The sequence below is a fragment of the Lemur catta genome, chromosome 7 (assembly GCF_020740605.2).
Source record: "Lemur catta isolate mLemCat1 chromosome 7, mLemCat1.pri, whole genome shotgun sequence".
Taxonomy (NCBI): Eukaryota; Metazoa; Chordata; class Mammalia; order Primates; family Lemuridae; genus Lemur; species Lemur catta.
This window is the reverse complement of record NC_059134.1, coordinates 28,532,931-28,677,109: the sequence shown is the minus strand read 5'-3', so window position 1 is coordinate 28,677,109 and position 144,179 is coordinate 28,532,931. Positions and strand designations below refer to the sequence as shown.

Here is a 144,179-nt window from a genome sequence, read left to right as displayed (position 1 = left end):
GTTTGAAGACACCTAATTTCATATATATTTTTGATTCGTTAACATTGAGCTCACAGCCAGCAGCACTGTGACTCGTGTCTGAGCAAGGCTTCTCTGACACACTTATCTTCCCACGAGGCCCGTCGCAGCCTTCCTGCACAGCGGTGGACCAGTAGACGGCACTTCAGCACTACGCTCGGGGCTGTTTTAAACAGCAAAATCACCAACAAAAATGCACAAAAATGCAATGTCCCACTAAATAGATCACAGAAGGGCCACTTGTTTATAGTGTGAAACAAGTGAAAGAGGAAGGCGGAGCATCACTCACCTTGTCTGACCTCAGCTGGGAATGTGCCCATCAGGCGACTCAAGTTTTTCACCGCTCTGTGCATGTCTGTGAGTGACCACCAAACCACCATGCATATTGATTTGGGGGTTAAAATTTAGAAATAAATTTTAGCAAGTAGGCAAATTTATAAATACAGCATCTGTGAATAATGAGGGTCAACTGTATACATATTTGAAAACTGCAGACACCATGTCTCTTTGTTCCTGAGTGCGTCTCTTAAGAATAAGGATGTTTTCACATAACTACATTACCACCATCCCACCCAGGAAAACTAACCTTTATCCAACAATACCATTTATGATGAGTTCATATTCAAACCTCCAATTTCCCTCAAGAATTTTAAGAGCTATTTTTTGGGGGCTGGAACCCACCCACACATTGCGTTTAGTTATATCTTTTTGGTCTCCTTTAATCTTTGTGTCTCCTGCCTTTTTTAAGAAAATGACATTGGCCGTGTGTGGTGGCTCACACCTGTAATCCCAGAACTTTGGGAGGCCAAGGTGGGAGGATTGCTTGAGACCAGCAGCTCAAGACTAGCCTGGGCAACATAGTGAGACCCTGTTTCTGCCCCCACCCCCCCCCAAAAAAGAAAAAAGTGACATTGACATGTTTGAAGACTCCAAGCCAATTGTCTCTTAGAATGTCCCACATGCTGGATTTGTCTGATTGCCGCCTCATGATTAGATCCTGGCAAAAGGTTTTTGGCAGGATGACTGCCTAGGTGGTGATGCCAGAAGGCTTGTGGCAGTTGGTCCCTCTGCTGGTGATGCTGTTTGATTCCTTGGTTAAGTGCTGCTCTAGGTGAGGCAGGGGCAGTGCTGGCAGCCACAGAGAGGGGAGCAGTGAGGGCCTGAAGCGATGAGGAGGAGCCAGGGATTGTTGCAACAGTGAATGGCACTGGGAGGCCAAGGGGCTAAATCCCAGCACTGGGAACCAGCTGGGTCTCCCGGCAGGAGCAGAGGGCCTGCATTTGTCTTGGAGTCTCTCACTTGTCAAGAGCATGAAGAAACACAGTGTCAGTGTCTGGGGGCCTAGTTTTAATTTCCAGTGAAATTAGGACACAGTTCCTTTAGGCTTGATATAATTTCTTTGAAGCCCTGGGCTTCAAGTTGGAGTGTTCTAAATGCTTAGGAAATTGTTATGAATAGCACAGAATAGCTAACGCCTGACATAGCTTTTTTCCTTTGCCATTGCCTCTACATGATTTAATATTTAATATGATTGTGGTCAAACCAAGTCTGAACAGAGCAAGCCTGAAGCATTTCTAGCACCACAGCCAGGTGGCCAGGAGCCCAACATGATATAACCACGATTTACTCACAAGCCTTGAGAGCGACCTTTAGGGCCGGTTGAACTCTCAGACATCACTTAGCATTTCCTGACGATGATCTGTAATGCATTTGGGAAGCTTGCTTGAATCACCCAGTTAGATCATGTTTTCTAAGGGGCCTCCATACAGAAGTGCTGCCAGTGGCTTTGGTGGAGGCAAGCAGAGTCCCCTTCTGTACAAGTCATCTTACGTTCTCCATCTTTCATTTAATTCTCACAACAACTCTGTGTAGTATCCTGGGCAGACGTTACTACTCCCAGTTGCCGATGAGGAAACTGAGGCTCCGTGAAGTCAAGTGACTTCTGCAACACCGCAAAACCATTGACTAGTTGCCATGAAGCCAAGCCTTGACTTTGCACTCAGGTGGCTTTTCTACTGTGGTTTTGGGAGTTAAGCAGAAGCCGACAGGTCGTTATTGGATGGGAAATGGCCATGACCCATTGCTAGATGTGTTTCTGTGTTGAACTCCAGCAGTGCTTGTCTGATCAGAAGAAGCTGTGTGGTGAGAACTGGGTCGAAAGTGCCCCCTAAAACTCTCTAGTGACTTTCCACAAGGTCGTGAGAGCCCCGTCCACTGGAACCCCTACCGTGGCCCCATAGCTTGGGGTTGAAGACCACAGGTGGAGAGTTAGATGCAGATTGGAACTCCAGCTCTGCCTCTTACTGATGTGTGACCTTGAGCAGGTTCTTTAATTTTGCTCCTCCATGTCTTCTCATCTGTAAAATGTGGACAGCAGGACCTGCCTACAGGTTTTTTGATGAAGATTGAGTTATTAAATGTCAAGTACTTAGATCACTGGTATAATTATTAACTGTTATTATTATATATGCTGTACTTAGTAAGCACTCAATAGGTAGCCATCGTGGTGGTGCTGAGACATTTTCATGAACAGTTGTTGCTATTTGCGAATGACGTCATTGAGGATGGCATGCTCTGTGACAGTGTCTGCAAGAGGCTAGAGAAACTCCCCACGTACAGAAGCCTGTTATTTGGACTGACTTATGTGATGTGCTCCATGAGAGAGTTTTCCACCATGTCATCTGTTGTGCGTTGAGGTAGAGAAGAGACAGAGGCAGGAATGTGTTTCTTGTCCTCAGGGCACTTACAATGTGGCCGGGGGTGGCCGTGGGGGAGGGGTACAAAAATCTATGCATAAAAAGTAAAAACCAGGTATGGTAACATTGGTCACGTGGAGAGGCTAGGCTCCCCTTGGAGTACAGAGAATGGGGGAAGGCAAGGACCAGGGCAGCAGAGCAAGGCCTGGCAGAGGAGGTGAACTTGAACATGGAACGCATGAAAGTGCATTAAGCCATTCCTATCCCCTGTTTGCTGACCAGGTGTGAGGGAGCGAACTCCTAGTGACAGGTGCCACCCAAGCCTCTCTGCCCCCAAGTAGGGGTGTTACCAGGCGGTCAGCTGTAATTCTCTCAGAGGGTCCATGCAGGTGGTGTGGGTGTTGGGGTCAGGCTATGCATGGGTCAGGGCAGCTCTGTCCATCTACCTGTTTGTCCACCTAATTATCCATCTGTTTGTCCATCTGCCCATAAGTCTATTCATTTGTCCATCCTTCTCTTCATCCACTGATCTGTGTATGTCTGTCCATCCACTCATTTGTCCATTTATTAGTCCAACCACCCATCTTTGTGTGCATCCACCTGTTCTTCTTTCCATATTTTGATTGACCTTGTTATTTTACAGAAGATTTGTAGTGGATTACAGAAAACACAAGCAAACAAAACAAGCAAACATGCACGCACACAGAAACACACACGCACACACACACACACACACGACTAGGAAGGTGTAGGAAGCCAAGAAGTTGAGAATAGGAAGAGGTAAAACTCAGACTACGTGCAAAGGACGTAACTGGTTGCAGCCATAGTTGAGCCACAGATTTGTCTTCTAATTATTATATTTTTATAGTTATCTTCACTGAAGTAGAGACAATCTATTATTTATTTAAAAGAAAAAAATAGTTTTTCTTGTTCTCAGTTCAAAACTGACTTTATCTCATGAGGCTTCCTTCAGTTTCTGGGAGGACGCAGCAGTCTGGCAGTTTCCTACAGTGTCTTCTAAATCAGACTGGCCTGAGTTCAAATCCCACATCCATCACTCAACAATTGTGTTGCCTTGGGCAAGACACTGAGTCTTTCTGGCTCTCATTTTCCTCATCTATAAAAAAAGTTTAAGAGAAGTATTGCCTCAAAGGGCAAAGGATTAACAGTGGTTGTATGTACCCAGAATTTAGCAAGGTGTAGGACATAATTTGCTCTCAATAAATGGTGGCAGTTGTTATCATTGAACTTAATTGGGTTTTGAAAGCAATCTCTTGAATGTGGTTGGGCATTTGCATTTGCTCAGCTTGTGTGTGTGTGGGAGAACCATGGGAAGAGTCAAGGCCAGAGCAGCTCTGCCCAGGACAGTGCCTGCTAGCCCTGCATGGGCAGGGAAGACACTCTCGCTCCCCAGTCTCTCCTGTCAATCAGCGATCTGCTTTTTTCCTGTCCGCCAAGGTCCAGTCATGGGGTGGGCTTGGTCAGCTTCCTCTGACCCCGTGGCCCCAGCTGGAAAGCAGAGACTCAGCAAACTGCTAAGACTCACCCAGTCTTCCCAGCGGCCACCCCTTTGTGCTTAAAGATGATTCATTGCATAGGAGAGGAAGTATGCATCCCTGTCCTTGGCTGGGAGTCACTCCATCCCTCCAGCCCCTTATAGCTGACAGTATTTCACTCTTATCCTTGCAGTCTTCCTGGGCCTGATTTGCATGAACAAAATTTGTATGTCCCAAATATGAACTAAACCATCTCTCCTTAGAGATTGAGGGGTGTGAGGCAGGAGAAAGGCAGGAGGTGGTGTGTGGCTTATTCTGTCTGAGAGCAAGAGCCCATGTCTCGGTTGTGTGTGTATTTGTGTATGAGGGGAGACTGGGTGGAAAACCATTTCCATTCCATTTTGTTGTTGCCTTTAAGTGTCACACAAATGGTCTCTGGAATCCCCTGGCAGCTGGTGGATTTTGATTTAGCAAGCAATGAATTATATCCTCCAGTTGTGAGTAACACTGCAGATATTTTCAAGATGTTCAGTGCTCTGGGAAAGGGCAGCCAACCCAGGTTGGCTCTGTGGGGTACCTCCTGTCCAGAGAGGAATGCAGCACCTCGCCCTCCAGAGGGGGAATGGGAGCTGGGGAAGCATTGTGGAGCAGGCCCCATTACAGGGCAACCAGAGAGGAGTGTGATTTAGGGGCACAGCCTGGCACAGATTGGGGGTGGGCAGGAACGGAGAGGCTCTGTGGGTGACATCCACTCAAACTAGCATCTGGGGAGCAGCTGTGAGGTAGAACAGCTGGCAGCACGAGGGAGGATGGCTGCTACCTGACCAGAACTCCTTTGTCTCAGCAACAGATACTTACCAATACCCCTCATGTAGGAATAGATAGCCAAGAATTTTTAGCTACTAGGGCAAGAGCAAAACATATGATATTTATTCCTTTATTTCTTCATTCATTCAACAAAGATTTACTGAAAATAAGATCTTTAAAGATATGCCAACACTGAGCAATACTTTCAATTTCTATTTGTAAAATGAATACAGTAGAGGCAGATGTTCACCTGGGCTCCCAGAGCACCCTTTCCTACCTCTCTTGAGCGCTCACCATGTCATTTTTAGGCTAGTTATGGTCCTGCTGTTTAGGGTTGGTCTCCCCATTACCCTATGAACAACACAGAGCTTGGATTCTGTTCATCGGGTGCCATAATGACCCCTCTTCTCTTTAATACTTTTCCTGCCTTGGCAACCGGTAGTATATAAGAAAATTTGCACACAAGTAAGAGGAAGTTAACTTCCCCTGGTCTCTGTTGATGGGGCCAAACAGAAGCAAAGACAAAGCAAAAGTGGGCAGTTCCCCAGGCATTTGTGTTTGACTGTGTTACCCAGAGTTTTGATGGGCTACATCACCCTCCTGGAGCCACCTCGGACACCCAGCTCTCTGGACTCCACCTCTGGCTCTTAGCACCTCCTGGGCACAGAGGAGAAGGGTCCATGAGTGCTGTGCTTGATGGTAAGGCTGATTCAGCAAGCGCTTACTGAAGCAAACACTGTGCTGGTTGCAGTTAGGGACAGGAGGGGTGGCTTCTTATAGCTACTACTCTCAGCTCCTGTGTACTGAGCACTTGAGCTGGGCCTGGCACCCTGCTGGGTGCTTTACCCACATTTGATCCTCACAGCAGTATTTTGAAGTGCAGTTGACCCTTGAACAACACGGGTTTGAGCTGCTCGAGTCCATTTATATGTGGATTCTTTTTTCAATAAATATAATTAGCCCTCCGTGTCTGTGGGTTCTGCATCTGCAGTCAAAGGCGGGTTGAACATACAGTGTTCTCAGGATGGGAAACCCGCAGATACAAAGGGCTGACTTTACATACATGTGGGTTCTGCAGGACCCATGGTTGGACTTGAGTATGTGCAGATTTTAGTATACATGGGGGTCCCGGAACTAATCCCCCGCAAATACTGAGGGATGGATGTGTATTCAATCGGTGGTTTTCAAAAAAGATTGCATCTTCTTGGTACAGTTGAGGTTAAAGTAAGATGTCTGGTTGGGGAAGGCAACCAAAGGGAAAGGTCGCTGGTGATTTATTCTGGTCTTGGATGCTTTAATATTCTCCTCCATGTGAGGAAGGAAACAGATTTTTGTTAACAAAACCAAACCAAAAACATGCCAGTTATCTGGTAAGCTAGCATTGTGCCCTCCCAGAGAACAGCATGAAGATGGGTCATTTTTATTTTTAGCTATGCTAATCCTTTTCAGGGCACCTCAGCATTGGGTAGCCCCTCTCATGCTCTAGCAGTGTTTCTTAAACGGGGGCCTATGCTCTAGCTTTCCTAATGTTTTTATTTTTGAAGATAAGTGGGGCAGATTGGAGTAATGGCTCCAAGTCTTTATTCCCCTATGATACCCGTAGATTCTACACCCGCACCCATTGTCTCGCAGCCTCTCTGGGAGAGCAGAGTTTACTTTCTTCCCCATCCAGGTGGAGGTTGGCCACGTGACAGGACACAGCGCAGTGAAGTCTTCAGAAGTGCTAGAGTGCATGTGATTGGCTTGGCTTCTTTATTGTAAATTAGGTCCAGTTTTGTCCTGAGGAATGAAGATAATGTTTATAAAGCACCCAACACAGTGCCCCCCACATGGACTCTCAGGAACATGTAGTTTTCAGCATCATTATTCTTGCTTTTGTTGAGCCGAGGTTAACTCAGAGAGCAGTGTTTGGCGTGGCCCTGTGTCTCTTAACCACTGCCACTGTGTAGTTCCTGGCCCACCTCTGCCTCACCCCACAGTGAGACCCCTTCCCATCTGGCCCTGGTGTTCTAGCTTCGTTGCCCTCTGCCTGGCGTCCTGACCAAGGCTTTAGCTGCAGTCCTTAGATCAGCTCATGGGACTTGCTTTACTTGGGGCCCTTTTGTGCTGAGGTCATGCTGACCTTTCAGACCATTTCCCTAGAAGGGAGATTTGTCCCATTTCAGGCTAACCTGGTGGCCAGGGCTCCAGCTCCAAGAGCCCCAGCCTGAGCACCTGAGAATCAGCCCAGTGGGGCATGCCACCTTGAAAAGGAAAAGCTACTGAGTGCCTCTGGAGAATAGATATTAAGAAGAGATTTGCCTGGAGATTTAAAAAAAAAATACTTCATTGATTTAATAACAAAACAATTTCCTTCTGGAAACAATGAAATTTCGTCAAGGACATATTAATTTATGAAAATTCAACAATTTGCTAGATGAAAGAGAAGGAAAGATGTGCACACAAATGCATGCACGTGCGCACACACACACACACACACACATGAATGTTCTGGGCTGTTGTCCCTGCCAATTCTCCCAGTGGTTACAGACCTAGTGAGCATAAAGGGAAATATAGTATAGGGTCTTTTTTTAGTAGGTCTCAATTTTTATGCGAGTATTTTTTTGGCTCTAGTGTTGTAAGATTTTTTATTTTAACATAACCCATCTTCTCCATTTCATACTCAGCTGAAAAAATGGATTGGTTGTAACCAGGAAGGAAATGTTGGCTCTATTGGACTTTCTAAGAGACACTGTCTTCAATATGATACTGTCCTAAGGAATTTTCAAGAGTATTTTTAATCATTTGTGATTGTATAAGTTTAGTTTTAGATGCATATAATAGAAAACTCAAACAAAATGAATGCTGATTTCTTTTTAACAGAAAAGTGTCCAGCTGGGTGCAGTGGCCACCCCTATAATTCCAGCACTTTGGGAGGCCAAGGCAGGAAGATTGCTTGAGGCCAAGAGCTGGAGACCAGCCAGGGCAACATAGTGAGACCCTGTCTCTACAAAAAATAAAAATAAAAAACATTAGCTGGGCATGGTGGCACATGCCTTAGTCCCAGCTACTTGGGAGGCTGAGGTGGGAGCATCGCTTGAGCCCAGGAGTTGGAGGTTACAGTGAGCTATGATCATGTTACTGCACTCCAGCCTGGGTCACAGAGCAAGACCCTGTGTCTAAAAAAAGTGTCCACAGCTGAAAGTATAAAAGTGGTCCCGTCTGGTGACTCCATGGCCATCAGAGACATGGGCTCTGCCTGTTTTCTGGTCCTACTGTTATCAGCACATGTTTTCCAACTCAAGGTTACCTGATGACCCAAGATGACTACAGAAACATCTTAGAGTCAACATTCTAGGCAAGAAGAAGGAGGAAGGGAGGAAAGAGCAAAAATGTGACCCTTCCAGCCAAGTATACCCCTTTAAAATGGTTTCCCAGCCCCTCCCGGACAACTTTAGCTTATTGGCTACACCTAACATCAAGGGATACTGGGAAATAGAAGGCTGCAACTGAGCATATTGTCACCCAGAATAGATTTGGGTTGTATTTATATGGGAGAAGGGGAGAATGAGTGTTGGGGAGGAAATATCAATAGCAGTCTCTGCATGACATTTTGCTTTATGAACTGACTTTAAAATCCAGTATCCACATAAGATCGATCTCCAGTGTGACTCAGAGCCCTCCAGATCCCCTGGCGCTGCTTGTGACTTACTTGTTCCTGGAAGGCAGCTGTGTTGACCTGGGCTAACCCAGAGGGCACTAGGGCACCAGCTGTCAAGGTGTGAGTTTGCTCTGCAATTTGGATGAAGAGAAGCTGGCCCTGGGGTGCATAAAGCAGGTTTCCTAATCCTTACTTTATGGAGGAAGGAAGCAAGTATGGCAGTGACAGTGCCTCAGGGGTGAGAAGGGCTAGAAACAGGGTGGGGTGGGGTGCAGGAAGGAAGAGGCAGAGCTTAGTTGGCTGGGGGCAGTGGAGGCGGGACCTTTAGCAGGCTGGATAACCAGTGGTGATTCTGGGAGCTTTCTGTCAAAGATGTGTCAGAAAATATTTTAGGAGTGTACAAGCATCCACTTTTGGAGTAGGCATCCATCCAGTGAGGGAACTATTTCTCTGCCCATACACAAAATACACCCTTCAACCACTGCAGTCAGCCAGCTTTCTTTTATCCAACTTACCACTCTGGTCTGCCTTTGGTCTGATATTCTCTTAGGATTATTCTGAGAAAATACAGCCTGAGGAGGTAAGCAGGCAAGTACACAAAGACAGATGAATAAGGATGTTCAAAGAGTGAAAAATTGGACCTAAATGTTCCCAAAGTTTATCAATAGCATATCGGTTAAATTATAAAACAGTCATCTAAATAAAGCTATGGGGTAATTAAAAATAAGCCAATATTTATCAATTCACTGACATAAGATGAACTCCTTGACATACTGCAGAGTGATCAAAGGGTCACAAACCACCCATTCATAGTAGCATCTCATTTACATAATTGTTAAAAATATGTAATATATGCACATTTATGCACAGAGCAATATTGCAAAGGATGTGTTCCAAGACGTTTGAAATGGTGACATTTTAGGTAATCTTTTATTGTCTTTTATACTTTCCTATGCTGATTGAACATACCAAAGGTGTGTTATCTTTACAGTCAGAAGAAATTAGCTATTTTCACTTACGAAAAAAATGCACAAAAGTAAAAAGCTGGAAGAAAACCCTCAAATGGTCACATGTTTTGATTGGGATTACAGATGCCTTTTTTTCTCCTTTCTTCTGTTTTTTCCGCAGACTTTCTGTAGTGTAATTACGATGTTTATAATAGGAAAAATGAATAAAAAATGGTTCTAAGAAGATAATACTAACTGTTTTCTAGGAGATGATAATAGATGCTTTTGCATCCATAATCTTATATCTGCATAACAACTCAACAACCCTTCTGTCTGATCAAGCCAGTGCTGGGGGTGGGAAATGACAATGAAGAAACATTCATTTGTAGAAAAGAAACCATGAATCAAAGAGTTGAGAGAGACCCTCAATCTATTTCCTTTTAATGTAGGAATCCCCATCTTTATGTCCCATCAGAGGGAATTCAGTCTTTCTTTGCACAACTGCAGTGGCCAGCAAGCTCAAAACCATGGAAGTCTAGTAAGTCCACTGTTGAATAGCTCTATTTGTTAGAAAGTCCCTGATCCAATTGATATGAACTCTGTTTCCTTGAAACTTGTACCCATTGTTCTTAGTTCTACTCTGTGGGGTAACAAGAGGCTAACTCTTTGACCATGACTGAACGCCCTTGGCCGTGGCTTTCAAACTGTCCTATGAAAGCAAGGTTTCTCAGAGGTGCCGCTTCCAAACATGCTCCCTTTTGAACTGTGTATGTTCCTGTAAAAAGCAAGGCGGCCACTGAGAACGTCAGTTTGGGTCTGGCCTGGCCAGCTTAGAACCTCACAGGAATAATATTTTTCTTGCTCTGGACCTGCCTCTCTGTTTACAGCGGGGCTCAGGCCCTGCTACTCCTGCTACCACACCTCTTCTGTGGTTCCGTCTTGCTTCCCAGGTGCTTCAGGATTTTGCCCATTTCCCAGCCTGGCTCTGCAGCCTCCTGCCAACTTTCTGAGCAGAGATAGTTTTCCACTAAATTCCATTTTCTGCTTAAGTTAGTCAAAGTCAGTTTCTTTTGTTTGCAACTAGAGAATCGTGGCTGGTACAGGTGGCATTTGCCTCTCTATTACAAATAGAAATCACATCAATGGTTCATATTGAGACTGGTCGTCCAAATCCATCCTCACCTCACTCCACCCTGGTCTTCATACCGAAGCTGTCACTAAGCCAGATCTCTCTATACTGTGCACATGAAGGTGACTTTTCATTTTTACCCTTTCATCTGTCGTCATTAAATTTAATTTTGTTGGTTTGGTCAATCTCTGTTGAAATTACTTTTAATCTGGATGCCTGGATTTCATGTCTCACAAGCCTTTAAGTTTTGTGTTATATGCAGATGCCATCAGTAAGACTTCTAGGTCTTCATCCCAGCCACTGATAAAACTAGGCAATAATAATAAATTATGAAATATTTCAAATGCATGGAGAAGTATGGAAGAATAAAATAATACAACACAACCATGTGCCACTGTCCAGATGGTGCCACAGTTGCTTCTGAATTTGATAATTGGATGATGCCAAGTGGTTGTGAGAATGTGGGATGCCAGTGGGGGCATGAACTGATACTACACCTGAAGAGAGGCTGTGGAAATTCAAATAAAATTAAAAATGGAGATGCCCATACCCTACAACAGAGAAATCTCATTTCTAGGTATATAACCTAAATTAAGTCTTTCACTCTGCACATAGCGCTAAGTACTAGGATGCATATTGTCATAACAAAACATTAGAAATGATATACAATATTCATAAAATGAAATATTGTTATTGAAATAAGTTAATTAGATCAAATTTATCACCATGGATAAATCTCAAATATATAATGTTGAATGAAATAAAGCAAGTTGCAAAAGGACATGCCTGATGTGAAACCATTCATAAATTTCACAAAATTCTACATGTAGTTTTGAATACCTCTGTGTGTGTAAAAGTTTAAAATCATATGGAAGGGATATATATCGATTTCAGACTAGTGGTTATCTCTTAGGGAGAAAGGGGCAAGAAAGAGATGGCGTGAGAGGGACTTTTGCTGATTCTATAATAATTTATTTGGAAATAGTTTTAAACTAACCTCTTTATAGATCTTTGCAGTTATTAAAGCCCTTGGTGCTGTCAATGACCTGTGGGGTCATAGTGACCTGGGTCACATCCTGGCTCTGAGCTGTACAACCCCACATAAGTTGTATAAGCTCCCTGAATATCAGTTTTCTCATCTGTTAAATGGGAACAATAATTAAATCTATCTTACAGACTTGCTGTGAGGATGGAATTATATTAGGTATGTAAATTGTTTAGCATGGTGCCTGGTCTGTAATAAGGGCTGGATAAATATTAAATATTAGTTCCCTTTCTCTAGCTGAGGCTGGTGGAACATAAATGGAAAGGGTAGAAGTAGAACGTGGTGGGCTGGGAGGGCGGGGAGGAAGCCGAGTGAGGGTTATATTCATAATGGTGCTTGGATGAGCACCACTGGGTAGAAGAACTCCTTGACCCAGCAGGAGTGCATAGAAGCAGGGAGTAAAACAGCTGGAAGCTTTCAGGGAAAAACAACCCAACAAAGCAAGTAATCCAATCCAGTGGAATGAGCTGGGAATCTTGGCAAACTGGAGACCAAGAGAAGAAAACACACACTCCTGGACGGAAATGCAAATGGATAAACAAAGCCCCAGACTGGAGTGAGTAGTTTGCCCTGCCTCCTTCCTCTCCCCTGGCCCCTAGGATTTCCCAGCCCCTGGATCTGCTTTTGCAGGTTGCTTCTCTCTTAATCCTCTGCAACTGTGCTCAGGTTCTGTCTGGAAAGCACATGGAATGGGATGGTCCATACTTCTCTTGAAATAATCTTCACCCCTCTCCCTCCCCCTTACTCTGGGCTTTCAGGAACGCTATGGTTTGAATACAGGCATCCCTCCAAAATTCAGGTGTTGAAACTTAATGGCTAATGTGATAGTATTAACAGGTGGGGCCTTTAAGAGGTGAGCAGGTCACGAGGGCTCCTCCTTCCTGAATGAGATTAGGGCCTTCATAAGAGAGAGGGCTTGAGAGCCTGGGTTTGCTAGCTTTCTCTTGCCCCCTTCCTGTCGAGTGTGAGGATGAAGCGAGAAGTGCTCACCAGAGGCCGGCCCCTTGGTCTTGGGCCTCCCACCCTCCAGAACTGTAAAGAAGTAAGTTTCTGTTCTTCATAAATTGCCCCATCGCAGGTGTTGTGGCATAGCAGCACAAATAAGCTAAGACACAGGGAATGCATACACTGTTGGTGACCTTATAAAGTTTTGTGCTCTTAAAAACCTTGAAATGTTGGGGTGAGCGAGAGCTTTCAGATATAACTGATTGCATTAGTTGGAGAAAGGCAAAGGCTGGTCAAGGTAACTCTCATTACCTTTGACCTTGAAACCTGCACCCCATTCTCTGCATTTCCCACCTCTTATCCTGCCCACTCCAATGGCCTCCAGTTCCATTTTTCTGAGGTAGAGTTCAGATTTTATCATTCCTTTGCTCACAAACACTCAATAGCTTTCCTTTTCCTCAAAATTAAAGACCAGTTCCTTGATTCAGCCTTCAAGAACCTGCCATAATTTTACCCCACTCATCTTTCTAATCTTTCCAATGGATTTCTCCTCCGGGCTGATGGCCACATCACCACCCTCCTACTCCCACACACATGTTTATTGTTTTACCATCTTAGTTCCTTTCATCACACATTCCCTGCATCTTCCCATTCCCACGCGTCCAAGTTTTTCTCCTCCTTCAGGGTCTACTTCAAATGCTGTTTATTTCTAGAGCCTTCCTGCATTGACTTCCTTCTCTCCCCTAGCTGGGCATAACTATTCAATTTTATTTAAAAATCTACTGAGCTTGGTAGGCATGAGAGAGACAAAAAAGAGTAACACACAGTCCCTCTGCTCCATCAGCATCACCTAGTCAGGAAGGCAAGCACGTAACACCCAAACCCTAAACCAGGTGACAAGGGGGACATTGGCACTGAGGACAAGGCTCTGGGGGGTCACCAAGGGGACATCAGCACCTCTTGCCTCCCAGGTTTTCTCTGATCTCTCGCTTGCCCACTTCCTGCACCATATAATTCATTTTCCACACACTAGTCAGAACGTTGACTCTGACATGTTTCTTCTCCCCTTAACCCCCTCCAGGGCCCAGCCGTGGTGCATGAACTAAAATCTAAACTCACTGTCCTGACTCCTGGAAGTCCTCTCACACCGGTACCTGCCTCTCCTACTTGGCTGCACCACCCTAACCTTTCTGTTCCTCAAACAAACTAAACATTTTGCTGCTTAAGACTTTGAGCCAGTTTCCCCCTTTATCATAAAACTCTGCTCTTTCTTGTGATTTAGATATTGGTTTAAATAGCACCTGTGTGGTGAGCCCTTCTGGACCCATCCAGCCGCAGCAGCTGTCCCACCACTCTCTCACAGCTTGTCTCTGTCATCTTCCCACCCCACCTGGCTGCAGATCACCTGTCTCTCCCACTGACATGAGATCTGTGTGCACAGGCCCTGCTGTGTGGGTCACAGCTGCAGCCTAGTGCTCCAGTGGAACAAGGCTTGGCACAGAGCAGGCTTCAGTAGATGTTGATGAATGAATGATTGAATGAATGAATAATGGAAAGATCTCATAGAAGAGTTGAGAGTGGAAGTTCGTTCATGCAGGGAAGGGCATTTTGGGCAAAGGGAACAGAACAAGTTAAGAGGAATGATCGGGAGAGTGGTTAGACAGCTGACTCTACTTCCCAAGTGTGACACTTGGCTCATTTCCTTAAAATTGCTTGCCTAATTGGCTGTTTTCCCCAAAGACTGTAAGTTTCTGAGAGCAGGGGCCTTATCCGTCTTGCTCACCAGTATATTTTCAATGTTCCAGCCCATCGTGGGTTCTCCACAGTTACTTAATGAATGAATGAAGGGAATGAAGAGCAGTGGGATACAAGGCTGGAAAGATACTGCGAGGTCTCATTGTTAAGGGCCTCAAGTGTTGAGGAAAGGAGTTTATACGTTATCCTGTTAAAAATGGGGAGCCATTGAAGGTTTTTCTTGTATTTTTTTTTATAATTTTGTATTTTATTTTGTAATTTTTGATTTTGAAGTAATTATGAATTACCAGGAAGCTGCAAAGAAAGGTATAGTGAAATTTCATGCACCCTTCACCCAGCTTCTCCCAATACAACCATAGAACAATATCAATACCAAGAAACTGACCTTGGTACAATCCACAGAACTTACGTAGATTTCATCAGTTTATTTACACTAATCCATGCATGTAGCTCCATGCCATTTTATCATGTGTAGCCATGAGTAACCACCATCCCAATCAGTCACACTCATTTCCCATCCCTAATGCTTGGCAACCACTAATACAGCCTTCATCTAATTAGGTTATTTCATAATTGTTACATGAATGGAATTATGCAGCATGTATCATTTTGTGATTGGTTCCTTTTTAGTTAGCATAATTTTCTTGAGTTTTATCTGGGTTGTACACCAAGAGTCCATTACTTTTTATTGCAGAGGAGTATTCTGTGGTATGGGGATACCACAGGTGGTTTAACCATTCACTTTTTAAAGGACATTTGGGTAGTTTCCTGAAAATTTTTAACTAAGGGAATAGCATGCTGAATTCTGTCTGCTAAGAGAGAATTCTAGAGGCAGGGGGAGGAGGAATTAAACTGAGATGGGAGTTAGCATAAGACAAGAAAGGACAAGTAGAAAGTCATTTCAATAGTATGAGAGAGAGATGAGGATGGTAACTAAGGAAGTGGCAATGAGGATGGAGATAGTGGATTCAAGAGAGATTTCTGAGGCAGAATTGACAGCAGTTGGTACTGGATTTGAAGTAGAAGATAAGGGAGAGGAAGTCACCTGTTCTGGCTCGGGAGACTGCAAGACTAGTGATACTACATGAAATGGTATTCAGGAGGAAAGGGCGCTTGGGGAGGAGAAACATGAATGCAATTTTGTTTGTTATTTGTTTGTTTGTTTGTTTGTTTTGAGACAGAGTCTTACTTTGTTGCCCGGGCTAGAGTGAGTGCCGTGGCATCAGCCTAGCTCACAGCAACCTCAAACTCCTGGGCTTAAGCAATCCTACTGCCTCAGCCTCCCAAGTAGCTGGGACTACAGGCATGCGCCGCCATGCCTGGCTAATTTTTTCTATGTATATTTTTAGTTGTCCAGCTAATTTTTATTTCGATTTTTAGTAGAGACGGGGGTCTTGCTCCGGCTGGTCTCGAACTCCGGACCTTGAGCAATCCACCCGCCTCGGCCTCCCAGAGGGCTAGGATTACAGGCGTGAGCCACCGCGCCCGGCCATGAATGCAATTTTGAACACCCAGAGTCAGATGCTTGGGAAGAGATCCAAGTGGAAGTGTCCAGTGGTGCAGGACAGCATGCTGGGAAAGAGATGTAATGGAAAAGCTTCTAGAATACAAGTTATATTTGAATCTATGGGATAGATGATATTGTCCAAGGATAGAAAGTTGAGCAGAGCACTGAGGACATAATCTTGGGAACACTAACACTTAATGTTACCAAGACATTGAATGCAATCATGGGAAAGCCATCGTACTGGCAATTAGGTGCTCACTGGTGAGCTTTGCACAATCAGTCTCAGTAGACAGAAGCATGGTGGGGCAGGTGAGGTAACAAAGGAGAGATGGAACAATGGAGGCGAGAAGTGTGGTATGAGCTTTTAAGAGGTCCAGCCGAGAGAGCGTGCTGGGTGGGACAGGGCCTGCAGGTATTCATCAAGAGTCTCCACACCTGGTGCTTCCTGGGACCACAGCACACACACTAATGCATCAGGTGCATCTTTTCTTAAAGTCCATACGTGATCCTGGGATTGGTCCAAATTAGCTCTTGGCTAACACCTAGTTGCCATCTTGCAGACAACGAAAGAATGTTGCTTTGGGACTAGAAAGGAACGAATCTGTGAACTGAGGACATGCTATTGAACAAAGAGGAACGGTGGGGAGCAGGGGGCTGGCACAGCTGGTGGAACTGCACCCTGAGGAGGGGGAGAGCACATTGGAGAGGTCAGTGTTGGAGGAAGAATCTGTGTTTCCTCTGAATCAGAAAGTAAGTGGGTCCAGACAGGGAGAGACAGTGACAGTTGGGATGTACAAGGGAGGGGGACTGAGGCCACAGTTTTCTCAGTGAGGACATTGCAGTTGAAAGCAGGAAAGTAGGGGTTGTTTGCTCATAGAGAGTGACAGAGATTCAGAACAATGCTGCTTCTCTGCAGTGTTGGTCACTCCTGACATAATACCAGTGTGGCATTTGGCTGTGTTTTCTCAGTAGGATATAAGCTCAGTACAGACACGTTGTCTGCCTCATTCACTCTGTATGCCCAGCATTTAGAACAGGGCATGACACATAGTAGGGCTTAGGAAATATTTATTGAGTGGATGAAAGAATGAATGAGGAGGAGCAAAATGACTGGTGAACCTTACAGAGGACCCAGCTGTGGTTGGAAGTAATCCCTCTCTCCCCTGATTGGGCCCTCTCACCTGCACTTGTATCTGAGTTATTTCTGGTCATGTCTCATTCCCTGTCCTGCGCTGAATGTTCTTCAGGGCCAATTCTGCAACTGTTGCATGATGGTGTGTGCACAATGTAGTGAGTGATCAGAAATTATTAGCTGAACGAATGGATATGTGGATGGAATGCTAAGCAGCATCAGCTGTTACAAAGGTTCTCTCTATGTTGCGTTATATAGAATCCAGCTTCTTGTGACTTCTATACATGAGTTGAAGCTTTGCAGTTTAGAATAGATGAAGCCTGTTTCATATAAAAATTTTTTTTATTTCAGCATATTATGGGGGTTACGTATATTGCCCTTGCCCCACCCAAGTCAGAGCTTCAAGTGTGCCCATCCCCCAGATGGTGCGCACCGTACCCATTATGTGTGTATATACCCCTTCCTTCCTCCCCCCATCTGCCCAAGACCTGATGAATGTTATTACTATATATGCACTTAAGTGTTGATCAGTTAATACCAATTTGATGGTGAGTACATGTGGTGCTTGTTTTTCCATTCTTGGGATACTTAGTCAAATGGGCTCCAGCTCTACCCAGGATAATAAGCCCGTTTCTTCCACCCTTAGACAACCTTTCAAGTGTTTGAGTGGTTGTGGTGTCTCTCATGCTCTCTCCCAGGGAAAGGCACCTGGTTCTTGTGACTGCCTCTCATGCGACTGGTTTCTAAGCCCCCTGAAATCTGGTCTCCCTGGGATGGGAACTCCTTGGCCCCCACAGGTTGTTTAGATACCGTCAGTTTATGCCTCTATGGGGAACCCAGACATCTTGGTCTAGCACATATAGGTATGGCCTGAAGCCCTGATTTTATCATCACTTTCCAAAGTTTTAAAGTTAACCTCTGTGTGAGGTCCAGTGAATTCTCGAGTTAGGAATCAGTCTGTCGCTGGAGCTGACATCTGTGGCAGCAATGAGGTACATCCTTGCCCAGCATGACCGTGACCCTGAGCCTGTTAAGCTGCAGCACTCTGCAAAGAGCTGTACTTTATTTCCTCTTGGGGGGTAATGGGCAAGTGCCTCTGGTATTCCCTCTCTGAGTCTTGTCAGATGAAGAGAATAAATAAGGGGCCCCTACATCCCTGGGGTGGGGTCAGAAAGAAGCAGCCTTTTGGACACCGCTGTGGAGAAAGGGCTTTGGTTGAAGCTGTTTTGCTGAAACTCTTCATTGCTTTTGGCCCTGAGGCCCAGGCTGTTTGGGGAGTTCATTAACTCAGATCTCAGGTTTTAATCACGGGAAGAAACTGGCCTCCAAGGAGCAAGGCCATGACCTATGTAGCTATCCCAGCAGGGTCCATTTTAAAATTTATTGAGAAATATAATTAACATTCAATAAAATATGTAGATCTTAAGGGTTCAGTTAGAATTTTGAAAGTCATAAACACCTGTGTAGCTAATAAACAAAATAAGATGTAGAACATTTCCATTACCCCCCAAAGTTCCCTCATGCCGCTTTCCAGTCTATTCCACCACCCTCCTAACCACTTCTCACTTCTGTCACTGTAGATTAGTATTTTCTGTTCTTCGACTCCATATAAATGGAATCGTACAGTGTGCACTGTTTTGTGTCTTTTCTTTAACATGTGTTTTGGATCCTACTATGTAGTGTGTATCAGTAGTTTATTCCTTTTTAGTGCAAAATAGTATTCCATTTTATGAACATATCTAATTCATTTATCCATTCTCCTGTTGACAAATGTTTGGGTTGTTTAAAGTTTTTGGCTATTATTGAATAAAAGCTACAAAGAATCTTTGTGTGCAAGTCTGTATGAATATATATTTTTCACTCCTGTGAGGTAAGTGTCTAGAGTGAATGCATATTCAACCTTATAAGAAACTGCCAGTTTTCCAAAGAGGCTGTACCATTTTACATTCTGCACCCCTTTTGCCCCCCATAATGTTTGAGGGTTCAGTTGCTCTACATCCTTTAGTGATGTTAGTCTTGGGTATGTAGTGCATTCTCGTGGTTTTCATTTGCTTTTTCTTATAACTAATGATGTTAAGCATTTCTCAGGTGTTTATTGGCCATTGTAAATTTCCTTTGGTGAAGTATCTTCTCAAAAGGTCTTTTGCCCATTTTATATTTGAGATTGTTGGTCTTTTTATTCTTGATTTGCAGGATTTCTTTATGTATTCTGGATTTGTCAGATATGTGCTGTATGTTTTTTCCCCCAGTCTGTGGTCTATCCGTTTTCTCAATGGTGTCATTTGATGAGGAGACATGTTTAATTTTGACAATACCAATTTATCAACTTTTTTTATGGTTGGTACTGGATGGTCTAATTTTTATGTGAGAGGCTATTTTCAGCCATGAGACAAAGTAGATCCGGAAGCCCAAAAAGAACCTGGAATAATGGCAGGAGTGGAACAGGGTGGTAGAACCTTCACCTTTTACAACAGCCCTGCAACTTGATGCTTCAAAAAGGCACAAGGTTAGTAAGACCTACACTCAAGCTCTGGCTCAGCCACTTAAGAGTTGAGGGACTAATTTATTCATCTTCTAGATGGGAGGTGATAATTGAGCTTACTCAGCCCACATCATAGTGGGCTTTGGATAATGGGATGGGAATAAACTCTGAAAGCCATAAGCTGTCCACGAGCATTGTAATATCAGTAACTACTACTCTTCCTATCATCACCCTCCACTTGTCCACTGGCTGTTCGTGTTGTCTGATTCCTGCCCCCCACCCCTTATTCCTAAGTGTCACATGATCAAAAGCATTTTTCTTGGACAGGTAGGAAGGAAAGGTTGTAAAACACAACTCCATCTCTTGTCCCTTGTTTGCATTTCCAGAAACATGTCCTTGAGTTGTATTAGTCCCACGGGGCTGTGTGCTGGGCACTGAGCTGTGTGTGGTGGGAGCCGCACAGGAGAGCCCGAGAGGGTCACAACTGTCGGGGACACAGAACAAGCTGCCAGAGGCATCTGGTCTCTTCACCTCCAGTGGCTTTTTTTGTTACTTCCCTCTGTGCGTCCCAATTTTTAGCATACTATTCCACCAAAAACTCACGTGTGTGAGTGTAAGCAGTTTATTTTGTCAAAGACAGACCTTATTTTCCTACAAGTTAACATATTAAGTTCATGAGTTATATACAACCAAAAGTAAAGGACACTGATATTCCCATCAACCTGTGCAGTTTATAATTGGGTTTTTTTTTTTAACGTTGAAAATCTTGTGGTCTCTCTGCTCTCACCTCTGAGGAGCCCAAGCAGTTTGGGACCTCTGAAGGGGAGTCCTCCTTGCTCAGTCAATGTCTGTGAGAAAAGCTACTTGGAGGGCGTTATTTTTTCTTGCTTCAAAGCACAGTCCTCCTCCTTGGAAAGAGCAAAGGAAGCAGGCAGGGAGTTTCTTTCTGAAGCACATTGGCAATTTGTGAAGGAGATGATCTGTTTTCTGAGTTTTAGGTACTTGGAAAACACCTGCTGCCATTGTGCCCTTGCTGGGCTGGTGACTTGGGGCTCCTTAGGCCTGGAGGTGTCAAGCTGGGCCACACCCCCCTGCCAGACCCGGGGCGCCAGCAGACTGCCATAACCCCAGCAGCTTCCCCTCTCTTCTGGGCTCAGCCTGATGGCCCAGGGCTCTTTGTTATCCCCTTCCAGACGAGTGTCAAGGGATAAAATCTGTCTAAGAAAGTCAGCAGTCTTGTTTTTCATAGCTCCTGAGTTTATGGAGGAGCTGAAAACTCCAGACCAAATACTCAAATACAGCCCTGTCCCCACCCCAAGAAGAGGCCTCCAGAGCGTAGCAGGGTGTGTGGCTCGCCTGGGAAAACACCCTAGAAATATTGGGAGAGGGAGGAGGGAAGGCAGGTTGAAGTGGGGTGGGAGGCAGGGTGGGCGTTTGAGGTCCTCGCCTGACTACGCTAATCACCAAATATCACCAAACGAAGAGTCCAGCAAACAAAGGGCCTTCAGGGAAATGCCAGGATCCTTCAGGCTTCCAAGCGGGCGTGGTCTCTGTCCTGTGTGTGCATCTGTGACAGCAGAGTCGGAGGTGGGGGCGGAGGCAGCACAGATAAGCCAGGAGCCCAGTGTTACATTACAAAGCTGAAAGGAAGATGTGGAGAAACCAAGAGCTCGCACAAGACAGATCAGAGAAAGCTGTTATTATGCAATATGCCCATTGCAGACAGACAGGCGGCACTGGCCTTTCATCTTTCTTAACCTCAGATTCCGAGAAAGCTTTCGTAGCCTGCTCAGTCACACACAGGCATGGGCTGGGGTGAACGTCAAAGCCCCAGCAAATCCCACTCTGGACAGGAGGGCAAACTTGGGACATCGAAGACTTTTCCAGGTTAGGGAACTGACACTTGGCCCCCATCCTAGTTATCAGCTTCCCAAATTTAGCCCCTCCGGCTGCCCCCACCCTCCAAACCAAGCGCCTCAGGCCACTCAGAGACGATGAGAAGAGGGGGCTGCTCCAGCACAGGGAATGCTGGGAATGAGGAATGCCCTGCCACTTCCCGACTGTGGAAGCTTTGCCAGATGTGGCCTCTCCGGGTCATTTGAGGTTGGTCTGTTGATTTCTGAGATCATGTCACATGGCTCCGGTTCTAGATACTAATCTTTTGACAAAAGCTGGAGGCAACAGATGAAAATTAAAGCCACAAAATAAGATGTCAGATTAATTCCCCTTCACCTGTACATACATAGAGGCTTCAAACTTTGTGACAATTTTCCCATTCATCACATTGCCAGGAACGCTCTTGCACTAGATATCCAGAGAGCTCGCCACCTGCCTCAGCAAGGCCTCACTGGACACCTGACCCCAAATGTTACCACCTTCCTCTGCTCCTGCCACTTCCATCTCCCTTCCCTGCTTTTCTCCTTAGCGCTTACTGTCACCTAATATACTAAATATTTCCTCATTTGTCTTACTGATTGTCTGCCATCCCTACTAGAATGCAATCTCCAGGAGGGCAGGGAGTTTTCCTGGTACACTGTTTATTTGCTGCTGTGCCCAGTGAGGACAGCTGCTGGCACATAGTGAGTGATCAATACATATTTGTTGAATGAGTAAATTATTTTCTGTCCTTTGAGTAGATATCTCCATTTTACAAATGAGGAAATTGAGGCAGGGTGTGAGTCCCAGCATTTTGAGAAAACCCATGTCCAGTGACGACTAGGTGTGGGATGGGCTGGGAGCTGTGCTTTCTGCTGAGAAAGTGTCCTTATCTTTTCTGAGCAGCCATGCCCCTGAGAGGTGGGTCCACATGTGGTGTCACTACACACATACTTTCCTCTTAGATGTCATCCTGGCTGGAGCACCACCTGGGTGGTTTGTCAAGACAGTACATCTGGGGAAGGGACAACTGAGCAGTGAGCAGAGCCCAGGGGTCATCAGTGGGCTGCTGGGGTTGGTGGCCATGGGGAAGGGCAGTTTCTCAGTGAACACAAAGAGATGGACCAACTCTGGAAAGGAGACAAGGGCGTGTTGTACCCACTAGGTCTGTGCCCAGAGGTGGGAGTGGGGCACCTAGCCAAAAGAGATGCTTACCCTCAGGATTGGGACTGAGGGTGGGGAGGGATGTGGGTAGAAGCAGAAGGATCATAGGAGGGAGGGGAATCCTCACCACTTCTAGGCTTGGGAAGACACAGCTGCCTTGTCAGATGGATCAGGTTGCTTGTCCCCACCTCTAGGAACTCGGATCCATTACAGTTCCCAGCTTAGTGGGCATCCAAAGCTGGTCTGAGCCCATAATCTGGTTTGGGTTTCTAGTCCAGGACAAGATTAAACCTTCTTGCTTTTCCTCATCTCCCCCATCAGCTACTCCTGCTACAGTTTCCTTATTAGTGATAATTTCCTTTGTTCTGAAGTCTTTGCTTGAAATTAGCATAGTGACTGCAGCTTTCTTTTGATCTGTGTTAGCATGGCATATCTTTCTGTACTCCTTTACTGTTAGTCTGTCTGTGTCTTTAAAGTCAGTTTTTTGTAGACACATATAGTTGGCTCTTATTTATTATTCTCTCTGACAGTCTCTTTTTGGTGTATTTATTTATTTATTTTTTTGAGACAGAGTCTCACTCTGTTGCCCGGGCTAGAGTGAGTACTGTGGCGTCAGCCTAGCTCACAGCAACCTCAAACTCCTGGGCTTAAGCGATCCTACTGCCTCAGCCTCCTGAGTAGCTGGGACTACAGGCACGTGCCACCATACCCGGCTAATTTTTTTTCTATATATATTTTTTAGTTGGCCAGATAATTTCTTTCTATTTTTAGTAGAGATGGGGTCTCGCTCAGGCTGGTCTCGAACTCCTGACCTCGAGCGATCCACCCGCCTCGGCCTCCCAGAGTGCTAGGATTACAGGCGTGAGCCACCGCGCCCAGCCTGGTGCATTTATTTAGATAATTTTGATATAGCTGTATAAATATCAATATCTGCTATTTTTACTATTCATTCCTTGGTATTCTCTTCCTATCTCTTTTTGACTGAGCATTTTATATGATTCCATTTTTTCTCTTGGCATATTATACTTTTTAAAAACTGTTTTTTAATGATTGTCCTTGAGTTTCCAATAAACTCTTATGACTAATCCGAGTTCACTTTCACTGTCTCCCTTCACAGATAGTATCAGCACCTTGTAACACAGTATTTCTAATTAATCCCTAGTAACACTATCATTCATTTCACTTCTCCATAAGCTATAATCTCTGAATACATTCTTGGTATTTTTATTTTGAACTATGATCTGTTAGATCAGTTGAAGATATTCTACTTTACTCTCATTCCTTCTCTAGCACTCATATAATTTTTCTTCTCTCTGAAGAGCTTCTTGTAACATTTCTTATAAGGCTGTTCTACTGGTGACAAATTCCCTCAATATTTGTTGTTTGAGAAGGTCTTTTATTCCCTTCACTTCTGAATGATAATTTTGTCAGATACAAAATTCTAGGGTGGTTATTTTATTTTAGCACTTTAAACATTAATATTTCACTCCAGTCTCTTTTGGTTGCATGGTTTCTGAAGAGAAGGCCAATGTAGTTCTTACCTTTGCTCCTCTAGGTAAGGTGTTTTTTTCTTTTACCTCTTTCAAGATTTTCCTTTTGCCTTTGATTTCCTGCAATTTAAATATGATATGCCTAGGTGTAGGTTTTTTGAGTTCCTTATTCTGAGTTCCTGATCTGTGGTTTGGTGTTCATCATGAATCATGAGAAGTTTTCAATAATTATTGCTTCAAATGTGTTTTTCTATTTCTTCTCCTGATATTCATATTACATGTGTATCACAACTTTTGTGATTATCCCACAGTTCTTGAATATTCTATTTCATCTTTTCCATTCCTTTTTCTCTTTGCCTTTCAGTTTTGGAAGTTCCTATGGACATTTCTCTAAGCTCACTGATTGTTTCCTCAATTGCGTCCAGTCTAATGATGAGCCCATCAAAGCCCTTCTTTATTTTTGTTACACTGTTTTTGATTTCTAGTATTTCCTTTTGATTTTTTTCTTAGAGTTTCCATCCCTCTGCTTATATTACCCATGTGTTCTTGCTTGATGTCTAATTTTTTAGTAAGAGCATATTAATCACAGTTTTAAATTCCCTGTCTAATAATTCCAACATCCCTGAGTCCGTGAGTCTATTTCTGTGTTCACTATTCTGTTCCATTTACCTGTTTTTCTCTCTCTCCAACCAATATCATACTATCTTGATTGCTATAGTTACATAGTAAATCTTAATATTGGATAGTGTGATTCTTCCCACTTTATTCTTATTTGTCAAGGGTGATTTAGTTATTTTAAGGGCTGTGCCTTTCCACATAAATTTTAGAAGATGCCTATCTATAAGAATCCTTTCTGGGATTTTTGGTTAGAATTGCATTAAATCTATATATCAATTCGGTAAGAGTTGACATCTTTACTATATTGACTCTTCCAATCCATAAACACTGCATATATCTGCATTTATTTAGATTCTATTTGATTACTTTTATCAGTGTTCCATCAACATTTTGTAATTTTCAGCATACGCATCCAATACATGTTTTGTTAGATTTATGCCTAAGGATTCCATTTTTTAGAGTAATTATAAGTGTATTATGTTTCTAATTTTACTTTCAGCCTGCTGTTAGCATACATAAGTATAAAATGATTTTTGTGTGTTGACTTTATATTCTGTGGTTCTGTTGAATTAAACTTTTTTTTTTTTTCTAGGAGGCTTTTCTTTTTTAAATTCCTTGGGATTTTCTATGTGTCAATCATGAGATTTATAAATAGCTTCATTTCTTCTTTTCCAATATATATGTCTTTGTTTTCTTGTCTTACCTTCCCATAGCATATCGAATAAGGGTGCTGAGAGCAGAATCCTTGGTTTGTTCCTAATCTTAAAAGAAAGCATTTCTTTTACCGCTAGTATTAGGTTAGCTGAGGTAATTTCCTTCTAACTTGCTGAGAGTTTGTCTTTTTTTTTTTTTTAAATCATAAATGGATGGTGGATTTTTTTCCAAATGTTTTTCTGTGTCCATTGATATATTATGATTTTTCATAATAGCTCATCAATAGATACACTGCTTGATTTTTCAAATGATGAACCACCATGCATAACTGAAAAAAAATCACACGGTGACAGTGTATAATTCTTTTTATTCACTGTTAGACTAAGTTTGCTAATTCTTTTCAAAGGATTTTGGCATCTAAGTTCATGAAAGATACTGATCTGTAATTTTCTCTTTTTTGTACTGTTTTTGTTTAGAATCTACTAAGGTAATACTGGCCTCATAAATGAGTTGGAAGTGTTCTCTACTTTTCTATTTTCTGGAAATGTTTGTATAAAATTGGTGTTAATTTTTGTTTAAATGTCTGTTAGAATTCTCCAGTGAAACTGTCTGGGCCTGGGAAATTTTTTCTTTAGGCCTTTTAAATTGTGAATTTAATTTATTTAATGATCATAGGATTATTTAGATTATTTGTTTTATCTTGGCGGAGTATTGGCAATTTGTGGGTTTTGAGGAATTATTCTGTCTCTTTTGGTTTATCAAATTTATGAGTGTAAAAATTGTAGTTATTATCTTGTCAACCTCTTAATGGCTGCAGAATCTGTAATATCTTGTGTTTTTTTCCTTATATTGGTGATTTGTTCTCTCTCTCTCTCATCAGTTATGCTACAGGTTTACCAATTTTATTGATTTTTCTCAATAAACAAATTTTTCTGTTTTGATTTTCTCTATTTTCCCATATTCAATTTTATTGGTTTCTGCTCTGATTTTTATTTCCTTCCTTCTTCTTGCTTTGGATTTATTTTGCTCTTTTTTTTCTGGTTTCTTGAGGTAGGAACTGTACAAGAAAATAAAAGTATCAGGACCACCTCTTCCTGCCCCCCAACTCCTTATGCAAAAGGAAAGGTAAAGGCCGCAGGCAGCTGTGAAGGAATGGCCCCACAGATCATTCATTAAGGAAATTCCTTGTTGGCCTCCTATATGTGAGGACAACCAAATCATAACTTTAGGTCTGCGGGCTAAGTCTAGCTCCTAAAACTAAAGTCTGTTCGATTTCATACTAATAACAAAGTACGAGTTTATCTTCCCAGGTGCAAAATAGAGACAAGACAGGATCAAACCTTCTTCCTCCTACCCAAGGACATCTACATAATTGATGCTTCCTTCACTCCTTTTTTCTTCTAACATTCACCTTATCTTTTATATAAAATGTAGATTTTCCTGGGTCTTGCAAGAATGTAACCATTTTGTCTCACTACCCACCACACGCCTGCCTGGTTTTCCTTTCTGTATGCCCTACCTGCCTTTAAATACTGAAATTTTCAAATTCCCCTTTGGAAAAATAATCATAGTTTTGTCTATGGTTTGTGGTTTTCCTGGGTACATCCTCAATTTGGCTTAAATCTCCATACTGTTTTCCATAGAAGTTGTACTAATTTACATTCTCACCAACAGTGTCTAAGTGTTCCCTTTTCACCTTATCTGTGCCAATATCTATTGTTTTTTGACTTTTTAAAGTGGACACTCTGACAGGAGTAAGGTGGTATCCCATTGTGGTTTTAATTTGCATTTCCCTGATGATTAGTGATGCTGAGCATTTTTTTATATGTTTGGAAGATACTTGTTTATCTTCTTCTGAAAAATGCCCATTTTGCCCACTTCTTAAATGGGGTTATTTGTTTTTCTCTTATTTGTTTGAGTTCCTTATAGATTCTAGATATTAGTCCTTTGTTGGATGTATAGTTTGTGAATACTTTCTCCCATTCTATAGGTTGTCTGTTTACTCCTGATTATTTCTTTTGCTATTCAGAAACTTTTTAGTTTAATTAAGTTTCATTTATTTATTTTTGTTTTTGTTGCATTTGCTTTTGGGGTCTTAGTCATAAATGTTTTGCCTAGGCCAATGTCCAGAAGAGTTTTTCCTATGTTTTCTTCTACAATATTTATGGTGTCAGGTCTTACATTAAGTCTTTAATCCATCTTGAGTTAATTTTCGTGTATAGTGAGAGATAGGGATCAAATTTCCTTCTTCTGTATGTGGCTATCCAATTTTCCCAGCTGCATTTATTGAATACAGTGTGCTTTCCCCACTGTATGTTTTTGTCTGCTTTGTCAAAGACCAGTTGGTTGTAGGTAGATGGTTTCATTTCTGGGTTCTCTATTCTGTTCCATTCATCTATGTGTCTACTTTTATGCCAGTACAATGTTGTTTTGGTTACTATAGCCTTGTAATATAATTTGAAGTCAGGTAATGTGAGGCATCCAGATTTGTTCTTTTTGCTTAGAATTGCTTTGGGTACTCAGATTCTTTTTTGATTCAATGTGAAATTTAGGATTGTTTTTGCTAATTCTGTGAAAAATAACATTGCTATTTTGATGGCAATTGCAATGAATCTGTAAATCACTTTGAGCAGTATGAGCATCTTAACAATATTGCCTCTTCTAATCCATGAGCATGGGATGTTCTTCCACTTGTTTGTGCCATCTTTGCTTTCCATTATTGTTTTGTAGTTCTCCATGTAGAGATCTTTAACTTCCTCGGTTGAGTATATTTCTAGGTATTTTAATTTTTTGCAGCTATTGTAAATGGTATTGAATTCTTGATTTGACATCCATCTTGACTATTATTAGTATATAGAAATGCTGATTTATGTGCCTTAATTTTGTAATCTGAGGCTTTATTAAATTTATTTATCACAGCTAGGAGTCTTTCAGAGGAGTCTTTAGTGCTTTCTAGATACAAGGTCATATTATCAGCAAACTGGAATAGTTTTACCTCCTATTTTCTGATTTAGATGTTCATTATTTCTTTTTCTTGCCTGACTGTTCTGGCTAGGACTTTGAGTACTATGTTGAATAAAAGGTGGTGATAGTGGGCACCCTTGTCTTGTTCCCGTCCTTAGGTGGAATACTTTCAGTTTAACTCCATTCAGTATGATGTTTGCCATGGGTTTGTCATGTATGGCTTTTATTTTGAAGTAAGTTCTTTCCATGCCTAATTTGTTAAGTTTCCTACTTTTTAGTGTAAGCATTTAGTGTTATAAATTTTCCTCTCAGCACTGCTTTATCAGTATCCCACGTACAGTCAAGTTCTTTTGTAACATGGTCCATATGTTCTTGGAAATCTCAACTTTAAGCAAAAGGACATATAATGAAACCAATTGTACTACAGGCTAACTGATAGAAAAAAGGGTTAGGTTTCTGCTGCATATTTTTGGTCACAAAAATATCAAACTTCTATATAAAACTCCAAGACACTTCTAATATTACACATTGAAATAAATGTGACCTATACGTATATTTAAGAAAGGTTAATAAAAACAAGTAAGATAATGATTTATTCAATTATTCCAGTTCAGAGTTACAGAATAATCTGAGAGCTGCTGAGCCTATTCTAGGAGCTCGGGGCATAAGAAAGGAAACAGCTCTGCCGGGATACCATTCCATCGCTGGTGCACCCACACACCCACACTTATTCAGATTGAGACAATTTAGACACACAGTTCACATAGTAGGTACATTTTTGGGTTGTGGGAAGAAACTGGAGCATTCACAGAAAACCCATGCAACATGGGGAGAACGTGCAAACTCCACACAGACAGCAGTCCTGGCTCCATAACAACATTTAGTAAAATGATGTGATTCAAGGATCTGCTGTATTTTCACTTGGTTTTTATGATTTTTTTTTTAAATTTCCTTTAAAACTTGCTCTTTGACCCAGGGATTATTAAGAAGTATATTGGTTTCCCAGTATTTGGAGTTTCTCCTGTTATCTTTCTGTTATTTACTTCTAGTTTGATTCCATCGTGGTCCAAAACCATAATCTGTATGATTTCAGTTCTTTTAAAATGTTAATGTTTGTTTTATGGCCCAGAGTATGGCCTATCTTGGTATATGTTCCATGAGCAATTGAAAAGAATGTGTGTTCTGCTGTTGTTGGGTGGAGTGTTCTATAAATGCTGATTAGATCTGCTTAATGGTGTTGGTGAGTTCTTCTATATCCTTGCTGGTTTCCTGTCTAGTTCTATCAATTGCTGAGAGGAGTGTGCAAGTCTCCAACTGTAATTGTGGATTTGTCTATTTTTCCTTTTGGTCATATCATTTTTTGCTTTACGTATTTGAAGCTCTGTTGTTTGTGCACATACATTTAAGGTTGTTATGTTGTCTTGGTGGATTGATCCTTTTATTATCATATCCCTTTCTGTCTCTGGTAATTTTTTTTGCTTCGAAGTCTACCTGATCTAATTTTACTACAGCTACTCCTTTCTTTTGTTTGCACACTATATCTTTTTAGTCCTTTTACTTTCAACCTACCTATGTTTTAAATTTGAAGTGATTTTCTTGTAGACAGGATGTAGTTTGGTCATGTTTATTTTTTCTTTGTTGTTCTCCCCTTACCCCCGCTCTGTAAATCTGTCTTTTGATCAATGTATGAAGACCATTTATATTTAAGGCAATTCTTGACACATTAGAGCTTACGTATGCCATTTTATTATTTGCTTTCTGTTTGCTTCCTCTGGTTTCATTCCTCTGTTTCTCTTTTTGTGCCTTCCTATGGGTTAAAATTTTCTTAAAAGATTTCCTATTGATTCATTTATGGTGCTTTAGAGAGATAAAATCTCCAAATACATAGTTTTTGTAGCAGTTGCTCTGGGTTTTACAATATACACACATAGCATATCATGTTCTACCAGCATCAACATTTTACCACTTTGAAGTGTGGAAATCTCACTTTCATTCAGTTCTCTTTATCTTTTCCACTTTTAAATATCATTGTTTTGAGTATCAAATGATGTTATACTTTTTGTTTCAAGTATCAAATATGACTTATAAAAGTCATGAGGATTGTCTTTCATACATACTTTATATGTTTTCTTTTTGCCTTTTCTTTTTTCCTGATGCCCCAGATTGCCTTCTTTTATCATTTACTTTCTGTTTTAAAGATAAATTCCTTTAGCCAATCTTACAAGTATTTCTGCTAGTGACAAATTTAAAAAATTTTCCTTCATCTGAGAATGTGGTTATTTCCCCTCCATTGAGGTTAGTTTCAGTGGATGTGGGATTCTGGGTTGACAGTTCTTTTTTTTTTTTCCCCCAGCACTTGCAAAATATTGTGCCATTTCCTTCTGGCCTCGGTGGTTTCAAATGATAAATCCTGTCATTTGAATTGCTGTTCTCCTGGTAAGGTGTTGTTTCTCTCCGTCTGCTTTGAAGATGTTTGTCTTTATCTTCAGTTTTAGACATCCAATTATGTTGTCTTTGCATTTATCCTGTTTAGGTTTCACTCTGTCTCTTGAATGTGTAGGTTTGTGTATTTCACCATGTTTGGGAACTTTTCAGCCTTATCCTCTCTCCTTCTGGAACTCGAATACAAATATCGGCTCTTTTGCCATTATTTTATAGGTCCCTGAGGGTCTGTTCATTGTTTTTTTTTTTTCCCAGTCTGTTTACTCTGTTGTTTAGATTGTGATCAAACTCCATCAATCTGTCCTCAAGCTCACTGATTCTATCCTCTGTCATCTCCACTGTGTTATTGAGCTCCCTCACCGAGATTTTTATTTCTGTTGTATTCTTCAGTTTAACAATTTTCATTTGATCCTTTTGTATAACTTCTATTTCTTTACTAAGATTTTCTATTTTTTCATTTGTTTTAAGATAACTTGTATTTGCTTTTTGATACATTTTAAAAATGGCTGTTTTAAAATCATCTCAGTGTTGATGTCAGCTGTCTTTTCTCACGGAAGTTGTGATTTTCCTGGTTCTTGGTGTGACAGGTGATTTTCAATTATAGCCTGGACATTTGATCTATTATGTTCTTAAGAGACTATGGGTCCTATTTAAATCTTATTTACCAGGCAGTCACCTTGTTCAGCTTTAGCACCCAGGTCCTGACCTATGTTTGGAGGTTGTGGGCCAATAACAGTCTCCTTTTTAGAGCTTTTGTGGTGTTATTTTGATTTGTTTCCAACCAGGGAGGCCTCTTTGTCCCACAGGCCTGAGACTCCACTGGCTGGGTATTTTTGTAGTGGAATCCCTCTTGTCTATGTTGTTTGTCTGTCTCAGTATCTTTGGACAGGGAGTCTTAAGGCTGCTGGGGCAAAGCGGCTTCTCAGGCTGTGCTGCTTGTTGTGGCTGAGTCCCTCTTGCTATTGCTGCCTGGGCAACCTGGTATCTTGGGGTGGGGCAGGAGGGGAGTCTCAGGCCTAGCAGGAAAGGACTCTTCCCAAAGCCATTTATTGCTAGTGAGGCTTCCATTATTCCCTCTTGCTGGTGGTGTCTGCCTCACCCAGTGGTGTCAGAGAGACTCTGAACAGGAGGAGGAAGGAACATTTCTAGGTTGTCTTCTGCTGCCCCTGCAGTCCTAGGATTCTACACTAATTAACTGCCTTTTTACTCCCTTTTAAGCTTCTCCTGGGTTGTCTCTTGTGTATTTCCAGGATTTATAATCACATTTAGTGGAGAGAAGCAGGGAGACAGAAGTCTGCCATTTTGTTTGAAATAAATTCTTAGTCTAATTATTTTCATAGTCATCATAGCTTTCTGAATTATTTCTATGATTTTCTTAAATTGGTGATACTCAACCTAGACATAAGAATTTAGTAAAGTTTGGATTGGTCCTCTCACAACTTGTGCCTGCTTTATTATGAAAGAGCTATTATCATTCATATTTGAAGGTTGAAAGGGCAGAAAAAAAGAGCCCTGGGGTCAGAATGAGGTTCTAGTTGAATGTACCACAACGCAAGATGTGTTATGAGCATTACATGAAATACTATGTGTAATGCATTTATCGCTAGTGCAAGCAGGAAACTAAGTGCCCAATAAATGTTACTGTTCCCCTTCTACACAGTCCAATTTTTCCCTTAGTTGTTTAAAGTCCCTGAGGACAGAAACAATTTGTCTTTTTCACCTTGCGTCACTTAGGGTCAGGAAGAGTACCTGGCAATAAAAGTCTAACTGCCTGAATAGCATTTTACCATTTTTATCACTTCAGTTTCCCCCTAGCCACGCTCTTTCTCTCTTTTCAGTTTGTTTTTAAACTCATGATTCAGTTTCTTGCATGAAGTAGCTCATCTGAAGGTTCCTGCCCCCCACCCCCTCCCCACCAACTCATTTGCTGTGCCACAAGCAGTGTTTCTTGTGTTCATGTATTTTGATGATTACTCTGTTACTCAATCATCCCATTCTTATGCAAAGATATAAAACATTTCTTTTCCTCCTGAAAATTTTAGGTAGTAACCCCTATGATCTGGTACAAAAGGAGTATTTCTTTATAGCACTCATTTTTTTTTAAATTTCAGAATATTATGGGGGTACAAACCTTTTGGTTACATGTATTACTTTTGTACAGTTTGAGTCAAAGTTATAAGTGTTCCCATCACCCAGATATTTGTGTATTGTCCTTGGTAGGTGTGAATTTACCCGTCCCCTCCTTCTCCCTCCCACGTGGTTGATTTCTGTTGAGTTTTACTTCCATATGTGCACATAAGTGTTGATTGGTTAGTTACAATTTAATAGTGAGTACTAGTGGTATTTGTTTTTCCATTCTTGCAATACTTCACTTAGAAGAATAGTCTCCAGTACTCCATGGTATATACACACCACATTTTATTAATCCACTCATGTGTTGAAGGGCACTTGGGTTGATTCCACATCTAGCACTCATTTTATTTCCTCAGAGTAATAAGATTACCTCATAAGTCTCTAGCCAGTTTATTCACTCCTCATAGCAGATTAAGAAGCTGCAAAAAAGTTCTAAATTTAATTCCAAGTTATTGTAATCTAAAATCAAGCTTAGATAAAAATAATTAGCATGCAAATCTTAATGTCTCCAAAACCTGCATCTTATACTACCATGTAAAATTAAACTCCAAGTGGACAAATCAGATACTTCCCTGAGCCCTAGCCTGTAACTGGGAGCCAAGGCCCTCTCCCCGCTTCTGGCACAGTGATTCTGAGTAGAGGAGTTGCTCTGGGCGCTACAGGCTTGAACTGGGAAGCTTTGGGCGACTGCCTCAGTGGGACCTGGGACCTCCCCACGTGTGCACCTTGGCATCTGTGATCTCTGAGCCGGGGGAACAGCCCTTTCTGCGTGGCCCTGCTTCTAGCTCTGAGGCCATGCTTCTGGCTCCTCCCTAGTTCCCACCCACGAGGCTCTCACACTAGAGCTGGAGACTTTACCCTTGTGGCTCCAGAGCTCCCGCTAGGCCTGGGACACAACTGCAGAGATTCCAGCACTTCACCTGGACCCCAAGACCCCACCCCTGAATCTCCACCACTGCTGCTGGGCCAGCAGAACAGCCCCAAGGTCCAACACCCCACCAGAGATCCCCCAGCCTCAAGCCACCATTACACGTGGACCTGGTTCAAGCAAACACCCACAGCCTGGGCACCCATGACCGCTGCCTAGATAGCCTCACCCAGCTGCTACTGTCACCTCTGTGGGGAGACCTCAGGCAGAACAATCCTTACAACACCAGCCTCCATGGAGAAGTTTTCACCCAGCCCCCAACTCAAATTTCCTACAGTGATCCTGGGGAAACAACCCACCACCCCATACAAAGATCATCCAGCACCAGCTTGAACTGTGGCAATCACAGGTGAGTAGGACAAAACAGAACAGCTGCACTACCAGCTTTTGGTGCACCCACCCCTCCCCTGCCATGTCAACATTTCGGAGTAGAAAAAAAGTGCCATTTAGGAACCTCCCCTTCTCTAATTAAGCAGAAGAGATCCTAGCAAAGGAGAACAGGTGTCCTGAAAACCTGTTTATTAGCCCTGAGTCCAGAAAAGAGGATTCGGTTGAGAAGAAACCAGCCAAAGAATCCTGGCAACATCATAAAACAAAATAGTTTGATACCCCCAAGGGATCACAGTGGAGCAACAGTAGTGGACTTGCAACCACAAGGAAATTGCTGAAATGACAGAAATGGAATTCAGAATATGGATGGCAAATGAAATGAATTGAAGAGAAAGTTGAAAACCAACAAAAAGAACCAAAAAAAAAAAAATATTTCAGGATATCAATGAAAAAGTTGCTAAAGAGCTAGAAAACTTAAGGATATGATAGAATTTAAAGAAATGAAAGAGTCATTTAGGGAATTTCAAAACATAGCAGAAAGCTTCAAGAACAGACTGAACATAGGAGAAGAAAATTCCTCAGAGCTTGAAGACAAGGCTCTCAAGCTAACCAAGTCATTCAAAGAGGCAGAGAAGAGAATAAAAAAGAATGAGCAATTACTTAGAGAGAGATGAAATTATGTGAAGTGAACCACCATATAAATTACAGGTATCCCTAATGTAGATGAAGAAAGAGCTAAAAGCATGGAAAATCTATTCGAGGGAATTATTGAGGAAAAGATCCATGGTATCTCCAGGGATTTAGACATCCAGGCACAAGATGGTCATCAAACACTGGGAAGATTCATAGCATACAGGACATCTCCAAGACACATAGTAATGAAATTGGCCAACGTCAAAATGAAGGAGAAAATTCTACAAGCAGCAAAATGAAAGCAACAACTAACCTACAAAGGAAACCCCATCAGGATAACTGCAGACTTCTCAGCGGAAACCTTACAAGCCAGAAGGGATTGGGGCCCCATCTTCAATCTTCTTAAATGGAACCAACTGCCAGCTTAGAATTTTGTATCCTACAAAATGAAGTTTTAAAATTGATGGAGAAATTCTTTTCCAGACAAGCAGACACTGAGGGAATTTGCTATGCCCAGACCTGTCCTGCAGGAAATACTCAGAATGGCATTATACAGGAATCAGCACAATAGCTACCCACCAGTGTACAATCACCCCCAAAAAGCTAAAGCTCACAACTCTTACAAACAATAGCACAAGAAGGAAAACAAAGCAATAAGGTACTACCCACTATGATGAACAAAACAGCATCCCACGTGTCAATTCTGCCACTTAACATTAATGGTTTGAATGTTCCACTCAAAAGACATAAGCTGATTGAATGGATGAAAAAAACACAACCCAAGTATCTGATGTCTCTAGGAAACACATCTAAACCACAAAGACACAGGAACAATGTGAAAGGATGGGGAAAAAATAGAAACCAAAAGAGAGCAGTTGTAGCCATTCTCAAATCAGAAACAATTGACTTTAAATCAGCAATGGTAAAGAAAAAGATGGTCATTATATAACGGGAAAGGGAGCAATTCAAGAAGACATAACCATCCTAAATATATATGCACCTAACACAGGAGCTCCCAGATACATAAAGCAAATTCTACTAGTGCTAAGCAAGGAAATAAATAGTAGTATCATAATTCCCAGGGAATTCAACACTCCACTGTCAGAGCTGGACAAATCATTAAAGGAGAAAATAAACACTGACTTAAATAGGACTCTAAAACAAATGGACCTCATAGACATTTACAGAACATTCTACCCAATAACTACTGAATATACATTCTCATCAGCACATGGGACATTCTCTAATACTGATCATATCTTAGGCCATAAAACATGTCTCAACAAATTCGGAAAAATCAAAATCATAGCATGTATCTTCTCACAGTGGAATAAAACTAGAAATCAATTCCAAGAGAAACAATCAAAACTACACAAAGTCATTAAAATTAATCTGCTGCTGAATGATTATTGGGTCAATAATAAAATTAAGATGGAAATTAAAAGATTCCTTGAACTTAATTACAAAGGGGACACAAACTATTAAAACCTATGGATTCAGCAAAAGAATTGCTAAGGGGAAAATTCATAGCCTTACATGTCCACATCAAAAAGATCACAAATTAACAACATAAAGTCACATCTCTAGGAAAAGGAAGAGCAAACCAAACCCAAAGCAAGAGGAAGAAAACAAATAACAAAGTTCAGAGAAGAACTAAATTAAATGGTAAATAAAAAAATAATACAAATGATCAAAGAAACAAAGTTGGTTCTTTGAAAAGATAGATAAAACTGATAGACCTCTTGCTAGATTAACCAGAAATAGAAGAGAAAGGACCCAAATGCTCAATTAGAAATGAAAAAGGAGATATTATGACTGATCCCACAGAAATATAAAACATCATCCATGAATATTACAAAAATCTCTATGCAAATAAACTAAAAAATATAGAGGAAATGGACAAATTCCTGAATTCCTGGAAACACAGAACCTCCCAAGACTCAATCAGGAAGAAATAGAACTCCTAAACAGACCAATAACGAGCAGCAATATCAAAGCAGTAATAAAAAACCTCCCAGCCAAAAAAAGCTCCAGACCAGATTTATTCATAGCCAGATTCTACCAGATCTACAAAGAAGAGCTGATTACCTATACTACAGAAATTATTCCATAACATCAAGAAAGAGGGACTCTTCCCCAAGTCATTCTATGAAGCCAGTATCACCTTGACACCAAAGCCAGGAAAGGACACAACCAAAAAAGAAAACTACAGACCAATATCCCTTATGAATATAAATGCAAAAATCCTCACTTATGTACTAGCAAAGCAAATTCAACAGCACATCAAAAAAAAAAAATCTATCATGACCAAGTGGGCTTCATCCCAGTGATGCAAAGATAGTTCAACATATGTAATTCAATAAATGTGATTCACTACATAAAACAGAAGCAAAAATGAAAATCACATGATAATCTCAATAGCTGCAGAAAAAGCACTGGACAAAATCCAGCACCCTTTCATGATAAAACCCCTCAACAAATTAGCATAGAAGGAGCATACCTCAAGATTATAAAAGCCGTATGTCACTCTGGGAGGCCGAGGCAGGAGGATCATTTGAACTTAGGAGTTCAAGCCCAGCCTGAGCAAGAGTGAGACCCCGTCTCTACTAAAAATAGAAAGAAATTATCTGGACAACTAAAAATATATAGAAAAAATTAGCCAGGGATGGTGGTGCATGCCTGTAGTCCCAGCTACTCGGGAGGCTGAGGCAGAAAGATTGCTTGAGCCCAGAATTTTGAGGTTGCTGTGAGCTAGGCTGATGGCACGGTACTCTAGCCCAGGCAACAGAGTGAGACTGTCTCAAAAACAAACAAACAAAAACCATATATATGACAAACTCACAGCTAACATCACACTGAATAGAGAATAGTTCAAAGCATTCCCTCCAAGTTCTGGAACAAGGCAGATGTGCCCACTGTTACCACTTCTATTCAACATAATTACTGGCAGTCTTAGAGCAATCAAGCAAGAGAAAGAAATAAAGGGTATCCAAATTGGGAAAGAGGATGTCAAACTATCACTTTTTGCTGATGATATGATAAATGTATACAAATCAGTAGCATTTCTATATACTAATAACAGTCAAGCTGAGAGTCAAATCAAAGACTCAATACCATTCACAACAGCTTCAAAGAAAATAAAATACTTAGGAATACTTAACCAAGGGGGTCAAAGATCTTTATAATGAGAATTATAAAACACCGAGGAAAGAAAATGCAGATGGCACAGACAAATAGAAAAACATCTCATCTTCATGGATTGATAGAATCAAAATTGTTAAAATGTCGATAATGCTGAAAGTGATTTACAGATTCGACACAATCACCCTCAAAATATGAACATCATATTTCACAGATCTTGAAAAAATAATTCTGTGCTTTGTTTCGAGCCAGAAAAGAGCCCAAGTAGCCAAAGCAATCTTAAGCAAAAAGAACAAATCTGGAGGCATCATATTATCAGACTTCAAACTATACTACAAGGCTATAGTAACCAAAACAGCATGGTACCAGTACAAAATAGAGATTATAGACCAATGGAATAAAAACAATAAAAAAGAGCCCAGAAAAAAAATCATCTGTCTATAACCAACTGATCTTTGACAAAGCAGACAACAACATACACTGGGAAAAAGAAGCCCTATTCAATAAATGGTGCTGGGAAAACTGGATAGCCACATGCAGAAGAATAAAATAGGATCCTAACTCTTACCACTTCCAAAAATTAATTCAAGATGGATAAAAGACTTAAATGTAAGTCATGAGACCATGAAAATTCTAGAAGAAAAGAAAGGAAAAACTCTTCTAGATATCAGCCCAGGGAAAGGATTTGTTATTAGCACCCCAAAGGCAATTACAGCAACACTAAAAATAAATGGGACTTGATTAAATTAAAAACCTTATACACCACAAGGGAAATAATCAACAGAGCAAGTAGACAACCTATGGAATGAGAGAAAGTATTTGCCAACCACGTATCCAATAAAGGGCTAATATCCAGAATCTAGAAGGAACTCAAATCAGCAGGAAAACCCCAAACAATCCTATTAAAAAGTGGGCAAAAGATATGAACAGAAGTTTTTCAAAAGAAAATAGAAAAATGGCCAAGAAATATATGAAAAAATGCTCAATGTCACTAATCATCAGAGAAGTGCAAGTTAAAACCACAATGAGCTATCCTTACCCCTGTGAGAATGCCTCTTAAGTCCAAAAACAATAGATTTTGGCACAGATGTGGTGAAAAGGGAACACTTACACACTGTTAGTGGGACTGCAAACAAGTACAACCACTATGGAAAACTGTATGGAGAGTTCTCAAAGAACTAAAAGTAGACTTACCATTCAATCTAGCAATCCCACTATTAGATATGTATCCAAAGGAAAAGAAGTCATTTTATTAAACAGACACCTGCAGTTAAATGTTTACTGCAGCACAACTCACAATTGCAAAGATGTGGAATCAACCCAAGTGCCCATCAATGAGTGGATTAATAAAATATGGTATATATTAATACATACCATGGAGTATTACTCTGCCACAAAGAGGAATGAATTAATGTCTTTTGTAGCAATCTGGATGCACCTGGAGACCATTATCCAAAGTGAAGTATCTCAAGTGAAAAACACCAAATGTTCTTCCTACTAATTTGGAACTAATTGATAGGTACACATGGGCACAGAAAGAAGTAAAATCACTGGAAATCAGTAAGAAGTGGTGGGGGAAGGAAGGGATGGGTAAAAACCTACCTAACAGGCACAATCAACAATATTCAGGTGATGCGTACACTTTTATCCCTGAATAAAGCATTATAAAGCTATCCATGTAACCTAAACCCTTTGTACCCCCTTAATATTTTGAAATAAAATTTTAAAAATAGGTAGGATCCTGAGATGCACAAACTGGAAAACACCTTTCTCAGTGTTTCAGTATAGTGCTTTTAATGGAAGGAAGTGCTTTAATTAAGCCCTACAATGTTGATGACAATGATGATTACATCTCATTTACCTCTTCCAAAGTATGCTTCCAGTTATTACCCAGTTATCTGGTTAAGCTTGGGGGTATTTCATAAGACATTATTAGACAGACAACTGTGCCATGCAGAAAAAAGTGCTGAGCATTCTGGCTCCACAATTTTAATCCATTAACTCCATCCCAACTTCAGTTTCCCATCTGTAAAATGGGAGTCATAACACCTACATTTTAGAGCAGCCCTGATGTTTAAATGACATATTCTTTCATTCATAAACATTCATTAAACAATTTCATTGTGCTAAGCACTGAACTAGGTGATGACTATCTAGTAAGCAGTATTTTTTTTTTCAGGGAACTTACAGCTTAAAAGGTACTTGGGCATGTTAAGAAATAGTTGTAAAATAATGTTATAAATGCATGAAAGAGAGTAGTGAGGATATAGCAAAGGCAGGAAGTCAGTGATTATACTTTGAAGCAGGATACTATGGGTTAAAGGGCCCAGTAAAGTTCCTGGCATAAAAAAAAGATACAAGATGTTTTCTTCAAGAAATGACACATTTTCTTACTTGGCCTCACTTTTCTCCTTGGCCTCAGTATCTTGAACCACTCCCCTACTTTTTTTGATAACTAGTTTGGTGGCATGCTAGGAAAAAAAAAGAAAAGAGGAAGAAAGGAATGGAGTAGAGAGGGAAAGAAAAGGGCAAGGAGAAAATGTGAATCCTAGTTCTACTACTTAGCACCTGTGAATTCTAAATCCTCGGAGTTTTTCTCTCCTCTGTAAAATGGGAATAATAGTGTTTGACTCATGGGATTATTTTGGGAAATTAACAGTATATGTGCCAGGGGAATTGTCATTCATGAAAAAAAAATTAAACTCCAGAAAACATTTACTTTGACTTACCGAATAAAATAGGTTAGACAATCACTTTGAACTATTTAAAAATGTATATGTTCTCTGGTACTACATGATGGAAACACTAATTAAGGAACAATATTCATCTAATACTATCTTCTGGGTATTTCTTTGGCATTTCAAAACAAAACTTTCCAAATGACACCTTAGAGCCCTCTGCCAATTCTATCATAACATCTGACATCATGCAGGGGTGAAGCTCAAGGAGTTCAGAGTATTTAAAAACAAAGCAAACAAAACCTGAGTGCAACATGAAGGTGACTCAGAAACAGAGGAGGACTCACTCAGGGTGTACAGTGCAGAACTCAAGAGCACTCTTCCTTTCGGGAGGAAATTTAGCTTATGAGAAATCCTTGTAACCAGAATAGATATTAAAGAAAGTCAACACTGTACCCAACTTTATTATTCAGGGAATAAAACTTATTGACTAAAAGTATCTTAGTAATGAATTTTTCTTTGCATTGAAATAGGCAGTTGCAGAGATGTCCTCTCGAGTCCTTAAAATATAACCTGGTAGGAAATACCACCAGAATTTAGACCAAGATACATAATATGCTTAGAATGATTTTTCAACAGAAAAAATATGCAGTTGGTTCAAAGATACATTAATTCCTTTCAATTCAATGTCATATCATGAAAACCACATGAGATAATTTCTTAAATCCAATGTTTTCAGTAGACTAATTTTTTTAATATCAGAAAGCATCAAGTGAGATTCTTTTTTAAAAGCAAATTCTTTATTTCTGTAAAATTTAGAGAGAAATTAACATCAGTGTATTATACATTGCCCAAATATAACCAGTGCCATTTCCAGCAGAGGAGCTACGATCTTCATTGCCAATTAGAGCAAAAAATTTTTTCTGGACTAAGCTAGCATATTTTTCTGAATCCCTTTGAAATGGCAATTAAATTTACATAGAGGGACCCTGTGTAAAATTCTGAATTCTGAAAGGCAAAGATGCAGCAGTCATGAGAATCAAGCCATAATCAATAAGTTTATGTGACCTGAACAGCACTGATGTCTTGGTATGTGTCTGGGGTCAACTGGGTACTCCGGTCAGAATGGTCCAATGTTAGAAAAGAGAATCTCATACAATCAATTAAAGTGAGCTGATGTTCTTTTGATATATGAATACTGACTACATCTCATTCTAGGAGCACAATGAAAACATCATGCCTATTTTCATCAATTTAGATGAATTATTTTCATGTACATTTAAATTTCTTTTTAATCCTATCTGCAGCAATTTTTTTCCTTAATCTGAGTCTTGGTTATTAAATTAAAAAAAAATAAAAAGAAAATTAAGACTGTATCTAAAACATGACTTGTTTGGTAAATAAGAGTAAATAGAAAAAAAACCTTTTTTTTAAAAAAAAAGAATGACTGTGGGCTTCTGACTAAAAGCTCCAAGTTGCAATTCAACATTAATTATATTCTATGAAATTTCCAATGTTAGGCAGAGATTTTGCTCATTAACTAGAACAATTTTACAATGGGCAATATTGCTCTGGTGGGATTATTACCTCTGCAGAATGGCATTTTATTTAACAGACAGCATGGACTTCATAAATATCCATTATCAGTGCCTGAAACCCAAACAACTTTAAAAGTTAGCAGCAGTTTCTGCAAGTACAAAAATACACATTTATTACATAACATATGGTAGTAAAATTTGTCAAGATATATTATACAAACTCAAAGCCTTTAGATAAAGCATCAGTCTAATATATTATAGATTGGAGTATATTAAAATGACACATAATCTGTCTTCAAATCATACAATATGTAATACTTTACAACAATATTAACAAACTTCACATTAAGTATTACAGGAGTATCTAAGGGAACATAGAGAGTAGGAATGGTTAATTAAAAACCTCAGCAATTATTTTCTTCAATGCTTCAAATTGGGTGGATGATTTTCTACCTGCCAATATTAAAAAAAAAATGTTACAACTATTATTTTGGTAAATAGAGAAGCGAGTTCTTCCAGAAAGACACTCCAAACTCTAAGAGTTTCATTCACATCTTGTAGTTCTTTTTTCTTTCTTTTCTTTTTTTTCCTGGTCCCCTAGGAAGGATACACATCTTGCAGTTCTGACAGTAGTATGCCCTAAGGGTAAGGGGAGTCCCTGCTGATTTTATGTATTATACTACAAAAGATGCATATAGATACTTAATAAATCTTGATATATGGGAGTGGTTAGTTATAAGGTGAAATTGACTTCACATCTGTAACTGAGATGGCCAGTGTCATGAAGGAGCTCTTTGGACACAGAGTTCTGAAAGTTAATTATAATAATTAGGGCAAACAGGGCTATGTCCCCAAGAGGTAGGTAGCACCTATATAGCTAATACTGAAATAACTTCTTCAATCTTAAATATTTTTTCCTCCATAACTTTAGGACAACAGGGAAAGAACATTTGATATGACAGTTTCCTGGTGATTGACAAGAAAAATGATTTGGAATAACCTATTTTGTGGGAGAAAGGCCCATTTGATGATGGTAGACTGAAGAGATCAAATGGGCTCTAAGCAACTTCTTATGGGTAAGTAGTTAATGTGAAGGAACATACACTTCCATTCAGTGCCATCCTTTCATGTTGGCTGGCAAGGCCTGACAATCTAGTCCTAGCTGAGGAGATGTATTGTTGTAGCCTTTAAGTGAAGAGACAGGAGAAAGGTCCACAGATGTGAAATAAACTAATGGGGTATAATCCATGAACCATGGGACAAAAATATGAAAAAAACTCCTGGAAGTAAGAAAACCCAAAGACAATGATTGTCTCAGAAAGCCTGTCAGCCAGTTGGTGACTCTTTATAACCTGCCAAACTCTAAATCACTCAGTCAAATGCCAAACTACAAACATCAGAAAAAGAATGATTTATAAATAATTTTTTCTGCCCAACTGTAATCTAAGAGGCAGGGCTGTAGGGAAACATTTCAGCACAGAAGTACCATGCTTGATCACATGCTGGTAACAGTATTTGTGTCACTGAGAAAGGACAGTTGTCATTGCAGTCTTTTCCTCAACACTAAGATAGTGAATGGTGTCAGGAGGTCACCTTTTAAGCACGAAAATTAATAAATAGGAAAACTTGTATTTCTGAATAATGTTCCCAGAACAGACACTTTTTAAAGGGCAGACTATTTGGCAAAAATGTAATGCTAAAGAGTTACGTTACCTAAGTGTTTGGGAGGCTTTCCCTTGTTAAAGCACTATGAATCCTGAGAAGACAAGGATATCATGAACAACCACTTCCTTTCCCTCACAGCTCTTCTTACTGAGGCCTCTGTAAAGTTCATCACTAATGGAAAAAAAAATTAACAAATGGAGCCAGAAAGGAACCTGACATCACGCTACTCAGGGTTCTTGAATCACTGTTTTCTCCACTCTGGCTGCATGAATGGGCTGCTTCCTGGAACGATTCTGTGAGGACACGTGGCTGTCAGATGTCACAGAAATGGCCACTGGCTTAGATTTAGGGAAAAGTTTTATGTGTTTTTCTTAATGCTTTGATTAGTAGCATTTTTGTTGCCTACTTATTAAAATGTAGATGGTTTCTCTGTACAACTTCCCCTCTCCCCAGTCCCTTACTCCTCATTTGTGACATCCTGGTCTTCTCAGGACACTAATCTCACAGACTGTTCACACAGGCTTCCTCTGCAGAAGATGCTTTCTCTCACCCTCTGCTAGCATCTCTGAAACCACATGGCAGGACCAACCCCGTGTTTTAATAAGGGAAAGCCTCCACACTTAAGTGACAAAATTTTTTACCATAAAGTTTTTGCAAAATAATCTTAATAAAGAGAATTATTTTGCTGTCCTAAGTATTAGCAATGATTATCCTTATGCTACCTCTCCCAGGTAACTTACTTATACAAAGGGTCATAATAGTTATTGTCTTTATGTTGTTATTATTATCCCAGCTCCTGTTCTTATGGACATAAGTTTCTTATTATGGTTAACTGTCTTTGGCTAAATGTTTGTCCCCAACATCACAGACCACTGCAGGCCCTGAGTCTGGGCTGGCCACAGCCTCCACAGTCCGAGAGCTGGCTGAGGCTCTTTCACAAGGCAGGGAGGAGCCCTGGCCACCATGCTCTACTTCCCCATGGGACTGCACACACAGCTTGAGTCTGCTTTCCACCAGGCTGAATCGAGAGCTACAGTGTCCGCCCGAGTCCCGGCAGGGAGAAGAACCATACCGCTGGGCTGAATGCGCAGCTCCCAGTCCCGCAGCTGCCCCTGAGGGAACGTCGTTCTGTTTCTCTTGCAGTGAGACGTCTTCTAGAACACCAGAAGCATTTGGAGGTAGCTCCAAGGGTCCTTTCAGAGAACCTATTTTCTTTTCCTCTGGTCTGGCTGCCTTTGTTTTCTTTTTGAGGGACCAGTTTTTCAAACTGGCCACACCATTTCTCAACCACGTTGTAGGATGAAGAGTTACAGAATGTGTTTGTGTATGCCATTCTTTGGTGTCCTTTTTTGTATAAGCTGGGTAACTGCTGGCCTGGACTAATGAGGGACCAGGCATTCCAGAAAAAAGGCTAGAACTGCTAGAGTCAGAAGAAAGTTTTTCTTGTTTTCTTTGAGCCTGAAAACTGCAATCTATTGGAGAGGAAGTTTCAGTGGGTGTAAACAGGGAGTGTTCAGAAATCTGAGAAAAAGCACTGTCCTGGGAGCTCACAGGTGTGCCTGATGGGGAAGTGCCTGGAGAGGATAAGCTGGAATAGCTAGTCCTTGGGCAAAGGTTTAATCTTGGGGGTAAAATCTTCTCAGTGCTTTGGTTTGTGGCACTACTCTTGCCTACCTCAATCCCCAAGACCAAACTCTGACTAATAAGCTTTTGTCCCTCTATTTGCAAAGACTTATGCCGTTTGAGATAATCCTCTTCATGCAAGAGAACGGATTCCCAGCTGCTTTTATGCTGCTTTGAACAAATCCCCCAGAGAAGGGACAACTTGCCTTTCTGGTCATCTATGTTGGGCTCTGAGCAGCGCCGGTGTTTCCTTGAACTCTTGAGGGCGTCTGCTGTGTGTGGTGGGGAGTATCCAGATGTATCCACATCAAACAGCTGGTTCTTGAAATGATCCTGTGAGGACACAGAAAGGGCCAATGGCCTGGACTTACTCCAGAGTTTCATATAATTTCCTTCATCACCAGGCAAGATTTTCTTCTTAATGTTTTGATTAGTGGAATTTTTCTTGCTGGTATCAGTGCTTGTGAATAGACTCTGTTTAAAACATGTTTTAACCCCTTCCTGGAGGGGTTGATTCTGCTTCAGACAGTCCTCGTCTTTTTGACAGAGAACTGCATCACAGCTGGACTTGCGTAGCTTTTTCTGATAAAACTCCCTGAGATAGGAAAGCTTTGAATCCAGATAGTGGATGCTGGGCTCTGAGCAGCGCCGGTTTCGCCTCATGATTTTTGTAGCATCGGCTGCAGCCGTGGGCAGGTGGCGGGGTGTGCCAGACGGGGCCTCGGCAGGATCCTGTGGCAGGATGTTTGTGCACATTCTAACGTTCACCAGCTTGGATTTAAGAGAGCGTTCCATTTGAGGATGTTCTTCTTTAGAATGGTCTAAATCAAAGTCGTTCAGGGTTAAAAGGTCTTCCACTTCAGGTTGGTCAAGGTCATAGTCACTGAACGTTAAAATAGAGTCCATGCTTCTGCTCCCCTGGCCAAGTTTCTTTACCATGTTGCTGCCTGGGGTATCAACGTCCTCATTTAGTTCATTTTCCAAGCTGTCATACGAGGAGTCGCTCAGTTGGAAGCGAGAAATATCTGTCAAAAAAATCAAACCATGATTAACATTTTTACTTAGCACAAATACAGCCCATGCTGCCTTAAAAACAAACTATGGTGCTTAGTTTAATTCTTTTTTCATGTAGAGTATTCAAATTCCTACTCTCAAGAAAGAAAGAATCTTTTAAAATCTTCCCAAATGGTAGTACAGAATAAAAGAAGAAACACCTATTGCAGTATACTAGACTTATCTCAGGTCCTGATGAATGGGCTTTCCTTAAGAAAGATTTTCTCAAAGCAAGGAACATGTCATAAAACCATGTGAAAAATATGAAGGAATTAATGCCAGATATACCTAGATTCTGAATAAGACTCTGCCTTGTAACATGGGCTGCTGGTTGTTACACATATTAATAATTAACTCTAGTCTTAGAGAATCTACTTACTAACCTATCAATTTCTCTTTTATAAAGTTGTTTAATACCCATTATCTTATTTAATACTTACAGTAACCACAAAGACATTATTTTTATCCACATTTTATAGATGAAGATACTGATGTTCAGTGGCATGGAGAAATTGGCCAAAGGTAACTAGTAACTGGTGGTACAGGAATTCATATTCTGGAAGGTTGTTTGTCTTTGGATTCAGTGTCCCTCTTTGGATTCAGTGTCCCCCTACCCCAAATGATGCCAGTTTTTTTCAAACCATCTCATAGCACATTAGAATTCTGAGAAGTGTCTCAGGGACCAGTAAGAGGAAGAAGAGGAAGAATAAATCCAGGCCTGCCTCTACTACCTCTGGGCTTTCTATTCCAGTTTAAACCATACAGCAAGTTCTACCATATATATTAGGGTTCCTCATAAAGTTTTATTTAAGAAAAGGTTCAAACCACCATACCACAGCATGCTGCCACCAATAACTTCTTGGAAGCTTATACATTTCTCAACTCTACCAAACTATTAACATACCCTGACCTATTAGCAGGCCCTCTAAGAAAGGATCAGAATCCCTGGGCCCCCCGACCCAGGTCAGAGGCTCCCTTCACCTCAGCTGCCATGGGCTCCAGGAAAACCACTGTCCCAGCATCTTCACAGACATGTGTCTATTTTTCATGAAAACCAATCCAATTATTCATAATACCTGAGGCATTTCCTCTAGTGTCACATCGCCCTGAAACCTCTCCGAAGAGGGAAGTGATTTCTTCTCCAAATATCCTACAGCAATTTTCAATCAGAAATTGTAAAAGCAGGGTAACCTGTACAAAAAAAGACAAAAATGAAGTGCTAGTTTTCATATAATGTGTTCACAAATCACATTTCATATATGAGTTCTGACTTTAACAACAAAAAAGCAAACGTGTCCTGAGAATTCATACCTGCTTTAAGGAGTACATAAAATAGTTTCCCCTAGGGCTGGGCGCGGTGGCTCATGCCTGTAATCCTAGCCCTCTGGGAGGCCGAGGCGGGTGGATCGCTCGAGGTCAGGAGTTCGAGACCAGCCTGAGCGAGACCCCATCTCTACTAAAAATAGAAGTAAAAAAATTATCTGGACAACTAAAAATATATATAGAAAAAATTAGCCATGCATGGTGGCACATGCCTGTAGTCCCAGCTACTCGGGAGGCTGAGGCAGTAGGATCGCTTAAGCCCAGGAATTTGAGGTTGCTGTGAGCTAGGCTGACGCCAGGGCACTCACTCTAGCCTGGGCAACAAAGTGAGACTCTGTCTCAAAAAAAAAAAAAAAAAAAAAAAAGTTTCCCCTAAAAAACTATGATATTTTCAAGAGTAGTTTGGCACTGGGCATAGAAATTAATTTTAATCAGTGGACTGAAGTTGTTATTTGTGGCCTTGCCTTAATGTTAACATTTTATACTAATGGCTCTCTATCTTTAAAATTAGAATAATTTCAAGTATTCTCAATGGGGTTTTTGGGGTAAAGAAAAATACTGTTATTAAAATTTATAAAGCACCACTGGACAAAGACTTATGAAAAATATTTTTTATGTAAAGGGCAGAATGTCAAAAGCTTGGGAAAGAGATCGTCTGCAGATGTATAGTGAAGGAAAAAGGCAGCTAGAAAGAAAACTTGTGTTTTTCCTGACTAGTCTTTACCCCATGCATTTGACTGACTAGTCTACATATGTACTGCCTTCCACTGGGCTCCCTAACTGGAGGTGCTTGGGGAGGAGATAAGAGTTTATTAGGGAGCTTTGCACCTCCACGGGATGTAAAGGAATCTCTCTATAGTTTCCTTCTCCCAGTAGCTGAGGCCAACGGGCAGGAAAAATGTTGAGAGCAAAGGAAACTGATATCGTCAAACACTTTATTAACTGCCAGGCGCTACAAGAGTATGATTTTTAAGTAACTACTGTATTATCACTACTTCCACTTTTTTAGATGAGGACACTGTGGGTCAGTGTAACTGATTTTGCCTAAGATTATACATCTGACAAGTGGTGGGGCTGAGAATTGAACCTTGGCTTGCTTAACTCTGTCTTGTGTTTTTTTTTTTTCAATTTTTAAAATCATGTTAGCTGCTTTCTTATTAAGTCATTGATAGGGTTTAGCCTCCTTAAAGGAAAAAGAGAAGTAAATCAATTGCTATTGCTTTTATGTTTGACTAATCACTTTCTTATAGTCTATCAGGATAGAATAAAACACTCCATAGTTAGTAAATTCAAATTTATAAGGAAGTGTACTTAACTTATGTCAGAAATCGTGTTTCAGGATTAATACCCCAAATTTTAGTTTCAAAATGGGGATTTAGTCTCCCAGGGCATACAATGAAAAACTTCATTACCTTTTTTGTAAATTCATTTTCTAGTTCTGGGCTGCAGGAAGTAGGAGGCCAAAGAACACTTGGAGCGATACACACCGCTAAATTAAATGCATTCATCTGATTGGATGAGGAATGTTGCTCAATGTTGTGTAATACTCCAAAAAGATACCTTAGGAGAACAACATTGGCTCTTGGAAGCTGGTCTAATAGCCTAAAGTAAAGACAGAAAAATGCACTCTTTAAGCAAGACATTTCATTAAAAAACTTGTAAAGACAGGCAACCCTAACTTTGCAAGAGGGCAAATTGAGAACTCAGCTTGGATATGCAGGTTTCAGTTAACATGGCACCCAGCAAAGTGAGGACTGCCCGTACAGAAAGAAAAATAAGCCCTGGGGATTTATTTTTTTGTATTTTTCTACACTGTCTTCACAGTGCAATGAAAACATAAAAGAATGTAGAAAAATGTCTCTAAAAAAATGCTGCCTGAAATATTTCCTTGAAACTAGTACAATGTGTTCAAACTTAGGCAAATCCTGTAACATTTCTGAATATTCTCAACCAAAACCCACAAAACCTTTCTAAGAAAATTAAACAGCAATTAAATTTATAGTGCTCCTTTATTTTCAAGTAGCAACACAGGAATGCTGTCTCTTGGTGAGAACCCAAACCTCAGCTATAAAGACTTCCACATCCATTCTGAGGGTTTATGCTCTGCTCCACCAGCTTCTACGGTTTATTTTGTTCCAAATTCTTGTCTCATTGGTATCACTATGTCAAACTTAAAGTAGTATATTTTCCCCTGCTTCCATTTGGTAATTGATAAGTGATTTTTAAATGATTATTTACCAAAAATGAGTTTTACTACTATCCAGAAAACATACATAAGCTGACATTCATTATTATTGCTTTTATCAATAAGAATCTGTAACCTGGGGAAAACAAGATAGTCTGACTCCTGTTGCTCAAATAGCAGAAAAGGCTTTCTTCAGTATAACAGACTGACTATGAGTACAGTTTTTGTAAGGATAAGTTATGAAGGACTTTTAAATAGACCGGAAGATTACTGGGAGTATTCAATGGAAAATAAGGCATCTAGCATACACTTCTGGGACACTGTGGGATCCCTAACCCTTTTTACAAGAGCTATTTTACAATTCTGTAAGTTGTAGATAACTGACAGCAGTGTACCTAATACTTGGCTAAAGACTTGAAAATTCTCTCTGGTTTATCTGTATCCCTGCCCTGGTAATAATAGAAAAGGCCAGTTTTGCATCTTTTAAAAATTCACTTCAGTATTTCTGATTCAACTACATAAGTTGTGATACTCTGAAATCTACAAAGGTGGTTACATCATCTTCCTGGTTCACTTATTAATAGTTTAAATAAAATCTTTCAGGTGTTTATTTTATATTTGTATGCGAGTCATAATATTACCTTTTTTTTTTAAAAAATCACCTTTTAACAGCTTATAGGATACACACACACACACACACACACACACACACACACAAAATGTTTTGGACAATGAGCAACCAACTATAGAATCTGAAACTATCTTGTTTACACCAAACTATAACGAGAGTGGAGGTATTAATAGTAGTTTGTTACATGGCTATAGTTTCTGGTATCTTCAACAGCTGTACTATGTTCCACCTATAAAATATGTCTACCAATATCGGTATGTGGATCATTCCTATTTGAAAGTTGCTCAAGAAAAAATATACTGTACTAAACAAGCATATACAAATAAATGATACTGGGATTCTTGAGTTTTCACAGAACTGGAAGTATTGCTTTTTGTTAATGCACGTTTCTTTCCTATTCTAATGCCGGAAATATCCAGGGATAGGGGTAGTGAGTTCTACCAGCGATTTCCCTTTGTGTGGTTAGAAACAGTACGTTCTTTGTAATCAGACTGAGACTTTGCAACTCCCTTTTTCCTCGACACTTCTCAAGGAGTTAACTGATTCTCTGCTGTGCTCCCACAGTGCTCTCCAAATAGCTCTTGTGTATCACTGATTATACTGCATTATTGTTGTAATTCTAAGGCTATCTATCTTTACCAAACTGAATTCCTTGAGAAGAGGGAATAGGTCATTTTCTCCGTATACTTCAGTTACTCAATGAATTACATAAGGAGTTGCCTGGTTAGTTAAATATTTACCAAAATTAAGATAATAAACTGTATACTGGGCCTACAGTATTAGGTAGTGAACTAATGAATTACAGCTCCTATCAATTCAGACAGACAGAAGGGGTACAATGTTCAAGTATTCCATGTTAACAGGATTAGGGAGAATAACAATGACAAGCTAGCATAAATCTATTTTTAAACTGGTCCTCATGAATATGACTTTAATTTTTAATAGACAAGCTTATAAAATATAACTTTTTAAAAAGGATTTTTGAGACATGACCAAATTAGAATAATTACCTTTGAACTGCATTTATTTTCTCTTCATCATTTCCTTGATCCATTACACAGACCCAGTTATCATAGAGATCTGACGAAAAAATACTTCCTGGAATATTTCGTAGAAAATCCTTACATAGATGAAAAAACAAATATTTTAAATCATTATTCTCATGCCAAATATGTATTAGAGGAGTCAGAAAAAATATTTTATTGAAAAGTTCAGTTAAGTCCTCCCTTCTGCGAACTACACAGAGCTCTGTGCCAATTCTCCACTGACTTGTGGACAAAGAAACACAGGCTTTGATTTTTTTTTCTAACAAAAGCCACTGGGATAACTGAAGTCTGGATTATGGTGGGGAAGATAAACCACAACCTATTTGGGTGGACTCTCCCATTTGCACAGATTTTAGTAAACTAGTACATGACAGGGTCTGGCAGTAAACCATTCTAACTAATCCTCTTTTCCCTTAAATGGCTAGTTCAAGGAAGTGCACCAAGATATCTGTGAGGTTTATAATCTGGTAATCATTCATGTGATCATTCTGTATGTGCTTATTCATATGTGCCAAGCACTGCCAAGGGACTAGACATAGAGAAGTGAATCCAACACAGTCCCTGATATCTTAGAACTTTATATCCCAGTGGTATCGGTGCACAATTGCATCAAAAATTACTTAAGGTTTTTCCCTCTATTCCGTATAGAAGGGTTCTTATATATTTGGGGAGAGAAAGCATTCCAGGTGACAGACAGCTGGGATCTGGGATCCGGGAGCTTGGGGCAGCACCCCCATGGCCTGATGTACACTAAGTAACATGTCCACGGTACATTATCCATTCTTGGACATCCTATTCTGCTGAGACCACTGGTGGGGCTGGCTGGGCTGAAACCAAACCATGACACAAACAGGATATGACCAAGGGCATTTGTTGTTTGGCTTTTGTTTACAAAAAGCTTAAAATTAAATTTGATCCTGATCCTAGACAATTGATTCTAGGCCAATTCTCTCTGTTGCTTTTGGTATGGCTTTAGCAACACCAAGCTTGATCTCTACCTCAGTAAACTTTAGACAAACTCAATTTCATGTTTAGCATTGTACCTGTGGTTGGCTACCTTCTCGCAATTTCCTGCTTATAACACAGAGATAAGTGAAAGTCTGCAACTGGGTAATTTTAACTCTTGTTGGAAAACCAAATCAATAACTTTATCTATGTGCCCTATAGAAGGCAACACACAACTTGTTACTTGTATCTCATGTTCATATCACTAATACGGAAGCTGCGATAACTTACTGTTACAGTTAGCTGATTATGTGGGCATCTTCCCCACTTACGAGCTCCTCCAAGGTAGGGACAGACCCTCCCCTTCTTTGTACACATCAATGTGTACAAAGTAATGACCTCTGAGGTCATTACTGAACTGTTGCTAGTGTCATATGGCCAAACATTAATGAGGGACAAGAGAAGGTCAATCAACTGTAAATGAGATTCCAAGGTAATTTTTAAGAATCTCTTTGTTATCACGTTAGTCTCTTACCATAGTTTTTTCTTTTTAGATTAGTTAATAAGAAGGAAGATGGAGTGATTCAAAGTCTTCCTCTGTTCTATCATATCTTCCAGTAGAAATGTACCTGGATACTTGTGATTCACGTATACCATCACAAAGGTTACTTCTTTTTGGGTAAAGCTATTGAGTTTTCATAATACCAAACTAATTTTAGCTGCTGCACCCACTCTAAAAGTCAGATTTAGAAGTGGCAAAATCTGTTATTTCAAAATGGGGTAGTGACAATAGCTCTTTTAAAATCTCACTGGAAAACATACTTATGATCTGTCTTGAAGAAAAACATCATTAAATCTTAAACCTACACTTGAAAGATAATAACTTGGTAACATCTCAATGAACTCTCCCACAGCTGGAATAACAAGTTATGAAATACAACCACCATCACAGCTGAGAAGGATGTGAGATGTGGTTCTGAATTGCAATCACCAACTCACAGCACTCAGCTGAAAGTCTCCTCTCCAAAACCAGAGCCTAGGCCATCAGAACTCTCAAATTAATTTGAGATGATATTCTGTAGGATTAAATATGAACTTTTCCTCAAAGGTCTAATGGATCAAAGTTACAGTGTCTTAAGCAATTTTTGTCCAATTACAGTTTGAAGAGTTAAACTTATGTTTAAGCAAAACCAGCATAAATGAAAAATTAAAGGAAAACTTAAGTACCACTTCAAAACAGACTTAACAATAAGAAACAAAACAAAACAAAACTCAGAAACTTTTGGTAAAAATTATGTCCTTTCCTGAAACCACTTGGAAGAAATGGGAGTAAAACACAGTTACATAATAAAACTCAGTTGCATGGAACCCATTTAACCAGACTCTTCCGTCATTTCAATCATTTTTTATCTTTTGTTTTTGGACAAATAATGTTTCTGTAATTTGAAAACACAATTTAACTCTTCTAGAACTGCGCTTCTTTGCAATAGCCTCGACAATTTTGTCCTAAATTTTAAGTGTGGTGCTATGAAGAATAGCATAGTAAGAAAATTCTTCTAAGACAGGCTTTACCTTCTTAAATTAAGACATAGAAGGAAACCTAATTCTATGACAAAAAAAGAAAAACTCATTGTGCATATATATCCTTGGCATATATAACTGGCTAAGCATACCATGTATATCTTCATTTGTATTCCAGGATTGAAAAGTAATTACAAACCCTGTGCAAAACAGATTAGATGACCCTAGCTCAAACTCTCCCATTTTCTTGAGTGATATTTAATTGCAAAAGGCTATTGCAAGGTTTGTTGAAGAGCAGACATGACCCATTTACCAAGTAACACCTGATTGTACATAAAGAAGTCATGAAGTAAGATTCTGTAAGCAGCCGGCCACTCAGCTGGAGTAGAGGTATGCAAGATTCTTCTTCATCATGTTTTCCTTAATTTGGCTTTTATGCCTCAGGCCCTGAGACTCAGACTGGGGCCTTGTCTCTACCCCTGGCTCTGGTGCATTCCAATCCTTTGGGAGACGAGAGCCTAAGGCAGTTCTGCAGAAGCTATTGCTAAGGTCAAAAGCTCTGCTTAAAGCTGGTTTTGACGCTAGGTTTTCCTAAAATGTAGGCCATTTCCAAGAATGTGGGGCAGAAAACATTTTAGAACTCTATAATCTTGTAACTATAGATGTGACTTAAGTAACTGTGGTTGAAGGGTAAAAATCATAAAGAATGTCAAATGTGGTAAAGGTAAAAGAAAACCCAGATGTTGAGGTCATTCCTACTCAGCTTTTAAAGTAAAAGGAATTAGGAGACAAGGGAAGGAGTATCTGTGGCATGCTGATCATGAAGTAGAATTTTCAGTGGTTTCAGCAATTTTTTGTTTCAGTTGTAAGGCAAATGTTTATTACAGTAAACTTCTGTAACTACTTTCAAAAGTTGAATAAAAGTTTATTTTTGGAAACTTTGCCTTCATTAGGAAGGTAGTGATATAGTGAGGAAATCATCATAAGCAGGATGTTTGTTTTGATAAATGTGTGTGTTTTGATTATTTTAAATTTTAATTAAATTTTATTTTTTACATGGGGTGGCAGAAGTGAAGAAGAGATTAGTGAGGAATGAAAAAAATTTAAAAAGCATATTTGATATGTCATATCATTGGTGGTGGCTTTTAGAGTCCAATGTTGACTTTGTAAAATGTTTTTTGACACTTTTTTGAGGCTAAATCTATTGTGGGTCTTTGCAGATAGAAATAATGTTCATAATGTTAAAAAAAAATTCATCTTGCTCCAGAGCTACACCATGGGGTGGATAAAGGGAGAACTTTTCCTACCTTTAAGACACATGCTAACACAAAGGCAGTTTCACAGTCTAGTTGTACTTCAACTCCAGAATTCAGTTTCTCTTTTAGTTCTCTGCAGGATCTCATATTGGCTGGTTGCCTGAAGATGCCTTTTGTGAGGGGTCCTTTTTCATTAAGAAACAAAAGCACATCCTATGGGGAAGCAAAGAAAAAAACCAAAATGGCACTTCACACATACAAATAAGGGAACTTGTGCTTGCCCTCTTTGGCTGCCAGAGGCTAGCTATGGTGTGCTAGGGTAAAGATAGAAAGGATTGGAACTGGATGGATGGCTAGAAGGATTAAAATGAAGTTTTTGGAGAGGAGGATGGTGGTTACTGGGGATTGGGGATAGTGGTGGAGTTGGGGAGATGTTGGTCAAAGGATACAAAATTTCAGTTAGATAGGAGGATTAAGATCAGGCGACCTACTACATAACACAGTACCTACAGTTAACCACAATTCACTGTATTCTTAAAACTTGTTAAGAAAGTAGATTTTCAGTGTTTTCTAGTTTTGCTTTCTTTCTATCTTTAAGTCCACTGCTTGCAGTATAGAAAGAGAATGGGATTTGGAGACAAGCAATCCATGGGATTTGAAACCTAGTGACGCCACGTATTTACTGTGTAAACTTGGGTAAAGTTCTGAGGCTTTAAAAAATTTGTAAAGTAGGGATGATTATATGATAATAATAACCCCCTAAACAATAGTGGCTAGACTAGTGCCTGGCACTTATAGGTGCACAATATAGCATTAAATGCCATACAAGTAGCATAGTGCTTAGAAGATACTTAATAAATTCTGCTTAGCAGTGATTAATTTATCAATTGGAGAGAATATAAACTTAGTGGCTTTTATCTGACCCATTCTATATACAGAAGATAAATAAGTGCCAGAGACTGTATCTTTATACTTAAACACTTTAAATACAAATAAAGCAGTTATTAAAACTTAAGTCTAAAATTGAGCAGTCTATATATGCTACTAAAGTGAGAAAAGAAGACTTTCAGAACAACATGGAGTTCAAGAAAGGATTTCTGAGGGATAATGAAGATTCTGTGTCTATAGAGCAAACCCTAATTTATCTGAGCAGGCTTATGTGGCTTTTTCTTATAATCAGTAGACTAGATTATCTCTTCCTTCTATGTATTTCTTATGATTCTGCAATAGCTAAATCAGATTTTTATACTTTGAAGTAATAATAATAAAGATTCTAAGCTAAACCTGGGCTTATGGTTTTTCCATTTGGGGACAGATTTATCTCCCAGAGCTCTCCCTTCTCAAATCCCTTTTTCCATGAGTTTACAGGCCAAAATGAGCCTTACCAAGATAGGTCTGGGCAGATTGTCGTTCTCACAAATATTTGTCAGAGAAACTCCAAAGAGCTGTCCTGCCACAGGAGGAGATGTTGGCGGTGACAAGGGTAAGTTGTCCAGCTGAGTGGTAGAACCCCGCCAAAAGGCCCAGTTTATAATGGATCTTCTCCTTTTAAATGTCTTGTGACCTGAATCTAAGAAAGGAGTGAGATTATTAGCATAACTAGTTTAACTCACTTAACCTTATTTCTACAACTTCCATTTTACAGCATGTTTATTACGATGACTCAAAAAGAAAAAAAGTGTACATAGATGTCTTTTGTTATGGACAATTCAACCTATAAGATTTCACGAGAATATTTTACAAATGAAAGAACACTCAGTGAAGGAAGAATCAAATGTTTGGTTTCTCCCATCCATTTTTGGGACATTATTGGTCTGTTAAGTTTTGGTAGTAAATTTTCAAAGGAGAAAAAAAGGCTCCCTTATTGACCACAACAACTTTTAAAGCAAAATGTGTTGTATAAGAACACACATATTTTCCCATTTGAAAGATGAGACTAGGCACACAGAAAAGTTTAAATTAGACCATAATTAAATAATGAGAAAAAGAAAGTGAGAAGAGAGGATGGGGAGAGGAAGGGGAAGTAGGAGGAAGAGAAGGACAAGCTGAAGAGGAAGAGGAGGAGGGAGGCAGAGAGGAGTTGTCTCTATTAAGATGTTCTCTAGAAACAAAGAATGCTTTATTACCTGATGTCCCACTCTACTACTGAGAACAGAGACAGGAAGCTAATGTCCTTCAATTTTTTCTCTCCTTTGCTACTACAAAGACTTTCATGTTTCTTTTCAGCTCCTGACTTTCAAAAGTATGTTAAAGGTAGCATGGATGGATGCAAATATGAGTGAGATTTGCCCCTACAGATGAAGTTTATAATCTAATAGAGAATGAGACTTGTCATGGTGGGGATAAAAGCAAGCATATTAACCAATAAAATGTCATAAGGGAGGAAAAAAGTACCAAAGGTATTCAGAGGAAGTCAGTCACATCTACCCAGTAGGAGGGTGGGGTGTGATCTTGGAGGCATTTGCATTTGATTTGTATTTTGAATGAACAAGATTTCAACAGATAGAACATACAGAACAGTGTCTTGCATATAGTAAGTACTCAATAAATCACTATTGAACAATAACTGAAAATGAGGATGGATTTTAGTAGAAAAAGACAGCATGAATAAAATAGGCAGAAGTAGGAAAAGTCAACAGTAAGTTATATATTTATGATACTGTAGTATAAAAATGTTTTTGAGCTGGGTGCGGTGGCTCACGCCTGTAATCCTAGCACTCTGGGAGGCTGAGGCGGGAGGGCTGCTTGAGCTCAGGAGTTCAAGACCGGCCTGAGCAAGAGCCAGACCCCGTCTCTACTAAAAATAGAAAGAAATTAGCCAAACAACTAAAAATAGAAAAAATTAGCCGGGCATGGTGGCACGTGCCTGTAGTCCCAGCTACTGGGGAGGCTGAGGCAGGAGGATCACTTAGGCCTGGGAGTTTGAGGTTGCTGTGAGCTAGACTGATGCAACGGCACTCTAGCCCAGCAAGAGAGTGAGACTCTGTCTCAAAAAAAAAAAAAAAAAAAAAAAAAAAAAAAGGTTTTGGTGTCATCTGTGTCTAATTTTTAACATGAAAGTTAATAGATTTGCACAAAATTTGATATCTAAAAAGAGCTCTTTAAGGTTCCACTTCCAAAAGTGGCTGACCCCTGCCCCTTCCCTGCCATACATACCCAGGTAACAACTGCAAACTCTGGACAAACCAAACAAACTTACTTGAAGGCACTAAACAATGACTAAAACGGGGTAGAACTGGAGATATAAGTTTGACACCTGGAAGAAGGGAATGGCATAGCACTGGGTGAGTTTTACATTCTTAGAGCTTTCAGCCTGAAGGCAGGCCCCAGCATAGTGGGGGTGACTAAAATTTAGGGAGAAACTTGTACTCTCACTGGCTTGAAGAACTAGAGAACCAAGACAGAGGTACCCCCAGCAGCTGGAAAGTGAGGGGGATCCCAGACAGGAGAAAACTTGATAGTGGGAACCCCAAATATTGTATGTACATTCTGCCCAAATACCTGGCTGATACTGAAGCTTGCATTTGTGGGGCAGATTCAAAATAGCCTGCAATTAAAGTTAACAGAACTAAGATTTGAAGAGCCATAATGACCAGGTAATGCCCACTCATGGTATAACTCCATTTTCTCCAGTGAGAGTGCATGGGAATTTGTCATTAAACTGTGGCTGTGTGGCATTCTTCTTTATGACAACCAAGTTAACTAGAGATTATGTTTGGCTCCCAACCTTCCCTGATAATCAAACACCAAAGGAGATGATCTCTTCAAGGAGGACATGGTCAGCAGCGTCAAAGGCTAATTTCAAGGAAGTCTTCTGTATTGCTTGGCTATAATGTACCATCAGCATTTTATTACCTCAGAATAACTTACTTAAACCAAATATTTAAAAAGCCAAGTTGTGGGAGGATAAGCAAAAAGCAACATTTGACCAAATGGCCTGAAGACCATCATCTGCACTTCACTTCCCTGGGATACAGTAAGTACATCATCACATACACACACTCAGGTGCGTAAAGCTCTTTGGCTCTGGAGTCAGGTCCTGGCTCAGACACTTACTTGGGAAAGTTATCTTCCTTCTTTCTTCACCGTGAAAATAAAAAAAATATTACCTATTCCTCAGAGGCTTATTGAAGGGGATCATGTAGGATCTTGTCTGAGAAGTACTACTTGTCTGAAAAGTACTACTTTGCCAAGGGCATGGATCACAGTAAGGTTGATTAAAGTTGCCAAGATACCAATCTCCTCCTCACAAATAGGACCTTCTCTCTGTATCCACTCTCCCTTTGGTTTCACAGCCTTCAGGAGGTTATACAGACATGAAGGAATATTAATACTCTGCTTAACTAAAGCACTTTTGTCCTGCCCTGACATTCCCAACCTCTATCAGTTTAAAAAACAGAAAACTAAACTCTTTATTAAATCTAAGAAGGGGTTCCTCTATGTCTAGCAATGTCAGTCTGTTCAAAATGTTTGTTTCATATGTACATTAATATTAAATATATGTTAAGTAGTTATACTGTCTGGTTTAACTTAATTATTTAACTTAATTTTATTATTTCTTTCTTTTTTTTTTTTTTTTTGAGACAGAGTCTCACTCTGTTGCCCGGGCTAGAGTGAGTGCCGTGGCCGTGGCGTCAGCGTAGCTCACAGCAACCTCAAACTCCTGGGCTCAAGCGATCCTTCTGCCTCAGCCTCCCGAGTAGCTGGGACTACAGACATGCGCCACCATGCCCGGCTAATTTTTTGTATATATATTTTTAGTTGGCCATATAATTTATTTCTATTTTTAGTAGAGATGGGGTCTCTCTCTTGCTCAGGCTGGTCTTGAACTCCTGACCTCGAGCGATCCACCCACCTCGGCCTCCCAGAGTGCTAAGATTACAGGCGTGAGCCACCGCGCCCGGCCAATTAATTTTATTATTTCTTAAACTATCAGATTTGACTTTTTTTTTTTTTAGCTTTCACACACTTCTGAAGAAGAATGCTCTATTAACAGGTTATATACCAGCTATCCTATGAGTGCTGACAGAGGGTAAACTAGAATTGAGTCTTTTACTTTATCAGAAGTATTTTCAGCTGTGGCCATGCCTTTTGTTTATATACAGCATTCAATCTGAGAGTTCAGGTTCCCTGTGGGACTAAGAAAATAAATTTCATTAAAGTTTACTTTCTTGCACAGTTTGTAACGCATAGCTCTTACTAACTGTCAAAAACTGATAAAAAACATGCTATAACTATGAAAAAATGAGTGATGTAATTGTAAAGCAAACTAAATTCATGTAAATCTAGATTTCCTAGATAACTCCAGTAAGATTCAGATATTATTTTTCATGCTTAAATTAGGGAACTGAATATTAAAAATTATAGTTCTTAAAACTTTTGTGCTTATATAATAATCATAACAACAAAAATTTTAATTAGAAATTCTATTCTGGCCATATAACTCCCCAAATAACAATGCCTCCCCCCTATTCAGAGTAGGAAACACATACTCCACAGAGTAGGAACACTGGAATGACAGGGCAAACAGGTAGAAGAAAAACATGTGTCCCATATTTTACCATCTACCATAAAAGTTCAGCTCATGCTGGAACTCCAAGAGCTAGCTCAGACCACTCAGAGCCCCCTTAACTCTAGAACTCTTCCACTCCACTCAAGTTTGTCCACACTAGGGGTGACTAAGTCATTCAATCTTTCATTTAACTTCTCCTCTGTTGTAGACACTGGACCAAGCCCTGGCATGTGTTCCCAGGTCTTAAGAAGCTCATGGTCTAAAGATACATGTAAATATATAAACAAATAATCATGACATTTTTAATATGTCATACTGAAGATATATGTAAAGTGCTCTGACTACCTGCCTGAAGGAGCGAAGATTTCTGAGAAGTGACATGTGAGTTGGGCCTTGAGGTCACATCCTTGAATGTCTAGATCTTGAACTCCCCATCAACACTAGAGTGTCTCACGGGGATCAGTCACCCCAAGGATGAGTTACAATGATCAAGTCTCAGGGATGGACTATTGCTATTCTGTTTTCAGTGTAAGACTATTCAGTAGGATGTCTTCTCCACACTGAGGGAGAAATTTGAAAAACAGATTGGGGATGACTCTGCTTACCTATGGTTATGATGGCTAAGAGGGATCTTTTCCTTAAGCTAATTAGAGAAATCCTCTCTAAGAAATGGAGATATGGAGTTTTGACTGTCTAATTGTGGCTTGTTTTATTCAGGTGGTTTAAAAATAAAATATTAATTGTTCTCAGCCAGTACTCTAAGAAATTAGCTCCCTTTTTTATGCCTTTGTTAACCCTGGAAACAAGATATGATTTTCTACATAAGAGACCATGTAAAATATCCATTTCCTAGGATTAAGAAATTTATGAATTCTGTGGATTTTGTTTTTGCTAAAACGTTTTTTGTAGATATGGGGGTCTCAGTATGTTGCACAGGCTGGTCTTGAACTCCTGGCCTCAAGTGATCCTCCCACTTCAGCCTCCCAGTGTGGGGATTACAGGTGTGCGCCACTGTGCCCAACCCTGGATTTCAAATAAATAGGCCATGAACAGAGTGTGATAAATTCTGACTATAACAAGTGGCACTTGGTAAATAAGGTCAAATTCTATATATTTATAATATATGCTGAAAAGGAAGTATTAACTCATTTTTCCCTTTTAGAAGTCAGATTAATAGTAAATAGTTGGTAGATATGTGAACAAGGGTAGAGAAGAAGAGTGAAGAGAATCTTGCTCTTATACTGATTTTCTCATAAGGGAGTCTTTTTAATTTCGACTTATGTTAGAGATAAGTTGGGGCTTATCTTATTCTCCTCAGCCTAGTTTAATATATCTTTAATGGGCTAACACGTCTATTAATTTGTTCATTCATTCAACAAGGATTGAATGAAGGATTTTGGTGTGTATTAACACTTAAAACAAGAAAAACCTTTACAATGTCTGTTATCCATCGTGAGTTGATTTTTGTGAGGTATGGATCCTGTTTCAGTCTTCTACGTGTGGCTATCCAATTTTCGCAGCACCATTTATTTAATAGGGATTCTTTTCCCCAGTGTATGTTTTTGTTTGCTTTGTCAAAGATCAGATGGCTATATAAGGATGGTTTTATATCTGGGTTCTCAATCCTGTTCCATTGGTGTATGTCTCTGTTCTTGTGCCAGTACCATGCTCTTTTGGTTACTATAGCCTGGTCGTATAGCTTGAATTCTGGTAAATTGATGCCTCTCAATGTGTTCTTTTTGCTTAAGGTTGCTTTAGCTATACGGGGTCTTCTCTGGTTCCATATGAAGCGTACAATTATTTTTTCTAGATCTGTGAAGAATGATGTTGGTATTTTAATAAGGATTGCATTGAATATGCATGAAACCATAAGAATTCTAGAAGTAAATGTTGGAAAAACTCTTATAGACATTGGTGCAGGCAAAGAGTTTATGAAGAAGACCTCAAAAGTGATCACAGCAACAACAAAAATAAATAAATGGGACCTGTTCAAATTAAAAAGCTCTGTACAGCCAAAGAAATTATCACTAAAGCAAATAGCCAACTTACAGAATGGGAGAAAATACTTGCATGTTATACATCTGATAAAGGGCTGATAACTAGAACCTATACAGAACTCAGGAAAATCAGCAATAAAAAAATCAAACAACCCCATTAAAGAGTGGGCAAAGGACACGAACAGAAACTTTTCAAAAGAAGATAAACTAGTGGCCAAGAAATATATGAAAAAATGTTCAATATCTCTAATCATCAGGGAAATGCAAATCAAAACCACAATGAGACATCACTTAACTCCAGTGAGAATGGCTTTTATCAAAAAGTCCAAAACAACAAATGTTGGCATGGATGCGGACAGACAGGAACACTCATACACACTGCTGGTGGTACTGCAGAGTACTACAACCTCTATGGAAAGTAGTATGCAGATACCTCAAAGAACTAAAAGTAGAACTACCATTTGATCCAGCAATCCCACTACTGGGTATCTACTCAAGGGGAAAAAAGACATTCTATAAAAATGACATCTGCACTCGAATGTTTATGGCAGCACAATTCACAATTGCAAAGATGTGAAAACAACCCAAGTGCCCATCAATACATGAGTGGATTAACAAAATGTGGTATATGTATACCATGGAGTACTATTCAGCCATAAAAATGACAAACTACCTATTATATTACCCTGGATGGAGCTACAGCTTATTTTTCTAGTGAAGTATCACAAGAATGAAAAAACAAATACCACAAATACCACAGGTACTCACCATTAAATTGGTACTAATTGATCAACACTAATGTGCACATAGGGGAAATAACATTCACAGGGTGTCAAGCAGGAGGGAGAGGTGAGGAGGGGATGGATGGGTAAATCCACACCTATCAGATGTAGTACACACTGTCTGGGGGATGGGCATGCTTTTCAGGTGGCGCAAAGGCAATTTATATAACCAAAGTATTTGTACCTCTGTAATAGTCTGAAATAAAATAAAAAAACCTTTACAGTGAGTGCTGATTTGTCTGTTTTCCCTAAGTTTCAATAGCTATACAATGTTTTCTTAAAGTAGGGTTATTCTGCAATGGGGTTAAAAATAGTGTGAGCATTTTTTCATTAATGTTTCATCAATTGGATAACACAGAGATGAAGAATTTCAGAATTTCACCTGGCATTCAGTTGATGCCAATAATCTGTCATGTGGCAGGAAGGCGGCCTCAGTGATCTCTCAAGGTCCATGCCATCCCTTTAAATGTATTGCTCCTTGGGCTCCATGAGTTTGCTCATTTGCAAAAGGTAATGCCATTGTTCACTGGATAGCCCACTTGGTTCAAACTGACAAGGCAGCTGCAGAAATTCAGCATCAATTTTCTGCTATCCCACTCATACTTTTTGGTATCTATTTTCCTCTGTTTCTTACACAATCTTACTTTCAGACTGAAAGCTTAAATCTTAAATTTAATTTAGGGTAAACTGTGATGCTCTTATGTTGAATATTTTTTTAGCATTCTAGAGTCTTTATTATGGGGTAAGAGATAGCCATGTTCATAGGAAATTCATATTAGATCAGTAGGCTAAGGAGAGACTTCTGTAGACATCATCTTAGTCTTCATATACTTTTCAGTACCAAGATTCAGGCAGGGCATCAGAGTCTTCTGACACCCATCACTGACAGCCTCCTTTTATAATCTGACCATTTGGGGGGAACCCACAGTTGCGTGTGTTGCAGTACAAAGAAGGCATTGAAGCACCTGCAGAATTGCCTGGTGCCTTTGACTCTGCAGAAGGCATAAGGTTAAAGGGGACAGAATGGTGAAGAAAGAAGGGGCAGACTATTGCTACTAGCTGCTGGTTATAAGTCACTCATGCCTATTGCTGATTTATAGAACTTCTTCTAAAAGTCCATCTTTCCTTTCAAAACACTTAGCAAATTCCAAAAAAAAAAAAAAAAATCTGGCTAGAAGACTGGGTCTTTGCTTTTGTACTAAATTTGTGTTCAGAAATGAAAACTTTTGCTATGAAGGAGAAGTGACTCACCACTCAGTTGCTGGGCTGTAGCCAGGCGGCTGGGCTTCAGGATGAACTGGCACTGCATCTCTCGGGGCAGCTCTTCCATGAGGAAGGGCTCTTGGAAGTTGAAAGGGGTGGTTGAGTCCTTTGATCCTGGTGTCAAGAGTGCAGTGTCTCGAAGATGGCTCATTTTAATTCCATAGGGATATTCATGCCCTATAGAGAAAAACCTAAATGTAGACTTCAGACTGACTGGTACTGAGACCTTGTGTGCTACAAACAGAACATACTACAATTTACTACTGGGATTTTTGAGATAAAGAATCCTTGCCATATTACTCAGCTATAAGAAACAATGGTGATATGGCGTCTCTTTGGTTCTCCTGGAGAGAATTGGAACCCATTATATTAAGTGAAGTATCCCAAGAATGGAAAAACAAGCATCACGTGTACTCACCAGCAAATTGGTTTCCCTGATTGTCACCTAAATGCACATTTGGGAATGACACCAATTGGATATCAGACTGAGTCGGGGGATAGGGGGAGGGGATGGGGGTATAACTACATGATGAGTGCAATGCGCACTGTCTGGGGAATGGTCACACTTGAAGCTCTGACTCGGGGGGATGGGCAGTACATGGGCAACGTATGTAACCTGAACTTTTGTACCCCCCATAATAAGCTGAAAAAAAAAAAAGAATCCTTTTGTTGACTGAATGATCATGTACATGCTAACAGTTGGAGACCCTTGGATAATGCAGGTTGTCCTACCAAAGTAGTTTTAAGACAGGGTGGGGAGGATAAGAAAAGAAAAACCTTTAAGAACTATCTTGTTTGGAATGAATGCACAGATCAGTCTGTGAATTGCATAATGTTGACTCTCTGTATGTTTGCATCTGAGAATATTTAAAGGTATTCTGGTATCTTCTTTGACATTCACTAGATCTGTAAATCTTCAGCAAATCTGTCCTCATTCAGCCTCAAATCTATGACTTAAAATATTTATCTATCACACAAGTATTATACAGACCAAATAAGTAAACATTAGTAGCTAACATTATTTAAATAATAGGAACAAAGAACTATATCTGTCAAGCATCACTATAATTTCTATTATCTACCACATGATATCTGTGTGATAAAGACATTTTGTTACTTTTTATTAGTTACATAATTAGAGTTACTCAAGAGCATTGGGACTGGTTTGATTTATGCTTCCCTCCTACTGCTGCCCTCTGAGGTTGGTGTTCATAGGCAATAATCAGAAGGAAGACAGCAGGGGATCAGAAACACAGAAACAGATACAAAAAGAAATTTACAAACTAGAAAAACTAAACCCTGGACACCTGACTGCAATAAGATTTTGCTCTTTAGTACTCTAAGTAATTGCATCCTCTTAGTATAATCCTCAAATACCATTGTGCTATAGTTTTTTAAGTACAAAGAGTAAGTTCCCTTCTATTCCTGACTTATTACTGAATGTAATTCAGTGAACTTTCAACTCTTCCTTCCCACCTGGCACAGGCATACAATATCAATGTTCCATTAATATCAATTACTACAGCAACTTCCAGGGATTAGGGCAAAAACAGGCTTCTATAACAGCAATAAAACAAAATCATTTTATCAAAATAGCTAGCTGGTAATCTACAACTGAGGTTTGCAAGGCACATTAAAATTAAAATATACAATTAAGAACTGCTGCTAAATCATGGAACAATTATGTTCTATTGTTTTTTAGTAAGAGGTAATATGAAGCCTGGAGCTGTTTTAAGCCCCCAAATTACCATCTACCTAGTTTTAATTAAATTAATATATTTTATTAAAACAATTTTTTAAAAATTTTATTTATTTTTTATCTCAGCATATTATGGGGGTACAAAAGTTTAGGTTATGTATATTGCCCATGCATCCCCAACCCCCGAGTCAGAGCATATTTTAAATATTTAATTTTTAATGACAACTTTGTTGCTCATTGGCTTTTACAAAAATGACCACATTAAAAACCTGAAATGCTGTTAATTTTAGTTTCAGTTCTGTACATGATCACTTTTTCTATATTCTAAGTCTGAAAATATGCATTTTGTAGAAAAGTTTGGTTTTAGATTACTCAGATCACTTGGAACACTCTAAATTACATAGCATTGACCTCATAGATAAATGAAAGGGTTACATGAGACAATGCATATAATATGGTCTGTACAATGTCTGGCAGGTAGTAAGCATTTTAAAATTGTTAACAGAAATTGTCATCATCATCACTGTCATCACATCAAGATTTGCTACAGATACTGTCCCTTATTTTAATTGTTCTATTTCTGTTAACTACAATGAATAAAATGCTGATCAAGAAATTAGCTAAATAATTTAAATAAAGTGAAGTGTAACCTATTTACCAATAATTTCTCAAAAGACATGCTGGAAAATTAGGCTAGAGAAATAGCAAATGGGTTTATCTCATTTTCTTTATGATGCCTAAGAAAGTTCTGGGCACGGAGCAGGTGTTATGTACTCACTGGTGGATTAAGATGCATGACTAGATTACAGATTGTCTTCCACAGAGGCAGCATATAGTTAGGAAAAGGGACAAGAAACTCAAGAACTGAATGTCAAAGATAAATGTATGGAGAAAAAGGAATACCAATACATATTGGTTTCTTACAGAAAAATTTAAAAAAATTTGGCAAGATAACTGTAAAGTGAAAAAGCAGAGAGGAAAATTTACATTTCTCCTCTCAACTGTACCATTAATTACTTGAATGAGGACATATTATTTGCCCAGCACATAGTAAATGCTTAATATATACTTATTAGATGAATATCATGTGAGATTATTTAATAGTATTTTAGCTTCGGACCATACAACCAATTCTCCGAGGCACTTTGAATTATAATAAAAACACAATCAATGCTATCTTTGATTTTCACAAAAACTTACCAATGAGTGGGTATGGCGCGTCTTCTTTGCCAGAATTGACCCATAACTGGTAATCTCTCTCAGAGCCCTTGGAGATAAAAGAATTAAAAGTTGCAATACATCTTTCACATTTGATGCTTGAAGGAGGACACATTTTTGGACATTTTTATGCTTTGCAAAAAGAAAAACCTGGAGACAATAAATGCTATTCAGGTTCATGAGGGTAGTTATGGTTATTGAGGACGGAAGTGCTGATTCCTACAACAAATCTCCCTTTCACCATTCCCTAATAGAGGACTCAGGAATCCTTCCTTTTTCCCTCCAGTGATGGCTGGGGATCCACAAAACTGCAATGGAATCAGGCCCTCACTATATAGGTAGCCCATGGAATGTGAAATCATAGCTAGGCCCTTTTACAAAAGAACAAACTTCCTGGTTCTAAAAGGTTATTCTCTTCTTTAGAGTCCTGATTTCCCCTATATCTCTGGACTTCTCAGAGAATATTGGACTTAACCTCCAACATGCCCCTGCAAAGAAACCTTGTTATTCAGAAAGCCACAAATACTGCTGTGTCTATAATTAAACATAAAATGTCAAAGGCTGACTATTAGCTCTTCTGAGTAGTAGAAGAGTGACCAAGAAGCTTTGAGAACATAGGTAGTTGGCACAGTTTGCACTGGCTTTAGTTTGGTAAGGCCAGTCCTGGGGACAGAAAGGATAAGATTCTGTCTAGAGAATAGGCCCAGTCATAGAAAACAATAAAATTGTTCACTAGCAGAATTATAACCCAGCAACACTATAAATCCCACTTGAGAGAAATAACACTAAATTATATGGATTTTGCTAAATCCTCTAGGAGGGATAAAATGAAAATGCTTTAAATGAAGCTTGGACAAATAAATCTGTTGGCAATATTTTATATCCTTGCCTTTAACTTCTGGTTAGAAGTCATGGCCCTGACCTTAGAATGGAGGGTCCTGGCTATGAAGGATACCATACAAACCACCCCTTTTCCCCCTCTCAAACACTCAGCTTGTCACTTCCTCCCTGCCCCATCCTCTAGCCAAAATTTGTCATAAATAGGAAGAGTAATATAATAAAAATCTTTTATTTTTACGTAGTATCTGAAAACATCATAATAATCCCTTAGAACAGGTATAACCAAACAGCCTCAATTCCTAATCAAATTAATAGAAATTTTTTTTGGTTTGAGAAGATTGATCATTTTATCCAAAGGAAAACCATAGATAAGAAAATGAATAATGTCATTAATCTCCTTTCCTAGCCCTAAAACTATCCACTCTCTTCCAAAATATATTCATACAGGTTAGAAATCAATGCAGAGATGCCTTCTTCATTCAATACATATAAATTTAATTACATTTTAAATGTATTACTAAATTTAATTAATCAGATTTCTTCTTCCAAATTTTTGTTGCCCTGAGTTCTTAAGGGCTTATTATGGCACTGTGTATAAGCAAATGTAAATACAATCAATAATATTATGGCATGTTTTAAATATGTATCATGTCACTTAATAGTAACAGTGTACTTACTTTAATATTTATAGAGAATCTCATTCAGGGAATAACAAAGTGCTTCCCTTAGTTTCCATCATTTTGAAAGTCACTCCCTTTAATAAAAGTACTCATTGTATGGTGTTTATATTAACTGGTGAGCAATGAGAAGAACCTTCCAGTTCTCTTTCCTCTACCTCATCCTCAAACATTCTAATATTGTCCACTACTAAAATTTCAAAAACTAACCTGTCACAGAAAACAAAAAGGGACAGAGGCTGAAAGCAAAACATGGAAGAGTGTGGTGTGAATACTAAAATTATAGTCCAATCTCATTATGCTTTTCAGTTCATACAGGTTTTAAAATAAGAGTAGAAGAACAGAACCCATATATTAAGCTGATATTAAGGGTTTATTGTCTTTAACTTCTACATTTTGGGGAACAAGATATGACTGGTATCTCTAATAATCAGCTGTCTTATGAAAAGGATAATATTTACATACATTTAAAGTATCAAAGTCTGTTTTTAATTAAGATTATCTAGCAGAGTAACTTACAGTTATCCCTAGCATTGAAAATAACATGTTGATAACTTCATTCGCTGTATCTGAATTCTTTACTGTTATAGTTTTAGACTGTAGGAAAAAAAGAAATAAGAAATACAGCTATAAATAAAGAATTTTAAAACAGGTGAATAAATCATTGTCAAATGATTATCCAAAGACAAATCTTGACTTCTTGTGGAAAGAGTAAATCACAAGACTTAAGTAGAACATGATTATAACATACATTTATTCCCTTATATGCCTTTTAATAAAAAATTTCTCTTAAAAGAAAAAATGCATGGCCCACAAAATATAACAGCTTAAGCAAGTAAGAAAAAGACTGACTATATTTCAGAGACAGTACAGGCATCCAGCTCTCAATCAAAAAAAAAAAAAAAAAACAAAAAAGTCAGTGAGGCTGGTCTACTGCCTCATTTCCATAATTGTATTTCCATAATGTAATCAGTAATAAAAGAAGGGAGAGAGCTGAATCTATTTCTATTTTTTCCTGAGTACTGTTTTCACAGTACAGGATTTTATTTCTTTGCATGGTATAAAGTCAGTTCAGGTAAAATCAGAATAATAACTGGTTAAAAAAAACATTTAAAGCTTAGAATTTTTAAAAACAACTATTTGTTGAGTACTTTCTATGTGTCAGACACTGCACCTACTAAGATTTTCATTGTTGAAATCTTTCGAGGATATAATATCAATGAGTCTAGAAGAATTGAAAATTTTAGAAAGCTCAATTCTGTTACCAACTCTGCCACTGAATAGAGTATTGATTGATAATAGCTCTGTGTTAATAAACTACAGTGAGAATTGGCCCCTTAAAATGACAATTTTAAAAAAACAGAAAAGGAATTAGCAAGATTCTGAGATATCTATAGAGCTTGCTGAATTCCAAAAGACATGATTTAAATAAAAAACAATGCTGTGTTTTCAAAAAAGAAATATTTTTGCTATATGTATGTTTTATATATGATAATTAAATCAATTATTAAGGCTATGTCCCTGACAGAGAGGGCTTAAAAGGCATAAATAAGAAGCAAAAATGGAAATATAATATTTAAAAAACATAAAAATAAAGGTAAGTAAAATCCATTAATAATCCATCATTTATTTTTCCATTAATAGTATTTCTTCCCTATGAGCCAATTACTTGACATGACAAATGGCCTCTAAAAGTTATTTGCTAAATGAATTTTAATTTTTAAAAAAGTATTTTAAATGCATTGATTTTAAATTGTACTCCTTATATACCCAAGGATTATGCAAAATTGTCTCAGAGCCCAAAAGGCAGGTTTTAGAGCACCCAACCCAATGTCTGTCTTCTACCAGAGTATTGTAGGTATGTTACATACTGGAGTTTAACTTAAAAAATAATTTCAATAAAGATTTCTGCTTTTTTTTTTCTAAGTCTAAAAATGCTTTCATTTAATTTAAAGAAACTCTCTCATGAAGTCTTTTGTAAAGTGAAGAATCTATCCTTGCAATGACCCGGTTTCTAAGATAATGGTTTTTGTTAGTATAGGCCCATACGTTCAAAATAGTAATTATAGAAGGTATATTTTTCCTGCATGCTTTTCTAGTTAACAAAACAAATGAATTTCAGCAGATAAAGCTCTTTGGCTAATAAATGACAAAACAGAAAAAACTGAAAATGTGGCTATTTTGTTCCATATTAGCAGAATTCACCAACAGGTTGTGTGTAACTAAAGGACTAACATGATACTTCCCACACATGCACTCCTATGTGGGGGAATAACTGTGGAAGCAGGGCTCCCTGAAAGAGACTCTTGCCATGAAATATACTTCAGAGAGCAAAGGACAGAGTGTGTCACATTATCCTTGACTCATCCAGGGTACTAGCAATAAAAACAGAGCACCCGACCTGACCACATCTTTTTGTCTTTTCCAAAATGAGAGTGGGACATCACTCCTTTCCCAAACACACACTTTTCCATACACTGAAAAGGAAGTGTTAAAAAATTCAAGGTGTTTTCCATGAAAATCTTGAATGTAACCAACTGCCACAACTGAATCAAAGCAGGCAGGAACAACAGTGGTTTTTTTTTTTCCCCCTACTTTGCTATAGGACATCTCTGTAATTTCACACCATAAAAATTTGAGTATTTTCCTTCAGCAGTGATATCTGGCATTCAGGAGTTGGTCAGAACACTTGCATAACTTTTGCTTTTGGCCAAAACATAACTATTTTGCACTATATATTTGTCCACAAATAAATAAAACTATTCTGTGTGATCTAGAGCTGCTGTAAAGTATGACAGTCCATACTATTAATATCACAAAAATAGTAATAAATTTCCATCTTATTCATCATTGATAACATCTTAGCTCTTATATCAGTCATCAAATTATGCATAATAACTGGGGTTAAAGACTTAATATTTATTTGACCAAAGTGATAAACACTGTAAGGCAGGAAAGTGCTGATCCCTTAAAAATGTCACCTTTCCCAGATCATTGACTTATTAACCTGAGGGATTCAAGTCATAAAAACTCAAAGAATAAACTTTTCAAAACCACTCTCTACTTAAGAAGTGACAAGTTGGAAAAAATTGCTTAATAATACTAGGAAATACCTCGTTGCTGAAACAGATTTACTATAAATCTGTGTAGCTGCTATTGAAAAGATTCAGAAAAACATTCATGGCAGAGGGAAGAAAGAGACATCTGACAAGCAGTGTTCTTTCCAAGCACAAATGTTAAACAGTGTAGTTAATATGAATTTCTCTTGCTTCATTTTCTCTAGGGTTTACTTTTCATACATACAAAGACACAGAAATATCTAGGAAAATGCATTTTCCCCCTATGTTATCTCTAAATGCCTACCTTCCATAGCACATGCACAGTATATCTGCCTGCCTGTCTCTCTTTTTATCCATGCTATTCTGCTTTATGCAGGGACTTGGAATTTAATTTTCTGGCTTACAAACACTTACATAGACACAATTCCCAATGTCCTTGGCGAAGATTTTGAGGGGAATGCTCTTCGGGTAGTCCTTCTCTTTCTCTAGATTGATGTATCTAATCAAATGCAACAACAACCCAAAACAACACTGAGTCAGATGGAATTTGCTGATGGCTTATTTTAAAAATCAATCTATTTTGCTAATATTTTCAATATACTTATATGCTATTTTTAAAGACAGATGAAAAGACTCAGCAAAGTCAGATTACATTATGGGTTGGAAGAGAATAAAAAAATTTTTTCAGGACATTAGGCGTGGGCACAAAAAAGAATGAGGCCTTCATGTCAAGTGAGGTTTGAGAAGCACAATCAGGTTAAGGCGCCCTTGGGTAATGTTTTATCCTTAAAATTTCCCTGGCCTTCTCTGGACAGGTCCAGCACCTCACTGATAAAGAACAGGAGCATATACAATACTTTATAAGGCCAAACCAAAGCAGTGACCTTTTACTTCTCATCTAGCTCTCCAATACCTCCATTGGTATTGGTATTGGTAAATCTTGGTTATCCCATTGCTTGGGGAGCGGAAGCGGGGAGGAAGGATGGAAGGACCGTGGGTCTAATAGATGAGCCTAAGTCTATCATTTTAGTCTGTATACTCAATGGTGGGGTTAATAATTGATTTTTGAGGTGCTCAGGAGAAAACCCTGCATTTATGGAAACTTAATACATACTTTGAGGAAACTGTTAGCTCCAATTGGTAGCCTGGAGACAATGGAAAGAGATGGAAGATATTATTGACTAATTTCTGTCTAAAATGATCTAACTAGACCACAGTGTTCTCCTTCCTAGAAAGTCAGAAATTTATGTAATGAAAGAACATTATTTATAGCAAGTAGTAGCTAGTGAATAATCTAAACAGCAGCTTATTTTCAGGACAAATGAACAATTTCTACTAAGGAGAAGGGGAATACTTGGGGGCACATCTCTGCAGAAAAGGTTTTAATTTGTTTATTGAAGGTTAAAGATAAAAATTTATATACTGAAAAAATACCTTTGAAGGAGAGAGAGCCATTTGTCCTTTTGTTCTGGAGAACTGCAATCAAAGAAAATGGAAGAGAAAAATCACATACTTATGTTAATATATTTAAGATCATCAATGCAAAAGAAAATATAAACAGCCTGTTGTTATTAAAGTAGTTGCACGTGTAAGATGCAACCTCAGCATAATTGTGTTCTGGAGAATCCTGTGGTGAAATGCCCTTCTGGAAAAATCACAAAGTACAATTTTATTAAATTCTCTTGGATGGATCTAAGATAGACCCTCTTTTCTACTTTACTGCTTTTTTACAAGGGGTATTATACCAGTAAGAGGTAGCTCTTATAGAGGAAAGAGTACTTGATTTGGAATCCAACACCTGGTTTTCCCATATCTGTAAAACTGGGTTAATTATCCCATTCAGAGTGTTTTTGTAGCTTAAAATGCCACATAAATAGAAAGTATGCTCAATATTGAGATTAAAGAGATTAAGGAGAAATCTGACATATGGATAAAAATATCTTGGCCCAGAAACCAGACTGTTCTCAGAAAAGTAAACATGTTTTTAAAAAATACACACAGAATTATAATTTAGTAAATTAGTTCACAGAAAACTTGTTCTTAATTACTATAATCTCATTAAGGTCAATCCACTTATAACTAAATTACTATTGATTAATATAATAATTTTTCTGTCATCACAGCTGCATTTAATTCTTAAAGTTAGAAATAAAATTAACTTTATTCCTATATGGTCTTGTTACTCACAAGCTTTTAAAACTATATTTCTAATCTGTTTAAAGAAATTGGAAACCCTAGTTATTTTCTTATTCCAACATAAATATTTGTAATTTGTTTCTAACTTGGTTGCTTAGCAATTTTCTCCATAAGCAATCTCTCAGGATTGGCCATCAGAAAGCATATTACATTTTTTTTTTTACCACTAACCATGCCACTTCCATCTTTAGTGATTTCTTACTATCCTGTCTAAAAAAGATTTTCTAGGTTCAAGTTTTCTAGGTTTATGCCAAATCTTGGATTTACTCAGCAAAAATCCGTGTTGTAAACAGATGAGACATTTTCTTCAGATCCATTAACTTTTTTCAAAGCAGTTAAAGAAAACTACCACTTTAAGACACTTAGTAATTTTTAAACTTTTAATTGACAGATAAGATATATAGAAAAAACTGCACAAAGCTTAAGTGTACAGCTTGAAGAATTTTTACACATTGAACACACCTATATAACCACCACCCAGATTATGAAACAGATAATCACCTTAGAAGGTCCCCTGATGTTCCTTTTCAGTCAGTAGTTCCCACTATCCTAACTTCGAATAGCATAGAATAGTTTTGCTTGTTTGGGTACTTCATGTAAATGTAATCATACAGTATATACTACTTTGATTCTGGCTTCTTTCATTCAATATTATGTTTGTGAAACTTATCCATATTACTGCGTGCAGTTTTAGATCATTCATTCTCATTGCTATATGGTGTTCTGTTGTTGAAATATATAACATCCATTACTTCAAAAAATAAATAAATTATGAAGTATGTCAGGTGAATTTACGGAGATTGATTTGTGTAATCTTATATATTTACCCTCCCCCCTGCTCTACACTAGAATCCAGGACTCTATTTCTCTAGCAGTTCTTGATCTCAGGCATTTTTATAGGACTAAAACCAGAAGTGCTCCAAAGTCAGTGATGTTATCTCAGAGTTTCATAAACACCCAAGCCCATCAAAAAAGACAAAACTAATATTCAGGAGAGGAGAAGGCAGAGTATCTCAAAGAAAGAAAAAGGGCATGGCAGATTAGAAGATTCTCTCATATTATGGAGGGCATAGAGCTCTGTCATCCTTGAGAGTGAGCTGGGAACCATGCCATTCAGTTAAGGTGTCCTAAGGAAACAACCCAGAGGAAATGGTTTTACCAAGCAACTAGAGAGCCTGGGTCGCAGGCACCAAGGTTTTTATATCAGCAAAGACACCTGCGCACCACATGTGGCAAGGAAGCAGAACATCTCTGGATGTACAGAGACAACTCTGGGCATAGAAAAAGATGATGTCAGCAGTGACCACAGTACACTGAAGGTCAGAAGACTTTTGTATGTTTTGGGGGCATCTCAGAAGTCTCCTGTATTCTGATTCTACCTTAAGAAAACAGGGGTTCCAGTAAAGAAGAAAATCTGATTTCTTACCATCCTGGGAAAATGGAGGTTTAAGGGGAGTTTTCATTTGATCTCTAAATACACAGGCATACCTGAGTTTACAGTTTAAGATTCACAATAGGTACATAAGTTAAAATATTATTCTTCTGATTATTCTTGTAGGTAGATCATTGTCAGATTTAAGTACTTTCTGTGTATTTTGAACAATGTTCCCATTATATCATACAGTTTCCTGTAAAATCAAGGTATAGCACTTATTTTTCTGGTGGATATAAATCCTAGGTTTGTGAATCAGAGTACATGTAGTGACAGAGATATTAAATTCCTTTTGGACTTTTTTTTTAAAGACATGACTATCCTCGTTCCCAAAGTAAAGCATGTAAAGTTCACATTGATTGTTTGCTCTTTCCCCAATTTGACTCAATTCGGAGTTCTTTAATTCTGGCAGTTGTCAGTCTTAGATTTCAAAGCTGTTAATTCTTACTTTTTGTTGTTTAATATTCATTATAGTAATTGGGTAGGATAGATTGCTTCTCGAGCTGGCATTTTAAACTAGATTTCCCTAATATTTACTGAAACTACACACCATTTCTGATAGTCTTCATCCTTTCCTAAAGATCTACGCTTCCCTCTGATACCATTTCACTTTGGCCTGAACAATTGTTAACATTTTTTTTTTTTTTTTTGTAGAACAGGTCTGTAGGCAATAAATTCTTACAGTTATTTTTCTTTTTAAATTATATTTCACCTTCATTTTTTAAGAATATTTTTGCTGGTTATTGTATTCTAGGTTTAAAGTTGTTACTTTCACACCAATTGGGTATTGGACAGAGGTGGGGGGTAGGGGGCAGGGATGGGTGTATTCCTACATGATGAGTGCGATGTGCACTGTCTGGGGAATGGACACGCTTGAAGCTCTGACTCAGGGGGATGGGGGAGCATGGGCAATATATATAACCTGAACTTTTATACCCCAATAAGCTGAAATAAACAAACAAACAAATAAAAAATAAAGTTGTTACTTTCAACACTTTAAAATGTTGTTCCACTGTCTCCTGACCTTCATAATTTCTAATGAAAATTCCATAATAATTCAAATTGTCATTCTCCTATTTGTAATGCACTGCTTTTCTGTCTGCTTTCAAGACTTTCCTCTTCTCTTTGATTTACAATAGTTGTCTATAACATGACCAGGTATTCTTTTCTTCATCTTATCCTGTCTGAGGTCCACTGGGCTTATTCCAATCTGTACATTTGTCTTTTACCAAATTTGAGAGATTTTTATACATTATTTCTTCAAATATTTCTTCTGCCCCATTCCCTCTCTCCTTTTCCTGGAATTCCAATTACATGTATATTATACTTTTTGACATTTTGCCACCAGTCCCTGATGCATTTTTAATTTAAAAAAATCTTTGTTTTCTCTGTTCTTCAGATTAGACAATTTGTATTGATGTATCTTCAAATTCACTGACTACTCTTTCAACTTCGATTCTACAGGGAAGGCCAATAACTTTTACTTAAATTTTTAGTTTTCAGTTCTAGAATTTCTATTTGGCCATAATAAAATATTTTCTATTTCTCTGCTTCTATTTCCTGTCTTTTTGTTAAGTTCAACTGGATTTTCATTTTACTTAGGATGCATACTTATGAAAACTGCTTTAAAGTTATTTTCTAATAATTTAACATATGGGTCATCTCAGGATAGGTCGCTATTGATTATCTTTTCTCTTTCCTTGTTCTTCATGTGTCAAGAATTTTAGATTATATTCTGGACATTACAAATGTTTTGTTTTAGGGACTCTGTATTCTGCTATATTTTCAAAACAGTGTTGATGTTTTTGTTTTAGCAAGCAACTAACTCTATTAGCTCAACCTAAAAATGCTATTTCACCTGGGGTGGACAGCAGATCAGTACAATTCTTTTAGTCTTAGCTTCAACTTGCAAGTCTATTCTAGGCATGTAGGGGTTCAAGTGATCAGAGACTTGGGCAGTATCTACAAACAGAATTTGTAGCTTCCCTTCTCTAACACGTTTGTTTATGAGATTTCCCTCTTCATGCTGCAATATCTGCAGTTGACCTGGATTTTATACCCTGGTTCTTCAGCCCAGGAAGATTTTTGTCAGTTTAGTTGCCCTGCACCATGATGTGACTACCTTGTGCCCTTAGGTCCTCAGGTGGAAGCCTTAAAACCAGGAAACTCACCCACTGCTGGTGACTTCTTCTAAGTTTTAATTCCTCTCCAAAATCTGCCAACTTTTGTTCATTCTTTAAAACTCTCAGGTAGTTTTTGGAGTTTACAGTTGTTATTTGTAGGGTGGTCAGTCTGTTAAGACCCTACTCTGACATACTAGAGGCAGAACTCAACACTTTACTTTTCTAAAAAATAAACAATTTTTAAATAATTGTAGATTTCCAGAAAAGTTACAAAGATAATACAGAGAGTCCCTGGATACTTGTCATCCAGTTTAAGTTTCCTCTACTATTACCTTCTTACATTATAATGCCCCATTTGTCAAAACTAAGAAACCAATACTGGTACATTACTATTAACTAAACTTTTGACTTTATTCAGATTTCACTGGTATTTCCATTAATGTCCTTTTTCTGTTCTAGTAGCCAATCCAGAATACTGCATTACATTTAATTATCATGTCTCCTTAGTAATTGATCTATGACAGTTTCTCAGTCTTTCCCTGTTTTTGTTTCTTGACTTTGACAGTTTTGAGGAGTACTGGTCAGTTATCCTGTAGAATGTCTCTCAATTTGTGTTAGTTGGATGTTTTTCTCATGATTAGACTGGAGTTATAGATTTTTCTGGAAAAAGACCACAGAGGTGAATTGCTCTTATCACATTATATCAAGGAATTCATGATATCCACACATATCACTGGTGATATTAACCTTGATTACTTGGTTAAAGAACCATCGTTTGAGCAATACAATATATAAAACTTGTTTCCACATTCCCCCCTCTTCTTATAAAAAAGTTTTATGGAAATTTTTTGATTAAAAACATCATCTAGTCACACCCCTCACTTGAAATTGCTTCCCTTTACCTATAACTCCAAGGAGATTAAGCAATAGGAAATGATAGGATCTACAAAAATCTGTCATGGAAAAGAAGATATGCAGAGAAAGATACAAACACGTGTTCCTTCCAAATAAGTTCTTAAAATCTTGTGATAGGCCAATAGTGTACAATAGAGTTTAATGACATGCCTGTCTTTTAATAGAGAAGATTTAACAGCTTGGAAAATTTAGTTATCTGGTTTTAGGATGATGCCTGAGGAGTCTGGTGGTGATGGGAAGAGAAAAGAATGAAAAGCATCATGTTCACATAATGGACACTAACTCTTTAAGGGCAAAACAAATACTGGAGTTGGAACGCAGTTGTTCAAAAGCACAGGTATGAGTTTGGTATGGTCACCCTGAACTGAAAAGTGCCAATTAAGCATGTTCAGGATAAGAGGATAAAAATTTTTTATCCATACATTCTCCAGCCTCATCTCCACCTGGGAGTAAGTCTTAGGAAACTAATTTTTACTTCTTAAAATCTTAAGTTTTCTCTTGATTGTACATCTTTATAGATACTAAATCAAAACCTGATACACAATTCAGGTAACCCAGTATTTCATGACATTAATTTTATTGGTATAATGAAAACCTACTTTGTTAGAAAATTTTGGAGTATAAACTAGTTATTCAAACTTAATTGGAATATTTTACAAAATTTGCTTCAGTGAAGGTCATTTCAGTGGTTCAAAAGACTGATAAGACTCAAAAGCTCAATATGTGAAACAAATACCTAGATATTAGGAAAGGAGATGTTGAAGAGAGAGTCCTAAAGATCTGACCAGTCTATTCCCCTTCCATATTCCTGGAAGTTCCCATCCCCCTAGTTGTTTCAGTAGAGCCCCTTTTAAAAATCATTGGTCATACCAAGCAAAATGACTCCATGAGTTCCCAATAGTATCATTAATTTTCATGTATTTTAATCAAAAGCTCTTTGGGAGAAACATAAGTCACAAAAGTATCTTGGTTGGGTACCTGTGTCAAAAGATGAGTTACTGATGTTGTAAACAATCAGAATAAAATATTTTCCTTCTAACAATTTGGGGAACAAAATTTGCTTAACTTCTTCTCTCATCCTAGAAATTACCATAGTAGCTAAACTAGGTAAACACAGGACAAGCCGTGATTCTTACCTGAAAGTGGCCACAAAGTTCAGAGTGGGCCAGCCCAAGACAAAGGATTTCATAGTATTGGTGTTGCCTTCTCCCACTTCATCCACACAGCTTGCAATCCACATATCAGTTAATTTAATTTTGTGTTTAATCTTAAAGTTATTATTATACCTAGAAAGATAAAACCAAAAGGAGCTCTTGTTATTTTGTTTCCTAAATTTTATGGGAGATTCTGTACTTATAACAAAAGTCTCATTCACTGCTTTTATCTTCAGTGCCTAGCACAGTAAATTGTAACATATTTGGCTACCTTGGCCGAAGAATGCCTTTAAAACATTTGGTGAAACATTTATTCCTCATGCCTGCATGTATGGCAGCAAATAGCCATAAACTGGCCACTTTATTTTTCTATATCTTGAGCATTGCATTTGGATCTAAAACCTAACTTTAAATTTACTGCTGTTATAAAAATGTAATTCATTTATTATTTATAACTTGCTTATTTCCAAAAAGACTTGAGTGGCTGAACACACAAAATATTCACAATTTATTAAAATGTTTATAAAATTTTCATTTTAAGAGAGATGCACTGAAAAAACCTGGAATTAATTATAGGAATTTATAATACATTTTCAACTGGTTGTAAGATTTTTATAGTCTTTAGAGGCATAAATTATTTTAAATTTCCTTTAAGATTTCATTCAACCATTTTCCCATATAATCTGACTAAAACTGAAGAACTGTAGCCTAAAAAAGAATCTAAAAGAGAATAGGGTTGACACAACTAACGTTTATCTCTGGGGACTCAGAAGGTGATCTACTTACAAGTCAGCAGTGAAACTGCTTTTTAACAATTTCTACCTAATCCCCCTTAGATCGCCAATATGGAAACCATCACATCTTTTGACCTAATTGACAGATTTGATGTTCAGATGGACCTGAGACTTAAATAGATAAAAGGAATGCCCAGGGAAATTTGGGTACATTCTAGTTTTCAGCAAATACAGTCAACATCCAGCATAAAATGGAGGAAATATAATACTTTAGCCAATAAAAGGAAGAATTTAACACCCTATCATTGCACTTTCTCAAATTCCCTTAGTTTGACCAAATAAATATGTGGCAACTGGTCAATTATTTATCTCACCTGCATTTACTTCTGTAGGCCCAACCCAAGGACTGAAAGCAATTTCCAAATGAAGCCTAAAGATGAGCTGACATAATATGAAACTGAAGGTCTCCCCTTTTCCTCTATGGCCAAGTATAAAGACTAAGTGCTGGTCTCAGATTATTTCAACAAATTAATTGATACAGGGTACCACCCAATTGTTTATCATAGGGTAAGAACTCACAGAAAAGACAGGTTTGTTATTGCAGGAGACTATTTCTTTTTGGTTGCTATTTATTTGGGAAAAAATTAAGTTCTTTCATATTAAGAAGAATCTGTGAATATATCTAAATGTTTGCTATGAGAATGATCATGTAATTAATTTCCTAAAAAACTGGCTAAATTTTTGTAAAATGGCATGATTTAATAATCATCATCATCTCCTCAAATACCTATGTTCTTTCTATCTTAAGGTTCTTGGGTTTATGCCAAAAAAATAAAAATAACATAGATAACCCAAACTTTTAAATGTTCCCAATGGATATACAAAGTACTTAAAATAATCTTTCATGAACTAAATCTCTTAAATAATAGCAATTACATCAACTGATATAGATTTTTGTCACTTCATAAAAACAGTGGACACAGAGTTGCGTGGGAAAAAATGGTGTAACCTTATGTGATAGAGGGACAATTAAAACAAAAAGCTATACAAGTAGATGATGGGCACAATTTTGCCAATATATTTAAAAACAGCAATTTTATGGTGGTATATAAAATGTTTTTAGCAAAATATAGGTTACATAGAAACCACTTAGATGTGAACAGAATACAGAGCAATATTTAATATAAAAAAAGAACAAAGGTTCTCTACTCTAAATATTATCATAACTGCTAAGGAAAAAAAAAAAAAACAAAAAAAGTAAAGGAAAATACCTTCTTCCCTAAGAATTGAATGCATGTTATAAGTAAATAGTCTTTAAGTTCCTAAAGTTCAGGAAATTGGTTGTTGTCTGCTTATCTACCTCCAGGCTAAGCTTTGCACCTAATGAGTACAATGTGCTGAGGAAGACAGAAAGTGCCAGCCTTTGGAATTAAGGTCTATAATCAAGCCCCAGCTCTGCCATTTCCTAGTTTATGACAAACCTCCCTGAGCCTTAGTGTTCGACATCTAAAACAACTGTTTTCTTGAGGGGTTGCTAGGAAAATTAAATGAGACCTTTGTGATTCTCCTGTTATAATACCCAGCATATAGAACCCATCCAATAACTTTTAAATAAAGGAATAATTTTTTTAAACTAATGATTTGTTCCTCTATCAACAGCCTTCCTACTCAGAGCTTCAAGTGGACCTTTTCACGTGCAAAAGCTTGGATAAAAAAACTTTTTTCCCCCTCTGTATTACTCATAACATCATATCCACTTCAAAAACTATAGGCATTACTTCTATTCAAGACATTCTGAAACAGTTTCATGATCTTTATGTTTGCCTTTACTTGTGAAAAATTCACTAAACAGTCTATACCATTCATTTCTCACTAAATGAATATTTAGTTGGACCATTTTACTCATCACAAAGGAAAGACTGATTTGATGGTGCAAAAAACTATATGATTGAGGAATCGTCTATGAAATCCATAACAAAAGAAAGAGTTAAGTAATAGAGGCAGCAGACAACATATTGGTTAAAAGAATGGACTTTGAAATACAATAAATCTAGGTTCAAACGTGGGTTCAACTAATTACTCTGTGATCTTGAGGAAGTCAATTTCTCTAACAATTTCTTTTGTAAAATGAGGAAAATAAATACCCACCTCATAGAACATTTATAAGTCTTTGGAAGAATACTTAATATACAATAAGATCCCAATAAATGCTGGATTTCTATTGTTATTAACACCACTCAGATTAAATATAGTGTTTTGGAAAATTATTTAGCCTTGTCCATGTTTTATTTATGACACTGAATAACTTCGGTGTGTGAGTATGGGAAGTAGAAAAAAGTGTTTAGTATTCTCTAGTGACTATAAATCTCTTTCATGAGATTAGATTTGTTAAAGTACTTTTACCTTTCCTGATGTTTCATAAATAAGGAAAATGGGAAACAGAGCAAGTAGCAGCCACCACGTTCTAGGTTGGGTGGTAACTGCTCTGGTATTTAGTGTTGAGCAGAAACTGATTCCTCTTTGGTACTTCCAGGTATTAATATATTCCAGATATGTCTATATCTTCCTCTTAACTGTCATTTCCTCAGATAAAGCCCTCATTATCTCCAATCAAGATTACTACAATAACTTCCTATCTAGTCTCCTTGCTTCCACTCTTGCCTACCCTCCAATCCATTATCTAAATAACATGAGCCAGAATTATATTTTAAAAATATGAATCACATTATGCCTCTCCAATTAAAACCCTTCAGAATAAAATCCTAAGTCCTTATGATAGCCTTTGGGTACCAAGCCTCCAAGATTGTCCCCAGTGGTTCTTAATTCCTGATAGTCACACCCTTGTGTAGTTCTCTTTCATGCTGTACCAAGGATGGAAATGCAATTTTATAATGATAACCAGGAGACAGTATACAGTCCACCTACTTGATTTTGGCCACAACAAACAGATCACTGAATAGGAAAAGATGCCGCTCCTGCCTCTGCAGGCCTCTTTGGAGTTCTACCCGGCCATCAATCAGCAGAGTCCTATCGGAGCACACAAATGATGACAGAAATGCACATGTGTCGATGCTAGCAGAAGGACTTTCCCTGTAACAGATCAAATTCCACAGATCAGTTAGTCAAATAATCAAATATAGGACCAAGTTTTATACAATTATAGCTTATAGTTGGTCATGAAAAATAAAACTCTGTAACTTTTTAATGCAATGGCACATGTCCTAACTGGTCCCCCGGTCTATTCTCCACATAGTAGTCTTTAACATTACATTATGAAAATTTTGAAACATAAAGCAAAGTTGAAATAGTTTTATGATAAACACACATATGTATACCTCAACCTAGGTTCTACCATTAATATTTTACTGTACTTGCTTTATTATATACCTATCAACTATCTATCCTTCTATCTGTACATTCATTCATTCATTCATTTAGAAACAGGATCTTGCTCTGTTGCCCAGGCTGGAGTGCAGTGTCACCATCATAGCTCACTGTAACATCCAACTCCTGGGCTCAAGTCATCTTCCCACCTCGGTTGCCCAAGTGGGACTACAGGCACATGCCACCACATTTGGCTAATTTGTTATTTTTTTGGTAGAGATGGGGGTCTCGCGATGCTAACCGCGCTGGTCTTGAACTCCTGGCCTCAAGAGATCCTCCTACCTTGGCCTCCCAAGGTAAGCAGAGTTGGTAAAATGGTAAAATGTCTTCAAATCTTTTGCTCATTCTTTTAAAAATTGAAGTGAATTATGTGTTATTATACACATATTATCTATCAAGTTATAGAAATTTTTTTATGTACCTAGATACACTGTGGTGGTATACAGAGCTTTGTCAGGTATATGTTTTGGAGAATATTTTCTCCCAGTCTGTCACTTGCCTGTACAATTTTTTAACTGTGCTTTTGACAAAAGTTTTATATTTTACAATTGATGGAAGTTTAGTTCATTGGTTTTTTTCATATGGTGTTTAATTTCTATGACCTTTCTAAGAAACCTTTACTTATACCTCAGTCATGAAGATATTCTCCTATGTGTTCTACTAAAATACTACGTTTTTGTCTTTACATTTAAGTCTATGATCGATCTCAAATTATTTTTGGTTTATGGTATAAGGTAGAGACTGAGGTTCATTTTGTTTTTGTAGATAAATACTTCATTATTCCAGCACCATTTGTACAAAAGAATTTCCCTTCCTCAGTGAATTGCTTTGGCACCTTTGTTAAAAATTACATGACCATAAAACATAGGTCTATTTCTAGGCTCTCTATTCTGTTGTACTGATCTATTTGTTGATTCTTATGCTACAACCACATTGTTTTACTGTTCTGTCTTTATAGTAGATCATGAAATTCAGTAGTTTAAGTCCATCAACTTTTTCCTTTCTGAGACTGCTTAGGACAATCTAGGTCTTCTGTATTTCCACATACAGATGGTCCCCAACTTACGATTTTTCAGTTTTACAATGGTGCGGAAGTGATACACGTTCAGTAGAAACCATACTTCAAATTTTGAATTTAGATATTTTATTGGGGTAGATTAGGTGTATTAACTGTGCTTTTGACTTACGATATTTTCAACTTGATGAGTTTATCAGGACATGACCTCATTGTAAATGGAAGAGCATCTCTACATTTTAGAGATTAACAAAAATGAAGAACAAAGGAGGGAAAGTCTATTGTGGCTCAGGAAGAAGAGATGAGCTCAGCTGAAAATGTACTCAGTCTGAAATTATTAGTGGACTAGGTGGTGTGGGAAAGTCAGTCAGGTACCTAGCAGTTGGAAGAGATGTCCAAAGTAGAGCTGTCATAGAAACACAGGTGGATAAAGAACACTTTGGGAATGGGTGTAACTGCTAGGGATGGAACATAGAATAAGAAATAAGGTATAAACACACCTTGGGAAAAGATGTAAGTTGAAGAGATGAAGAGAAGAAAATCTATGAACAAGATGGAGACTGCTGAATAAAGTAGCAGAAAAAGAAGGATAAAAGGCAGTGGTGGTCTGGAGTGCTGAAACTGCTAAGGGGGATAATGAGCTGAGTGCTGAGAAGATGTCTGAGGAAAAAGTCATCAGTTGGTCATGAGGACCTTCATAAAAACAGTTCCAGGAGAATGGTGAAGGCAGAGCCCAAATGGCCTGGGGTTTGAGAGTGAAAGAATGAGAAGTGAAGAACTGAAGGCAGGAACTCTGCTTATTTTTTAGCAGCTCAACACATAAGGATTCAAAAGTGGTACCGCTGGTAAAGAAGGAAAGTATGAAGAAGAGAGAAACAAGCAGCTCTGAGGTAGGTGTTATTATCCCTCATTTTACAGATTTGATGCTATTTGCAGTAGTCAAAATTATACTGCTATCAAGTGAAGGTGATTTACAAGTATGGCTTCAAAATATGTACTTTCAAAAATTCATGTAGCCTTTCAAACGGACAAGCACTTCACATTGGCTCAGCTCCCTCCTCTACTCACAGTGCCTGAATTCAGTGGTTTAGGACTTAATGACTTGGCTGTGGGGGCTAATCCAAGCCTTTTTTGCTAAGTAGTGTGGTACGTCAAGTTATCTGGTTGCCTCAGTTTCTTCATCTGTAAAGTAATATAGGACTATAAAATAGGACTACAAAATCTTTAAATCCCTTTTATAATTTGAATATGGAACTAACTAAAATAACATATACCAAAAGGTGGAATTAAGATTATTGGTAAGAAGGAAACAGATAATGGACATGATTAACTACTTCGGAGAGTACAACCCTATCCTAAAGCATAAATGTAGCTTAGCATTTTTGACAGTCGCCTCAGTGAAATAACCCAGAGCTGAAATAAAATAAAAACAAAACAACAGCAATAACGATAACAAAAGAACTTAAGAGATATTTCTTTATTAATCTAATTAAAAGAAGAGCTTAAGGAATAAAAACTTGTCAGAGTCTCCAACAAAGTATAAGGTGTAAGAGGTCATGACCTGTCACCCCAACTATCTGGTTCACCTGGCAGCTATAATGAATGGGGATTCTGGCTTCTTGAGTCTGAACAGTATGGGTCACAGTGTCAAATCTCTTCTGGGTATACCAAGAATATGAGGACCATATGCTATCCTGACAGCTCTGAGATAATGCCTGAGTGGTCAGCCAGCCCTGCCTCTATTACAGTCATTCTTATTGTGTGGGGCCCTGACCATCATCATCCTTATTAACAAGGAACTTCTTAAAAAGGCAAATTCTCAGGCCCAGCTAAGACGTACTGAATCAGAAACTCTGGAGGGTTGGCTCAGCATTCTGTAATTTAACAAGTCATTTGGGTCATTCTAATGCAGAGGTCCCCAACCTATAGTGAGTTGTATAATTATTTCATTATATATTACAATGTAATGATAATAGACATAAAGTGCACATTAAATGTAATGTGCTTGAATCATCCCAAAACCATTTCCCCTCACCCCCTCCAATCTGTGGAAAAATTGTCTTCCATGAAAACAGTCACTGGTGCCAAAAAGATTGGGGACCACTGTTCTAATGCATGTTGAAATTTGAGGAGCACTACTCTATTATGAGTCTACAACAGATTCTGGCTCTAACATTCTAAAATTCTACAATAATGTATTCAAAGTAAGTATAAGTAGTTTATAGTTCTACTTCAGCTAAGGTGAACTTCTGAGAGTTATTCCATCATTTCCTATTTTTTTTCAGCTATGGTTACCTCTTCTAAGAAACGAATTCTATTATGATCACTAATTACTGATTAAGCACATATTATGTAATAACTTTAAGAGACCTATAGCTGGATAACAAGGCAAGTAAATCAATCAGAATCCTCTGCAAGAAAAGGGAAAGGGAATTTCTATGTTTGATATTATAGACTGGAATTAGGCAAAGAGAGAAGAAAAGGCCCACATTCACTATCACAGAGAAAAATTATTTCTCTCTCAAATTCTTTTGAGTTGGGGGAGTGGGAGAAGGTATAATGAGATCTTTTAGTATGTAGTGATTTTCAAATTTGTAGAAAACAAGAATAAAGCTTCATTTGCTCTTGTCAAAACTGAACAAGGGCAAGGCTAATGAAAGAATGACTAAAATAGCGTTTTATAGCTTTAATTTTTTTATTGCATAACAGGAAAACTTTCCAAGGGGAAAAATCATCATTTGCATTTTGGTTTAGTTATTCAATAAATAACTGCTTTTTTTTGTTTTGTTTTTGAGACAGTCTCACTCTGTTGCCTGGGCTAGAGAGCCGTGGCATCAGCCTAGCTCACAGCAACCTCAAACTCCTGGGCTCAAGCAATCCTCCTGCCTCAGCCTCCCGAGTAGCTGGGACTACAGGCATGCACCACCATGCCCGGCTAATTTTTTCTATATATTTTTAGTAGTCCCTATAATTTCTTTCTATTTTTTTAGTAGAGACAGGGTCTCGCTCTTCCTCAGGCTGGTCTTGAACTCCTGAGCTCAAGTGATCCACCGGCCTCAGCCTCCCAGAGTGTTAAGATTACAGGCGTGGGCAACCATGCCTGGCCAATAACTGCTTTTTAATTATAATATTAATCCATCAGATAGCAGGATGGTTTAAACTAGGAATCCTCAAATTGTTACTCAAGGGTCAGCCAATAAATAGTTTAGGTTTTGTGGGCTACACAGTCTCTGTCGAAACTATTCAACTTTTCCCTCATATTGCAAAATCAGTCACAGAGAATACATACATAAACAGGTGTGGCTGTATTCCAATAAAACTTTATTTACCTAAACAAGCTGCCTATCTAGGCCAACTTTGCTAATCTTTGGTTTAAGTAATACTTCTAAAAACATTTTAATGTTTACAAATAAACACTAATCTGACGCAATTAGGGAATTTATCTTCTTTTGCTTGAGTTTGTCCTAGGCCAAAGATTACACTATTTTAAAAAATGGTTTGCATTTTAAAGCAATTCCAAAGGATTTTCATACATAATAACTCATTTTTCTCCTCACGATAATACTTTCACATAAGTAGATTTGGTGGTGGTGTCAGGGAGCATCCACAATGAAATTAAAACAATTTTCTTTTTCTGTATGGATTTATCAGTCTGTCATTTTAAAGATGTACATATGAGTATGGCAAGAGACGCCTGAAGACTTTAGCAAGCTAAGCGTTGGTTTAAAAAAAATTCATGCGATACTCTAGAATAAAAGTAAAGATCTCAGCACTCTCATAATTTAAAAGAAAAAAATCTTTCATAGAAGGGAACAAAAAAACCAAATAACCTTTGTTTTTTAAAACTACAATCTTAATTACTGTTTCCTACTTAAAAATGTATTTCTCAATTATGTGATACTGAAGTGTTTATTTTTATTTTGAGGGAAATTTAGATATGTTTATTTTTAGACTTTTAGAGTTTGGAAATGGGGGGAAGGTAGGATTACAACCTATTTAGCCTCTTAATATAGCCCAATTAAGATTTCCAAGTTATAATTAATAGAGCTCTAAAATGATCTAACAAATACAAGTAGAGTCTAAGAATTAACCTGCTGCCTGCTTCTTACATATTAACATTTCGTTTTCAAATGGGTTTGTGAAGCCACTTTTGAAAGGCAAAAAGGAGTTTTAATCATTTTTTATTAAAACTAGATAATAGCTTTCATGAAACCTGGCCACAGTAATATTTCCTAATATTTATTACTAACATTTATTCTAAAAGTAGGTCCACTTTCAGGTACAGTTTTAGAGTTGGTGTTGTTCCATAGTATGTTACAAAAGAAAATAAACTAAAATTCAGAATACTTCTTGGAATTGTCTATTTGTAAGTAGTAATCAATTAGAGATTATGATGACAAATACTAGATAGGCTCTGGATAACTTCAAAGCCTCGTATAGTAGCTAGCACATAGTGACTGTTCAACAATTGTTGAATAACTGAATATGATTTATCTCCCCAAAATTTACCCACATCTCAAAGTCCATTCCCAATGCCATCTCTTCTATGAAAACTTTCTCTCAACTAAATCCTTGCTTGGCATCTCTTATATGTCATCTAGCAACTTATATTCTGCTTTATATTTCTTAAATATTCTCATTCAACATTCATTAAACATATAATTACCACATAACAAATTATTTTTAATAGTGATAAGGGTTGTCTTTGCTGGGTACCTGTCATGTGCCAGGCATGGGAAATAGATTTGGTCCCTGGCCTCAAAGAGTCAGCAATCAAATAGGGAAATCAGACAAGCAACACAATGATAAACCAGTGAGGTAAGTGCAATAAAGGAAATGCAGAGCACTGTGGCACAAAGAGGAGCAAAAACAGGAGTCCATCTCTGAGACTGGATTGGTTAGGAAAGTTTCTTGGAGGAACCAAAGTCTTAAAGGATGGACAGACAGATAAATAAAGCCTGAAGGGCACTGTAAAGCAGAAGGAAGAACATGTCAAAAATGCACCTTGGGCTTTGGTAACTGTGGAAAATTCAGAAAGGCTGGAATTATAAGTACCTGAGGAAGATCAGGAGCAGATGTGGAAGGGGCCGGATCATGGATATTTTTCCTACCATGCTAAGGGACTTAGACTTTATTTAAAAGTACTAAAGGATTTTGAGCAGGACCTGTGTTTTGTCATACAGGTTGAACATCCCTAATCCAAAAAACTGAAATCCAAAATGCTCCCAAATTCAAAATTTTCTGAGCATTAACATGACACCACAAGTAAAAATTCCACACCTCACCTCATGTACACAAACTTTGTTTCATGTACAGAATTATTAAAAAAATGTATAAAATTACCTCCAGGCTATGTGTATAAAGTATATATGAAATATAAATGAATTTTGTGTTTAGACTTGGGTCCTATCCCCAAGATATCTCATTTTGTATATGCAAATATTCCAAAATAAAAAAAAAAATCCCAAATCCAAAACACTTCTGGTTCCAAGCATTCTGGATCAAGGATATTTAATGTGTATATTGAAGAAAATAGAGGAGTGCAACCTAAAGGAAGGGGATACCATTAGGAAGTTATTAATACAGGTAAGAAGCATTGCACACCCAAGTTGGCAGTGAGAAAAGGAATGGGAAAGATAGAAGAAAACATAAAAAATACAGATTATTAAAATCTGTAAATTGATTAGTTGTGGATGGCGAGCTGGAGATAAAATTGACAGGAGAAAAAGAATATAGCCTTACTGCTCAGACTTTATTTATTTAGTTATTTTTTATTTTTCACCTAACAAACACCTGCTGAGCATCTAAATATATTGGCTAGGCATTATGCTAAATTAAGATACTGGGTAAATAAGCCAGATTTATTCTCTACTCCTGTGGAAATTTGAGTCTAGTTGCTCAGCTCAATTTCTAGTAGAGGTGAAAACTATAGCCCACAGTTATATTTTATTTGGCCCAACTAGAGTTTTCAAAAACTTTGATTTTGAATGCCCAGTTCACCACATTCCCGCTGTGCCACTTCTTTACTCTGTCTACTGCACTTCCCAGCATGATGAAAGCATTTAAGTCTGTGATTCTTGCCTTAGTGTTGCTTTTTTTAAAACTAGCTTAATTTTGAGTTCTTATTTTATTTTTTTGTAGAAATGGGGCCTTGCTATGTTGCCCAGGCCGGTCTCAAACTCCTGGCCTCAAGCAATCCTCCTGCCTTAGCCTCCCAAAGTGCTGGGATTACAGGCGTGAGCCACCATGCCCAGCCACGTACTTTTAAAAAATTATAGTAGAATACACATAAAATAAAAATCCTCATTTTGACCATTTTAAAATGTATACTTCAGGGGCATTTAGTACATTAACAATGTTGTACAGACATTATCACTATTTAGTTCCTGAATATTTTTATCGCCATTAAAGAAAAACTTGTACCGATTAAGCAGTCACTCCCCATTTGCCACTTCCCCCAGCTCCTGGCAGCTACTAATATCATTTTGTCTCTATGGCTTTGCCTATTCTGGATATTTCATATCATATAATATGTATCCTTTTATGCCTGGTTTTTTTTGCTTTCCATAGTGTTTTCAAGGTTTACCCATGTAGTAGTATGTATCAGTACTTAATTCCTTTTTTTTTTTTTTTTTTTTGAGACAGAGTGTCACTTTGTTGCCCTGGCTAGAGTGAGTGCCGTGGCTTCAGCCTAGCTCACAGCAACCTCAAACTCCTGGGCTTAAGCGATCCTCCTGCCTCAGCCTCCCGAGTAGCTGGGACTACAGGCATGCGCCACCATGCCTGGCTAATTTTTTTCTCTATATATTTTTAGTTGGCCAGTTAATTTCTTTCTAGTTTTAGTAGAGATGGGGTCTCGCTCAGGCTGGTCTCGAACTCCTGACCTCGAGCGATCCACCCACCTCGGCCTCCCAGAGTGCTAGGATTACAGGCGTGAGCCACCACGCCTGGCCTCTTAATTCCTTTTTATTACCAAATAATATTCCATTGTATGGCTATAACACATTCGTTTATCTATTCATTAGTTGATAGACATTTGGGTCTTTTCCACCTTTGGGGTATTATAAATAGTGCTGTTATAAGAATTTTTATACATATTTTTGTTTGAACATCTGTTTTCAGTTCTTTTGAATATATACGCAGGAGTGGAAGTGCTAGATCATATGGTAATTCTATGTTTAACTTATTGAGGAACCACCGAACGGTTTTCCATAGTAGCTGTACCAGTTTACATTCTTACTAACAATAAATGAGGGCCCTAGTGTTACTTTTGATTCTTCCCTCTTTTGATCACCACATAAAATCCGTAAAATCACTTCTTATGTTTTAAGGAGATTTTAACTAAAAAATGAAATTTCTTGACTCCAGGTCCTCACATCTATCCTATAGTTTATGGTGAATTCCTAACTGGACTCTTTACTTTCTTGCTCTCTCTTTTCTCCAATCTATCCTACTCACTTTATCAAATTAACCCCAGATACATAGTACCAATGACCATAGCACATACGCTGTCTAAGGAGTAAGCTCAACTCAGTAACCCTAGCAGGTTCTAGCATCTGTTTTACCCTGCCTGGTTATGACATATAGGTTAGAACTCTCTATATCACCTGTGTAAGCCCTGGTGAATCTTAGAAAATAAATTAGTCCAGAAGTAATTTGGAACAAAAAGACATGACTGTTGAAATGAAGTTAATAGTCATCATCTTGATAAAATCACATTCCAATTACCAAGGGAAACTACATATAGTGATTATAACATGATATGGTTCTATGCAAATATATACTATACTTCCACTTCCGAATTAACTTCAATGATTAAATAATGAATCATGTAACTGTGAGGTCCCCAACCCCTGGGGAACTGGGATGCACAGCAGGAGGTGAGTGGCAGGCCAATGAGTGAAGCTTCATCTGTATTTACAGTTGCTCCCCATCCTCGCATCACTGCAATAGCTCCACCTCCTGTCGGATCAGCTGCGGCATTAGATTCTCATGGGAGTGCCAACCCTACTGTAAACTGCGCATGTGAGGGATCTAGGTTGCGTGCTCCTTATGAGAATCTAATGCTTGAAGATCTGAGGTAGAGGTGAGGTGGTGATACTAGGCCAGCACTGGGAGTAGCTGCAAATTCAGATTATCATTAGCAGACAGGTTTGACTGTACAATAAATATAATACGCTTGAATCATCCAGAAACCATCCCCCCAACAACCGACCCCTGGTCTGTGGAAAAACTGTTTTCCATGAAACCAGTCCACAGTGCCAAAAGATTGGGGATTGTTAATGTAGCTCATCTATAGTCTGAATTCTAACTTGTATTATGAGAACAGAGCCTAGTGATAATGTTAATACCAGGATCAAAATGAACTAAGATAGGATAAGGGCTTGATAGCATAGATGGACAAATGGTTGGATAAACAGAGTGAGCAAGGGCTTAAAAGTCAGAAATACACAAAAGAGCATTTTTAAATTATTATCAATATGCTGACTGGAACAGGCAGCATATGTGACAGAATGAGATCAACAATCTTATATTAACAATGATGCTAATATTTAAAGACCAAGGAAAACAAATATTAAATGAGTAAAGACAGAATGGCAGAGGGAGTGAAGGACAGAGAAGGACACTAATAAACAGAGTTACACTAACAGAATGAGATCCATACACAAGGAGACATTATTTCCAGAGAAGGTAGTAACTACATAACTTCCCCATAACCTTGACACAGAAGTTATTCTACATCTATTAGGAATTCACTTGGTACAAGGCACTTGATGAGACATTACAAGATAAAGGTGGGAACAAGATCTTATGAGCATTGTTTCTAAGGTCTTTAAAATGAAATAATTTATATACAGATTATATACAATGATGCAAGCCCACTAATCAGAGAAAAATATGAGTTTTAGAACTTCAAATAGCCCAGTGGAAAATGGCAGCCTTTGTGAATAGCTCTATTTCATTATAAAAGAATGAAACAGGCCAGGCGCGGTGGCTCACGCCTATACCCTAGCACTCTGGGAGGCCGAGGCGGGAGGATCGCTCGAGGTCAGGAGTTCGAGACCAGCCTGAGCAAGAGCGAGACCCCGTCTCTACTAAAAATAGAAAGAAATTATCTGGCCAACTAAAAATCTATATAGAAAAAATTAGCTGGGCATAGTGGCGCATGCCTGTAGTCCCAGCTACTCGGGAGGCTGAGGCAGTAGGATCACTTAAGCCAAGGAGTCTGAGGTTGCTGTGAGCTAGGCTGATGCCACGGCACTCATTCTAGCCTGGGCAACAAAGCGAGACTCTGTCTCAAAAAAACAAACAAACAAAAAAATAAAAAAAATAAAAAATAAAAAAAAAACAAAAAACAAGAATGAAACAGAAACAGTTATATCCCAACTAAAAATGGAAAAACCTCTAAACCAATTTGGTCACTTTTGTGTTGCTTGTTGACTCAAACATACCTCTTATCTTCATTAATAATTAAGTAAAATTTGTTTGGGTCACCTTGAATGATGACCATATTCAAGCTGCTGGAGGAAATTTACATATGTAGTAATTACAATGTGATATGGTTCCATGTAAGTTTGTTTACTGATTCAACAATGAAATAAGTCACCAATATGCTGACTGAACACTCCAGTAGTTTGAGTAGTTTGGTTTAGGTAATAATTTGAAAGGAATAAAAGAATTATACCTGATAAAGGTAGTTATATCTATAATTTCTGGATCTGCTAACATTGAAAAATATTACCTACTAGCTCCTAATTAGGAAACTTAGAAATATCATATTGTACCTATGAATTACCAAGTCCTCAAGGCAGTATACTCCAGGCAGTGACTTAAGTTATCTAATACTTCCAGCTCATTTATGCCAAAATGTCAATATTCAGGTTTGAGTTGATTCACAACTAATAGAAAAGAGGTAGCTTTGATAGGAACCTTTAGCTACAAATCTGCCAAATACCTTCACTACACTTCAGGATAAGGAAGAGCCACATAATGAATACTAGCTTTAAGACATTTTTTTAAAGAAAATCACAGCAATGAGTTGACTAAAGTTTCTTAAAGAAAAACCTTCATTAGAGGCATTGAAATAAATTTTTAAGCATATTCTTGTTTTTGATAAGCTTATTTCAAATTAAACCATTTGAGGTATAAAAATAAATTATTTTTGGTGGATGCTAAATAAATAATAAAGATCAGCACAGAGATAAATGGAATTGAGATTGGTAATTCTACCAAACAGTTAAAGAAGAACCAATACCAATCCCACTCAAACTATTTCAAGAAAATCAAAGAGGAAGGATCACTCCCAAATGCATTCTATGAGGCCAGTATTGCCCTGATATCAAAACCAGACAAAGACCCAACAACAACAAAAAGAAAACTACAGGTCAATATCTCTGATGAACATAGATGCAAAAATCTTCAACAAAATACCAGCAATTTGAATTCAACAATATATTAAAAGGACTATTCCTCATGATCAAGTAGGATTCATCCCAGGGATACAAGGATAGTCAATATATGCAAATAAATAAATACGATATGTCATAGAAAAAGAATTAAGGACAAAAACCACATGATCATTTCAATGATGCTGAAAAAGCTTTTGATAAAATTCAATATTCCTTCATGACAAAAACTCTCAAAAAACTGGATATAGGCTGGGCACAGTTGCTCATGCCTCTGATCCCAGCACTTTGAGATTTCATCATTCTCAAAAATTTTTCCCTCATGTTTAAATTATCAAGAGATTATCACAATAATCATAAGTTAATGCTAAATAGCAAATGTATTAAGTTCAATTTTACTCAAAATCTTTAAAAATATTGTTAATAATGGAATACTTATATATAACTGCAGATGCATGTTAAAGTGTGAATCTCACATGCTAAATGCTAGACAAAATAAAAATTGACAGATCAACTAAAACCAAACCATATTTTAAGTCATTTTTCACACAGCTAAAATGACACCATTCCCTTAACAAAGTGGAAAGCATGCACTGCCTCTGTGTTGATGGAGCTGAGCAAATACACAGGACCTGAAAATTTTAGTGCAATGCTATAAGGTGCTTTCTCTGACCATTCAGCACAAGTGCTAAAGCAAAATTTCCTGTTATAGAGGCCTCTCTGGAAAGAGAGTTTAGTGGGAAAGTGCTCTACCAACTCTATCATTTCCAATAACATTATATTATAAATAAATTCCAGAAGTTTCTGAATCTAGGAGATGGGAGAAGATATGACAGTAAATCTTTAAGAATACAATTAAATTCCAGTAGAAGTTTCATTCTCACTCTTCAGAAAATGTTTTTCCACTGGCCTCAACTCTGGTTATCTGCAAGGAGAGTTAGTATTGCACAAAAACAGATTTAAATTAACTACATTTGAGCTGCTTAATCTCTATTCTCCTTTTTTTTTTTGTTAAACCATGACGCTTAAGTAGACAGCTTTCTGAAAGAGTAGGAAACAAAAAGGGGATAGGAAGTAAGCCTTCTTCCCTTATGGAACCAGGGTATAATGTACCCAAAACATTACCAGAACAAATCAGGGTCCCTGCCTTCATGGTGCTAACAATCTAAGGTGATAAGTCAAGGACTATTAGGAAGAGTCACTATCTTATAGCAAAAAGAATCCTAGACTAAAATTCAGTGGGAATGAGATTTACTTCTAGCTTATCAATCACTAGCAGTAAAATATGGAATGGGGAGGAATGGGAGACCTAGATGTGAATTACAGCTAGAGTTAATGTGTTTCAGATTGGAACATTATGTAAACTCTACAAGGTCAAGGGTTTCTGTCTGTCTTGTTTACTACTGTAAACAGTATTTTTTCAATCCCTGGTCTTTTAAGAGATGAGTTAAGTCTTCATTATATTTTTGTTAAATCCATTCCAGTTCTAAATTTCTAAGATTGAAAGATCATAGAGGAGAATTATAAATTTAGGCTGGAGTTATCAGGAAAAGAATATAAGAAACTAAACCTGGCTATGAGGTAGTCATTGGCCATTGAGGGAGACAGGCATCTAGAGAAATGATTATGTTACATGTCTGGTGAGGGAGATATAACAGAGCTTAAATGAAGAATCATGATGGTAATTTAGTGGGGGGAGCTTGGAGAGGAAAGATAGGAAGATGTGGCCAAGAAAGGTATCACAAGGCATAAGCTGAACTGAGCCTGGAGATAATTATCTAAGTAAAGAAACAGAGAGGAAATATATTCAAGGCAAAGAGACCCAAATAGACCTTAGAAGTGTCTAGGGCTGAAGTGTGGGGAAGGGGTGCTAGATGATGAGGATTAAGAGTATAAATTTAGGCGTTAGACAGACTTGAGTTTGAAACTTGGTCTGCCACTTTAAGACGATGAGTTTGGGCAGTTGAGTAAGCCCTTTAAACTGCATTTTAGTGGTCTGTTGAATGGAAGTATTAATGTTTACCTCTCAGGATTGTTGTGAGGATTAAATGAGATAATGCAAGTAAGACATTTAGCTAAGCACATCTAGAACACATCTGTGCTCAAAAACATAATGGCTGTTACTACTTGTAGCAGTGGTTCTCCATCACACGGCAGCAGCACCATACAACTTCTAAACCCCTAGTCTTTTCCAGAAAGATTTTTTTAGAAACCTGCAGGAACCTAGAGGGTCACTTGCTTTATGAAAACAAATATTTGCCTCCCTGTGGCCTGAGAATAATCTTCTTCCTTATGATATTACAGTTCCCAGCTTCTCACTGGCCCAAAACCTAGACTGTAAAAGTAGCTATGGAAAGAGACCCTCCTCCTGGGAAACAGCAAGTAACAATTTATGCCTGGCAAGTAGGAAAAAGTACTAATTTTATCTGTTTCACTGCCTCTATGTGGGAGGTAAAGCAGATAAAAAAGGGATAGGCTGAAAAACCATTTTTAGTTTTTTTATGGGGCAGAGTTAAACCCAGGTTTACATAATACAAATACAGCGAAACACAGATAGTGTATTGTTCAGCAATGACTTCATTTCTATACTGAGAACTAAGGTTTAATCTATGCCTACAACATTCAAAACTCAGGTTGCTGTTGTTTACCATTTGTTTGTTTTTGTCTTGGGTCACCAGAACTTGCAGTAGCTCTCCAAACACTTAGTAATCCTGAAGAGGCTTGGATATTGCCCTCCTAATACTGCTAAGGAGTTAATTCTATTACCTGAATCTCATTCCCTGGACTACCCCACCTGGTTATGGCTTAATCACTTCTAAGTAATTAAGTCTAGAGAATGCTCTAGGATACTGGTTGTCAAATTTTAGCCTATATCAGAACCACATACAGGGCTTGTTAAAACACAGAATTCTGGGCGCTATTCTCAGAATTTTTGACTTATTATGGGACAGGGCTCTATAATTGGTATTTCTAACACGTTCCAGGTGATGATGATGCTTCTGGTGCTAGGACCATACTTTGAGGACCTCCACCCTAAGAGGTTTTCGTTTTCACAGAGTGGTGTACCTTCTCCAGTTACTGGAGAGGTAAGTCAGAAGGGGCTACTGTCACTAGCCTACAGAGTGAACTGTGAGAACCAGAGACGAGTAAATAAATAATAACACAGTGAGGCAAGCACTGAAAGGAAGAAGGATGGATTGTTTTTCCATTAGTTTTCGAATGAAGTTGAATCTGCAAGTTTAAAGATGGATTGTTCTTCCATTAGTTTTTGAAAGAGGTTGAATCTGCAGGTTTAATTTGGGGATAGGTGTAGAGTGCTGGCAGGTCAGCCTTTTTTCATATTATTTTCATTAGATCCTGAGAGCACAGAGCTGATTTATTCAAGCCCACCAACTGTAACTCTACCCTACCTCCTACACCAAGATGAAGTGGTTATTCCCAGGAGCACAATCCCTAAGGGCAAATATCCTGCTCTCTCCCCAAAGGTCATTCCTCTCAGAACTAAGAGCTGTTACTCACATTCCCAGGTGCATATTTTCAATGCCTTAGGAAACAAGGAGGCACTGTTCCTATTCTTTTTGAATGTCCTTTGCATGATAATGCTGGTTTCTTTTTCATCCACTCTCTTATTTTTAAGGCCAGATATGAGAAAGAAAAAATTTAGGCTATTGTGGTAACACTGAAAACTTGGGCTCTAACCCTAGTTCTAATACTCCCTTGCTGTGTAACCTTAGGCATTTAGTTAGTCTCTTTCACTCTTGGGTTCCTCATTCATAAAATAACCAGCCCAATGAAAACAGAGTCCAGATTTCCACACAACAGATTCTTGATACTCAGTTTGAAGTTTGTACAGTTCCAAAACAAATATATCAGAGGACTATTATTGAACCAGTAGCTCCACTTAAAAGTTATTCCATCTGTCCAGTGTTTGCTGGAGGTTAAAAAATAAAAAGAGGTTACTGATTCCTTCATCTTCTCTTCCTGTCTTCATCCTATTTTCCTTTTAATAAAAAGCAGACAATTACTAAGTCCAAGAGGAATTAGTCTATTTCAGTATCCGGGTGCATAAACATAACCATAAACTCATTTTTATATAACAAATGAAGAACTTACATGTTTATTCAAAACACAGGGGGATAAAAACACAATGAGGGGGAAAAAATAGCAGGAGGACAAGGAATTCATACTCAAAAGTTAATTGAAAAAGGCCCTTTACAACAAATGAGTTGAGAGTTCAGTAAAATTTTACTTATTATAATTCTAATATAAAAATATGATCTGGGGACAAATGCCAGAAATTTAAGAAAAATTCAGTGATACTCTCATCATAAACACATCTAAATTATATATCTTCAAAAACTGATATAGTTAAAACAATAATTCAACATTTATTTTTATATAAAAAACATTTTCTATTTCTATCCTGCACTGATGAGTTTGTTTTTATATCATGCATTTCTTATGTTTTCACAGCACAATAAATATAATTCACATTTCTTTAGTATATAATTTAAAATATAATCTTTACTTCACATTAATAGAAATTTAAATTAAGAGCACTCAGGTACACCCTATCAAGAAACTGTTAGACTGTATGAAAACAGGTACTCCTCTACATCACTGGTAAAAATGGAAATGGTATAACCCTTACAAAGGGAAAATGTGGCAATATCTAACAAACATAAAAGGTTTTTGACTGCAGGATCATTTATTTAAGAAAGAGTGAAAACAATGTAATCAATCATTCATCAGCAAGGGACTGCTGAATAAACCATGATATATAAGCAATGAATTACCAGGAAGCTATAGAAAGAAAAGAAAAATATCTCTGTATACTTGTAGGGAGTGATTGTACAGACATAATGTGAAAAAAGTAAGGTGGAAAAAGAATATAGTATATTACTGTTTATCTAAGAAAGATATATGTATATATTCTTATTTACTTATATTAAAAAATTAAATTTTTTACAAGTTACTGATGACAAAGGGAAAAAACAGGGTTGAGGAGACAAATAAAAACTAAACTTTTCTGAATACATCTTGTTTTAATAGACTCAACTTGAACTATGTAAATATTACATAATTTATATAATTATAAAACCAAATAAAAATTTTAAAACATTTTAAAAATAAAATTGAAAAAAATTAACCAAAATTTGTGTCCAGTGGCATAACCATATAAACTATTCCAAATGACTTTAGAAAACAGTAATATGACTCTGCTTTACCACTGGGATATGTCATAAGGATAAAAATGGTTGTCAAAGAAAACTTAAACTATTTCCACTAATCGTATTGGCAGTGATAGTGTTGATATTGTTACCCTGAAACTTTTGTGTGCACATTATAATGTAATTATGTCATATTCTAATTCCTACATTTCCAGTATCATTGAAAGTGATATTCCCAGCATGAAAGAAAGGAAACACATGAATGTTAACATAGACTGGTTAAGTTAAACAAATACCTATAGTCCTAAATCTGAATTGGAAATCAATATAAATTCAGTCATGACATGTTTTGTTTCTAAAGATATATTTTCCTTATTATGTTCTTTGGGAATATTGATAAAGTTGTTAAAACTTTTTTCTAGACTCATCAGGACTAAGATATAAAAGAAAAGACCCTAATATTATACTATATAATACCTTATATAATACATTAATATAGAACATACTGATATATAATATACTATCTAATAAACTAATACTAGAATTACTAATATCAGGAATTCAAGAGGTAGCATCACTACAGATTCTATAGATGTTAAAAGGATAATAAGGGAAGATTACAAAGAACTATAAGACTATAAATTCGACAACTTTCGACATGAAAAAAATCCTTGAACTATACATAATCAACCACAGCCTACTCAAAAAGAAATAAACAACCTGAATAGTCCTATTAAAGAAGTTTAATATGTAGTTAAAGCCTCCTCAAAACAAATCAAAACTCCAGGTCCAAAGAGCTTCACAGGTGAATTCTACCAAAATTTAGGGGAAAGAAATAATAGTAATTCTACACAAACTCTTTTAGAAAATTGAAGAAGAGACATTACTTCCCAACTCATTCATAGAAGTTAGCACTACTCTGATATCAGAACCAAAGATATCACAGGAAAACTACAGACCAACATCCCTCATGTATATAGAGGCAAAAGTTCCAAAAACATCCTTCAGAAAATTGAGTTACACGATATATGAAGAGGATATGATAGAATGGCCAAGTGAACTTTATTCCAAGAATGCAGTTGTTTTAACGTTTTTAAAAATCATTAACTTGCATAGTACAAATTATAAAAGAAAAAAATCATGATCATCTCAATAGACAGTGATCAGGAAAAAGCATTTGACAAAATTCAATACACTCTCATGATAAAAAGTCAGGTCTATTCCTACAGTTTTAGACAATGTGTTCTGAGGTTTTCAACTGAGAGATCCATGGATGATCCAAAGTATGTCATGAGAAGAAGGACAACACCAAGGAATAGTGTTAGGTGCAGGTTTTTTTCTAAGATAACATGTCAGTATAGTTTATTGTAATTTTGAAAAAGTCTTGAAGTTTTTAAAAAATTCCTGTAAAGTTCAAGATTTTAAAAGTCTTATGCCAAGAAACTGTATCTAGGTACAGAAAGTTTATAAAACTCCAAAAGAAAGTCCACTGACTTCTCTTTTAAGTTGACTTTTCCTTTAAATTATGTCAAATTGTTACTAGAACTACCTTAGAGTCAGCATGAGAGAGGCCTTTATGAGGTCATTTAGCTCATTCTGTTTACTGTATCTGGAAGGTTCACACTAAACTATCATGGGTAGAAGCAGTTTTTCATTCTGTTATGCAAGTAGATTTTTCTACAGTCTTCAGTAAACCAATCCAGAGTATAAATGTACTTCCCTCATTTGAAAGTAAGCTATTAATATCATCCATTTTAGGTTAATATTAAAGTTATGATGCAACATTACAGAGCAAAAAGAAAACGAGATGATGAGGAATTTGTAGAACACAATGAGAGATAGTCTAATCAGGACAATGTGAGCATGGGTGTGGGTGTGTGTGTGTGTGTGTGTGTGTGTGTGGTGTGAGGTCATGCACAACATGAGTGAACTGAACTGACTAAAAGGAAGTAGAAGCCAATTAGCAAATGGCTGCTTTCCTAGTTATCCAATGCTCATTGGGCTTCCTTATCCTACCACCCTTATCGCAAACCACCCAATTCTGTACGTATCTAATCTTTATTAATAGCATTGGCACACATGAACTTCTTAGAGCCCCTTCATTTTAAGTGGCTGAGCAAACCAGGTCAATCCTCCATGGCTCAAACCTTCATTTCCCAGAGTCATTCTAGGCATTCTTAGAACCTCTGCCTAGGGAGACCTCAAGTGTTGTCAGGGTCTACTAAGAATAAATCCGTAATTTTCCAAGCTAATCTTGCTTCAGGCCAAACCTAGAAATGCTAAATGAATTTAATATTAGACTCTAGCTGGCTTCCAGATTCTGAATCTTTCATCTTTTTTATTTCCCATCTGCTATGGTCCTTAAAGAGTCTCGCTACGAGGATAATGTGCATTTCTGCTGTTACTACTGCTACTACCACTAACAATAATAAATAGCCTACACATATATGCCACTGATTTTGTGCCAGAGTCTACTTTAAGAACTTTATATATGTAAGACCCATTTATTTCTCCCTAAAATCCTATGAAGTAGGTGTCATTATTATCTCTGGTTTAAAAACTTACCCAACATCACACAGCTAGTAAGAAGAAGTACTGAGATTCAGAACTGGGAATTTGGTTTCAGAGTCCACGCTCTTAGACACTATATCATACCCCTTTTGTTTGTGTAATGCAAAGAATGTTCCATCACGACCAGACGCCTGGGTTCTAGTTCTGTCTCTGACACTAATCAATTGTGTGACCAATGGGAAGTTTTTGACTTAATTTCCACTATATAATGAGCCAGGATCAGTGATCCACTTCTAGTAATACATGTTATGATGATAAAGTAGGTGCATTTTATTAACAAGTTTGATATTACTAGATGTGCTGGGAAGTTTGAAGCTTAAAAATGAAATACATCAAAGGGAAGGGAAGAAGGCAATTAATAATAACTTAATCTTCTAAGCATTTTAAATTATTTCCTCATTTTATATTCTATAATGCAAGCATTATGACCCATACTTTACAGAGGAAAACACAGGCTCAGAGATCAGGTAATTTATCCACTAATGCAAAAATACACTGATGCAGACAATCCAAAAGTCATTTATATATGACATTGAAATGTATTATTATATTTTTATTTTGCAGAATATATTCGTAATTAAATTTTCATTAGGCACCTATTAAAAGGAGTTTACATTTCCTAATTAACCCAATGACTAAAGCATATGTATTTTGGGGACAGGTTGGAAAGAGTATTTAGTCTGAGAGAACTTGCTGAGTACTGAGAAGAAAGTGACCTAAGTATTTTGATAACTTTCATTAAATGGGGTTTGGATATAGAATTTATTCCAGCACTAGAAATTTTCCATGTCTTTTCATATACATTTTATGTTAAATTAACACATTCATAAAAATATCATAGTTATAGATATATCCTCACTTTAAATGAAGATGAGGACTTCACTTTACATAAAAGGATTCATAGCTTAGAAGAAAGTCATCACAGAATTCCTTTGAACATAAAGAGTCCTATGAGTTAAAATGCCATTCAAAAATGAATGAATAAATTAATGATTGAATATACATTCAATTTCTACACATTATGAAAGAGCCTTAAAACATCCACTGAAATAGTCACAATAGGTTAAATGGCCACTTTAATAGGTATTTAGCCTGTTTTTCCACTTCAAATTTCACTAATTTAGACAATAATGCCTAAAAGAAATCAATATTCCATTTTTTATAATCTTAATCTTGTTATCTTCCTTCATATCTAAAATTGGTGAAAAAAATCACCTTATCCATGCACAGGCATCACCTTATAAAAAATAAGCAAACTTTTATGCATAACAAAACATTCATTCTTCAGCATTCTGCTAATTGTTTCTACAAATAAATTTTGATAGAATGTGGAATCCATATGTTTGTGTACTATGTGATGTGAGATTCACTTTTGAATCAGTTTTAAACCAACCGAGCATACACACCAGCTCTAAAAGGCTTTGTGATTCCCACAAAGACTAAGTCTTATTAAATAACCTCAGAACAGAAGTCATATTTTCTATTATTAAACAGAGAATGCTGGTGCTAATGGAAAGCAAACAACATCCACACATAAAAAAAATGTGATCTGCAAAACTCTTTATGTAACATAAAGTTCCAAGCACATACCAGATGTACAGTGCAAAGCCTTGCACTCACCTGCTGGTTGTAGGCTGTTTTTGCAGGGCTTTATCCAGGAGAAGAGATGGAGCACTTCTCCTCCTTTCTACTAATGCTTTCATTTTCTGTTGAGGAAAAAATAAATAAATAAATAAATAAATAAAAACCACATGGCTTCTAAGGTAAGTAAATGTTGATTTTCAATCCAATTCAACAAGTTTTATATCGTCCATCTTTGCCTATCAAGGAGCCTACAATTTCATTATGTAGATAAAACTATAATATCTAAAGCAGAAAAGTTAAAATAAATAGGATAGTAAGTGTTAAAAAGTGGTATAGGTAGTAAGTGGGTTTTTTTTTTTTATGGTCAGAGAATAAAGAAGTTAAATTTTGATCAGAGTATTTAGGAAAAACACCATCCTAACTATTATTTTTGCTGGTTATGTGTCCAGCCCTACGGTAAAGGCTGGATATGGATTCTTTTATTTATACCCCAAAGTGTCATCAGAGTAGGCACTACTCTATTTCATAGGCAGGATAGGTCTCAAACTGACCTTCAAGAAAAAACAAGTAAAAGGGAGGGAAAAATAGTTAAAGCAAAGGCACAGAGACTAGTTCTTACATAAACATTTAATCAACCTGTAAATTTTGTTTTAAATTTAAGTGTTTACACATTTGGGAATCCCTCCTTCCAAATATATATATATATTTTTTGCTGTAACTTAAAAATAATCTTTTTGCTTTTTTTTTTTTTTCTAGGTGGTATATAAATATAATTCAGGTACTCTGTTTCCATTGACTTAAAATTTGTGGCAAATGAGATTTTATTCAACTTGAATTATACAGATAATTACTCTTTAAATTCAATCTTTTATATTTAACACCCCTAAAAACAGCCACTAGAGATACATGAGTAAAACTGACAATCAGTCACAAACAGCCATGAGTGTAATTTAGGCTGTATCACCAAAGCCATTCTTCCCGCTATACCCTCTCACATTTCTCTCACTTCTTTGGCACAATTCTTATCCCACAAATTCATCTAGGGATCTGTCTCAAATTATTGTTGTTATTACTGCTCTGGCCTCAGTGTTGCTGTTCCCCTCATTAATCTTTTGACTCACACCTGGAAATTTTATGCCCAAATCTCCTTAGCACAACTGGAACAGCAAATGAAATAATAGATAAACATTAATAAAGGAGAGGAAACAAATAGGTTAAAAATAGAGAATATCAGACATCTCATCCAGGAGATATTAACCATGAGTCAGTTTAAGGCCAAGTTACTTGTATAAAAATTTTCTGCATGATGTGTATTTGTTGCCTTCCTCCTACAGAAACAGCCCACAGTTGCTATCAGTGGGGTGGAGAACCTGCGGTCTCAAGGCCACATGTGGGCTTCCAGATCCCTGAGTGCAGCAGCTCGACGGAGTCCAAACTTCACAGAACAAATCCCTTTATTAAAAGGATATTTCCTATAAAATTTGGATTCAGTCAAAAGGCCACACTCAAGGGTCCGTAAGGCCACACATGGCTCTGAGGCTGCAGGTTCTCCACCCTATCTTTCATTACTCACACCTCTTAGGAACATAACCCTCAGGAATCTAACATCTTGGGCTAGTGTGACTGCAGAGGTTGCAAAGAAAAAGGAAATCTGGGAGGCAAGTATCTGTATTGCAAGGTACAGCAGCACCTCCCCATATCAAGAGTCTCAATCCTGGAAGACTGGATTCATTTTTCTAAGAAAGGTGACAGTTTGTTCACATACATCAAACTGTGTTCCAGATTGTTTGCAGGATTGTTTCACCTTCAGGTCTGGGCTTGATTCCTACTTTCTATCCTGATTCCCTTTATTCAGGATCTATTTACTACTTTGAAATTTAGAATATTTCCAATCCTATAAGCTTTACCTGAGCCTCTTACCCATTGTCTGCTTTGACCTTCAGGATCTGTCTAACCTATTATACTTAGTGGGGGCCATTCCAAGACCTATCTCCCCAGCTTTGCATCTGCTTCCCCTAACCCTCTGACATCACTGTCAGCAGATACAAGATTCTAAACTACAGCTTCATTAGTACATGATTTCTAATTCTGAGTTTCTTGGCTTTCAGGTTTATGAAGAATTTGGAAGGGTTTAAAAGACAGCTAAAAAATTATTTAAAATGTGGAGAAAAGAAAGAGCCCATGAAAAAAGTTAAAATGATCTGAGATTTTTCATTTGGGAAATAGTAATGATTTCCAAATTAATGCAGAGCTATAATATGAAGAGAGTAAATATCTTCCAAGGAGGATAAGGCAAAAAGAAATGGATTAAACTGTAGAAAGAGAATCCAGGTTGACTTTGGGTAGTGGTTCTTTGAGAAATTTACAAAAGTTGTAAACTTAACTTTGCATAGAATTTGAGAGGTTCAGAAACCCCCACAAAATGGATTTCTTAGGGATTCATGAACTCCAAATTAAGAAACCTTCAGATGTAAGAAAATCCTTCTGAGAGTGATAGGTGTTAAACATGAGAATAAATAAAGAGTGATAATTTTTCTTCTGAAAAGGTGTTTTTAAAATGAGTTTTTCATGAAAATCTCATGTAGAAGACCATTTGTATACACAATGATCAGACTGTATTTTTTGAGTTATATAAATGTCTTAAGTATAAGGGGTCAAATGCTGAGTATCCACACCTCATCCAGCTGGATTCATACGGAAGAGAATGCAATCAAACTACAGGCAAAATATTGTTTCTACTTGAGGTCCTGTTGTCTGCACTCAGACTTACTCTACCACTAATGAGATAAACAACCCAAGGCAATTCAGTCACTTTTCTGGTCCTCCATTTCCTTACCTACAAAATGAGAAAATTTGGACTACATAGTCTCTTATGTCCCTTCTATTTCTCATGTTCCTACTTTAAGTGTCTACCAAAGATTCACCCAGGATATGCAGGAAAATAAACATATATATCATGCATTTAGGATTCACTTGTCTTGTAAGTAATAGAAAGTCTTTTTTTTTTTTTTTTTTTTTTTTTTTTGAGACAGAGTCTTGCTCTGTTGCCCAGGCTAGAGTGCCATCGTGGCGTCAGCCTAGCTCACAGCAACCTCAAACTCCTGGGCTTAAGTGATCCTCCTGCCTCAGCCTCCTGAGTAGCTGGGACTACAGGCATGCACCACCATGCCCGGCTAATTTTTTCTAGATATTTTTAGTTGGCCAGATAATTTCTTTCTATTTTTAGCAGAGACAGGGTCTCGCTCTTGTTCAGGCTGGTCTCGAACTCCTGACCTCGAGCGATCCACCCGCCTTGGCCTCCCAGAGTGCTAGGATTACAGAAGTGAGCCACCGCGCCTGGCCTAGAAAGGCTTAAGAGCAGCCAATATAATCTGGGGCTTCATAAATAGATTTAGGTATTAATTCATTCAAAATACACAGATCTCTTTCTTTTGCTCAAAGTAGCTAAACAAAGAGCCAATGGTAACTTCAAAACAAATTCACTGATCTATTAAAGAATCTGTTCTCAGGCAATAAAGACTTGTATTTTCTTCTTGCATATAACAACGGCATGAAATACAGTACATTGAAATAGAATGAGACTATTGATTCCTTTATAAACGTATAATAATACAAACTTGTCAGGACAGGTTGAAGTTATGCTTATTTCAGCACTAACAAATTGCACAGTTGTTCTGTGACAGGAATAACTATGATTCTTTGCCTCACAGGAAACAAAGTAAATTTCAAACAGTGTAGAGTATATTTTATTTGTCAGCTTAAAATGTAATTTTTCAAAATTTTCAAGTGCTTGATGTTCATTTCTAGATGACCTCATAAAGAGTAGACGACATCTAGTAATTTGCTATGGACCTAGATGGTTAGAGTCATACCTATACACCACAAACTCCATCTTTTGAAGAGTGTTGACATATATTACTTTGAGCTACCCAGTAAACATTTCTCTGATGATAAAGTAAATAATTTGTTAACAAATGGTGTTGTGGTAACTGTATATCCACATGCAAAAGGATAAAGTTGGACTCTTACCTCACACCATATACCAAAAATTAACTCAAAATGGATCAAAGACCTAAAAGTAAGAGCTAAACATATAAAAATCTTAAAAGAAAACATAAGCATAAATATTTGTCACTTTAAAATAAGGCAATGGTTTCTTAGGTATGACACAAAAAATACAAGCAACAAAAGAAAAAAAATCAAGATAAATCAGACATATTCAAGATTTAAAACTTTTTGTGTTTCATTCTCATTAAGAGAATGAAAAGACAGCCCATAGAATGGGATAAAACTTTTGCAAATCATATATATGATAAGTGACTTGTATTTATATTACAACTCAATAGAGGCAAATTACCCAATTAAAAAATGGGCAAATAATCTGAATATACAGTTCTCCTAAGAAAACTGGCCAATAAGCACATGAAAAAATGCTCAACATCATTAGCCATCAGCAAAATGCAAATCAAAACCACAATGAGATACACATATTAGGATGGCTACAATATAAAGGTAGATAACAAGTGTTAGTGAGGATGTGGAAAAATTGGACTCTTATACTGATAGGAATGCACAATGGTACAGCCTCTTTGGAAACAGTTTGACAGTTACTCAAATGGTTAAACATAGAGTTACCGTATGATCCTGCAATTCCACTCCTAGGTGCATATCCAAGAAAAATGAAAACATATGTCCACACAAAGACTTGCATGTGAATATTTAGAGCAGCATTATTCATAATACTCAAAGAGTGGTAACAAAACCAATGTCCATCAACTGATGAATGGATAAACACCATATATCTATACAATGAAATATTACTTGGCAATAAAAAGAAATAAAGTACTGATACATGCTACAACATGGATAAACATTGAAAATACTATGCTAATTGAAAGAAACCATTACAAAAGACCGTATACTATATGATTCCATTTGTATACTGTCCAGAATAAGCAAATGTATAGAGACTTAAAGTAGATTAGCACTTGCCTAGGGTTTGGAGGTATTGGGGAATGATGGCTAAGGGTGTGGTACTTCTTTTTGAGGTAATGAATATATTCTAAAATTGATTATGTTGATGAATGTATAACTCTCTGACTACACTAAAAGCCACTGAACTGTATACTTTAAGTGGGTGAATTGTATGGTATGTGAATTGTATTTGTTAAAAACAAAACAAAAGCTAACTATCAAATTACTAAACCACTGGCTCTATCCTAGCAAACTGGTACACAGCCAGAAGCTGTAATTTTCTTCTTTCTTACAGCACAAGAAACTAATGAAACTCATTGAGTAGCAAGCACATCTCTCCATTCTCAAATGTGAAATGGGAAATTATTTATTTGCTTTTTGCCCAATACATTTTTGTACAAAAAGTTTCAGCGGCTCTCCATTTGAATTCCTCAGAGATCTGAGGAACCTGCCCACCTGCCTACTGTGATATGTCACCATCCCTCCCCTACTCCTCCAGTGCCCTATATAAGGTTTCACATAGGAAATTCTCAACAGTTGTAAGTGAATGAATTAACATCACCTATCTCAGAGATTTTAAGGTGGTAACACAAGTGTGCCTACGTAGGAAAATGAATGCATAAACAGGTAACTGGAGGAAAAAAAAATTTGGTTTTATTTTCAACAATGCAGAAAACACTTTATATATAGAAACCTGTATGTAGACTCTGACTGGAATTTTAACTTCATGTCAACCAAGAGATACAGTACTATTTTTGGAATCTCTAAATCACTCTGAATCTGGTCATTCTTAGTTTTCACAGAGATTAGAGGAAAATAAAGCATATACAAAGAAAGAAACAGGATGAAAGATTTAAATCAGAGGTAAACTACAATTTTTCATGCAATTTTGTTTCATTTCATTCACTTTATTAGGAAAAATAATGCAAGCATTTCAGCTGAATTTAAGTAAAATGGTGCTGAAGTATTAAAAATAAACATGTAATTAAAATAAGGGCTTTCCGGAAAGCTTTTGAATAACTTCAAATTTTCAGGCTTAGAAAAGAATACTTAATCAAATTTACAAATTAGCTTATTCAAATTTGACTATTAATCCCTTTGTGGCTAGTTGGTGCAATTTAATAAGCCATAAATTCTTTCTTGCTTCCTTTCCGAACATGCCTGCACCATTTACTTGTGGACATATACTCAAGCCACTGAACAATCACACTTCAAAGACACTGGCTCTGCAAGGGAAAAAGAGAATTACTTTTAACCTTGCACCTTGCTTCTGGGTCCTATTAACACAACAAACTTTTGACCACTGGATAAGCTAAAGCTTCCTGTTACTGTCAGTTTGGTCTGTAATAAGTATGATCTTCTATTTACTCATAAATAATCCCATCTAGAATTGGTCTGAGCACTTAGCTAAAACAAATGTCATCACAGTACAGACTACTGTAAAGGGATATAAGTTCCTTTCTGATATTAAGAAAGAAACAATTTTACTTTTTGGCTCTTTCCTTTTTCTAGGAGACAATTAACACTCTGAAGTACAACAACAAACAAGAATCCATGAAATGCAGAAAACTGGGCATTGGACTAGGAGACGCTGGACCTTAATTCTGGACCCCAGTTCTACCACTGAATTTCTCAGATTCTCTCTAAAATAGACCTAATCTCTGCCCTACCTACCACAGAGAATCAAATAAAAGTATATACAGGAAAGTCTTCTGAAATGAAAAGCACTGTGATGAGGTAATACATACAGTAAGCTTTAAAGTGCATAAGCACTGGGCATATTAGAATTTTCCTTGTATGTTATTTTTTGTTCCTCTGCTTCCATCCCCACCCATGCGAGATTCTGGATTATCACTATGAGCCCTCAAATTGGCTGACCTTCTTTGGCAAAGCCACTAGTTTCAACCTTTGGTCTTGATTCCCTTTCAGCAACACTAAAAGCCACTGAACTATACACTTCAAGTGGGTGTATGGTATGTGAATTATATTTGTTAAAAAAACCCAAAAAAGCTAACTATACCCTGGAGTAGGTAGGGTCAATCACTAAAGTTCTCTGCCTAATAATCCCTTACAGGGCAGGGCTCCATACATATTTCATATCATGGCCCACACAAAAGATATTATTTGTATAACCATAGCACATTATGGTAAACAAAGGGCACTCTGGCTACCCCAGTCCCCATCCACTTGCCTGAGGGCCAAGGGACTGAACCATCTGCAGTGGTTAGTAAGCTCTGCCTTACAGTGGCCCCTTCATTTTCCTTAGGAAGAGGGGAAAAGTACTATGATCAAATCTAAAAACCTAATAGTAAAAAAGGGGGGAAAAAAAAGAGTATATCAAATGAGAATAAAAAACAGATCCAGGTCTATCTAGATTTAGACATAGTGTCACCTGTTAATGGCTACTGTTAAAGCTGAGGTTCAAGAGGGTGAATGCAGGGGTAGGAGAGGGAATAAAAACACTCCCCTAGGTGTCAATTAGGATTCAGGTAAATAAGGAAAGCAAAAGGCCACAGAGCAGCTGGGTTTTTCAGATCTTTGATATGTGAGCTGATGTGAGCACACATACATTCCATTTTCAGAGTCCACACACAAGTGACCAGACATCCAAAAACAGGTTTTACATTTCAGTTGTGCCATGTGACAGGTGTCTGTCAAAATTAGGTCAAGGCTGCTCAGCACACCACTGACCTACAGTGCTGATGGGGCTATTTCTGCTGCCAGTTGGATGTTTCTAATCTAAGCTTGTCCTAGATTAAAAAAATAAGACTGAAACAAAATTATAAAAGGAACCGGGCTGTGTTGCCTACAAGCTCCATTACTGGTGGCTCGCAGAGGCAATTAATTGTGGCAGAGTCTCCCTTAAGCAAACAAAAGCTAAAGATCACCCCTATCCTAGCTTGCTTCAGAAAACTGCTGCAGTTGCCACAACCAGATTGAGCATTCTGTCTGCAGGCTGTCTGGACACAATAGGGCCTCTAGAATCCCTGTGATGCCAAACGCTTGAGATACTACCAAAATGAACAGGAAAGCAAACGTTTCCTTCACTGAAAATTTATTTTAGAGGTTCTTACCAAATGCTCTGGAGACACGAGGGGTATGACTCATAAAATTCCATTGAATCACAATAATAATATATACATGTATTTCCTGAAAGCACTGTGTATATTATACAAGTGCATATATGAATGTATGTACTCATACATAAATAACCTTGATATTATATACCTATTTTTGTGACATTTTATATAGTTTGTTTTAGTGGCAATTTAAGTTGAAATCTAGTGTATTTTCAGCTATAGATACCTTCCAAAAAGGCAAGTTTTATAACTACACAGTTTTCGTAAGTTGTATGTGGTCCTATAGGGCACAAGATGCCTCTACTTTGAAAAGAATAGCCACCAAGTCCTGGATAGAAGGATAAGAGCTGTGAAAGAATTCAGACACCTAAGTTATTCACTGTAGAGGATTTCATTATCTGTAGGTACATCAGTTTTCTCATTTCTCCTCAGTCTACTGAACATGTTCCACTTTTTGTCCTGCGGACCTTTCACCAAATCATAACCCAGGAGAATGCCAAAAGCCCAAGAGAGTGATAAATTGCTGCAGAACTAAAAGCAACAACTGGACTAACTATTTAGGTATCTGTGACTTGTGAATTTTCAGTCTTTCAGTTACAACTGTCTATTTTAACTTAGGGGACTCACTCTTCAAAATTAATAATTACTGTTTAGACATGTATAAAAATAAAATATTGCCCTTAACTCTTATGTTATCAAAACTATATTGTTCTAATATATAAATTTTAGAGTCACAAAAAGTTAATTTTTCTTTTGCCATGTTAAAATGCATTGTGATGTTCTCATTTTAAGTAAGAGTAAGTATGGACACAAGACTTTTCCCAGACTCAAGATACGTGATATAGAAGTTTGCTGAATTGAGTCTCCCAAACATGATTTTCCATAGCAGAATCGTATGAAGCATCAGATTCAGTGCATTCACATGTAACTTTGAAATACTGTCCTACAAGTTTGTCTGGAGAATATGCCAAGATTTCCAATAGCAAGCCAAGACTGAGGTATGAGCATGGAGATCAGCCCTGGCTGAAGACATCCTGAAATACATCTGTCTGCCTTATACAAAACATCTGAAAATGACAGAAACCAACGCATAAAAATCATGAAAGTACCAAAGTAATTAGACTAGTGATTGTATCATTGATTGTCACTATTAGTCAGCGTTTACCTAACATTTATCTAAAGGCAGCAGTGAACATAACATTTGATGATAGATAGAGAGAGTATAAATTCTTCTCCCTAGAGAATGTAATCCCCTTTCAGGAGGAAAGCCCCTCAAAACCTCTGCTTTTCTCAGCTGGTTATACGTAATTCAAATCTATTCTCTCCTTCATCTTATGTTATAAACAACAGCAAATCCAGCTTTAAGTCTAGTTGAAAAGAGAAATGGAGTTGGAAGATCTGGGTTCAAATTCCAGCTCTGTTTCTTCTTCTGTAAGAAAAAGTTAATGCCTACCTCATATGATTGATGTGTATTAAATAGTTAGGCATTCACTTAAAGAGGTTTTTAAATTTCCTTTACTCTTCCATAAATTATAGCCAACTCTTGTCTTTCTGCTTGAGTTTCTGCCTCATATTTGATACTTATGGCCTCCAACAGTAACTACTTTGAAGGATAGCATTCATTCATATACATGTATTAATGTTAAATTTTTAAAAATCAAACTTTTTTGCTTGACATCTACTCTCACTTGGTTAGGTATAGTAATGACTTATGTACTTTTTTTGAAAGTGTTTTCATACACCTTCATTTGACTTGTTAAAAAAACCTTGTGAGATATACAAGACATGGATTACCTCCATTTTACAGGCAAGGAGACAAAGTCAGAAGTTCAGAGGTCACACGAGTAATAACAGAGACCATCCATGATTAACCTAATTGTTTTGATAATTTCAGGAGTTTCCCAGCCAAAACAATCTTATGTACCTAACTTTATGCAATTCACTTTGTGAATAACATTAGAGAACGATTCAGTAGGATAGTATTTTTTCTCAGTATCGAAGAGCTAAAGCTTACTCGCTAGGATGTTTCACTTAAACTGAGCATAAGACACACACATGGCCAAAGTCAGCTCTTGGAAGTGTTCTACCATGAGGTGCTATAAACAGATTTGGACCCAGAGAATGGAGAAAGAAAAGGCAGAATGGAGTTTACAACAGCAGCTGCTACATTTTAAAATGCTGGAGTTACTTTAAATTTATTTTCCCTTGACTGGCTTTCCATGCCTGTAAGTCTCTCTACCCTATCCTCTCAGCCTATTTAAAGAGTCTTAAATTAGTATGTTAAACCAAAAGATCAGGGTGTGTGAGTCTGACACACATCATCCATAACTGAAATGATTCTAATAAGAGCTTCCATTTCATTAAAACTATTTTGTGCAAATGTGGATATCCTCAAGGATGCATTATTCCAGAAGAATTTAAAGCTTTATCTATGCTTTATGTATATGCTATTATATTTTAGAACCCTATTTTTAGCAATTACTGTAAAAATTTATTGTATATTCTTTTGAAGAGCCTCGGTGATAGAAAATCTTTGTCCTCTGAGAGTGGATTTGATTTTTGGAAATGGTGAAATCTTCTGAGTAGAAAATAAAGGTGAGTGATCCAGCTAGACAATTCTGCTTGAGGTTAGAATAATAAATGTGGCTATAAAATAAAGAAATCAACTTCTTATATAGCATCCACAAACTAGCTCCTCAAACACACCTACCTCAGGACCTTTAAACTTAAAGCTCCCATTTCCCGGAATCTTTTAACAGCATGCTCTTTTCACCCACAAAAGAGTTAAGGGTCACTTAAAAGAGCCTTCTCTGAACACCCTAATGCAGAGTGGTTCAGCTCAACAACCTCATTTATCTAAATCTGGGTCAGGTTTGTTTCTTTCACAACAGTTATCCCCATTTTTTATTATTATTGTTTTTGTCTCTTCCTCTGACCTGTTCTGTCCAATACAGTAACCACTAGACACGTGGATATTTACATTTAAATTCAAATTAGTTATAATTAAGAAAATTAAAGAAAAAAACCTGTCAAATTGGATCTTACCAAAATGAAGAATTGTTCTTTAAAAGACATTATTAAGAGAGTAAAAAGACATGTCACGGACTAAGAGAAAACATTTGCAAATCACATATCTGATAATAGACTTTAATCCAGAATATATAAGTAACTCTCAAAACTCAGTAAGAAGAAAGCTAACAACCCAATTAAAAATGTGCAAAATATCTGAATAGGCACTTCATCAAGATAATATATGGATGACAAATAAGCACACATATAGATATTCAACATCATTAGTCATTAAGGAAATGCAAATCAAAACCATTAGAATCCACTTTATACCCTCTAGAATGACTATAATTAAAAAGATAGTAATACGAAGTGTTGGTGACAATGTGGACAAATCAGACTCATATACATCCAGGAAGAATATAAAATCACTTTGGAAAAAACAATTGGATAGTTTATTAAAAAGCTAAATACATACATGAAGTATGACCCAACCATTCCCTATCTAAGGATTTACCCAAAAGAAATAAAAGCATAAGTCCATGCAAAGACTTCTACACAAATGTTCATGGCAGCTTTATTTGTAATAGCTTAAAACTGGAAATAATCTAAATGCTCACTAATAGGTGAATGGATAAAAAAACTGTGGGCTAACCATATGATGGAATACTACTCAGCAATGAACTGATGATATATACAAAAAACACGGATGAATCTCAAAATAATTATATTGAATGAAACAAGCCAGACAGAAAAAAACATAAAGCATGATTACATTTATATACAATTTTTCCCATTTATTTACTTGTATATATTCATGGGGTTAAAATTATTCAAGATGCAAATTAACCTGCAGTGACAAAAAACAGACTAGTGGTTGCCTGGGAAGGGGGAGGGAATGAATGGATTAGAAAGAAACATGAAGAAACTTTGAGGGATGATGAATATGTTCATTACCTTGATTGCACAGATGGTTTCACAGGTGTGTATGTGTGTGTGTATATATGTCAAAACTTAATAGATTTATAAACTTTAAATAAGTGCAGCTTATTATGTGTCAATTATTCCTCAATGAAGCTGTTAAAAATTTTAGGGGGCTGGGTGTAGTGGCTCACAACTGTAATCCTAGAACTTTGGGAGGCCCAGGTAGCAGGATCACTTGAGGCCGGAAGTTTGAGACCAACCTGAGCAACACAGTGAGACCTCACCTCTACAAAAAAATAGAAAAATTAGCCAGGAGTGGCGGTACATGCCTGTAGTCCCAGCTATCCAGGAGGCTGAGGCAGGTGGATGATGCTTAAGCCCAGGAGTTTGAGGTTGCAGTGAGCTATGATGACACTACTGCACTCTAGCTTAGATAACAGAGTGAGGCCCAGTCTCAAAAAAAAAAAATATATATATATATATATATATTTAGTTTCTCAGTTGTACCAACTACCTTTCAAGAGTTCAACAGTCACATGTACCTGGTGACTACTGAATTGGACACTATAGATAAAGAACAGTTCCATCACTGCACAAAGTTCCATTCAACAGCACTACTCTAGACCAGGGTCAGGAATCTACATAACAGGGACCTACCACTTGTTTTTCTACATAAAATTTTATTGGAACACAGCTATGCTCATTCATTTAAATATTGTCCATGGCTGCTTTAGTGCTACAACGGCAGAGCTGACTAGCTACATCAGAGACTAATGGCTTACAAACCTTACATATTCACTATCTGTTCCTTTAAGAAAAAGTTTGCTGATCCTGCTCTAAACCATAAATTCTGATGACAGGGGCTATGCCTGTCCTGTTCACTGTTGTACATAACCAACTAATATTTATGGAACATCTAATATGTAGTAGAGACTATTCTAGGTACTGGGGAGGCAGCCTTGAACTATATAGGTAAGATCCCTATTCTCATGATTTTCACAATCTGGTGCAGGATGTGGGTGACAAGTAAATAAGAAAATATCAGGCAAGGATGAATGCTAAGATGACAATAAAGCAGAAGGTACAAAGTGTAACTAAGGGGTGGCTTCCACTTAGGTAGTTAGGACAGGTTTCTGGATCTGAACAGTATGAGTCAATGTTGCAAAGACCTGGGGCAGAAGCAGAGGGAAACATCAAGGCCTCAAAGTAGGAATCAACTTGATGCTTGTGTGAAAAGGAAGGCCCATGTGCCTTGAGAATATACAAACAAGAAGGAAAAGGTACCTGAGTTAGGAAAAGTAGACAGGACCAAAAAATGGGGTCTGAATTTTAATATCAACATGATGGAAAGCTGACACAGGATTTTAAGCAGGTGAGCAACATGATCAATTTACGTTTTTAAAGATTATTCTGGTGCTGCTAACTGGAGACTGAGTCAGAGAAGGGCAAGAAAGGTGTTAGACAAGTTAAGGAGTTTCTTCAAAGGTGTCAGAGATGGTGGCAGCTTGGCTTGGACTACAGTGGCACCAGTGGAGATGAAATGGAGAAATTCAAGACACATTTTAAGTGGCAATAGCTTTTCTTATGGATTGGTTGTTGCAGAGTGAGAAAATGGGGAGGTGAAAATGAATCCTACATTTTTGGTTTGAACAACTGGGACACAATGGTGTGAATTACAAATATGGCGAAATTACAAACAATAAGTGCTAACATTTATTGAGTACCTATTATATGTCATTATCCATTCAATTTTACATTTAATTTTCCCAACAATCTTGGGAAGGTAGATACCGGTTTGGTAATGTGTGAACCCATTCTATTTCATAATAAAAAACAGAATCTTAGGGACAATGGCTATCCTGAGTAAAAAGAACGTGGAAAAGCGCAGAGGAATTCTTTATTTCCTGGGCAAATACTGCTCCATAAATGATAAAGCTGCTCTTTAATGCTTCCTGCCTTTCCCTGCATGCTTAATTACCCTTAGTAGAAGAGGAATAAAATTGTTCAGGACAATAAATCTTTGATTTTTTTCTAATTTCTTAAGTCTATAAAAAATTTTAAAAAAGCTTTAAAATCTATGTTAATTACTGAACATTCATTTACCTTCCCAAATGCAGCACTAATCTGATAAATTCACGTTTTAATTGGGAAGACTTGATTACACACACAGACACAAGCACACACTCCCTCCATCTCTGAAGGGGAAAAGCGACAAGGACAAACCGCAGCCTCAATACATCAAAGGATGAGCCGGCACTACAGCCCATACATCATCGAGTTCACGGACACCCCTAGATGGCTCTGCCACACAGCCAGGGTCCTGGGAAGCTCAGACACTTCCACACCCGGCACACGGATCTCACCTCTCTTCAACTGCCCTCTCGCCAACCTGAGATCCGGGTGGGAAGATTCAGGAAAGGCGGTAAAACGCAGGACAAGCAGGGAGCCTGCCATAACCCCTTAAGTCTCTAAATGACATAAATGCAACACCTTGAGGTATTTCCTAAGGAAGGGCTAGATGGTCCCTCTAATCGCAACTAGTCTCCAGAGAAGCTGCAAGGGCACCACTGCCACAGGGAAAAATGGGCAAATATCGGAATGTCTCATGCTGGGGGGCTGGGAGGTGGGCGGACACAGCTGGAAACACCAAAATCAGTTCCCAAGAGAGCCGAACGGCTCGCGGCCCAGGTGCACTTGCTCAGGGAACCCTCCCGAAGAAACGTGACGGCAATCAAAATCCTCCTGCCGCTCCGCGGCTGTTTGTGCGAACCGAACGCTACAAGTTGCTGCCCGCATCCCTCCTCCCAGCTTTGACAGCGACCACGCGCCGCCCCCACACCCACACCGCCACCCGACCCCTCTCCAGCCGGCCGGAGTCCCCAGGGCCACAGGACGAGCGCAGGGCCAGGGCCCCCGCCTCGGCCCTCGCCACCCTCCACCACAGGCCCCCGACCCCCACCCAGCCCGGGTCTAGGCCGTAGCCAAACCTCCATGTTCCCATGGAGATGACGGCTGGCATCCCCTAACTCTGACCAGCACCTCCGAGACCCAGAGTTGAGAGGGGACCGTTGCGCCAGGCGCGGGGACCCCACCCGCCACCCTCAAAATTACCGCGGAGCAGCCGCGCCTCCGGCCGGGTGAGCGGGCTGAGCCCGCGGGCGCCGCAGCCGGGCCGCCTACCTGCATCAGTGCGGGCTGCCGCTCCGGGCAGACGCCGCCGGCCCCGACCACTTCGGAGCCGACCCCGCCGAGGGGCAGTGGCTCCCAGGCCACCTCGGGGGGACCAGGGAAAGGCGGTCCCCACTCCAGCCCGGGCTGCCGCTCAAGCGGCGTATGGAGGCCGGGCGGGAGGCTGCGGGGTCTTTTCCGAGAAAAACAGAACTAAAGATACGAAGAACTCGGGAAAACTCCCGGCACTCGGGATGTCCCGGGAGCAACGCAGGACACGGCGGCGCGCCGGCCGTCAGGGCGGGAGGATGCGGGAATGTCCTCGAACGCACGCCGCCGGCCGCTCGCCCCGCGCGTTGCTGTGGCGAGCGCGGAGGGCGCGCGCCGGGCGTGGGGGCTGCGGCGGCGGCGGCGGCGGGCGCGGGCCCGGCTCAAAGGCCTCACCTTCTTGGTGCCGGGGTCTCCCGCGATCCGAGACACTCCTGTCAGGGAGAAGGAGCGCCCGGGCTGTCCTCCCAGAGTCTCCTGCTGAGGAGACATCGCTGCCATGAAGAAAAGCTTCAAGCAAATCCCGGCCCAGGAGGAGGCTACGCGGTCATGTCCGCGCGCCGCGGCCGGAGGGGCGAGGGCGCGCGGGCCCAGGCGCGGCCGCCGCGCTCAGGCAGGGAGCCGAGCCCCGGGAGCAGGCAGCGCGCCGCCCGTCGGGGCCATGTACCTCCGCCCGCGCTCCGCGCCGCCGGCTGGAGGCGACCGCAGCCGAGACCGCCAGTCAGCGCCGCGGCCCGCCCCGCCTCGGGCCCGCCCCTTCGGTGCCCGGCTCCCTGCACCGGGACCCGCCCCCTGCAGCCCTCCTCCGGCCTCGGCCCTCCTCGCCGCGGACTGGGCCTGGGGCGCGCCTGGCCGGGCATATATACGTCTATATATGCATATATGTTAGGGCACAGGCGACGGACTGATAGTCTCAGTCCCCGACTCAGAGTGGGTCAGGCCGGAGGAGCTCATCCGCCCAGATCACGCACGAGGGCCTCTAGTGCACGGACACGCGCCTCTCCCACCGGCCTGCCCACCCCCAACAACTCCATCCCTTCCCGCGCCGCACCCACCCGGGAAGGCGCCGCTGCAGCGTGAGCATCGGCGGAGCGGTGGCGACCCCAGCCTGAGCGGAGGAGTCGCGGTGATTCCTGCCTCGCTGTCAGCGGACTGCGGAAGGAACCCCCACCCCCACCCCGTCCCCACTCCCGAGGACTCGGGATGGAGTTGCACATTGCAAGGTGCCGGGCTGTGCAGATTTGGAAGCCCACAGCCTTTCCTGACCTCTTGTGCAATCCCGCACGCTAGCCTGTCGGGGTAACCTTGGCTGGCTTCTGCAGCCGCGGGGCCGCAGCCCCTGCACACATTGGCAACAGCGTTTCCGCTGTCTGCAGGCTGCAGAGACCTGAGCATTCCCAGCGTGAAAGCGCAATTAAGGAAAGTGCAGCCAGAGCGTGGACGCTGAAACTTGGCTAAGCTATTGAGAAAGCTACAATATGTGGAAGTGTTTATCAGATATCTGCGCTGAGAGCATAACTTCCTGTCAGCCTAAATAGTGGCATTTTTTTTTTTTTTAAGGCCAGAGAATAATCAGAGGGAGGGGATTTGGAGCTGACACGGGTTGAGTGTTGCACTTTGCAGCACTGGTTGTGCGGATGATTCGGTAGGTGGCATTCTTCCCTTGGAGTCAGCACTACAGAAACTGCCGGGGATTAGTGAGGAAAGACACCACTCTATGATGTTAGGTTGTCGGAGGGGTTTGGTTTGTTTTTGTGGTAGGAAGAAAAAAATCGAGGTTCCTGCCGGGTTGGGCTGTTACTAGGACGGCTTGTAGAAAAATAGTTTTCTGGCAGGCTGCTGTTCAACACACGCCTGCGCACATACCATCACCACCATACCTCAGAATTGTTTATTGTGGAAATAATGGGGAGGAAATGCCCCAGCCCATTTTTAAGCCTTGTCCACATCACATTGTTTAGGTTTACATAGGCTTTATAAATCCTATATATGATTTATAAATCATGTATAACTGTGTGTGTATAGGCACACAGTTTTTCATGGCGACTCTTTTTGCAGCCGAGACCTGTGTGCCACAATAGGACTTTGCCCCACTGTAGAGTTTATCATGAATTTTAGGTTGCAGCGGGCTTTGCAATCCCTTTCATTCCTTGTAAAAATCATCCGTTTATAACGTCTTAACCTCTTTTAGTTCCTGTCATGTATGGACCCTCCCAATTTTTGTTACTCTGCTTCATTTATTTAATAACGCTATCTCCTAATGTTTCATGTAATTTACTTAGTATGTTCAGTCTGTATCCCAGGGAAATGCAAGCTTCCGGAAGGCAGGAATCTTTTGCCTTTTTTGTTCACTATTGTATCCCAAGCACCTGAAACAGTGTCTGGCACAATAAATGTTTGTTGGTTAAACAAATTAATGAGACACACAAAGGATATGAGATAGATCCAGAAGGGCCAGGTAAAGTCAGCTGTTTCAGAGCTCACCATCTATTATCAGGTGTTTCTTTTTGTGGTAAGTATCTCATGCTCCAAATTTTTACTGCATATATGGAAAACTTATATTCACTTCTTAATTTTTAAGGGCTTTTATTTCAAACTCCATTAGTCTTGGTTTGCATGGAAAACTCTCCCACCTCTCCCTTATAAGGAATTTTGAGGCAGGTCTCACTTCCTAAAGAAAATTGAGTTGGTGCAGATAAATTCACCAGAGTAAGGTTTTAAGAACATAAATCTGATCACATCACTCCCTTGCTTAAGCCCTTCTTTAGCTCCTTGAAGTGTTTACATGTTTCAAATTTGGTAGTATGATATGCAAAACTGCCAATAATCTGATGCCCTCTCCTCCACTTGTGTCTTTTGTCATCTCTTGCTCCTCCTCAGCTCTCACCCTATTCTCTGTCACATTGAACTCTTTGTACTTCCAGAAGCTCGCCTTGACTTTTCACCTTTGTCACCTTGAACCTGCTGTTCACATTGCCTGGGAAGTTTTCCTTCTATCTTTCCAATGCCTATTACTTTACACTTAAATATCTCTTACTTGCCACATACCCAATAAAGATTTATCAAGGAAACCTTCAAGACTTGAATCAATAATTAGCTAAGAAAAATCTTTCTGACTTTATTTCTCCTTACCTAGCTACTTCCACATGCCAACCGCACACACAGAGTTAAGTGTGTCTCCTGTAGTACTAACAGATAACATTTATGGGGTCCTTATTTAATGCCAGACACTGTTCTAAGCATTTACACATATTAATTTAGTTCTGTCTTTATAACAATCCTATCATGTAATAGATTCTTTTTCTTCTCCATTTTATAGATGAGAAAACCAAGCCACAAGGATATTAAATAATGTGCCCAAAAAGCTGGCAAGTAGTCATTCCAAGCTTGGAATCTGGAAAGTCTGCTCCAGAACCTGTGTTCTTAACCACTTGGCCAAGTGCCTGTCTTGTAAAATGTCTGTTTCTTACTCTTTATAACACATACTACATTATATTATTGCCATCTGCTTTACTTGCCTTGAAATAAAAGACTGTATTTTACTTTTCTTCTTTATGCCAGCCACATAAGTATGCTCTTAATGCTTTTTTCGATTCCTTACAGTTCTTTGAAAGAATGAAGACAAATTAGAAACAATCATCTTCACCTCCATTATTATGCTGGACAGTTCAATGAAGATGCTCTGATGGTGAAGAAGAAATCTTGGACTAGTCTTTATACAGTGAAACCATTTTCCATGCACTGGGAATGTTATGTTGTAGAAAAGGGTAATGCCAGAAAACAAAAGTGATGATAAGACAGTTGAAGGAGTGTGAAGACCAATGTCTGTAATGTCTGACACAAGCAGGATGTGTACAGAATATTTTGAAAAAAACCTTAAAGCATAGTACTAAGAATAGCAACACTTAACAGCTGGAAAACACCAATAGCAGACCTTTAGCAGAAACTAATCTAAGAATGAAACCAACATGTTTTGCCAACCATTACATTGAATAACTGTGAAGAAATTTAACTATAAAAGGAGGTGTCCATGCAACTAATTTATTCAATATATATTTATGTGCAGGACACTGTGCCAGGTACTTGGGGTACAATCAAGATGAGTCCACAGGAATAGCCATTATAAACCCCAAGATACAAGCAAGAATCATTGACAGTGCTATCCAAATACCCTAGATTAGAGGTTGCAAACCAATGGTTAGCTGGGTGAACTTAGGCATCTTTTTCAACATATGCACTTTTATTTTTCAAAATTGCTGCCAACTTTGAAATCATAATATTTCAAATAGTATTCTAGTTTCTCTTTAAAAAAAAATCAAGAAGTTGACAACATTGGGCTCAAATTCTCCAAGGAACCTGTTGACTTAAACTGAGTCATAGCTATGTTATTTCATTTAGTGTTTATATGTGTTGATGTAATTTATTTATTTACTTATTTTATTTCAATAGATTTAGGGGGTACAAGGTTTTGTTTTTTTTTTTTGTTACATGGATGAATTTTATAGTGGCAAAGTCAGGGCTTTTACTGTATTCATCACTCGAATAGTGTGCATTGTACCTGATAGGTAGTTTTTGATCCTTCCCCCCTTCCCACCCTCTGAGTCTCCAAAGTCCATTATGCCACTGTGTGTGGCCACATATATCCATCATTTAGCTCCCACTTATAAATGAGTACATATGGTATTTGTTTTTCCATTCCTGAAATACTTCACTTAGGATAATGGCCTCCAGTTCTATACAGGTTTCTGCAAAGGACATTACTTCATTCTTTTTTATGGCTAAGTATTATTCCATGGTATGTGTGTATTTGTATTATATTTTGGATATTCAGGCTCTTTTTTTTCTTTTTATTTTTTATGTTTGTCACTGTGATTGATTTATTCCACTCATTCAACAAATACTCATTATGTATCCATAAAGCATGAGGCACTATACTAATTTCTGGGAGTATATAACTGAAAACCAGACATACATAGTTCCTGTTATCACAGAAAATACAATCAAAAGATAGAGACAGATTTTACTAGCAGAACTAAAGGGAAAAAGCTATAATCTAGTTTATTTTATATATTTTTTAAATTTTTTAATTTTCAATTTATTTATTTTTTAAATTTCAGAATATTACAGAGGTACAAACACTTAGGTTACATATGTTGACTTTGCACCACCTGAGTCAGAGCTACAAGTATGCCCAACCCCTAGACAGTGTGCACTGCACCCATTAGGTGTGAATATGCCCATCTCCCCCTCCCCCCTCATACCTGCCTGACACCAGATGAATGTTACTTCCATATGTGCACATAAGTGTTGGTCAATTAGTACCAATTTGATGGTGAGTATATGTGGTGCTTGTTTTTCCATTATTGTGATACTTCACTTAGGAGAATGGGATCCAGTTCTATCCAGGATAGTATAAGAAGTGCTAGTTCACCATTGTTTATTTGTGGCCGAGTAGCACTCCATGGTATACATATGCCACATTTTATTAATCCACTCATGTACTGATGGGTACTTGGGTTGTTCCCACATCTTTGCAATTGGGAAATTGTGCTGCTATAAACATTCTAGTGCAGATGTCTTTATTATAGAATGTCTTTTTTTCCTTTGAGTAGATGCCCAGTAGTGGGATTGCTGGATCAAATGGTAGTTCTACTTTTAGCTCTTTGAGGTATCTTCATATTACTTTCCATAGAGGTTGTACTAGTTTGCAGTCACACCACCAGTGTATGAGTGTTTCCATCTCTTCACATCCACGCCAATATTCGTTGTTTGGGACTTTTTGATAAAAGCCATTCTCCCTGGAGATAAGTGATATCTCACTGTGGTTTTGATTTGCATTTCCCTGCTGATTAGAGATGTTGAGCATTTTTTCAGATGTCTGTTGGCCATTAGTCTGTCTTCTTTTGAAAAGTTTCTGTTCATGTCCTTTGCCCACTTTTTAATGGGGTTGTTTGATTTTTTTCTTGCTGATTTTCCTGAGTTCTAAATAGATTCTAGTTATCAGCCCTTTGTCGGATGTGTAGCATGCGAAAATTTTTTCCCATTCTGTAGGTTGTCTGTTTGCTCTTGTGATAGTTTCTTTGGCTGTGCAGAATCTTTTTAATTTGATCAGGTCCAATTTATTTATTTTTGTTGATGCTATGATTGTTTTTAGGGTCTTCATAAATTCTTTGCCTAGGTAGATGTCTATAAGGGTTTTTCCAACATTTTCTTCTAGAATTCCATGGTTTCATGCCTTAGGTTTAAGTCTGTTATCCACCATGATTTGATTTTTGGTGAGAGGTGAGAGGTGTGGATCCTGTTTCAGTATTCTACATGTTGCAATCCAATTTTCCCAGTACCATTTATTGAATAGGGATTCTTTTCCTCAGTGTATGTTTTTGTCTGCTTTGTCAAAGATCAGATGGCTATATGAGGATGGTTTTATATCTAGGTTCTCAGTCTTGTTCCATTGGTCTGTGTCTCTATTCTTGTGCCAGTACCATGCTGGTTTGGTGACTATAGCCTTGTAGTATGGAGTATAGCTTGAGGTCTGGTAAATTGCATGCCCTTTATTACTTTCTCTTGCCTAATTCATCTGGCTAGGACTTCCAGTACTATGTTGAATTGAAGTGGTGAAAGTGGGCATTCTTGTCCTGTTCCAGTCCTTAGGGAGAATGCTTTCAACATTTTCTATTCAATATGGTGTTGGCTGTGGTTTTGTCATATATGGCTTTTATTGTCTTGAGATATGTTCCTTCTGTACCTAGTCTGTTATGGGTTTTTATCACGAAGGGGTGCTGTATTTTTTTTTTTTTTTTGAGACAGAGTCTCACTGTGTTGCCCAGGCTAGAGTGCTGTGGCATCAGCATAGCTGACAGGAACCTCAAACTCCTGGGCTCAAGCAATCCTTCTGCCTTAGCCTCCCGAGTAGCTGGGACTACAGGCATGTGCCACCATGCCGAGCTAATTTTTTTCTATATATTTTTAGTTGTCCAGCTAATTTCTTTCTATTTTTAGTAAAGATGGGGTCTTGCTCTTGCTCAGGCTGGTCTCAAACTCCTGACCTCAAGCGATCCTCTCGCCTCGGCCTCCCAGAGTGCTAGGATTACAGGCATGAGGCACCGCACCCAGCCAGGGGTGCTGTATTTTATTGAATGCTTTTTCTGCATCTATTGAGATGATCATATGGTTTTTGTTTTTAATTCTGTTTATGTGGTGAATCACTTTTATTGATTTGCATATGTTGGTTGAACCATCCTTTCATCTCTGGGATGAAACCTACTTGATCATAGTAAAATTATTTTTTTGATGTGCTGTTGCATTCAGTTTGCTAGTATTTTCTTGACAGTTTTCACATATATGTTTTCGAGAGATACTGATCCGTAGTTTTCTGTTTTTGTTGTTTCCTTCCCTGGCTTCGAAGTCAGGGTGATACTGGATTTCCAGGATGATTTAGGGAAGATTCCCTCTTTCTCAATGTTATGGAACAGTTTCAGTAGAATAAGTACCAGTTCTTTGTAGGTCTGGTAGAATTCAGCTGTGAATTCATCTGGTACTGGGCTTTTTTTGTGGGGGGATATTTTTTATTACTGATTCAGTCTCACTACTCATTATCAGTTTGTTCAGGATTTCTATTTCTTCTTGATTCAAGCCTGGGCGGTTGTGTGTTTCCATAATTTCATCCATTTCCTCTAGATTTTCTAGTTTGTGTGCATAGAGGTCTTCATAGTAGTATTGGATGATCTTTTATATTTCTGTGGTATTAGTTGTTATGTCTCCTTTTCATTTCTGATTGAACTTATTTGAATACTCTCTCTTCTCTTGGTTAATCTAGGTCTGTCAATTTTATTTATCTTTTCAAAGAACCAACTTTTTGTTTCATTGGTTCTTTGTGGTTTTTTTTTTATTTCAGTTTTGTTTAGTTCTGCTCTGGTCATTGTTATTTCTTGTCTTCTGCTATCTTCAGGTTTGGTTTGTTTTCATTTTTCTAGTTCTTTGAGGTGTGATATTAGGTTTTTAAATTGTGATCATTCTATCTTTTTGATGTAGGCACTCAGTGCTATGAACCTCCCTCTTAGTGCTTCTTTTTTGTATTCCAGATATTTTGGTGGCTTGTGTTGCCATTGTCATTCAAATAAAAAAATTTCATTTCCATCTTGATTTCATCATTCATCCAGTGATCATTCAGTAGCAGATTGCTACATTTCCATCTATTTATATATCTTTGAGAGTACCTATTAGCATTGATTTTTAGTTTTATTCCATGGTGGTCTGAGGAGATACATGGTATGATTTCAATTTTTTAAAATTTTTGACACATGGTTTGTGGCATAACTTATTGTCTGTCTTGGAAACTGTTACATGTACTGATGAGCACAGTGTACATTCTGAAGTTTTGGGGTAGAATGTTCTGTAAATGTCTGTTAGGTCCATTTGTTCTAGACTCCCATTTAAGTCCCGTATTTCTTTGCTGATTTTATGTCTTCATGATCTGTCTAGTTCTGTCAGTGGGATGTTGAAGTCCCCCACTTCATGTTGCTGTTTGTTTGTTTGTTTTCTTTTTTGTTTCAGAATATTATGGGGGTACAAATGTGTAGGTTACATATATTGCCTTTGGCCTGCCTGAGTAAGAGCTACAAATGTGTCCATCCCCCAAATGGTGCGCACCACACCCATCCTCCCCTGTCCCACCTGCCCAACACCCAGTGAATGTTACTAGTATATATGCACATAAATGTTGATCAATTATTACCAATTTCATGGTGAATGTATGTGGTGCTTATTTTCCGTTTTTGTGATACATCACTTAATAGAATGGGCTCCAGCTCTATCCAGGTGTTTGTTTCTTTTCTTAGGTCTAGTAGTATTTGTTTTATGAATCTCAGAGCTCTGGTGTTAGGTGCATATTTATTTATGATTTTTATAACTTCTTGTTGAATTGATTCCTTTATCATCATATAATGACTAGCTTTGTCTTTTTTTTTTTACTGTTGTTGACTTAAAGTCTGTTTTATTTGATGTAGAATAGCTACTATTCATTTTTGGTTTCCATTTGCATGGGATATTTTTTTTCACCCCTTACCTTGAGTCTATGAGACTCTTTCCAAGTCAAATGGGTTTCTTGGGCACAATAGATATTTGGGTTATGGTTTTTTAATCCATTCTGCCCATCTATATATTTTAAGTGGGGCATTTAGACTGTTCACATTCAATGTTAATATTGGTAAGTGTGATACTGTTCCAGTCATTATGTTGATTGTTATCTAGTTGCTTTGTTTTCTCTCTTGTGTTACTGTTTTACAAGAGCTGTGAGTTTTTACTTTACAGTATTTTTACACTGGTGACTATTGAGCATTCTTTTTGGTGTTTAGAGCACTTTTGAGCATTTCTTGTAGGGTAGGTCTATTGGTGACAAATTCCCTTAGTGTTTCTTTGTCTGGGAAAGATTTTTTTCTCTCTTTCATTTATAAAACTTAGTTTTCCAGGATACAAAATTCTTGGCTAGCAGTTATTCTGTTTAAGAAGACTAAAGATGGGGCCCCAGTCCCTTCTGGCTTGGAAGGTTTCTGCTGAGAAGTCTTCTGTTAGTCTGATGGGTTTTCCTTTGTAAGTTACTTGATGCGTTTGTATTGAAGTTTATAGGATTTTCTTTTTCAATTTGACTTTGGCCAGCCTGATGACTGTGTGCCTTGGTGATGTCCTATTTGCAGTGAATCTTCCAGAAGTTTGATGGTTTTGTATCCAGATGTCTAAATCTCTAGCAAGACCAGGGACATTTTCCTCCATTATTTCCTCAAATAGTTTCTCATTCTTATTTCTTTTTCTTTTTCTCCCTCAGGGATACCTATGATTCTTATTTTGTATATTTTATATAATCCCATATTTCTTGGGGACTTTGTTCATTTCTCTTGATTCTTTTTTCTTTATTTATGACTGACTAAATTAAAAACCTTGTATTCAAGCTCAGAAATTCTTTCTTCTGCTTGGTCTAATCCATTGTTAAAACTTTCCTCTATATCTTGAAATTCCCTAAATGATGCCTTCATTTTGACAAGTTCCGTGTTTTTTTTAATCTATCTTTTTGGTGAATTTTTCATTCATGTCTTGAATTTTTTTTTATATCTTTGTGTTGGTTTTCAACTTTCCCATCTATCCCACTAAACTTACTTGCAATCCATATTTTGAATTCCATATCTAACATTTCAAAAATTTCCTTTTGATTTGAGTACAGTGCTGGAGAGCTAGTGTGATCCTTTGGGGGTGTTGAAACAGCCTTTTTTTTTCCATATTGCCAGAGTTCTTATGTTGCTTCTTTCTCATCTGGAACCTCTTCCCTCAGCTCAAAACAGATAGCTTTACGATTCACCTGTTCTCCTCTTTTGGGAACCCTGCTGCTTAGTGGAAAGAGGGAGAGGCATATTGCCTTTTGGCTTGTGCAGATAGGTACTCACTGTGGTGTTGCTGGCAATTTTGGTTGGTTGGACCTCAGACCTCTGGGAGAGTGTTCAGGTGCCTGTCCACTGTAGTGGTGGACAAGGTTAGGTAATCCTCAGGCCCCTGGATGTCATACTTTGGTACTGGGGGGACTAGGCTGAGACTGGGCTGGCAGACTTGCCCTCAAGCCTCCCGGAGTTCAGGCTCTGGCTGTGATAGTGAAGGATGGGGCGATTTCCTGGTCTGGAAGTATGCTCAGGCAGGAAAAGGGTGGGTGCACTATGAGCCTGCAACAGGAGGGCTGGCCTCTCTTGACAAGATAAGCAGAGGTAGGTAGCTGTGGCATACACAGCTACTCACACTTCCCCTCTTGGCAATGACAGCAGTCTCTGTCCTTTGGGTGCACAAAGGTGCCCAGATTCCCAAATCCTACCCTGACCCAGCTGCAGCAGAGGTGATGGAGGCAGCTCAACCCACTGCATGCAAAGCTACCAGATTGATTGTGGATTGTGGCTGAAATTCTCTGGCAGGGGAGGTGTAGCTGTGCTGGGGCTTGCCTCCAGAGAGAGTAGGCTTCTCCCAGAAGGAACAGACAGCTCAAGGGTAGGACTGCTAGCCCCACCCTCCCTCAGCAGAGGTGGTAGTTTTTGTGTGGATGCAGGTGGTGGCAGCAGTGGTCCAGGTGGGTGAGTTCCAGAAGCAGTGGTGGGATGACTCTCAGTTCCAAGCAATGCCAACAGGTATTGACAGTAGCTATGATGCAGGGATGCCACCCACAGCCCCAAACATGAAGCTTTCAGGCTCTCCTCCTCTCTGCAACAGCAGTGCCACAGTGTCACTCAGGGAGGGGAGAAGGACCTTGCTCTTTGCTCTAGGCACAGAAGCCATACCACCAGTGGGTCACAGTCACCACTCACAAGTCCAGCCAGACAGTGCTTAGGTTTGCCTTCCCCAGCCTCTTTGGGCAGCAGCAGCAGCAACAGCAGCAGCAGCAACAGCAGCAGCTAGGCCTGCAGTGGTATGTAGAGGGGGAAAAGGGGACCTGTTCTCTACCCATGATCCAGAGCACAGAGGCTGCTCCATTGGTGGCAGAGGATTTCATTTTCTGCTGGTAAGGCAGAGCACAGAGTTTGCGTTGTATCTGGGGATGAAGTCACTTTTTATAGCCCCAGGAAGGGAGCTCTCAGGCTCTAGAAACAACATACTTTGGTTCCCTTTGTATCCAGAGCTGCCTTTTTATTGTGCTGCACCACTGTACCATCCTTTCCCTGGGTAGCTCTCCCACAGTTGGGATCGCAGTGGTCCGCAGCAGGGATGTCGACCACTGAGCTTCTCTCACTTACTCTTCCCTCAAAATACTGAGTCTCTCTGGGCTCCTGCTGATTTTGGCTAAGTTGACCTCTCACTTTCTTCTCTTCTGTGCCTCAGGTGTTTCCTGTGAGTTTGCCATTAGACTCCAGTGTTCTCTCTTTGATATTCTGTTCAAGGTATGATTTTCTACTCATAATTTTGGTTCTTCTTTCTAGAGAGGGCAGGTGTCTGATGTCTCTAGTCAGCAATACTGAAACAGAATCCTTGTTATTTCATTTAATGCTCACAATAACCCTATGGGAGATGCACTCTCATAGTCACCACTGTCCCTAGTGCTGGAGAACTACTAATAGGTAAAGCAATGGAAGGTGAAAAACCATCAAGAGAAAGAATTGGCCAGAGAAGAAGGAGAAACATGAAGTGGATGCATTTATTTTTTTTACGCCAAAGTAATAGAGTTTTTCAAGAAGGGAAATGGCTGACAGTGTCTTATGCTGTAAGAGATCAAGTTGGTTAAGACTATAACTGGAAGGGGAAAAATTGAGACTACTCTTTCAAGAAGCTTCACTGGGGATGGTGATGAGAAAGGTCAGTAACCATCAGAGGAAGGTGAGATCTATTTTATCACTAATGTAGGAGGCAAATCTGTTAAGAGTAAGATAGGGGAGAGATGTTAATCTTCACTTGGGGAACAAAGACAGGGGAAGTTTGTTTCTAGAAGGAGGAAGTAATTAATAATGTGAAGAAAGATAAGACTGAAAAATATCTATAGAATTTTTCAACCAATAGGACATTGACCTTATCTAGAACAGTTTGATTGACATAAGTAGACTAGGAATTGAGAATTGAGGAGGAAGTACATACAGTGAATATGCACAAATCTTGGGAAATATGGTTGCAACAGGGAGGAGAGACAGTGGTAGCTGGAGGAGACAGGGGTTTGAAGAGAACCAATATGTTTCAAACTATAGACATACTGACTGGAAGGCATCAGGGCCCAGAAGGCACAAAAGCTGAAGCCACTGGGACCCACATGATACAAATGGGATCTCTAGAGCAAAGATAGAGAAGTTAGCCTAGATCGGAGCAAGAGCATCACTTCCGTTGTCATAACAGAGAAACAGGAAAGAATGGGTGCCAAGGCAGAAAGCTCTTCTGTTATGTTCTATTTTCTCTATAAACTAGGAGGCACTGAACACAGTTTGAGTAAATACATATTTGTTCGATTTATTTGTGGATCAGTGAATTTTGCTGAGAATGGGCAGAGGGAGAGAACTAAGGGTTGGAGATTGAAGGATAGTTGAATGATCTACATAGACACTAAAGAATAAGAATGAGCAAGGACAAGTGTGTGTTGAGGGCTCAGCAAGGTATTAGCCATGGATTTATAATGGACTGCCTATACAGTGTCTTGTTTCTCTTCAAGGATTCCATAAAGTGAATTACTGGATTCATTCAGGGAGAAAGTTTGCCAGCTGGATGTAATGAAGAACAATAGAGCAAAAACATTGAGAATACTAGTAAGAGAGTAGTTGATATGGAAGACGATGAACTGGGTTCTTCCTCATTCACTTCTTGAAAATCATTAACATGCCTTTATCCTGGTTTCCTTCTCAAAGATCTTTGTGGTCTTATTTCTTTTTTTTCTCCACTCTTGAAACATGTAGGGATTCACCCTCAGTCTTCCTTGTGCTTTGAAACTTTTTGTTATTTTTCCCATCTTCCTTGCATGTAAAGTATCAGGTTCCTATTAATTAGTTCCAAACCTCTCTATTGAACACCCACTGAGCACCTCAAACTCAATATGTCTAAGACTGAATTAACATTAACTTCTCATCTCCTTCCCATACCCTCACAAGTTCTTCCTCATTTTCTTGTTTTCCTAAGTAACTTCCACCATCATCTTCCTCAGTAGCTCAAGCTTGAAAACTGGGAGAATTGCACATCCTAAGGAGCTGGGAGAGGGAGGAATAGGTTATTGCTTAATAGTTACAGAGGTTCTGTTTGGGGTGATGTAAGGGTTTTGGAAGTGGATGGTGGTAATGGCTGCACAACATTGTGAATGTAATTAATACCAATGAATTGTAAATTTAAACATGATTAAAATGACAACAACAACAAAAAGTCTTGTATCTAGCCTCACCCTCCTCTAAGTAATAACATATATTCACTCTTTCTCAAACATGCATATGATCATATTTTTCTACTCCTCAAAAGCTTCGATGGCTGCTCATTACTCTAAAATCCAAACTCACAAAGATCCTACCAGATTTTTCTGCCTGCATCTCAGGAATGAATTCTTGCTTCTTCCTCACCCGTACTCAAGCTTATGCCATGGCCCTCAATTCTGCAGAGCAAAAGAGACAACTGTGACTGTGTAGCATCTAGATGCTGCTCCAGTCAGTCTAAGTGACACACAGAAAGCCTTGTGACTTTTTGTCATTTGGAGGGCACCAATGGCTCAGCTCTCTGGGGTGACTATGAGCCTTGATATAAGAGAGTTTTTGGCTTTACTTCATTCTGAAGACCAGATGTAGAGCTTTCTTTCTCTTCCTTTGATTATATTCTCTCAAAAGGGGCTATTTTCTCAAAAAGCATAATGCCAGTTCTAAGACTGGAAAGTTATGAGCTGGGAGAGAGAAGAGTTAGGGAAAGGAGAGGAAGAAGAGTGAAGGAAATGGAGTATAAGAGTGAAGGCATTGGCAGCTGAGGCTGGAAAAAGAGGTTGGGGTCACATTGTGAAGGACCTTGGATTCCATGGTAAAAATTTGGAAATTATTTTCTAGGCAGAGTGGCAGAAAGGGGACTGGCATTTGTTGAATGCCTGCCATGTGTTAGGCATACCTTCCATACATTATTTCACTTAACCTTCATTGTTAGCAAAGAGGTAGGTATTATACTCATCTGAAACATTAAAATGAGGTTCAGAGAAGTAAATGACTTTTTGTGGTCATGTATTCAATAGGTGACAAAGCGAGGATTTTGAATCCAGATCTGATGGGGTCTAAAACCTACATGGTTACAGTGTCAACAGTATTAAAGTATTCAGAATAGCTATCATTCATTGGGATTTACCCTTGATGGTGAGGGATATATAACTTTAGGAGTCAAACACTGCACACTATCATAATCTTTAAAACAACTCTAATGGCTTGTATTTTTATGCCCACTATACAAATGAAGAGCCTGGTACTTAGAGATATTAAAGTACTTGTCAAAGATAACATACCTACTGAGTGCCAGATCTAGAATCAAATCCAGGATGCCAAAACCCATGTTTTTAACTGCTAAACTTGATGGTACTGTCTTCTTTTTGTTCCTTACAACTGGAGAGCATCATAAATTGTGTTGTATTCATTTTAATGTGAAATAAAACTACGTATAAACCCAAACTCTTCTACTTAGTCCATAGTGAGCTTGCTTGCTGGTCAGAGGCTTAGCTTAATCATTCAAAAAATGTATTTTACAAAGCAACTTGATATTTTAACAAGAAACAGCAACAGGGAGGAGGAATGTCTGTTTTCCATCAAAGTTTAGATTGCTCTGTGAACCAGACCAAATTAATTAACTATTCATCATTTATTGTCTACTGCATGCCTCATACTCTTGTCCATTCTTTAAGGGTAAGTAAGCACAATCTGTGACACTTCCCTCTCACACAAATCACTTTGGATTTCTTTTCTTTTTCCTTTTGTTTTCCCTAGGCATTTCAATTGACTGCTTGTTTGTTAATTCTGTCTACATGTTTATGTTATAAACCTCTCCAGAGATTTGTGGAAATAGCCCTTGTAACCATACTCCTAATTCATTTCTGTATCTGCTACAAAGTTGATTATTGTCTGTGCTGATATGATAGAGTTAGGGATCTTGGTTCCATGAGTAGGTTCAGTAAGTTGTGTAAGATTGCTCAGCTAATAAGTGATGGAACAGCATTCCAAACCAGTTCTGACCCTCAAAAGTATGAGATTTCAATCCTTTCCCTTAAATCCTATTTAAATTATAAATGAAACAATTGGTGCATATTTGCAATAGAAAATAACAGAAAATGATACTGTAATTTTACAAAGGGCTTTTAAATTATTTTTATTTTTAATTATTATAGGTACATAATAGTCATGTGTAACTTTATAGGGTACACGTGATGTTTTGATATGGGCATACTATTTCTTTGGATAAGCTTTCTACCCCAGCCTCTCTCTCTCTACCTCCTCTTTTAAGGCCATAACACTTAGATTTGCTCTTTTGAGGCCATTTTTCTAGATCTTGTAGGCATGCTTCACTCTTATTTATTGTTTTTTCTCTTCTGACTGTATTTTCAGACAGCCTGTCTTAAAGCTCACTAATTCTCTCTTCTGCTTGGTCCATTCTGCTGCTGGAAGACTGAGGCATTTCTCAGTTTGTCCATTGGATTCTTAAGCTTGAGAATTTCTGCTTGATTTTTTTATTACTATTCCAATCTCTTTTTTAAATTTCTCTGATTGGCTTCTGAATTTCTTCTCTGTGTTCTCTTGAAGTTCATTGACCTTATTCAGGACAGCCATTTTGAATTCTTTGTCTGAAAGATTACCTATCTCAATTACTCTGGGATTGAGCACCTTATTTAGTTCATTTTATGAGGTCATGTCTTCCTGGATGTTTTTGATGTTTGTGGATGTTTGTTGATGTCTGGGAATTGAAGATTTAGGTATTTATTTTAATCTTCACAGTCTGGTCTTGTTTGACCCCATCCTTCTTGAGAAGGCTTTCTAGATACTCAAAGAGAATTGAGTGTTGTGGGCTAAGTCTCTGGTCACTGTAGCTCTATCAGCATTGGGAATGCCCCAAGCCCAGTAATGCTGTGACTCTTGCAGACTCCTGGTGGTACTGCCTTGGTGAACTTGGGCAAGATGCAAGAGAATTCCCTGGATTACCAGGCAAAGTCTCTCCCTTTCTTCTCTTACTCTCTGCTGGGCTGCTAGAGTTGGGAGAGGAGTGATGTGGGTACTACCTTGTGGCCACCAGCTCCAAGTCACACCTGAAGCTAGCCCAGTCTCATTCAAAGCCAGTGGTGACCATTGCCTGGCTACCTCTGATGTTTATTCAAAGCCAAAGGGCTCTTTAGTCATCAGGTGGTGAATCCTGCCAGGACTGGGCCCTTCCTTTCAAGGCAGCATGTTCCCTTCTGGCACAGGGTGCCATCCAGGAACTTAGGCCAGAGTCAGGGGCGTTGGGAGTCTGCTTGGTACTTTCTTGAACTGTGGTTGAGCTGGTACCCACATTGCAAAACAAAATCCTTTGAACTCTTCCCTTTACTTTCCCCAAGTGGAAGGACACTGTCGCTGAGCCACACTTCCTGTAGTTGGGGGACAGGTAACCATGGCACTGGTTTGGCTGCAGCTCCTAGTGTCTCACTGAGACATGTGCACCTCGAGTCCACTGGCTCCTTGCCAGCACAGCCACAGGAATTGCCCAAAGACTGCAGCTTTTGTGGCCTGACTGCCTTACACACTTAGTCCAGGCCCCAGCCTGCCTTTTTGTGCCAATCGTGGGGCTAGAACCGGGCTTCGAGACAGGCTTTGAGGTAGAGGATTTCCCTTTGGCCAGGCTGGTCAAAACGCTCCCTTTGTGGGCACTGGCAGAATTCCGCCCTGTGCTGTGTTCCCCTATGCCAGGGTGGTCCTGAATTTCAATTCAAAGCCCTACAATCACTTTTCTCTCCCTTCCCTGGGCCCACAGACTCTCTTTCCACTTGGAGTGCTGGCAGGGCACTCCTGGGGGATAGGGGACATAGGCAATTCAAGACTATCTTTTCTGCCCTCTTCAGTTCCTCTTTCCTTGATATAATGTTAAAACAAGGTAGTATGATCACTCACATGATTTTTATTTCTTCTGAAAGTGCCTGCTTGCATGGATAGTTGTTAAATTAGGTGTTTGTGCAGAGGGACGATTGCTGGAGGTTTCTGTTTGGCCATATAGCTCCACCCTCTTCAAAAAAAGGACTTGTTTTTAAATAGCACTTACATTAAATAAAAGGAATATAGGAATTTAGATGCAAACATTCTGAAATAATTTTTGCTTTAAAGCATATTTTACAAAGCATGTTATATGCAATGCTAGTCCCTTAAGATGCTTTTTTAAAAAAAGTTCCATAGTCAAATAAGTTTTAGAAATACTTCTAATGTGACAATTATAATGTACATTGTAAAATGTATATATCAAAACTGATAAATCCTGCAGCTAAAAAAATCTTCTAAATCCCTGCATAATCTCTATATAGTTAATGTGTTAATATAGTCCTATCAGGAACATCAATGCTTACACAATGTATTTTAATGGAATGTGGATAGCAGAATGGGGCATGCTCCTATTTAAACATTTCTTCTCATTTGGTTTTTGTCTCTTGGCACAAAATACACTAAAGTCTTTATAACTAATTTTAATTTAAAACTTTTTCAAAAGACTTTTTTTTAGAGCAGTGTTAGTTTCACAGCAAAACTGAGAAGGTAAAGAGATTTCTCTCTGCCCCTACACATGCACAGCTTCCTTCATTATTAGCATTCCCCCACCAGGGGGGTATATTTATTACAGCTGATGAATTTACATTGATACATCATAATCCTTCAAAGTCCATGGTTTACATTAGGATTCACTCTTGGTGCTGTGCATTGATTTCCCATTTCTTTATTTATTTCCTATTTTCAATTTCATTGATTTTTGCACTAATTATTATTTCTTTCCTTCTGTTAACTTTGTATTTAATTTATTCTTATTTTTCTAATAGTTTCCTAAGGCAGAAATTTAGTTCATTTTAGATCGTTCTTCTTTTATAATATATGCTTTCAATACTATAAATTTCCCTCTAAGTGCTTCTTTTGCTGCATCCTATGAATTTTGTAAGTTGTGTTTTCATTTTGATTTAGTTAAAAATATTGTTAAATTTCTCTTATGATTTTTTCTTTGACTCATGTGTTATTTAGAAATGTGTTAAAATCTTTTATTACTTTAAGTATATTTGTTTTACAGATTTCTTTGAAGTTTTTGTAAACAACCATATTATTTGCAGGTACAATTTTACTACTTCAGAAAAAGAAATGTGTTATTTAATCATATTTTGATATTTTGTAATTACCTTTCTGTTATTGATTTTTAGTTTAATTCCATCACAGTCTGAGAACAAACATTGTTATGTTATCTAAGATAATTTTTTGAAAATTTCTTCAGGTGTATTTTATGGCCCAGAATGGGATTTATTTTGGTGAATGTTCCATGTGAGCTTTAGAAGAATGTGTATTCTGCTGTTGTTGGATGATGTAGTATATAGATGTCCATTATATCCAGTTTATTGATATGTGCTTACTGATTTTTGGCCTGCTGGATCTTTCCATTCCTGATAGGGGAGAGTTGAATTCTCTATGATAGTAGATTCATCTGGTTCTCCTTGCTGTTATATCATTTTTTTACCTCACACAGTTTGATGCTCTGTTGTTAAGCACATACATGTTAAGGATCATTCTGTCTTGTTGGAGAATTGACCCCTTTATTATTATATAACACCAGTATTTAGTTCTGATAACTTTCCTTGCTTTAAAGTCTCTGTCTGAAATTAATGTAGCTATTCTTTTTTTCTTTTGATTAATGTTAGCATGGTATATATTTTTTCTCCATCCACTTGCTTTTAATCTATATGTGCCTTTATAGTTGAAGGGAGTTTCTTGTAGATAACATATGGTTGGGTCTTTTAAAAATTTACTCTGTTAATCTGTCTTTTAATTGGTGCATTTAGACCATTGACATTCAAAATATTTATTGACATAGTTGGATTAATATCTATCATATTCACTACTGTTTTCTATTTTTTGCCCTTGTTCTTTGTTTCTATTTTTGTCTTCTACTCTTTTTCTCCCTTTTGTGGTTTGAATTGAGCATTTTATGTGATTCCATTTTTTCTCCTTCTTTCTTAGCATATCAGTTATAACTTTTTTTTTTATTTTTTAAGTGGTTGCCCTAGAGCTTTGTAACATAAATTTACAACCAATTTAAATCTACACTCAAATAACACTGTATTGCTTTATGAGTAATGTGACTACCTTATAAAAGCAAAATAATCTTAATTATTCCCTCTTGTCCCTTTTTCATTGCTTCCATTGATGTTGCTTATATATATGCATACATATTATCTATACTTAAGCAAACGTAATAGTATTATTATATGAATAGCTGTTATTTGTTAGATAAATTAAGCATAAGAAAAATTAAAATTATTATTTTACCTTCACTTATTTATTCTTTGATGCTCTTCCTTTCTTTATGTAAATCCAAGTTTCTGGCCTATATTATTATTCTCCACTCTAAGGAACTTCTTTTAACATTTCCTGTATGGCAAGACTACTGGCAACAAATTCCCTCAATTTTTGTTTGTCTGAGAAAGTCTTTATTTCTCCTTCACATTTAAAGGATAATTTCACAAGGTACAGAATTTTGGGCTGGTGGTTTTTTTCTTTCAACACTTTACGTATTTTACTCCACTATTTCCTTGCTTATATCATTTCAGAGGTGAAGTTGGATTCAATTCTTATCATTGTTCCCGTTGTAAAAGAAAATAAAAATCTCAGCACTGCCCCACCCCACCTTATGCAAAAGAGAAGGTAAAGGCACCTGTAAAAGACTGGCCCCACATTCATTCATTATGGAAATTCCTTGCTGGCCTATCATAAGCAAGGACATGCAAATTGTAACTTCAAGTCTGCAGGCTACTTCTAGCTCCTAAAACTAAATTCTCTTCCAATTCCATACTAATCATGAATTACAAGTTTATCCTCACAGGTGCAGAAGAGAGACAAGATAGGTTCAGACATTTTTCCACCTACCCAGGGATATCTACATAACTGATGACTGTCTTCATTCTCTAACATTTTCCTTGTCTTATGTAAAAAGTAGATTTTCCTGGGTCTCACAAGAATGTAACCATTTTATCTCACTACCCCCCTGCCTTTTTTTTTCTTTCTGTATGCTTTTAAATACTGAAAATTCCAAATTCCCCATTCAGCAGAACAGTCATAGTTTTATCTGTGGTTTGTGTTTTTCTTGCATACATCCTCAACTTTGGCTTAATAAACCTCCATTGATTGAGATTTTTCTTGGTCATTTATTTTAGGTTGACACTCTGTAGATAAGTTGTTTTTTCCCCTCTGCTTTTTTTCAGAATTTTTTTTCCCTTTTCTTCTTCTTCTTATTTCTTTCTTTCTTTATTTGCATTCATCCTACTTGGGGTTTTCTGAACTTCCTGGTTCTCTGGTTTGGTATCTCACATTGACTTGAAGACAATTATCATTTATTATTGTTTCAAATATTTCTTCTGTTTCTTTCTCTTTTTTTTTTTCTTCTTCTGGTATTTCTATTACATGTATGTAATACCTTTTTAATTGTCCTACAGTCCTTATATATTCTGTGCTGTTTTTTTCAGTCTTTGTTGTCTTTGCTTTTCACTTTTGGAAGTTTCTATTAGCATATAGTCAAACTCAGAGATTCTTTCCTCAGCTTTGTCTAGTCTACTAATAAGCCCATCAAAGGAATTCTTTACTTCTGTTACAGTGTTTTTGATTTCTAGCATTTAAAAAATCTTTCTTAGGATTTCCATCCCTTTGCTTACATTGTCCATCTTTTCTTGTATGCTGTCTAACTTTATCTATCAGAGCTCTTAGCATCTTAATTATAGTGGTTTTAAATTCCTGGTCTGATAATTCCAACATCCCTGCCATGTCTGGTTCTAATGCTTCCTCTGTTTCTTCAAATTGTGTTCTTTGATTTTTAGTATGCCTTGTAATATTTTCTTGATAGTCAGACATGATGTTGCAGGTATAAAGAACTGCTATAAATAGGCCTTTATAAAGTAGTGGTAAGGTGTGTGTGTTGGGGGAAGCATCCTATAGTCCTATAATTAGGTCTCAGTCTTTAGTGAGATTATGCCTCTGGACTGTGAACTTCACAAATGCTTCTCAGTTTCTTTCTTCTCCCTTAGATGGGACAGGATGGCTAGAGTGTGCTGGAGTTGGGTATTTCCCTTCTTCCAAGAGGAAAGCTACAGCTGACTGGAATTGGACGTTTCTTTTCCTCCACATCATTTAGGTTCTCCTAATTCCCCATCAGGTAAGGCTCTGGTTAACTAGTTTGTTATTATTATCATCATCATAATTATTATTATTTTGCATTCACAGTGCTTGGTGTTCTCTGAGCTTCCTGGATCTCAAGGGCTTTGTTAAGAAGAACAGAGTGTTCCATCATATTTTAAAATGGCTCCTTTCCCCCTCCCCCTGTCATAAACATGAGGGGATTTTTCTCTGATGTTTACTATGAGAACGTGGTCAAGAGCCTGGAGGTAAAACTCACGAAAGTGTGGGGGTCTCCCTAAGACTGCCCCCCCCAGAGTTTTTAATCTCAGATTTGTCTGCACTGATCCTTCAGCAATTTGTCAAGTACAGTTCAGGTTTTTTACCCCAGAACTGGTTCCTGTGGTGGTTTCTGCTTGTGAATTTCTGGTCCAATAAGCTGTGACTCCTTATACTAACCTGTCTGTCTCTCCAATCTTGGGGCAGAGTTTCTTTTGTGTTCCCACCTCTCTTATTGATCCAGGAAGAATTGTTGATTTTTTTTTGGTCTTTGCAGCTTCTTGCTTGTTAGAATGGCAGTTTCTCAGCTTCCAGAAACCAGAAATCCAAATCTTCACAATTTTAAATATTGCTTTCTTGCAGAGTGCTTTCCTCCTAAGTTATCACTGAGTACCCTTCCTTCACTTTATTTTTCTATTCTTTGTCAACTTCTGGAGAGAAGAATCCATATTCACTGCATCTATTTTTAATTGCCTTCACTTCTTGCTAACATGAAGTCCCTTCCATGATTTCTCAATGATCAAATACAATAGCTTCCATAGTCCATTTAAGGATGACTCTTTATAGAATATGACTTGCCACTCTTCTGCTGGCATTTATGACACTATACTTTTCTTTTATTCATTCATTAGTTCTCTTCACAAATATATATTAATTACCCAAGTTGTGCTAGCCACTATGTTAGGCACTAAAGGTATAAAATGAAAAATTTAAACATACTTTCTATCCTCCTAAGGCTCACATACAGTTGTTCTATTTCTCTGACTTCTCTAAGTCACCTTTACTGGATTCTCTTTTCCTGCCTGCATGTTTAATACAGGCATCTCTCAAGGTCCTGTCATTTCTCTTTTCCCCGTATACATGTGTGCATATATGTGCACACACACATACACAAAGTACACACATATACACACGCACATACATTCAAGATGTTGAAGAGAAGAATCAGGACTTTAGATCCCACAAGTTGAATAAGTGAATTTATGATTTTCCTAATACTTTATAGAACCATAACACTTGTATTACTCTTATTCAAAATGAGGCTTGTTCTGTGATCCATGAACAGAATAGAGAAGATTTTGTTTGGTTTGCTTTTGTTTCCTGTGAAAAATACTTATGTGTTGAGGGAAAGGCAGAAGTGGATTTTAGAGGACTGCATCATACCTATGATAAATAATTTAAGCATTTAGCAAGTAATTATTGAGCATTCTTCAATTTCCTGTTAAGAAGTGGTTAGGAAGATGACAAATTAAAATTTTATCATAGAATTTCTCTCTCAAAGCATATAATAAAATAAGAAAAATGAGTTTTCGTTTTTTGTTTTTTTTTTAAGTCTCCTGTATCTACCAAGAAGGAAAGGAGCATAACCTAAACTTGCAGTTCTCAACTATTGAAACCACCCTGGGAACATTTAAGAATAATATTCAGGTTTTTCTTCCCCAGAGATTCTGATTTAATTGGTCTGGGGTGCAGTCTGAACATCAGGATCTTTAAACATCAGGAGTTTTTAAAGCTCCATAGGTGTATACAAAGTTAAAGACCATTGACCTAAGCCAAAAACTTCAAAACCTGGTTACTTAGGGGGAAAAGATTCAGAGAGTAGTAAGGAAGAGTAACAGGGCTGTATTCCTTATCCCACTCCAAATCCTAAAGGATGGACTTCTAAATTGGCTAAACATAATTCTGCCCAATATTGCTAAATCTAGAAAGAAACAAAA

General features: G+C 38.3%; 1 protein-coding gene across 1 annotated transcript; it reads right to left on the bottom strand.

Moving 5' to 3' along the window:
• Positions 1-42,226: 42,226 nt before the first annotated feature.
• ARHGAP20 (Rho GTPase activating protein 20) lies at positions 42,227-120,970 on the bottom strand. Its single transcript, XM_045556643.1, has 15 exons — positions 120,767-120,970; positions 105,204-105,289; positions 83,962-84,126; positions 80,285-80,434; positions 73,917-73,958; positions 72,897-72,981; positions 69,943-70,020; positions 67,889-67,955; positions 64,978-65,166; positions 56,821-57,005; positions 55,487-55,648; positions 51,678-51,787; positions 49,264-49,453; positions 47,605-47,719; positions 42,227-46,500 (listed from the first exon to the last, which is right to left on the bottom strand). The coding sequence occupies exons 1-15, from the start codon at positions 120,869-120,871 to the stop codon at positions 44,681-44,683; spliced, it is 3,549 nt and encodes a 1,182-aa protein (XP_045412599.1). The 5' UTR covers positions 120,872-120,970; the 3' UTR covers positions 42,227-44,680.
• Between the last annotated feature and the right edge of the window lie 23,209 nt (positions 120,971-144,179).

Excerpts from the sequence above, each read along its gene's own strand:
- ARHGAP20 (XM_045556643.1), bottom strand. The coding sequence starts at position 120,871 with ATGGCAGCGATGTCTCCTCAGCAGGAGACTCTGGGAGGACAGCCCGGG. Across the intron at positions 72,982-73,916 it reads TGGCTCTCTCTCCTTCAAAG|ATACATCAATCTAGAGAAAG; the intron begins GTATTTTTTCAG and ends GCATTTGATTAG. Across the intron at positions 67,956-69,942 it reads TTTCAATGCTAGGGATAACT|GGCTCTGAGAGAGATTACCA; the intron begins GTAAGTTACTCT and ends TTTATCTCCAAG.